This window comes from Mesoplodon bidens, assembly GCF_964165515.1.
Source record: "Mesoplodon bidens genome assembly, contig: HAP1_SCAFFOLD_72, whole genome shotgun sequence".
NCBI classification, from domain to species: domain Eukaryota; kingdom Metazoa; phylum Chordata; class Mammalia; order Artiodactyla; family Ziphiidae; genus Mesoplodon; species Mesoplodon bidens.
This window is the reverse complement of record NW_027671438.1, coordinates 1,222,078-1,352,985: the sequence shown is the minus strand read 5'-3', so window position 1 is coordinate 1,352,985 and position 130,908 is coordinate 1,222,078. Positions and strand designations below refer to the sequence as shown.

The window sequence follows — 130,908 nt, the reverse complement described above, 5'->3', positions numbered from 1 at the left end:
ACAACATGCTACTAAAACACCAATGGGTCGGGGCTCCGGCTCCGCCTCCCGCTTCAGCTCCAGCTCCTGCTCAGCCCAAAGAGCCTCCACCGGCCTCTGCTTTAGGAAAATCAGCCCCTCCTTAAGCTTCAGCCTGCAAGGGACCAGAAGACCATAAAGGTTTAGGAATAAAAATGAAACCCAACACCCACAGGAATAAAAGTCTCAATGTCCATCCAGTCATAAAACCCAGTGGAGGTGCTGGGGAAACTGCCCAAAGGAGACAGCATTACAGACAGAAAAGAGAAGGACAACTAAAAAATCCACCTACTGGGAAACGCTTGTAAAAATCGGCTCTTTTTAGAGTTGCGAAAACTAGCCTAGTGCTAGTGAGAGAGGAGGCCACCAGCTGAGATGTCGGGCAAGTGCTACCAGACTCCATCAGTCCACAGGTCTCTCCCCCAACACCCGCAGCGGGCAAGGTGCTTCTCCTCCCTCCTGCTTGGCCTGACTGAACCCCGTTTCTCTCAACGGTCATTTTGGGGGGTTGATTACAAAGCACACGTCATGGATTCTAGATTTTTAAACGTTAAAAACTTTCCCCTAAGAGAGAACAACAGACCTTAAAGATGATCTCTTTTCACTCTTTTGATTTAATCATATATACCTTTTGACATTTCTCAAGAAAGAGCCTACAGACCAGATATTGTGTCAGGCCTATCTTTCCACGTAGCGTCGAATTGGATTCAATCAGCAGCCGAGTTTGTCATCCTAACAACATCCTGTGGAGTTAGAAGCTCACAATTACAAAGTGCTTCCACATCAGTGATATCGTTTGCTTCTCACAGTAAACCTTAAGGAAGGGAAGGGAGGTAATGTTACCCCCACTTTACAGATCAGTAAATTGAGACATACTGCCACTTTGTCTGGCTTATTGGACGAGACAGCAGCTTCCTTGGAAGGCACAGAGGGACTGACTCTGAGGGGCGCTCATAGGAAAGTTTCCGGTCGTGGCAGCAACGTGTCTCTGCAAAACAGGATCCTGAAAAGGGGGTTTTCGGGTAAGGATGTGGTAATGAAATACTAGAGCGGGAAGACAAACACTACTTAGGTCACGCTGTTGCCTATGGAGAGCTCTGGGTGAATGGCTTCCTTCCCTAACTCTCTGCTTTCTCAGTCCTATCCATTCTTCAAAGCCAAACCCAAATCCCACAGATCCAGGAGCCGTTCTTGAGTATCTAGCACAGAGAAACCATAATAACGACACCTTAAGATTTCCATGTGCCTTAGCTCCTTACATCATGATAAGCTTTTGAGGTAGGCTTCGTAGTCCGTTTTACAAATGAGGAAAGTGAAGCTCAGAGGGGTTCAGTAACTTTTCAAGCTGACACAGCTAATAAGCAGCAAAGTCTGGATTTCAAACTCCATCACATCACAGCGGCCTCACCTTCCTGTACATGTATCACACCTTGTATATTGCCTGCCCACGTGTCCCTTAGTTCATCAGCCTTTTGTTGTAAGTTCTTTGAGGGCAGAGAGCAAGCCTTATACTTCTTTGTAACCACCCCCTCCCGTACTTAGCAGAGCCCCATGTACACAGTAGGTTCTCAAGAAGCATCATATGTTAAATATCTATTGGGTAGGAACAGTAGTTACGGGATTTTTTTGGTACTCTGAATGTCAGGGTCTCTGCTGTATATAATTAAAACAAGAGTGAACATGGGAAAAAAAGAACAAAACAACCAATGGGTCAAAGAAGAAATCAAGAGAGAAATTTAAAAATACCTCGAGACAAACAAAAATGGAAATATGCCAAAATTTGGGGGATGCAGTAAAAGCAGTTGTAAGAGAGAAGTTCATAACAATAAATACCTACCTCAAGAAACTTTACACTTCAAGGAAGTAGAAAAAGAAGAACAAATGAAGCTCAAAGTTAGTAGAAGTAAGGAAATCACAAAGATTACAGCAGAAACAGAGACCAAAAAGACAATACAGAAGTTCAGTGAAACGTAGAGCTGGTTCTTTGAAACGATAAACAAAATTGACAAGTCTTTAGCTAGAGTTACCAAGAAAAAAAGGGAGGACTCAAATAAATAAAACAGAAGTAGAAGAGGAAATATCACAAATGGTACAACATAAATACAAAGGGTCATAAGAGACTACTATGAAAACTTATACACCAAGAAATTGGACAACCTAGAAGAAATACAAATTCCCAGAAATATACAACTATGAAGAGAGAATCATGATTAAGTAGAAAATAGGAACAGACCAATTACTAGTAAGAAGACTGAATCAGTAATCTAAAAGGAGGTCAACATCATTAGTCATCAGGGAAACGCAAATCAAAACCACATGTGATATCACTTCACACCTGTTAGGATGGCTATTATCAACAAGCCAAGAAATAACAAGTATTGGTGAGGATGTGGAGAAAAGGGAACCCTTGTGCACTGTTGGTAAGAATATAGACTGGTGCAGCCACTGTGGAAAACATTATGGAGGTTCTGCAAGAAATTAAAACTATAACTACCATATGACCCAGTAATTCTACTTCTGGGTATTTATCCAAAGAAAACAAAAACACTAACTCAAAAATACATATGCACCCCCATATTCACTACAGCATTATTTTACAATAGCCAAGATATGGAAACAACAGAAGTGTCTATCAATGGATGAATGAATGAAGAATTTTATATACATTATATATACACACACACACATACACACACGATGGAATATTACTCAGCCATAAAAAGAATGAAATCTTGGGCTTCCCTGGTGGTGAAGTGGTTGAGAGTCTGCCTGCCGATGCAGGGGACATGGGTTCGTGCCCCGGTCCGGGAAGATCCCACATGCCGCAGAGCGGCTGGGCCCGTGGGCCACGGCTGCTGGGCCTGTGCATCCGGAGCCTGTGGTCTGCAACGGGAGAGGCCACAACGGTGAGAGGCCCCCGTACCACAAAAAAAAAAAAAAAAATCTTGCCATTTGCAACAACGTGGGTGGGCAGCATGATGCTAAGTGAAATAAGTCAGAAAGAGAATGACAAATACCATTTGACCTCTCTTATATGTGGACCCTAAAACAAACAAACAAACCACAAAACAAGCTCAGATACAGGAAACAGATTAGTGATTGCCAGAGGCAGGGGGTGGGGTGGTAGGAGAAATGAGTGAAGGGAGTACACATTTATTTTTAAATGTTTTTACATTTAAGCAAAGAATCTGTGTTACAGGTCTATGACATAACTTCATTAAAGGAAAGGGGGGAAATTTATCTGAAAATGAGTAGACATTATAAGACTGAGGACTAAAGGAACTATATGAATAAGCACTCTTCTCTTGTTAATAAAGTGGTTTCCCTCACTTCTCAATTCTGATACCCTTATACACGTGTACTGGGTTTGAGCAAGTAATCAAAGAGATGATGAATAATGGTTAAAAAAAAAAAGAAGAGACAAATTTTTTAAAAATAAAATACTGTTAATTCTGGGGAGGTTTATTAATAAAAAATAATGTTTAAAGGGGGCAATGTTGCTCATTCTGGTTCTGAATGAGTCCTCCCTCTCTATAAAAAGCAACAAACTTTGTGACTATATAGTGATTGCTCCCTGCCCCCAGGTGCCAGGGTTGGGGGCTGCAGGATTCAGGGCACTGCAGGCCTTTTCTTCTTTGTCACACAGCCTCTCTTGCATCTTCTCTTCCCTCAGTTTCCATTACCTCTCTCTTTCCTGGTTATCTTCACTTTTCTCTAACTGCTCTTTCTCAGGTCCTCTGCCGGCCCCTGGTCAGTTTCCCCAGAGCTTTGTCCTTCACTCTCCCATTGTGCAGATTCCCCAAGGGACATCTTCTAAACCCAAGACGCCCATGTCGTCCACCCTGTATGTTGAAGACCCCTACTTACATCTTCAGGCTGCCCTCTCTGCTGAGCTCCAGAACTGGACCCCAAATATATTTAATCACAGGTGTTTATAAAGTTTCTACTATGTATGACATAACTGGGTAGAGGATATCTCTACCTGTTTAGATAATTCAAATTTGACATATTAGAAACTGAACAGATCATCTTCTCTGTTTCTGAATGGCATCAACAATCACCCAAGCCAGAGAGGGAAAGAGAGAGAGAGACAGAGAGAGAGAAGGAAGGAGAAGGAGGGAGATGGAGGGAGGGAGGAAGGGAGGAAAGAGGAAGGAGAGGAGGGAGGGAGTGAAGAAGGAAGGGGAAAGGGTGAGGGAGGGAGGGAAAGAAAGGAAGCAAGCTCAGTGCTCAGCCTAGTTCGTGGTCAAGAAGTTACAAAGTTTATACTGCGGAAGTATAAGTCAGTAATTGAAATGCAATTGAGATATGGCATCCGTGATGTCTATGGAATAAAAACACTCAAAAGTACCTAATTCCAAAAATGCTAGGACATTTCTAACATAGAAGTGTATTTTATATGTTCTCATAGGACTGCTTTAAGGATTGTGGCTAACGTAAGTCTTCTATACCAGGAAGCTGACCAGATTCCCCAAGGAAATGCCTTGGACCTCCACACCCAAAGCACTGGGTTCAGAGCACTGCACACTAAAGAAATGACTCCCACCAAATGCTCATTCCTGACCAGGCAAAAAATAACTCTCCCTATTCCTGAGGTCTGATAGCAGGTGTTTCAGTGAAATGCCAAAGAATGAGCCAGGAAAGAGACACATCATATTCAAAAAAGCCTGTGCCAGCAAGGAGAGCGGGGGCAGGAGATGGCAGTAAACTGGGGACTTACAGGAACAAAGAACACAGAGACAGAGCAGGTGTGGTAGGGAGATGCTTTCCTGAGATCCGTGACCTTCCTTTGACCACACACATCAGAGAACTGTTCAGATGAGGTCAAGAAACTCAACAGTTGGTATTCAACGTACCAACTTGGCCAAATGCATCTGTCAGTGTGACCTGAATTGCCTTGGGTTTCACCTATTTGTGGGCGTAAATAGAGTTCGAGAAATGGTATCAAGCAAACACTTCCTGGTTTATAGTTCTGTCTTGTTGTAGCATTTTGGTCCCTAAGTACACACACACTGAGCATCCTCAGAGGTGTTTGCATGGGTTTCAAAAACATGTTCCATTTGTTCTTCCACTTTGGCAGCCACTGGAATGTCAGGTGTCAGCTAAGGTATCCGAGGATGGCTCTGTCACACTGACACTGCTGTGTGCCCTCCATGAAAGAGCCATATTTTCTAGTCTGCCAGGAAACCTGGAAGAGTGGTTCACACCCTGAAGATGGCAGGACAGCCCTGTGTGCCTTTCACTCTCCTTAGGGCCGTGCTCCATGTAGAAACACAGAGATGCTCCTCTTTCCTTGGGACACAAACCTAGTGCAAGGGGCTGAACAGAGGAATAATACCTTCTTGCCTCCTTCATTTCTCCATCTCTGCATCCAAGTATTTGAATCAAAATTATTCCAAAATTCAAACTATTTTGTGAAATGCTTATATGTCATGTTGGGCCTGATACTTATAAAGTGGATAAAAGGTCTCTTCTAAGAGCTTCAGGGTTGAGAGAGAGCACCAGAATGGTAAGTCAGCTATAGACGCAGCGACTACGTTTTCAAGGTTTAGTGGACAGTTCCTATTTCAAGTAGTCTGCTCCATAAATACACTTGTCTTCAGACAATGTGAAAATAAAATGACTGGAATACTGTGGAGCAAGGAGTACAGTAAGGCGCAGCAGGGTTTCATGAATTAACTATGCAGTAAGGACCTAGAGGTTTTTTTAACCATTTTTCTTTTCCTTTCCATGTATGAAAATAAATTGCTAAAGAAGATGAACTTCTGGGACTTCCCTGGTGGCACAGTGTTTAAGAATCCACCTGCCAATGCAGGGTACATGGGCTCGAGCCCTGGTCCAGGAAGATCCCACATGCCACGGAGCAACTAAGCCCGTGTGTCATAACTGCTGAGCTTGTACTCTAGAGCCCGCGAGCCACAACTACTGAGCCTGCGTGCTGCAACTAATGAAGCCCGCACGCCTAGAGCCTGTGCTCTGCAACAAGAGAAGCCACCACAATGAGAAGCCCGTGTACCACAATGAAGAGTAGCCCCCACTCGCCGCAACTAAAGAAAAGCCCGCACGCAGCAATGGAGACCCAACGCAGCCAAAGATAAACGAACATTTTTTTAAAAATCAAAAATAAATGCGAAAATGTTTTCTTTTGCTATAATAGTAAAATAATGCATTTTCTCAATCTGCTGTTGTTCTTTTTAAAAAGTTGGTTTTGCTACTCTTTTTTTTTTTTTTTTACAAATAGAAGTTTCAAATTTTATGTAGTCTGAACAGTTGGTCTTTTGTTTTATGATTTCTTAAAAGGATTTTAAGCTTAGGAAGTCATCCTTGGTTTTAAATTCACAGATCTAATACCTTGTTTGAGCAGGCATTTGGAAAAGGATGTTTTAAAAATATTTAACTTTTTAATATATCTGGGATTTATTTTGTTATACACTATGAAAGATGGGTCTAAATTAATTTTATTTCCCTTAAATTCCTACCCAGTTATTCCTGCACAAGTTAATGAATAGTTCTTCCTTTCTGGTGATGTCACTTTTGTTTCCTAGCCAATTCTTGTATGGAAAAAAATCAATTCTGGACTGTCTAGTGTGTGTTCTATATCTTTATATTTTTCCTTCTTTCTGTAGTGTCTTATTTTAATTATCATAGCCTTACTTTTTTTCACCATAGAGTGTTTATTTTCCATATAAAAGGGCAGAAGCTAACATGTGAGCAAAAGGGTAAAAAGCGTGGAGCTCGTGTGGGAGACCATGACAGGTGACTTGAGGCTGAGGGTGGTGAAGGCTGGTCCAGGGGGAGAATTGGAGGTTGGGATGAAGAGATGGGGTCAGATCCAGGCCCTGTCCTTCAGGCAGACCATGAGACATGTTGATGCCAAAATCTATGGGATATAGCAAAAGCAGTTTTAAAAGACACTTCTCACAAAAAATGCTTACTGGTCTTGGAGAGTTTCCCAGAGAGGCATGGGGTGAGGGATGGTGACGACTGCTGTTCACCCTGGGGACAGAGTCAACTGGCGGCAGCCACCGTTGGCGCTCTCCCCACCATGTGGACACTGGTGCTGGTGGGCACCACTCCCTCCAGCTCAGCTTTATGCTGTACTTAAATATCTAGTGTGGCTGCCGTTCATATTCTTCATTCAAAAATTTCTTTGAAAAACTTATCAATGTTTTCTTCCTGAGAACATCAGAATCTAGTCAGATTCTCCAAATTTTCTTAGAATATTTATTGGACTTTGTAAATCATTATGAGGGTTGTCATGAGTTTGTGTATTATTTATGTATGAATTTACACCCATTTTCAATCAACTTTTGATGTTTGTGACGACAGAACACAGATTAGAGTCAATGAATTAGTCTAAAATTGTAACAAAGACATTTTATCTCAGTTGCCTCCTTCACTTGAGCAATTCATAGCCAAATTAAATTTAATCCCCTTTCATTTTTGCACCTAAATGTCTGGTGGAGATGTAATGCAACAATCAAGGATCCAGTGACTGGCCTCAGGGTGCAGAATAAAAGACACAATGATCAACATTGTCAGTGAATGGATTTGGAAACACTTGAAGGGTAATTCACGTTTCAACTTTTAACTTTCATTTGAATTCGTCAGTATTTCAAATGGAAACCCATGATCCCCTTCTGCAAGAATTTTCACCTTGGGTGTTTACAATTCTTTTCTCTTATTTCCTTTGCCCTCTTCATGCTTGTGGTATCTGTACAGCAAGTTCTCCTGGCCCTAATTCTTAGTACTCTTGAAACTCTCCTGACAGCAGAAAGCAGTGATCAGACAGGTTGAATGATTCAATGGAAATTTAATCGGATCTCATTTTAGCTACGTGTAAGAAGCAACCTGCTGTGAACTAGAATTGTAATGCTGGAAGTTATCTGATTCCTACAGGCCTCTCTTCCTTCTCTGCCCTGGTCAATGACTGCTAAAGGAAGTTAAAGCATGTAAAACATGATAAACATTGATTTCTTGCCTTGGCCATTGAACTGGACATCTTGCCTTCTTGCAGGTAAAACTGAAGAGGAGTATGATAGATTCTAAATTTTATTTATAAGGGTGAAGCTTTCAAATGTACTCACTTAAGTTGCTTCTTGAGGCAGTAATGTCCTATTTCCTTTACATTAGACTTCCAGCTTTGAACGCAGTTTATAAAGCAAAACAAGATGAAACAAAAACCTAGACAAAGCAACCTCTGTCAGTAGAACACTTTAACAAAGACTGATGACCTGAAGAATAGGGTTGACAAGATGCGATTGGTCAGTTCACTGCTCTGAAGGAGAGGCATCCTTTATTTGTGGCTGCCTAGGGAAGGCCAGTTACAACGCAGAAAAGCTAAGAAATGGTAGGAGAAAGTGGAGAAACAAACAGGAAAAGAGTGAAAAACTGCACATAAGAAAAATGGAAGGTATAGAAGAAACAGCAACTTTTACAGTTGATTGTGCCACAGTTCAAGAAGAGTATAGCGACCACTGTTACATTGTTGGCCCCCCGTGATCTCCCAGTATTTGCCTCTGTGTAGTCCTCTTTCTTAGAACCTGAGTTGGGAGTATGACTTATTTTAATTAACTGGAAGTGGCAGAGTCATGCTCTATCAGTTCTTGTTCCAAGCCTTAAGAAGTTCTGCTTTTGTTCTCTTCAGAGCCATGATCTGCTTTATAAGAATGCTGTTAGCCTGCTACAGCTATGTGGAGAGGCTGTCAGAAAAGCCACATAAGAGGGAGAGGCCCTGAGAGACAAGCCTGGCCATCCCAGTGTCTCAGTCAAGCCCAGGCCCCTGCTGACCTGCCAGCTGGATGAATCCACGTGAGTAGCCATCAGTAAGATCAACAGAAGGGTCACCCAGCCAAGCCCAACCCAGATTGCAGAATTATGAGCAAATAAAATGTTCATTGTTTTAAGCCACTAATTTTTGGGGTGGTTTGTTATACAGCAAAATATAGCTCCTGGCATGTTAAAATGAAGTCAGTGATCAAGACGCAGTGACTCTACTCTCTGAGACAGTATTGTGTGGACTGAAGATGCACGTCTGGGACCAAAGCAAGCTTGGTTCAAATCCTTACTTTTTCACTTTTTAGCGCTTATGGCCTTGGGCAAGTTATTTAATCTTTCTGGGGCTCAGTCTTGTTATCTGTGAGTGAGAGAACTATTTCTTCTCTCACAAGATAGTTAAGAAATGAAATGAGTGAAAGTTTGGGGCACAAATTAAGTACCCACCAAATCTTATATTATTTGTTATATTCCATTTCCTTCCTGTCGTTCCCTCACCCCCTGAGGGGATAAAAGTGATCCAAAGTACATTAACTCTTTAGGGTAGCCCCGTGACCTGCTAAAGGCAGTTCTGTCATAGGTCAGTTTTGCACTGCATATGTACATTTGGCAAACAATTCTTGTGTTTTTATGAAAAAGAGGTAAACTCCTAAAATACAGGTGATGGATTTTTAAAATGATAGCAGGTTTGTGGGGCACTGCTGGAGACAATGCACATTTGTGTCCATGTCCCAGACCGCCTCCACCTGCTCCTCTGCAGTATCACAGCTGTGTATTAGACTAAGCTGGGGTCACCAAAGAATACTCAAGTTACATTCAGCTTAGTTTATTGCAGAAGGCATGAAGGCACATGCTGTATTTCCATTTGGTTTTCACAAAAATGCATTACTATCTCAATGGTTTGTGAAGTTCACTTAGGCAAAAATTGCAGATTTCGAGGTAGTACTGCATAAACTTTGGTGTTTGTTGAGTCCTTGTCTTCATACTGGAAAGAAGAAAGTCCTATATTGAGTGACTAAATTAGGTGCAGACACCAAGAGAAAACACACACATGCACACACATGAAAGAAAGGATTAAGGAAAAAAGAAAGAAACCTGCTCTGGCCTCAGTTTCCAATTTGTAAAATGAGAAAGCCAGACTAGAAGGTTCTCCAAGGTCACTTCCAGCTCTGAGTTTTAGCAGACATCTCAAATTCTGTGCATTTATTAGCCCTTTGTGAGATGAAAAACACAGGTTGTTCTCCAGCAAAACTTTAATTGCAGAGCTTTAATTAGAAAAAAATCAAAATACTCTTTCAGATTATGCTTTTGTAATTTTAGTTTTAATTGTGTTTTTATTGTTTCCATATTATTTTAAAAGAGAGATGAAAGCTGCAGTTTGACAAATTGCTACATCCGTCTGCTTGCCGTACAACTGCCCTAGCAAGTTAACTTAAAACAACTTTCTAAAATGTACTTTTAATGAGAAACTTAGACCCCTGAAATTTGTATAAAACATTTTTTTCCTTCAGACTTCTTATAGGGCTGTAGAGTTTCCATACCTCAGTGCCAAGAGCATGGCAGAGGAATTTCGCTCAGCTTAGTAATTACCTTGTGTTAGTCTAGCTCAAAGTTGTTTTTCTCTTAATGGCTTAAGAGAGCCATTCAAATGCTTTGATTCTAGTAATACAAGTTTTAATGGGCAAGGCAGGTGAATGCCCATGTAATGTTTAGCCTATTAAACTGGCCATATCCAAAGCTTATGCAGAGTAAATTCTTACTAGGGACTCTGAATAAGGGCAGATCAACGTGGACAAAAGCTTGAGAAAATAAGAGAGCTAAAGTAAGTCTGGGAATGTCCTTCCTCTCTCCAACTAAGATCCTGATTATAGTGGACATTTATTTTTGCCTTCTTTCATGGCGAGGGGAGAAGAGCTCCCCAAAGTCTCCCTGTGTGCTTCCAGAATGTTGATTCACCCGCAGGCTTCACAGTGGACCATGTATATGAGACCACGGTTTCTCAGACTATCTGTGGTGAAGGACCAGTTTGCTTCATCTCCCACACCCCCATCCACTGTGGACTTGTACTTGTATAAAATATAGTAAAAATGAATCACTGGAAAAATGACACACGAACTATGACATACAAAATATAAGCCTCAGTTTTTATTATTAAATTTAATGACTCTCTCAAATTGCAGTACAAGTTTCTAACCATCCTCAGTTTCTATACTTACCTTTTTTTTTTTAACATCTTTATTGGAGTATAATTGCTTTACAATAGCGTGTTAGTTTCTGCTGTATAACAAAGTGAATCAGCTATACATATACATATATCCCCATATCTCCTGCCTCTGGCATCTCCCTCCCACCCTCCCTATCCCAACCCTCTAGGTGGCCGCAAAGCACCGAGCCGATCTCCCTGTGCTATGCGGCTGTTTCCCACTAGCTATCTGTTTTACATTTGGTGGTGTATATATGTCCATGCCACTCTCTCACTTCATTCCAGCTTACCCTTCCCCCTCCCCGTGTCCTCAAGTCCATTCTCTGTGTCTTTATTCCTGTCCTGCCCCTAGGTTCTTCAGAACCATTTTTGTTTGTTTAGATTCCATATCTATGTGTTAGCATATGGTATTTGTTTTTCTGACTTACTTCACTCCGTATGACAGACTCTAGGTCCACCCACCTCACTACAAAGAACTCAATTTCGTTTATTTTTATGGCTGATTGTCTAAACCTATCTTGTTGTAGATGGTAACAAACATGTGGAAACAGGCATTGGTCCACGGACCACACTTTGAGTAGCACTGACCTAGACTAGGCCAGTAGTATTCTCTGGTTCCCAGTAATTATTTCATGGGTGTTCTTATGACCTGAGCTGGTCCCAGTCACTTGAATGTTGGGACTTTGGTTGAGAAACTGGGACAATAATTCTGTTTTTCCTGGCTGGATGCCACCTTGGGACTATAAGAGAAGTGGCTTGAGAATGAGTCAACACCAAGAAAGCAGAACCAAGAGGTAGCAAGTCAGAAACTGAATCTGCTCCTGTGTTATAGAGAAATAGAAGCCAATAAATTAAAAATTTTGCTCAAGCTAGAATTCATTAGGTTTTCTATCATCTGCAAGAGAAAGAGTCCTATGTGATATAATTTGCATGTTTCCCCCTAACTCTCAGTCACCTTGCCAGTCATCTTTCCAAAACAGAGATCTGGGAAGGCCATTCTTCTGGTTATGAAAACCTTAGCTTCCCACTCCCTTGGTCCAGAGTTCAGGCTTCTTAAACTGTCATTCAAAGTCATTCACAGTTGAGTCCCCTTCTTTCTCAGCCTCATTTTTTTGGCTACTCTCATCCTCAGACACATGCCCAATGCTTTAGTGTGACCACACATGCACTTTTATATATGTTATAGGTTTGCTCATGTTCACTTTGGCTGGATTGCACTTTCTCTTCGCACACCCTCCTCTGATTTTCTAAGAATAGGAACTTGAGAACATAAGGTGTTCATTACTTTTAAATGTTAAGCATTATGCATCACCATCATTCCTGCTGACTCAAGGGCTAATTTTGAGAGTGTTGGCAGGAGGGCAAATTGATGCACCCAGACATTTGACAGAAACTGCATTTAGACTCCAAAGCTTTCATTTCACAGAGAGTCTGATATGGTTATATTACCCAAATCTCAGAAAACAACAAACTTAGACAAAGTGTGACTTTAAGTTATTGCAAAAATGAATAAGCAAGAAATGAAAACATATGTCTGCAGCAAAATGTGTACACAGATGTTCATAGCAGCTTTATTCAAAATAGCTGAAAGTGGAAACAAACCAAATGTTCATCAGCTGATCAGTGTATAAACAAAATGTGGTATATCCATAAAATGAAATATTACTTGCCATGAAAAGAAGTGAAGTGCTGATACATGGAACAACATGGACTAACCTTGAAAACATTATGCTAAGTGAAAGAAGCCAGATATAAAAGGCCACATATTGTATAATTCCATTTATATGAATGTCTGGAATTGACAAATCTATAGAGAAAGTCGATTTGTGGTAAGCTAGGGCTGGGGAGAGTGATGAGATTGAAGGGTGAAGGCTAGGGGGAACAGAGTTTCTTTTCTAGAGTGATGAAAATGTTCCCAAATTGATTGTAGTGATGGATGCACAACATTGTGAATATACTAAAAGTCATTGAACTGTACACTTTTAATGGGTGAATTATATGGTATGTGAATTATGCCTCAACAACGTGTTTTTTTAAGAAAAAGAGTTTATAGGAGCTTTATTCATAGGTGCCAAAACTGGGAAGCAAGAAGATGTCTAAGGTGAATGGATAAATCAACTGTGGTACATCCAGACAACTGAATAGTATTTATTCAGCACTGAAAAAATGAGCTATTAAGCCATGAAAATACATGCAGGAACCTTAAATGCATATCACTAAGTGAAAGAAGCCAATCTGAAAAGGCTACCTACACACTGTATCATTTCAACTATATGACATTCTGGAAAAGGCAAAACACTGGAGACAGTAAAAAGATTGGTGGTTGCCAGGGGTTAGGGTGGAGGATGCAGTGAAGAGGCAGAGCACAGAGGATTTCCAGGGCAGCGAAACTACTCTGTGTGATACTACAATGGTGGAGACATGTCACTATACACTTGTCTAACTCACGTAAACTATGGGCTCTGGGTGATAATGATGTGTCCATGTAGGTATGATTGTAACAAATGTCCCACTCTGGTGCTGCATTTTTTTTTTTAATTTCCTTCCTCCCTCCCTCCCTCCTTCCCTCCCTCCCTTCTTTCCTTTCCTTTCCTTTCCTTTCCTTTCCTTTCCTTCCTTTCTGCTGTGTTGGGTCTTCTTTGCTGCGCGCAGGCTTTCTCTAGTTGCAGTGAGCGGGGGCTACCCTTCGTTGCGGTGCATGGGCTTCTCATTGCAGTGGCTTCTCTTGTTGCAGAGCACGGGCTCTAGGTGTGTGGGCTCCAGTAGTTATGGCTTGCGGGCTCAGTAGTTGTGGCTCACAGGCTCTAGAGCACTGCCTCAGTAGTTGTGGTGCACAGGCTTAGCTGCTCCGTGGCATGTAGGGTCTTCTTGGTCCAGGGATCGAACCCATGTCCCCTGCATTGGCAGGCGTAACCACTGCACCACCAGGGAAGTCCTGGTGCTGGATGTTGATAGTGGGAGAGGTTGTGTGTGTGTGTGGAGGGGTGTTGGGGGGGGTCAGATGGCATATGGAAGCTCTGTGTTTTCTGCTCAGTTTTGTTGTGAACCTTAAACTGCTCTAAAAATTAAAGTCTAAAGAAAGAAGCAAAGGAGGGTGAGGAGGAAGGGGGTGAGGAACAGGAAGAGGGCCAGGGCAAGGACGGAGAGGAGGAGGAGGTGACCTCACAAGGCCCATCTCAGTTGGCACCACGTCTGAAATTTTCCCTGCCTCTCTCTCATCTCCCTCCTGGCGGAAGAATTAATTGCTCTTTCATCTGTATTTTCATTGTGTTCTTATTCCTACTTCTTTTATAGTTCATATCACTTTATTATACTTGTTTGCAGGCCTTACTTACTGAACTATGACCTGCCTGAGGGCAGAGGCAATGCCTTATTTTCTTGATATTTCTACTAGAAATACTACATGGTAGAGTTCAATGAAAGTGTGGTGTGTGTATGAACGAAGAACATCTTAAAGCGGCAGTGTTCAGTTCAGTTTTAAAGGATTCTACTCTAGAATCTGTTGTTCTTCAGGCTCTTTGGTAACCTAAAAAAAGCTCCCTCTACGTGGCTCATCCCTGGGACCGTGGCCAGGATGTGAGCGAGAGCACTGAGGACATGTGACAATCCTAGACGAACGACTTATCCCTACTGAGTCTCCTCCAATAGGCAGCGTACTATTCTAGTAGAGCTTTTGGAAAATACTCTTTCTTGGGGATAATCTAACCATGTGCAGCCTGAAATCTGGGACCAGACTTCTGTGTAGTGATGAAGGTCAACTGGGAAGATGTCATTGGGCGGAGAGGAGAAGCTCTCACTCTACTGAAAGCCACCACTGCCACCTCAGGATGGCTGCCTGAAATGCTCTGGTGAGAGCTTTATTACAAGGCTTTGGGGTTAGATATATGTAAAATGTGTGACATGTGTTCCTGGGAGGGATGACATTTTAAGCTTTTATTATTCATTTATACCTTACTGAGAATCATATGTAATAGAGTTCTTGAAAGTAGGTTTTAAGAGGGCAACAGAGAAAACTTACCAAGATACTGGTGCTAAGAATGAAAAGGAAAAGGTACCTAAGAGGTGATAGGATGCCAAAAATAGCTTTTCTTTACTTCCCAAATTTGGCCTCACTTAATGGATAAAGTGAATATTCTCAATCACATAACCACTTTAATTTTAGTACCAGGGCATACTTTTTAAGAAGTCACTTATTTATATTGTTTAAAATAGTAGCATGGAGAATGTGGGGAATTTAGTAGGCAGGGCTCTACTACTTACTTGCTGAACCAAATCTAAGGAAGTTTCTTCCCGTCTCTGAACTTCAGTTTTATTTACTGATAAAATGGGCACAATAATCCTGTACTGTTTACAACACAGGATGTTTGTGAAAATGCACTGAGATCGCTGAAAGCAAAATGTTTTATAAATTAGACAAATAAATTTATAATTTATCATTGATATTAGTCTAGGAAGCATAAGTGCTGTGAACTTCTGCTACTAAATACCAATGGAGTTTATTTGTGGTTGGTACAAAAAGAAAAAAAAAAGCAAAGAAAAGTGCTGTACATTTAGTCCTTTGTTTCTTTCAATTTTGAAGGAGCTCTACCAGGTTCTGAAAAGGAATCTTATTAACATTTTGGGAAAAGCCTTTTTATTGAAACTTCTTGTAAGTTTTACACGCAAGGCACACACATGTATGTAAGAATATCTAGCCAACATGTGCCCTTTTAAAAGAGAAAAGCTCTTCTATAACCATCTTCTCCAAGGATCGTTAATTTGTATCAGAAAATTGGAGAGGCATGCAGGGATACCTTCCTAAGGAGCATAAAATGTCTGAGCAGTTATCACCTATAGCATCTGTCCCTTCTCTGATCTATTCCAGAGATCACTTGCCAATTCACAAATGCCATGGGGGACCTCTCCTGTGCGGTTATGTAACTCTTGACCTGTGTAGGGCTTGCCCCTAAAACTGCACCATGAGGTCCTTAAGGACAGAGCCTGCGACTTACAGGTACTGGTGTCTCCTAGTTTCCAGCAGGAAATATTTATTAAATGAAAACTTGGCTGAGGCTGCATATCAAGGTCAGGAGGAAGTGGTGCCTCTTGGCAGATTTTATCCTCAGGGTAGGTTACCTGTTCCTGCATAATTGAAAGAAGACTCTGTGGGTTTGAAGGCTGTCTAACCCTTTCACAGGAGATCAAGTAACTGTGCTAGGCCATGGGTGTCAAATAAAGGGCATCACAGTTTAAGAAAGACATGAGAAATTAGGAGACAGTTCAGAGAACAGCTATCATGAAGATAAAGAGTTTAGAAAGGAAGATGTAGGAAGAGGGGAGGGAAATACTGGGATTATTTAAACCTGACAAGAGGAGCCTGAAAAAAAGCATGGCAGGTAGTTGAGTTTCAAACATTTATGGGGATGATTATATAGAGCAGAGCTTCTCAACCTTTGTGGCAAGGCACACTTAAGAAAAGATGATATTTACAGGGCCCACAAGGATAATCAGGTAAGGCTGCTCAAGACTCGATTCTTCTCTAAGGCTTTGACATTCCTGGGTCCCACTGTGCCACCAGAGGACTTAGCACAGCCTTTGGGTAGTGTTATGGACAGAATATTTGTGTCCTACCAAACTCGTATGTTGAAACCCTAAGGCCAATATGATATCATAGTATTAGGAGATGGGGCCTTTGGGAGGTGATTAGGTCACAACAGTGGAGCCTTTATGAATGGAATTAACGCTCTTATAGAAGAGACCTCACAGAGCTCTCTCACCCACTTTTTCTGCAGGGTTGCTGGGAGAAGACAGCTGTTGACGAACCAGGAAGTAGGTCTCACCAGACACAGAATCTGCTGTTGCCTTCATTTCGGACTTCCCAGCCTCCAGGACTATGAGAAATACGTGTTTGTTGTTTAAGCACCCAGTCTATGGTGTTTTGTTACGGCAGCCCAAACTGACTCGGACAGGGATTTGTGCACATGTTAGAAAATTGATGTCCCCTAGTCAGGGACTGTCTGTATTTTAGGTAGAGTAGGAAGAAGTAGGGTCAAAACAAAAGATGGAAGATTGGAATAAAATGAGAAAACACTTTATTCTTAGATTTGAAAATACCAGATTGGTTTGTCAAAGGGTGCGTGTGTGTGTGTGTGTGTGTGTGTAGCATGTGCTAAAAGTCTTTATGCAGTTTAAGCTTCACTAACTTCAGAAAAATAAGTGCTACAGACTTATCCTCAAGATCTCGTGAAAGTTTAATTATTTACATTTATTTTATAGTAACTTTAGTTTTGTGAATGTTGAACAATGAAGTCTTCATTTTAATTATTTGAGTCAGCCCCTCTGACTGAAGATGGTAACGGCTGACTGCAACAAAAAGCAAAATTCCCTATTCAACATTCACAAAACTGGATAAAAGAACTTTTAAGTTCTTTAGAACTGGGTTTGCGTAGTGAAAAGATTCTATAGGAAAGATGGATTTAAGGACATATATGATCCTGAGTATAAATGTGTGGGTACAAGCAAAAATTCCAGACAGTATTTCAGACACTTAAGGCAGTGGAATTGGTGAGACCCAAGTCAAGTTTCTACCAAACAGTAGAGGGGACCCAGGTAGTATCTGGGTTACCGATGGGACAAGCAGAAAATTTCATTACTGTAAATATATGAAACCATGAAAGGATGGAGTTGGAAAATAGGATGGCAGGGTAGGGCAGAGGGACCTGGAAGGCCCAGCAGGGGCGGAAGGGGTTGCTGGACTGGTGGGTGGGGGAGGGGCCGTGGACACACCCTCTCCATGTTGTCCCCTCCCCCACACTCAGAAACCCTTTGTGACTCTTCAGTGCTCTGTGATGCAGGCCTGGGACTGCTCAATAACTTCAGTAACTTCAAGCAGCCTTGTGATTCAGAAAACGGAATTCAGAAAATGGAACGCTCTCTCATTTTTGAACAGCTTACTGACCCATGTCCGAGCTGTGACTCAACATCCTTGGATACTGACCCAAACCTCGTCGTCCTGTGCGGGTTGGGGTTGCTTCTTCTGTTCCTGTGGTACCTGGTGCGCTTGCCATTTTCATCTATCTTTAGTAAAACCAAAGACATCCGAAAGGTAAGCAGCCCTGGGTGAGCCCCCAACGGAGATTCTTTATTGTTGTTTCCATTTCTATTCCCACATTTTTTGTGTGTGTGTGTGCATTTTTTTTTAATTAGTTTCTGCTTTATAACAAAGTGAATCAGTCATACATATACATCTGTTCCCACATCCCTTCCCTGAAGCATCTCCCTCCCTCCCACCCTCTCCATCCCACCCCTCCAGGCGGTCACAAAGCACCGACCTGGTCTCCCTGTGCTCTGCGGCTGCTTCCAGTGGAAGCCCATGTCCCATCTGAGTGTTTGGAGGACTCCAGGATAAAATCCCAAACAGTAATTCTGTGGCCCTGGGTTGGGTTATTTAGAGAGTTTGGGATCTCTGCAGGAGAACAGAGTTCCCCATTGCTTGATCATGCCTCACATTCTCATGTCAGGCATCACTCGACAAAGCCTTCCTTTGTGCTGGGCTGATCAGAGCAGCAATGCTGAGCCTCTGACCATAGGCTGGAGCCTGAGCTCCAGGATACAGGGTCCTATCTGAGGGACATGGACGTAACTGTTGGCCTCAGATGCTAGGCCCTCCTTGGGCAGATGACTTCTGACTGAGAATATCAAGTGTGGACCTCATAGTCGAAAGTCCTTCTTTGAGTTTGTCAAAGAAGAAAAAAATGGAAAGCATTTTAAACCTTTAAAATTGATAAAAAGAAGGAACATAAAGTTCTGTTAATTAAAAGAGAGTCATATTATTCATGGATAATGAAAATCTGAGTTTCCTAGAGAAGAGTGAGAGAAATGAGCCCCAGCCCTTCATTCTTTTCTTTTGTTCTCAGCATCAGGGCAGAGCCAAGAGGAGAAGGAAAGGTGGAACACCAAAAGGTAAGGTTCTGCCTATCCCACCTGAACTCTCCAAGGGTGACCCTTCCTGCCTTTTCCAGGAGATCCAAGGTCCCTGATCTCTGAGGATGTCAACTGCTAGGTACAGTTTCTCTCAGAGACCAGAGTTCTCAGAGGAGAGGCTTGTGGGAAGGCAGTCAGAGCCTGAGACACTTCTCAGATTCCCTGCTCTGCTCATCGCTGGGCATGAAGCAGTGATGGACCTGGGCAATGGGTGTTTCCCAACAGGTGGCCAGGTGAGATGTCAAGAGTCAGAACTTCTGTGTCCTGACTTTGTAAAAGTCCTTTGACTTCCTGGATGATCAGATCCCTCTCTAAGGCAACACTGATCTCTGGGCTTCACATGGTGGTTTTGAGCATCACATGAGATAAAATGCATGTGAAAGTACTTTACAAGAAGCAACATACACATGTTAATATCACTGACCATTTGACCTCATCTACTAATTCTTGGGTCTTTCAGAGTCTAATATCCCAAGGGTTTCCCATAAGGGGACTCCTTTATTATCCCTATGCTTCTACCTTCATTACATATAACCCACTCTCCTGGTTTCTCAGGTTGGAGATGTCACCAGACAGAAACAGAGGAGAAAACGCAGCTGATTTCTATTCTGAAAAGGTGACTCTTTCCCCTTCTTTCCTGATCCCCCCTTAGCATGTTCTATGCAATTCCAGGGATTCAGTGCAACCTGCTGTAGTCATGGCAGGGGGTAGCATAGGAATGAGTATGTGATGAAGGCCTTGAGGTGAGGGCTACTGAGCATGTTGTGAACTCATGGATGTGGAGCAATGTGAAGGGGCAGCAGGCTTCCAGTGACCCCACCCCTGCCAGGCCAGCAGGTCCCCCTTTCCTTGTTCTGGTCCTGGTTGCACCTTTGTACTTCCTGTCTTCTGCAGCACCCTGGGCCGGCACGATGACACCACCCGCTTGCGTCAACTCTTATGTCCAGACCCCTTCTGTGAGGTGTGTAATAATGCAACTGCTGAGGTCAGTCGGCTGCTACTCCCAGAGGCCCTGGAAGATTCTACTTCCTCTGTGTCCCCGTTGGCTTCCACAGCTTCTGTGACTGAGTCATCGTTTACTCTGTCCCCTGCCTTCTCAACAGTCACTCCAAGGGACCTAACACCAGCCTCTCTGCTTGAGCCTACCACACTGCCCACCTCCGTTCTCTCCCCTAACCCAAAGACCCCCTTACTTGACTCTTTTTCACCCTCCCCATTGGGTCATTCTCTGGCACCAGAGCCTTTTCCTTCCTTGGATTCCAAATTCCCTGTGGACTACTCCCCACCCCAACCCCCTGCCTTTCCCCGACTCCTACCACGTGACACTCAGACAGCAGGTCCTGTTTTCCCACGAGAGGCCACTTTGTCTCCGGATACCGTTTTCTCTCTTGACCCCACCCTTTCCCAAGATATCAACCCCTTACCAGATTTGTCCCAGGCAATGAATCACCCCGATTCTTTTGCTTGTCATCATGCACCACCAGCTCTGTCTGTTTCACCACAGGCAGACTGCACTTTATCTGTCACTCAATCTAAATCAATTGCCATCTTACTGAAGCCTGTTCCTGAGAACTCACTTCCAGAAAGCCCTGGTGTAATGTTCCAGCTAGAGGAAGATGTGGGGAAAGGTCTGGGACACAGCCTAGAGAATAGCCCAAAAGATCACCTGTTGAATGACCCAAAGAGCTCTTCAGGTAAGGATCTGGGGTATGACTCTGAGAAAGACATAAACAGTCAAATGGTGAGTCTCTCAGAGAAAAATTCAAGGGTGTCAGCAAAGAGTCTAAGTCGGAGACAACTTGAAAATGTCCTAAAAGTACATTTGAGCAAGAAGTTGGAGGACATACATGAGGGTCGGCTCCCTGAGACTGTGCGTAATTCATGGCATGCTATCAAGCAAACATTGCTTCTTTCTGTGAAATCCCACACCCAAACAAAACAGAGAAGTTTGCCCTCATCAGTGGGTGAGGCCTACCCCCTGAATACCTTCCAGGACCTGACTTTTGTTGATTCCAGTCCACAACAGATGCTGGAAGCCCATATTAAAAGGTTTCCTATGAGGATGTTGTGGGCCCTTTCCCGCAAGGTCCTTGAATCCATACAGATCTTTAAATTGAAAGATGCCTCATGCCCGTCCTTGTCTCATGCCAACTTGCCCTCCTCAACCAATGTGATTTCTGAGGCAGACTCCAAATCTGGGAGCTTCAAGTCCTTGAGAGGAAGCTCTGCATCTCTCCATGGAGACAAAGTGGGAACAACAAATTCAGCCCCTGACCTGGATCGTTCTCTCCCTGCCACCTCACCTGTGGGCAAAGGAGGACAGAGGGTCCTGAGACAACCACGCTCTGATGTCAACCGTGGGCTGGCAGAGGGTGTTCAGAGAATTAAGGATGCCAGACAGACTCGTCTGCCTGTCTCCCTCTGCATCACAGGGAAAGCAGGTCATAGACAGACTCAACTAGACAACAGATATCCCCAAAAGCTGCTTGCAAAGCAAGCTGGGGCCTATGAGCCAAAGCGTAAGAGTGTGAGTTCCAGTGATAAAGGAGAAATGCAACAGGGCAAAAAGGTGGAGAAGTCAGAACCTGTTTCAATGCCCAGATGGTCTAGGGAGGTATTCACGGCTGAGGAGCTTGACACTCTTCAATTAAAAACTAGTGACATGTTGGCAACTAGCAAGCCAGGGAGCTCCCAAATGATAAATGTGAATGAGAATAAAGTAGAAACTACCGTGACCACTGGAAGCCCCCCACCCAAATTACCAGTTCCCCAAGATCCTAAATCATTAGACCTTAAAGAACAACTGTTCAGTGAGTTGAACTTTAAACTGGAGAACAGGGAGCATAGCCAGGCTCAAGGCCAACCCACTGACACATCCCTTGCTTCAGATAACTTGACTAACGAGGCCTCACTGACTCATGCCCAGGGTGTCTCAGGTGGGGACATGGGAGCTTCCCAGGTGCTGCATGTCCATTTGGAGGACAGAGGAATCAGGATGGAGCAGCAGCAGGAACCTTGGGTCCCTAAGCATGCCTTAAGGAGGTGCCAGGATAAGAATTTCCCACCAACTGCAAAGAGAGTGAGCCCTCTGGAGCCCAAGGCAGAAGAGCTTGATCGAGGGGATAAAGGGTTCGGGACATCCCAACTTAGGAGGAAGCGTTTCCCTACTCAGGAGATGGTACTAGAGAAGACACTTGCGAGCAAGTCTTCCCAGATGCTATCACAGAAGGGACAGCCTCTTCCTGAAGGCCATATCAGAAAAAGAAGGAAGCACTTCTTGCAATGGCTTTTTTCTGGGATAAAATACAAAAGGCAAGAAGATGCCCAGGAAAAGGGCAGCCCCATATCAACTGTGCAGAACAGAGGCCTAGTTAAAAGTAGAGCTGCCTTGACTGGGACAACTGAAGCTCAGAAAATCGCGACAGGCATCAGGAAGTTCCTAGATGAGAAACCGGGGTGTCAGTATGCAATGGATGTCACCTACTCTCAAGAGCCCCTTCCTTCCCCAGTGCAGTTTAGGAAAACTCAGCAAAAGGCGCAAGTGCAGGTCTGGACAGAGCCTGTCCAGGGGCATCCTTTCAACCACAGGGCTCCCTCCTGTAAACTGACAAATATCAAGTCCTGCCATCAAGAAGCTATCTTTGCTGGCCAGAGTTATCCTCCAAGTAGTACAAGACAGATCAGAGATAAGAAGAGACACTCCCAGAAAGTTGTGGCATTCAAGGACCAGCGACTGTGTCACAAACATCCCCCACCAGTGTCCCACAGGGAGCCTGTGCCCCATCCAAGCCCCACCCGCAGGCGTCAAGCTGGCCAGGCACCCACCACTGCGCTCAGCACTGCTGAAGGCCCTGTGTTCAGACATCTGTCTCTACTGTCTAGACAGAAAACACTGCCCCAGAATTTCCAGGGATGAAGACTTCCCATCCAGAAATAACTCCTTCCTTGTAGAGATTATTGATTCTCCCCAATAAATATTTATCTAATAATAGTGTATCTTTTCTGTGTACTGTGTACTGTGTTGGGGGCATGGGTTTTGGGTAACTCAGGGCTTATGTGTAAGGGAAAGGAAGGAGATAGTTCAGCTCTTACTGATTGCTTCCTTTGGCTTTGGCTAAAAGGTGACCAGTCCTCTGGAGTTCTTGCTGAGAAATAGATATTGTGCCCCTTCCACCCCCGCCACCCCACCCCCGCCCCGACCCAAAGCCCATTTCCTCCCTGATGAAATTTGAGGAGGTGGGCTTTGTCTTCTGCCGCTTAGCTTAGCCTTAATGAACATGTATAGCAGCCCACATCTCCCCCGTCACTGAATGTTTTATATCCTTTAGAGAAGTAGGGGAGATAGGTCTTTTATGGAAAATGTCAGAGTCAATTGCTGATAAGCATGACTCGGCAGTGTGCCCTCCCTTTTGGAGCAGCAAAGACAAACCAAAGGAGCTGCATGTGCATCAGCAGCCCCCATATCCTAAGACCCTGGAGGACCATTTACAGCAAAAACCTATCCAGTTCTTCTGGGGTCTCCCGTCTCTGCACAGCGAGTCCTTGCCCTCTGCTGTTCATGTCTTGGCTGACAGTTCCTCAGTCTTTATTTTCAATGGAAACTCGAATGCCTCCACAGGCCAAGAATCACCAGTGCTTCCCGATCCCCTGCCTCTGTCCTTGCCTGAGATTCAGCCTGAACCCTTGCCTCAAACCCTGCCTCAATCTCAGCCCCTACCTCTCACTCAGGTCCAGTCCCAGGCCGACCCTCAATCCCCACTCCCAGGCATACCATCTGATCTTCTACCCCAGATTAGGATCTGTGGAGTAAGTCTCCACAGACCTCAGGAGGAGTCAGAGTCTCTCTCCTCATCTGAAATTCAACAGCTGGAATGGAACATTTTGCAGAAACAACAGGAAAATTTGTGGGGTTTACCCTCTGTGGTCCAAAGATCTCGGGAAGACTTTTGTCCATCAGCTCCTAACACTCCTCGCCACTGGGCCCCCCAGGCCCACGTTTCAATCTCCGTCCTTCCTGGGGAGTTTCCTCTCAGTGATGAACTTCGGAAGAAACTAGAGCATCACCTTCGAAAGAGGTTCATCCAGCACGAGTGGGGCCTGCCCCACAGAATCTACGAGTCTGTGTCACTGAGATTGCCTCCAAATGGTTTTTCAGAGGCATCTGAGTCGGAGAGCAATAATGGAGTCTCACTGACCTCTGTGTTTAAGGGTCAGAGCAGCAAAAATGTAAATGTTGGATTGAGCCAAACTGGAAGCTTCCATGAGAGGAGCTCAGAAATGTTCCAGCTAGAGGAAGATGTGGGGAAAGATCTGGGACACAGCCTAGAGAATGGCCCAAAAGATCACCTGTTGAATGACCCAAAGAGCTCTTCAGGTAAGGATCTGGGGTATGACTCTGAGAAAGACCTAAACAGTCAGATGGTGAGTCTCTCAGAGAAAAATTCAAGGGTGTCAGCAAAGAGTCTAAGTCGGAGACAACTTGAAAATGTCCTAAAAGTACATTTGAGCAAGAAGTTGGAGGACATACATGAGGGTCGGCTCCCTGAGACTGTGCGTAATTCATGGCATGCTATCAAGGAAACATTGCTTCTTTCTGTGAAATCCCACACCCAAACAAAACAGAGAAGTTTGCCCTCATCAGTGGGTGAGGCCTACCCCCTGAATACCTTCCAGGACCTGACTTTTGTTGATTCCAGTCCACAACAGATGCTGGAAGCCCATATTAAAAGGTTTCCTATGAGGATGTTGTGGGCCCTTCCCCGCAAGGTCCTTGAATCCATACAGATCTTTAAATTGAAAGATGCCTCATGCCCGTCCTTGTCTCATGCCAACTTGCCCTCCTCAACCAATGTGATTTCTGAGGCAGACTCCAAATCTGAGAGCTTCAAGTCCTTGAGAGGAAGCTCTGCATCTCTCCATGGAGACAAAGTGGGAACAACAAATTCAGCCCCTGACCTGGATCGTTCTCTCCCTGCCACCTCACCTGTGGGCAAAGGAGGACAGAGGGTCCTGAGACAACCACGTTCTGATGTCAACCGTGGGCTGGCAGAGGGTGTTCAGAGAATTAAGGATGCCAGACAGACTCGTCTGCCTGTCTCCCTCTGCATCACAGGGAAAGCAGGTCATAGACAGACTCAACTAGACAACAGATATCCCCAAAAGCTGCTTGCAAAGCAAGCTGGGGCCTATGAGCCAAAGCGTAAGAGTGTGAGTTCCAGTGATAAAGGAGAAATGCAACAGGGCAAAAAGGTGGAGAAGTCAGAACCTGTTTCAATGCCCAGATGGTCTAGGGAGGTATTCACGGCTGAGGAGCTTGACACTCTTCAATTAAAAACTAGTGACATGTTGGCAACTAGCAAGCCAGGGAGCTCCCAAATGATAAATGTGAATGAGAATAAAGTAGAAACTACCGTGACCACTGGAAGCCCCCCACCCAAATTACCAGTTCCCCAAGATCCTAAATCATTAGACCTTAAAGAACAACTGCTCAGTGAGTTGAACTTTAAACTGGAGAACAGGGAGCATAGCCAGGCTCAAGGCCAACCCACTGACACATCCCTTGCTTCAGATAACTTGACTTACGAGGCCTCACTGACTCATGCCCAGGGTGTCTCAGGTGGGGCCATGGGAGCTTCCCAGGTGCTGCATGTCCATTTGGAGGACAGAGGAATCAGGATGGAGCAGCAGCAGGAACCTTGGGTCCCTAAGCATGCCTTAAGGAGGTGCCAGGATAAGAATTTCCCACCAACTGCAAAGAGAGTGAGCCCTCTGGAGCCCAAGGCAGAAGAGCTTGATCGAGGGGATAAAGGGTTCGGGACATCCCAACTTAGGAGGAAGCGTTTCCCTACTCAGGAGATGGTACTAGAGAAGACACTTGCGAGCAAGTCTTCCCAGATGCTATCACAGAAGGGACAGCCTCTTCCTGAAGGCCATATCAGAAAAAGAATGAAGCACTTCTTGCAATGGCTTTTTTCTGGGATAAAATACAAAAGGCAAGAAGATGCCCAGGAAAAGGGCAGCCCCATATCAACTGTGCAGAACAGAGGCCTAGTTAAAAGTAGAGCTGCCTTGACTGGGACAACTGAAGCTCAGAAAATCGCGACAGGCATCAGGAAGTTCCTAGATGAGAAACCGGGGTGTCAGTATGCAATGGATGTCACCTACTCTCAAGAGCCCCTTCCTTCCCCAGTGCAGTTTAGGAAAACTCAGCAAAAGGCGCAAGTGCAGGTCTGGACAGAGCCTGTCCAGGGGCATCCTTTCAACCACAGGGCTCCCTCCTGTAAACTGACAAATATCAAGTCCTGCCATCAAGAAGCTATCTTTGCTGGCCACAGTTATCCTCCAAGTAGTACAAGACAGATCAGAGATAAGAAGAGACACTCCCAGAAAGTTGTGGCATTCAAGGACCAGCGACTGTGTCACAAACATCCCCCACCAGTGTCCCACAGGGAGCCTGTGCCCCATCCAAGCCCCACCCGCAGGCGTCAAGCTGGCCAGGCACCCACCACTGCGCTCAGCACTGCTGAAGGCCCTGTGTTCAGACATCTGTCTCTACTGTCTAGACAGAAAACACTGCCCCAGAATTTCCAGGGATGAAGACTTCCCATCCAGAAATAACTCCTTCCTTGTAGAGATTATTGATTCTCCCCAATAAATATTTATCTAATAATAGTGTATCTTTTCTGTGTACTGTGTACTGTGTTGGGGGCATGGGTTTTGGGTAACTCAGGGCTTATGTGTAAGGGAAAGGAAGGAGATAGTTCAGCTCTTACTGATTGCTTCCTTTGGCTTTGGCTAAAAGGTGACCAGTCCTCTGGAGTTCTTGCTGAGAAATAGATATTGTGCCCCTTCCACCCCCGCCACCCCACCCCCGCCCCGCCCTGCCCCAAAGCCCATTTCCTCCCTGATGAAATTTGAGGAGGTGGGCTTTGTCTTCTGCCACTTAGCTTAGCCTTAATGAACATGTATAGCAGCCCACATCTCCCCCGTCACTGAATGTTTTATATCCTTTAGAGAAGTAGGGGAGATAGGTCTTTTGTGGAAAATGTCAGAGTCAATTGCTGATAAGCATGACTCGGCAGTGTGCCCTCCCTTTTGGAGCAGCAAAGACAAACCAAAGGAGCTGCATGTGCATCAGCAGCCCCCATATCCTAAGACCCTGGAGGACCATTTACAGCAAAAACCTATCCAGTTCTTCTGGGGTCTCCCGTCTCTGCACAGCGAGTCCTTGCCCTCTGCTGTTCATGTCTTGGCTGACAGTTCCTCAGTCTTTATTTTCAAAGGAAACTCGAATGCCTCCACAGGCCAAGAATCACCAGTGCTTCCCGATCCCCTGCCTCTGTCCTTGCCTGAGATTCAGCCTGAACCCTTGCCTCAAACCCTGCCTCAATCTCAGCCCCTACCTCTCACTCAGGTCCAGTCCCAGGCCGACCCTCAATCCCCACTCCCAGGCATACCATCTGATCTTCTACCCCAGATTAGGATCTGTGGAGTAAGTCTCCACAGACCTCAGGAGGAGTCAGAGTCTCTCTCCTCATCTGAAATTCAACAGCTGGAATGGAACATTTTGCAGAAACAACAGGAAAATTTGTGGGGTTTACCCTCTGTGGTCCAAAGATCTCGGGAAGACTTTTGTCCATCAGCTCCTAACACTCCTCGCCACTGGGCCCCCCAGGCCCACGTTTCAATCTCCGTCCTTCCTGGGGAGTTTCCTCTCAGTGATGAACTTCGGAAGAAACTAGAGCATCACCTTCGAAAGAGGTTCATCCAGCACGAGTGGGGCCTGCCCCACAGAATCTACGAGTCTGTGTCACTGAGATTGCCTCCAAATGGTTTTTCAGAGGCATCTGAGTTGGAGAGCAATAATGGAGTCTCACTGACCTCTGTGTTTAAGGGTCAGAGCAGCAAAAATGTAAATGTTGGATTGAGCCAAACTGGAAGCTTCCATGAGAGGTGCTCAGAAATGTTCCAGCTAGAGGAAGATGTGGGGAAAGATCTGGGACACAGCCTAGAGAATGGCCCAAAAGATCACCTGTTGAATGACCCAAAGAGCTCTTCAGGTAAGGATCTGGGGTATGACTCTGAGAAAGACCTAAACAGTCAGATGGTGAGTCTCTCAAAGAAAAATTCAAGGGTGTCAGCAAAGAGTCTAAGTCGGAGACAACTTGAAAATGTCCTAAAAGTACATTTGAGCAAGAAGTTGCAGGACATACATGAGGGTCGGCTCCCTGAGACTGTGCGTAATTCATGGCATGCTATCAAGCAAACATTGCTTCTTTCTGTGAAATCCCACACCCAAACAAAACAGAGAAGTTTGCCCTCATCAGTGGGTGAGGCCTACCCCCTGAATACCTTCCAGGACCTGACTTTTGTTGATTCCAGTCCACAACAGATGCTGGAAGCCCATATTAAAAGGTTTGCTATGAGGATGTTGTGGGCCCTTTCCCGCAAGGTCCTTGAATCCATACAGATCTTTAAATTGAAAGATGCCTCATTCCCGTCCTTGTCTCATGCCAACTTGCCCTCCTCAACCAATGTGATTTCTGAGGCAGACTCCAAATCTGAGAGCTTCAAGTCCTTGAGAGGAAGCTCTGCATCTCTCCATGGAGACAAAGTGGGAACAACAAATTCAGCCCCTGACCTGGATCGTTCTCTCCCTGCCACCTCACCTGTGGGCAAAGGAGGACAGAGGGTCCTGAGACAACCACGTTCTGATGTCAACCGTGGGCTGGCAGAGGGTGTTCAGAGAATTAAGGATGCCAGACAGACTCGTCTGCCTGTCTCCCTCTGCATCACAGGGAAAGCAGGTCATAGACAGACTCAACTAGACAACAGATATCCCCAAAAGCTGCTTGCAAAGCAAGCTGGGGCCTATGAGCCAAAGCGTAAGAGTGTGAGTTCCAGTGATAAAGGAGAAATGCAACAGGGCAAAAAGGTGGAGAAGTCAGAACCTGTTTCAATGCCCAGATGGTCTAGGGAGGTATTCACGGCTGAGGAGCTTGACACTCTTCAATTAAAAACTAGTGACATGTTGGCAACTAGCAAGCCAGGGAGCTCCCAAATGATAAATGTGAATGAGAATAAAGTAGAAACTACCGTGACCACTGGAAGCCCCCCACCCAAATTACCAGTTCCCCAAGATCCTAAATCATTAGACCTTAAAGAACAACTGCTCAGTGAGTTGAACTTTAAACTGGAGAACAGGGAGCATAGCCAGGCTCAAGGCCAACCCACTGACACATCCCTTGCTTCAGATAACTTGACTTACGAGGCCTCACTGACTCATGCCCAGGGTGTCTCAGGTGGGGCCATGGGAGCTTCCCAGGTGCTGCATGTCCATTTGGAGGACAGAGGAATCAGGATGGAGCAGCAGCAGGAACCTTGGGTCCCTAAGCATGCCTTAAGGAGGTGCCAGGATAAGAATTTCCCACCAACTGCAAAGAGAGTGAGCCCTCTGGAGCCCAAGGCAGAAGAGCTTGATCGAGGGGATAAAGGGTTCGGGACATCCCAACTTAGGAGGAAGCGTTTCCCTACTCAGGAGATGGAACTAGAGAAGACACTTGCGAGCAAGTCTTCCCAGATGCTATCACAGAAGGGACAGCCTCTTCCTGAAGGCCATATCAGAAAAAGAATGAAGCACTTCTTGCAATGGCTTTTTTCTGGGATAAAATACAAAAGGCAAGAAGATGCCCAGGAAAAGGGCAGCCCCATATCAACTGTGCAGAACAGAGGCCTAGTTAAAAGTAGAGCTGCCTTGACTGGGACAACTGAAGCTCAGAAAATCGCGACAGGCATCAGGAAGTTCCTAGATGAGAAACCGGGGTGTCAGTATGCAATGGATGTCACCTACTCTCAAGAGCCCCTTCCTTCCCCAGTGCAGTTTAGGAAAACTCAGCAAAAGGCGCAAGTGCAGGTCTGGACAGAGCCTGTCCAGGGGCATCCTTTCAACCACAGGGCTCCCTCCTGTAAACTGACAAATATCAAGTCCTGCCATCAAGAAGCTATCTTTGCTGGCCAGAGTTATCCTCCAAGTAGTACAAGACAGATCAGAGATAAGAAGAGACACTCCCAGAAAGTTGTGGCATTCAAGGACCAGCGACTGTGTCACAAACATCCCCCACCAGTGTCCCACAGGGAGCCTGTGCCCCATCCAAGCCCCACCCGCAGGCGTCAAGCTGGCCAGGCACCCACCACTGCGCTCAGCACTGCTGAAGGCCCTGTGTTCAGACATCTGTCTCTACTGTCTAGACAGAAAACACTGCCCCAGAATTTCCAGGGATGAAGACTTCCCATCCAGAAATAACTCCTTCCTTGTAGAGATTATTGATTCTCCCCAATAAATATTTATCTAATAATAGTGTATCTTTTCTGTGTACTGTGTACTGTGTTGGGGGCATGGGTTTTGGGTAACTCAGGGCTTATGTGTAAGGGAAAGGAAGGAGATAGTTCAGCTCTTACTGATTGCTTCCTTTGGCTTTGGCTAAAAGGTGACCAGTCCTCTGGAGTTCTTGCTGAGAAATAGATATTGTGCCCCTTCCACCCCCGCCACCCCACCCCCGCCCCGCCCCAAAGCCCATTTCCTCCCTGATGAAATTTGAGGAGGTGGGCTTTGTCTTCTGCCGCTTAGCTTAGCCTTAATGAACATGTATAGCAGCCCACATCTCCCCCGTCACTGAATGTTTTATATCCTTTAGAGAAGTAGGGGAGATAGGTCTTTTATGGAAAATGTCAGAGTCAATTGCTGATAAGCATGACTCGGCAGTGTGCCCTCCCTTTTGGAGCAGCAAAGACAAACCAAAGGAGCTGCATGTGCATCAGCAGCCCCCATATCCTAAGACCCTGGAGGACCATTTACAGCAAAAACCTATCCAGTTCTTCTGGGGTCTCCCGTCTCTGCACAGCGAGTCCTTGCCCTCTGCTGTTCATGTCTTGGCTGACAGTTCCTCAGTCTTTATTTTCAAAGGAAACTCGAATGCCTCCACAGGCCAAGAATCACCAGTGCTTCCCGATCCCCTGCCTCTGTCCTTGCCTGAGATTCAGCCTGAACCCTTGCCTCAAACCCTGCCTCAATCTCAGCCCCTACCTCTCACTCAGGTCCAGTCCCAGGCCGACCTTCAATCCCCACTCCCAGGCATACCATCTGATCTTCTACCCCAGATTAGGATCTGTGGAGTAAGTCTCCACAGACCTCAGGAGGAGTCAGAGTCTCCCTCCTCATCTGAAATTCAACAGCTGGAATGGAACATTTTGCAGAAACAACAGGAAAATTTGTGGGGTTTACCCTCTGTGGTCCAAAGATCTCGGGAAGACTTTTGTCCATCAGCTCCTAACACTCCTCGCCACTGGGCCCCCCAGGCCCACGTTTCAATCTCCGTCCTTCCTGGGGAGTTTCCTCTCAGTGATGAACTTCGGAAGAAACTAGAGCATCACCTTCGAAAGAGGTTCATCCAGCACGAGTGGGGCCTGCCCCACAGAATCTACGAGTCTGTGTCACTGAGATTGCCTCCAAATGGTTTTTCAGAGGCATCTGAGTCGGAGAGCAATAATGGAGTCTCACTGACCTCTGTGTTTAAGGGTCAGAGCAGCAAAAATGTAAATGTTGGATTGAGCCAAACTGGAAGCTTCCATGAGAGGTGCTCAGAAATGTTCCAGCTAGAGGAAGATGTGGGGAAAGATCTGGGACACAGCCTAGAGAATGGCCCAAAAGATCACCTGTTGAATGACCCAAAGAGCTCTTCAGGTAAGGATCTGGGGTATGACTCTGAGAAAGACCTAAACAGTCAGATGATGAGTCTCTCAGAGAAAAATTCAAGGGTGTCAGCAAAGAGTCTAAGTCGGAGACAACTTGAAAATGTCCTAAAAGTACATTTGAGCAAGAAGTTGGAGGACATACATGAGGGTCGGCTCCCTGAGACTGTGCGTAATTCATGGCATGCTATCAAGCAAACATTGCTTCTTTCTGTGAAATCCCACACCCAAACAAAACAGAGAAGTTTGCCCTCATCAGTGGGTGAGGCCTACCCCCTGAATACCTTCCAGGACCTGACTTTTGTTGATTCCAGTCCACAACAGATGCTGGAAGCCCATATTAAAAGGTTTCCTATGAGGATGTTGTGGGCCCTTTCCCGCAAGGTCCTTGAATTCATACAGATCTTTAAATTGAAAGATGCCTCATGCCAGTCCTTGTCTCATGCCAACTTGCCCTCCTCAACCAATGTGATTTCTGAGGCAGACTCCAAATCTGGGAGCTTCAAGTCCTTGAGAGGAAGCTCTGCATCTCTCCATGGAGACAAAGTGGGAACAACAAATTCAGCCCCTGACCTGGATCGTTCTCTCCCTGCCACCTCACCTGTGGGCAAAGGAGGACAGAGGGTCCTGAGACAACCACACTCTGATGTCAACCGTGGGCTGGCAGAGGGTGTTCAGAGAATTAAGGATGCCAGACAGACTCGTCTGCCTGTGTCCCTCTGCATCACAGGGAAAGCAGGTCATAGACAGATTCAACTAGCCAACAGATGTCCCCAAAAGCTGCTTGCAAAGCAAGCTGGGGCCTATGAGCCAAAGCGTAAGAGTGTGAGTTCCAGTGATAAAGGAGAAATGCAACAGGGCAAAAAGGTGGAGAAGTCAGAACCTGTTTCAATGCCCAGATGGTCTAGGGAGGTATTCACGGCTGAGGAGCTTGACACTCTTCAATTAAAAACTAGTGACATGTTGGCAACTAGCAAGCCAGGGAGCTCCCAAATGATAAATGTGAATGAGAATAAAGTAGAAACTACCGTGACCACTGGAAGCCCCCCACCCAAATTACCAGTTCCCCAAGATCCTAAATCATTAGACCTTAAAGAACAACTGCTCAGTGAGTTGAACTTTAAACTGGAGAACAGGGAGCATAGCCAGGCTCAAGGCCAACCCACTGACACATCCCTTGCTTCAGATAACTTGACTTACGAGGCCTCACTGACTCATGCCCAGGGTGTCTCAGGTGGGGCCATGGGAGCTTCCCAGGTGCTGCATGTCCATTTGGAGGACAGAGGAATCAGGATGGAGCAGCAGCAGGAACCTTGGGTCCCTAAGCATGCCTTAAGGAGGTGCCAGGATAAGAATTTCCCACCAACTGCAAAGAGAGTGAGCCCTCTGGAGCCCAAGGCAGAAGAGCTTGATCGAGGGGATAAAGGGTTCGGGACATCCCAACTTAGGAGGAAGCGTTTCCCTACTCAGGAGATGGTACTAGAGAAGACACTTGCGAGCAAGTCTTCCCAGATGCTATCACAGAAGGGACAGCCTCTTCCTGAAGGCCATATCAGAAAAAGAAGGAAGCACTTCTTGCAATGGCTTTTTTCTGGGATAAAATACAAAAGGCAAGAAGATGCCCAGGAAAAGGGCAGCCCCATATCAACTGTGCAGAACAGAGGCCTAGTTAAAAGTAGAGCTGCCTTGACTGGGACAACTGAAGCTCAGAAAATCGCGACAGGCATCAGGAAGTTCCTAGATGAGAAACCGGGGTGTCAGTATGCAATGGATGTCACCTACTCTCAAGAGCCCCTTCCTTCCCCAGTGCAGTTTAGGAAAACTCAGCAAAAGGCGCAAGTGCAGGTCTGGACAGAGCCTGTCCAGGGGCATCCTTTCAACCACAGGGCTCCCTCCTGTAAACTGACAAATATCAAGTCCTGCCATCAAGAAGCTATCTTTGCTGGCCAGAGTTATCCTCCAAGTAGTACAAGACAGATCAGAGATAAGAAGAGACACCCCCAGAAAGTTGTGGCATTCAAGGACCAGCGACTGTGTCACAAACATCCCCCACCAGTGTCCCACAGGGAGCCTGTGCCCCATCCAAGCCCCACCCGCAGGCGTCAAGCTGGCCAGGCACTCACCACTGCGCTCAGCACTGCTGAAGGCCCTGTGTTCAGACATCTGTCTCTACTGTCTAGACAGAAAACACTGCCCCAGAATTTCCAGGGATGAAGACTTCCCATCCAGAAATAACTCCTTCCTTGTAGAGATTATTGATTCTCCCCAATAAATATTTATCTAATAATAGTGTATCTTTTCTGTGTACTGTGTACTGTGTTGGGGGCATGGGTTTTGGGTAACTCAGGGCTTATGTGTAAGCGAAAGGAAGGAGATAGTTCAGCTCTTACTGATTGCTTCCTTTGGCTTTGGCTAAAAGGTGACCAGTCCTCTGGAGTTCTTGCTGAGAAATAGATATTGTGCCCCTTCCACCCCCGCCACCCCACCCCCGCCCCGCCCCAAAGCCCAATTCCTCCCTGATGAAATTTGAGGAGGTGGGCTTTGTCTTCTGCCGCTTAGCTTAGCCTTAATGAACATGTATAGCAGCCCACATCTCCCCCGTCACTGAATGTTTTATATCCTTTAGAGAAGTAGGGGAGATAGGTCTTTTATGGAAAATGTCAGAGTCAATTGCTGATAAGCATGACTCGGCAGTGTGCCCTCCCTTTTGGAGCAGCAAAGACAAACCAAAGGAGCTGCATGTGCATCAGCAGCCCCCATATCCTAAGACCCTGGAGGACCATTTACAGCAAAAACATATCCAGTTCTTCTGGGGTCTCCCGTCTCTGCACAGCGAGTCCTTGCCCTCTGCTGTTCATGTCTTGGCTGACAGTTCCTCAGTCTTTATTTTCAATGGAAACTCGAATGTCTCCACAGGCCAAGAATCACCAGTGCTTCCCGATCCCCTGCCTCTGTCCTTGCCTGAGATTCAGCCTGAACCCTTGCCTCAAACCCTGCCTCAATCTCAGCCCCTACCTCTCACTCAGGTCCAGTCCCAGGCCGACCCTCAATCCCCACTCCCAGGCATACCATCTGATCCTCTACCCCAGATTAGGATCTGTGGAGTAAGTCTCCACAGACCTCAGGAGGAGTCAGAGTCTCTCTCCTCATCTGAAATTCAACAGCTGGAATGGAATATTTTGCAGAAACAACAGGAAAATTTGTGGGGTTTACCCTCTGTGGTCCAAAGATCTCGAGAAGACTTTTGTCCATCAGCTCCTAACACTCCTCGCCACTGGGCCCCCCAGGCCCATGTTTCAATCTCCGTCCTTCCTGGGGAGTTTCCTCTCTGTGATGAACTTCGGAACCTCTCATTTCTCAGTCCTGATGTCCCGACACTCCCGGAGACACAAATCCAAAAGAGGAGCGATTTCCTGATGTGGAAGGAAAAGGAAAAGAGAAAAGATTCTTTTCCAGAACAACTTAGGCCAGACTACCAACTAAATTCTTCATGGAAAATGTCAGAGTCAATTGCTGATAAGCATGACTCGGCAGTGTGCCCTCCCTTTGGGAGCAGCAAAGACAAACCAAAGGAGCTGCATGTGCATCAGCAGCCCCCATATCCTAAGACCCTGGAGGACCATTTACAGCAAAAACCTATCCAGTTCTTCTGGGGTCTCCCGTCTCTGCACAGCGAGTCCTTGCCCTCTGCTGTTCATGTCTTGGCTGACAGTTCCTCAGTCTTTATTTTCAATGGAAACTCGAATGCCTCCACAGGCCAAGAATCACCAGTGCTTCCCGATCCCCTGCCTCTGTCCTTGCCTGAGATTCAGCCTGAACCCTTGCCTCAAACCCTGCCTCAATCTCAGCCCCTACCTCTCACTCAGGTCCAGTCCCAGGCCGACCTTCAATCCCCACTCCCAGGCATACCATCTGATCTTCTACCCCAGATTAGGATCTGTGGAGTAAGTCTCCACAGACCTCAGGAGGAGTCAGAGTCTCCCTCCTCATCTGAAATTCAACAGCTGGAATGGAACATTTTGCAGAAACAACAGGAAAATTTGTGGGGTTTACCCTCTGTGGTCCAAAGATCTCGGGAAGACTTTTGTCCATCAGCTCCTAACACTCCTCGCCACTGGGCCCCCCAGGCCCACGTTTCAATCTCCGTCCTTCCTGGGGAGTTTCCTCTCAGTGATGAACTTCGGAAGAAACTAGAGCATCACCTTCGAAAGAGGTTCATCCAGCACGAGTGGGGCCTGCCCCACAGAATCTACGAGTCTGTGTCACTGAGATTGCCTCCAAATGGTTTTTCAGAGGCATCTGAGTCGGAGAGCAATAATGGAGTCTCACTGACCTCTGTGTTTAAGGGTCAGAGCAGCAAAAATGTAAATGTTGGATTGAGCCAAACTGGAAGCTTCCATGAGAGGAGCTCAGAAATGTTCCAGCTAGAGGAAGATGTGGGGAATGATCTGGGACACAGCCTAGAGAATGGCCCAAAAGATCACCTGTTGAATGACCCAAAGAGCTCTTCAGGTAAGGATCTGGGGTATGACTCTGAGAAAGACCTAAACAGTCAGATGGTGAGTCTCTCAGAGAAAAATTCAAGGGTGTCAGCAAAGAGTCTAAGTCGGAGACAACTTGAAAATGTCCTAAAAGTACATTTGAGCAAGAAGTTGGAGGACATACATGAGGGTCGGCTCCCTGAGACTGTGCGTAATTCATGGCATGCTATCAAGCAAACATTGCTTCTTTCTGTGAAATCCCACACCCAAACAAAACAGAGAAGTTTGCCCTCATCAGTGGGTGAGGCCTACCCCCTGAATACCTTCCAGGACCTGACTTTTGTTGATTCCAGCCCACAACAGATGCTGGAAGCCCATATTAAAAGGTTTCCTATGAGGATGTTGTGGGCCCTTCCCCGCAAGGTCCTTGAATCCATACAGATCTTTAAATTGAAAGATGCCTCATGCCAGTCCTTGTCTCATGCCAACTTGCCCTCCTCAACCAATGTGATTTCTGAGGCAGACTCCAAATCTGGGAGCTTCAAGTCCTTGAGAGGAAGCTCTGCATCTCTCCATGGAGACAAAGTGGGAACAACAAATTCAGCCCCTGACCTGGATCGTTCTCTCCCTGCCACCTCACCTGTGGGCAAAGGAGGACAGAGGGTCCAGAGACAACCACGCTCTGATGTCAACCGTGGGCTGGCAGAGGGTGTTCAGAGAATTAAGGATGCCAGACAGACTCGTCTGCCTGTGTCCCTCTGCATCACAGGGAATGCAGGTCATAGACAGACTCAACTAGCCAACAGATGTCCCCAAAAGCTGCTTGCAAAGCAAGCTGGGGCCTATGAGCCAAAGCGTAAGAGTGTGAGTTCCAGTGATAAAGGAGAAATGCAACAGGGCAAAAAGGTGGAGAAGTCAGAACCTGTTTCAATGCCCAGATGGTCTAGGGAGGTATTCACGGCTGAGGAGCTTGACACTCTTCAATTAAAAACTAGTGACATGTTGGCAACTAGCAAGCCAGGGAGCTCCCAAATGATAAATGTGAATGAGAATAAAGTAGAAACTACCGTGACCACTGGAAGCCCCCCACCCAAATTACCAGTTCCCCAAGATCCTAAATCATTAGACCTTAAAGAACAACTGTTCAGTGAGTTGAACTTTAAACTGGAGAACAGGGAGCATAGCCAGGCTCAAGGCCAACCCACTGACACATCCCTTGCTTCAGATAACTTGACTTACGAGGCCTCACTGACTCATGCCCAGGGTGTCTCAGGTGGGGACATGGGAGCTTCCCAGGTGCTGCATGTCCATTTGGAGGACAGAGGAATCAGGATGGAGCAGCAGCAGGAACCTTGGGTCCCTAAGCATGCCTTAAGGAGGTGCCAGGATAAGAATTTCCCACCAACTGCAAAGAGAGTGAGCCCTCTGGAGCCCAAGGCAGAAGAGCTTGATCGAGGGGATAAAGGGTTCGGGACATCCCAACTTAGGAGGAAGCGTTTCCCTACTCAGGAGATGGTACTAGAGAAGACACTTGCGAGCAAGTCTTCCCAGATGCTATCACAGAAGGGACAGCCTCTTCCTGAAGGCCATATCAGAAAAAGAATGAAGCACTTCTTGCAATGGCTTTTTTCTGGGATAAAATACAAAAGGCAAGAAGATGCCCAGGAAAAGGGCAGCCCCATATCAACTGTGCAGAACAGAGGCCTAGTTAAAAGTAGAGCTGCCTTGACTGGGACAACTGAAGCTCAGAAAATCGCGACAGGCATCAGGAAGTTCCTAGATGAGAAACCGGGGTGTCAGTATGCAATGGATGTCACCTACTCTCAAGAGCCCCTTCCTTCCCCAGTGCAGTTTAGGAAAACTCAGCAAAAGGCGCAAGTGCAGGTCTGGACAGAGCCTGTCCAGGGGCATCCTTTCAACCACAGGGCTCCCTCCTGTAAACTGACAAATATCAAGTCCTGCCATCAAGAAGCTATCTTTGCTGGCCAGAGTTATCTTCCAAGTAGTACAAGACAGATCAGAGATAAGAAGAGACACCCCCAGAAAGTTGTGGCATTCAAGGACCAGCGACTGTGTCACAAACATCCCCCACCAGTGTCCCACAGGGAGCCTGTGCCCCATCCAAGCCCCACCCGCAGGCGTCAAGCTGGCCAGGCACCCACCACTGCGCTCAGCACTGCTGAAGGCCCTGTGTTCAGACATCTGTCTCTACTGTCTAGACAGAAAACACTGCCCCAGAATTTCCAGGGATGAAGACTTCCCATCCAGAAATAACTCCTTCCTTGTAGAGATTATTGATTCTCCCCAATAAATATTTATCTAATAATAGTGTATCTTTTCTGTGTACTGTGTACTGTGTTGGGGGCATGGGTTTTGGGTAACTCAGGGCTTATGTGTAAGGGAAAGGAAGGAGATAGTTCAGCTCTTACTGATTGCTTCCTTTGGCTTTGGCTAAAAGGTGACCAGTCCTCTGGAGTTCTTGCTGAGAAATAGATATTGTGCCCCTTCCACCCCCGCCACCCCACCCCCGCCCCGCCCCAAAGCCCATTTCCTCCCTGATGAAATTTGAGGAGGTGGGCTTTGTCTTCTGCCGCTTAGCTTAGCCTTAATGAACATGTATAGCAGCCCACATCTCCCCCGTCACTGAATGTTTTATATCCTTTAGAGAAGTAGGGGAGATAGGTCTTTTATGGAAAATGTCAGAGTCAATTGCTGATAAGCATGACTCGGCAGTGTGCCCTCCCTTTTGGAGCAGCAAAGACAAACCAAAGGAGCTGCATGTGCATCAGCAGCCCCCATATCCTAAGACCCTGGAGGACCATTTACAGCAAAAACCTATCCAGTTCTTCTGGGGTCTCCCGTCTCTGCACAGCGAGTCCTTGCCCTCTGCTGTTCATGTCTTGGCTGACAGTTCCTCAGTCTTTATTTTCAATGGAAACTCGAATGCCTCCACAGGCCAAGAATCACCAGTGCTTCCCGATCCCCTGCCTCTGTCCTTGCCTGAGATTCAGCCTGAACCCTTGCCTCAAACCCTGCCTCAATCTCAGCCCCTACCTCTCACTCAGGTCCAGTCCCAGGCCGACCTTCAATCCCCACTCCCAGGCATACCATCTGATCTTCTACCCCAGATTAGGATCTGTGGAGTAAGTCTCCACAGACCTCAGGAGGAGTCAGAGTCTCCCTCCTCATCTGAAATTCAACAGCTGGAATGGAACATTTTGCAGAAACAACAGGAAAATTTGTGGGGTTTACCCTCTGTGGTCCAAAGATCTCGGGAAGACTTTTGTCCATCAGCTCCTAACACTCCTCGCCACTGGGCCCCCCAGGCCCACGTTTCAATCTCCGTCCTTCCTGGGGAGTTTCCTCTCAGTCATGAACTTCGGAAGAAACTAGAGCATCATCTTCGAAAGAGGTTCATCCAGCACGAGTGGGGCCTGCCCCACAGAATCTACGAGTCTGTGTCACTGAGATTGCCTCCAAATGGTTTTTCAGAGGCATCTGAGTCGGAGAGCAATAATGGAGTCTCACTGACCTCTGTGTTTAAGGGTCAGAGCAGCAAAAATGTAAATGTTGGATTGAGCCAAACTGGAAGCTTCCATGAGAGGAGCTCAGAAATGTTCCAGCTAGAGGAAGATGTGGGGAAAGATCTGGGACACAGCCTAGAGAATGGCCCAAAAGATCACCTGTTGAATGACCCAAAGAGCTCTTCAGGTAAGGATCTGGGGTATGACTCTGAGAAAGACCTAAACAGTCAGATGGTGAGTCTCTCAGAGAAAAATTCAAGGGTGTCAGCAAAGAGTCTAAGTCGGAGACAACTTGAAAATGTCCTAAAAGTACATTTGAGCAAGAAGTTGGAGGACATACATGAGGGTCGGCTCCCTGAGACTGTGCGTAATTCATGGCATGCTATCAAGGAAACATTGCTTCTTTCTGTGAAATCCCACACACAAACAAAACAGAGAAGTTTGCCCTCATCAGTGGGTGAGGCCTACCCCCTGAATACCTTCCAGGACCTGACTTTTGTTGATTCCAGTCCACAACAGATGCTGGAAGCCCATATTAAAAGGTTTCCTATGAGGATGTTGTGGGCCCTTCCCCGCAAGGTCCTTGAATCCATACAGATCTTTAAATTGAAAGATGCCTCATGCCCGTCCTTGTCTCATGCCAACTTGCCCTCCTCAACCAATGTGATTTCTGAGGCAGACTCCAAATCTGGGAGCTTCAAGTCCTTGAGAGGAAGCTCTGCATCTCTCCATGGAGACAAAGTGGGAACAACAAATTCAGCCCCTGACCTGGATCGTTCTCTCCCTGCCACCTCACCTGTGGGCAAAGGAGGACAGAGGGTCCTGAGACAACCACGCTCTGATGTCAACCGTGGGCTGGCAGAGGGTGTTCAGAGAATTAAGGATGCCAGACAGACTCGTCTGCCTGTCTCCCTCTGCATCACAGGGAAAGCAGGTCATAGACAGACTCAACTAGCCAACAGATATCCCCAAAAGCTGCTTGCAAAGCAAGCTGGGCCCTATGAGCCAAAGCGTAAGAGTGTGAGTTCCAGTGATAAAGGAGAAATGCAACAGGGCAAAAAGGTGGAGAAGTCAGAACCTGTTTCAATGCCCAGATGGTCTAGGGAGGTATTCACGGCTGAGGAGCTTGACACTCTTCAATTAAAAACTAGTGACATGTTGGCAACTAGCAAGCCAGGGAGCTCCCAAATGATAAATGTGAATGAGAATAAAGTAGAAACTACCGTGACCACTGGAAGCCCCCCACCCAAATTACCAGTTCCCCAAGATCCTAAATCATTAGACCTTAAAGAACAACTGTTCAGTGAGTTGAACTTTAAACTGGAGAACAGGGAGCATAGCCAGGCTCAAGGCCAACCCACTGACGCATCCCTTGCTTCAGATAACTTGACTAACGAGGCCTCACTGACTCATGCCCAGGGTGTCTCAGGTGGGGACATGGGAGCTTCCCAGGTGCTGCATGTCCATTTGGAGGACAGAGGAATCAGGATGGAGCAGCAGCAGGAACCTTGGGTCCCTAAGCATGCTTTAAGGAGGTGCCAGGATAAGAATTTCCCACCAACTGCAAAGAGAGTGAGCCCGCTGGAGCCCAAGGCAGAAGAGCTTGATCGAGGGGATAAAGGGTTTGGGACATCCCAACTTAGAAGGAAGCGTTTCCCTACTCAGGAGATGGTACTAGAGAAGACACTTGCGAGCAAGTCTTCCCAGATGCTATCACAGAAGGGACAGCCTCTTCCTGAAGGCCATATCAGAAAAAGAATGAAGCACTTCTTGCAATGGCTTTTTTCTGGGATAAAATACAAAAGGCAAGAAGATGCCCAGGAAAAGGGCAGCCCCATATCAACTGTGCAGAACAGAGGCCTAGTTAAAAGTAGAGCTGCCTTGACTGGGACAACTGAAGCTCAGAAAATCGCGACAGGCATCAGGAAGTTCCTAGATGAGAAACCGGGGTGTCAGTATGCAATGGATGTCACCTACTCTCAAGAGCCCCTTCCTTCCCCAGTGCAGTTTAGGAAAACTCAGCAAAAGGCGCAAGTGCAGGTCTGGACAGAGCCTGTCCAGGGGCATCCTTTCAACCACAGGGCTCCCTCCTGTAAACTGACAAATATCAAGTCCTGCCATCAAGAAGCTATCTTTGCTGGCCAGAGTTATCCTCCAAGTAGTACAAGACAGATCAGAGATAAGAAGAGACACCCCCAGAAAGTTGTGGCATTCAAGGACCAGCGACTGTGTCACAAACATCCCCCACCAGTGTCCCACAGGGAGCCTGTGCCCCATCCAAGCCCCACCCGCAGGCGTCAAGCTGGCCAGGCACCCACCACTGCGCTCAGCACTGCTGAAGGCCCTGTGTTCAGACATCTGTCTCTACTGTCTAGACAGAAAACACTGCCCCAGAATTTCCAGGGATGAAGACTTCCCATCCAGAAATAACTCCTTCCTTGTAGAGATTATTGATTCTCCCCAATAAATATTTATCTAATAATAGTGTATCTTTTCTGTGTACTGTGTACTGTGTTGGGGGCATGGGTTTTGGGTAACTCAGGGCTTATGTGTAAGCGAAAGGAAGGAGATAGTTCAGCTCTTACTGATTGCTTCCTTTGGCTTTGGCTAAAAGGTGACCAGTCCTCTGGAGTTCTTGCTGAGAAATAGATATTGTGCCCCTTCCACCCCCGCCACCCCACCCCCGCCCCGCCCCAAAGCCCAATTCCTCCCTGATGAAATTTGAGGAGGTGGGCTTTGTCTTCTGCCGCTTAGCTTAGCCTTAATGAACATGTATAGCAGCCCACATCTCCCCCGTCACTGAATGTTTTATATCCTTTAGAGAAGTAGGGGAGATAGGTCTTTTATGGAAAATGTCAGAGTCAATTGCTGATAAGCATGACTCGGCAGTGTGCCCTCCCTTTTGGAGCAGCAAAGACAAACCAAAGGAGCTGCATGTGCATCAGCAGCCCCCATATCCTAAGACCCTGGAGGACCATTTACAGCAAAAACATATCCAGTTCTTCTGGGGTCTCCCGTCTCTGCACAGCGAGTCCTTGCCCTCTGCTGTTCATGTCTTGGCTGACAGTTCCTCAGTCTTTATTTTCAATGGAAACTCGAATGTCTCCACAGGCCAAGAATCACCAGTGCTTCCCGATCCCCTGCCTCTGTCCTTGCCTGAGATTCAGCCTGAACCCTTGCCTCAAACCCTGCCTCAATCTCAGCCCCTACCTCTCACTCAGGTCCAGTCCCAGGCCGACCCTCAATCCCCACTCCCAGGCATACCATCTGATCCTCTACCCCAGATTAGGATCTGTGGAGTAAGTCTCCACAGACCTCAGGAGGAGTCAGAGTCTCTCTCCTCATCTGAAATTCAACAGCTGGAATGGAATATTTTGCAGAAACAACAGGAAAATTTGTGGGGTTTACCCTCTGTGGTCCAAAGATCTCGAGAAGACTTTTGTCCATCAGCTCCTAACACTCCTCGCCACTGGGCCCCCCAGGCCCATGTTTCAATCTCCGTCCTTCCTGGGGAGTTTCCTCTCTGTGATGAACTTCGGAACCTCTCATTTCTCAGTCCTGATGTCCCGACACTCCCGGAGACACAAATCCAAAAGAGGAGCGATTTCCTGATGTGGAAGGAAAAGGAAAAGAGAAAAGATTCTTTTCCAGAACAACTTAGGCCAGACTACCAACTAAATTCTTCATGGAAAATGTCAGAGTCAATTGCTGATAAGCATGACTCGGCAGTGTGCCCTCCCTTTGGGAGCAGCAAAGACAAACCAAAGGAGCTGCATGTGCATCAGCAGCCCCCATATCCTAAGACCCTGGAGGACCATTTACAGCAAAAACCTATCCAGTTCTTCTGGGGTCTCCCGTCTCTGCACAGCGAGTCCTTGCCCTCTGCTGTTCATGTCTTGGCTGACAGTTCCTCAGTCTTTATTTTCAATGGAAACTCGAATGCCTCCACAGGCCAAGAATCACCAGTGCTTCCCGATCCCCTGCCTCTGTCCTTGCCTGAGATTCAGCCTGAACCCTTGCCTCAAACCCTGCCTCAATCTCAGCCCCTACCTCTCACTCAGGTCCAGTCCCAGGCCGACCCTCAATCCCCACTCCCAGGCATACCATCTGATCTTCTACCCCAGATTAGGATCTGTGGAGTAAGTCTCCACAGACCTCAGGAGGAGTCAGAGTCTCCCTCCTCATCTGAAATTCAACAGCTGGAATGGAACATTTTGCAGAAACAACAGGAAAATTTGTGGGGTTTACCCTCTGTGGTCCTAAGATCTCGGGAAGACTTTTGTCCATCAGCTCCTAACACTCCTCGCCACTGGGCCCCCCAGGCCCACGTTTCAATCTCCGTCCTTCCTGGGGAGTTTCCTCTCAGTGATGAACTTCGGAAGAAACTAGAGCATCACCTTCGAAAGAGGTTCATCCAGCACGAGTGGGGCCTGCCCCACAGAATCTACGAGTCTGTGTCACTGAGATTGCCTCCAAATGGTTTTTCAGAGGCATCTGAGTCGGAGAGCAATAATGGAGTCTCACTGACCTCTGTGTTTAAGGGTCAGAGCAGCAAAAATGTAAATGTTGGATTGAGCCAAACTGGAAGCTTCCATGAGAGGAGCTCAGAAATGTTCCAGCTAGAGGAAGATGTGGGGAAAGATCTGGGACACAGCCTAGAGAATGGCCCAAAAGATCACCTGTTGAATGACCCAAAGAGCTCTTCAGGTAAGGATCTGGGGTATGACTCTGAGAAAGACCTAAACAGTCAGATGGTGAGTCTCTCAGAGAAAAATTCAAGGGTGTCAGCAAAGAGTCTAAGTCGGAGACAACTTGAAAATGTCCTAAAAGTACATTTGAGCAAGAAGTTGGAGGACATACATGAGGGTCGGCTCCCTGAGACTGTGCGTAATTCATGGCATGCTATCAAGCAAACATTGCTTCTTTCTGTGAAATCCCACACCCAAACAAAACAGAGAAGTTTGCCCTCATCAGTGGGTGAGGCCTACCCCCTGAATACCTTCCAGGACCTGACTTTTGTTGATTCCAGCCCACAACAGATGCTGGAAGCCCATATTAAAAGGTTTCCTATGAGGATGTTGTGGGCCCTTCCCCGCAAGGTCCTTGAATCCATACAGATCTTTAAATTGAAAGATGCCTCATGCCAGTCCTTGTCTCATGCCAACTTGCCCTCCTCAACCAATGTGATTTCTGAGGCAGACTCCAAATCTGGGAGCTTCAAGTCCTTGAGAGGAAGCTCTGCATCTCTCCATGGAGACAAAGTGGGAACAACAAATTCAGCCCCTGACCTGGATCGTTCTCTCCCTGCCACCTCACCTGTGGGCAAAGGAGGACAGAGGGTCCAGAGACAACCACGCTCTGATGTCAACCGTGGGCTGGCAGAGGGTGTTCAGAGAATTAAGGATGCCAGACAGACTCGTCTGCCTGTGTCCCTCTGCATCACAGGGAATGCAGGTCATAGACAGACTCAACTAGCCAACAGATGTCCCCAAAAGCTGCTTGCAAAGCAAGCTGGGGCCTATGAGCCAAAGCGTAAGAGTGTGAGTTCCAGTGATAAAGGAGAAATGCAACAGGGCAAAAAGGTGGAGAAGTCAGAACCTGTTTCAATGCCCAGATGGTCTAGGGAGGTATTCACGGCTGAGGAGCTTGACACTCTTCAATTAAAAACTAGTGACATGTTGGCAACTAGCAAGCCAGGGAGCTCCCAAATGATAAATGTGAATGAGAATAAAGTAGAAACTACCGTGACCACTGGAAGCCCCCCACCCAAATTACCAGTTCCCCAAGATCCTAAATCATTAGACCTTAAAGAACAACTGTTCAGTGAGTTGAACTTTAAACTGGAGAACAGGGAGCATAGCCAGGCTCAAGGCCAACCCACTGACACGTCCCTTGCTTCAGATAACTTGACTTACGAGGCCTCACTGACTCATGCCCAGGGTGTCTCAGGTGGGGACATGGGAGCTTCCCAGGTGCTGCATGTCCATTTGGAGGACAGAGGAATCAGGATGGAGCAGCAGCAGGAACCTTGGGTCCCTAAGCATGCCTTAAGGAGGTGCCAGGATAAGAATTTCCCACCAACTGCAAAGAGAGTGAGCCCTCTGGAGCCCAAGGCAGAAGAGCTTGATCGAGGGGATAAAGGGTTCGGGACATCCCAACTTAGGAGGAAGCGTTTCCCTACTCAGGAGATGGTACTAGAGAAGACACTTGCGAGCAAGTCTTCCCAGATGCTATCACAGAAGGGACAGCCTCTTCCTGAAGGCCATATCAGAAAAAGAATGAAGCACTTCTTGCAATGGCTTTTTTCTGGGATAAAATACAAAAGGCAAGAAGATGCCCAGGAAAAGGGCAGCCCCATATCAACTGTGCAGAACAGAGGCCTAGTTAAAAGTAGAGCTGCCTTGACTGGGACAACTGAAGCTCAGAAAATCGCGACAGGCATCAGGAAGTTCCTAGATGAGAAACCGGGGTGTCAGTATGCAATGGATGTCACCTACTCTCAAGAGCCCCTTCCTTCCCCAGTGCAGTTTAGGAAAACTCAGCAAAAGGCGCAAGTGCAGGTCTGGACAGAGCCTGTCCAGGGGCATCCTTTCAACCACAGGGCTCCCTCCTGTAAACTGACAAATATCAAGTCCTGCCATCAAGAAGCTATCTTTGCTGGCCAGAGTTATCTTCCAAGTAGTACAAGACAGATCAGAGATAAGAAGAGACACCCCCAGAAAGTTGTGGCATTCAAGGACCAGCGACTGTGTCACAAACATCCCCCACCAGTGTCCCACAGGGAGCCTGTGCCCCATCCAAGCCCCACCCGCAGGCGTCAAGCTGGCCAGGCACCCACCACTGCGCTCAGCACTGCTGAAGGCCCTGTGTTCAGACATCTGTCTCTACTGTCTAGACAGAAAACACTGCCCCAGAATTTCCAGGGATGAAGACTTCCCATCCAGAAATAACTCCTTCCTTGTAGAGATTATTGATTCTCCCCAATAAATATTTATCTAATAATAGTGTATCTTTTCTGTGTACTGTGTACTGTGTTGGGGGCATGGGTTTTGGGTAACTCAGGGCTTATGTGTAAGGGAAAGGAAGGAGATAGTTCAGCTCTTACTGATTGCTTCCTTTGGCTTTGGCTAAAAGGTGACCAGTCCTCTGGAGTTCTTGCTGAGAAATAGATATTGTGCCCCTTCCACCCCCGCCACCCCACCCCCGCCCCGCCCCAAAGCCCATTTCCTCCCTGATGAAATTTGAGGAGGTGGGCTTTGTCTTCTGCCGCTTAGCTTAGCCTTAATGAACATGTATAGCAGCCCACATCTCCCCCGTCACTGAATGTTTTATATCCTTTAGAGAAGTAGGGGAGATAGGTCTTTTATGGAAAATGTCAGAGTCAATTGCTGATAAGCATGACTCGGCAGTGTGCCCTCCCTTTTGGAGCAGCAAAGACAAACCAAAGGAGCTGCATGTGCATCAGCAGCCCCCATATCCTAAGACCCTGGAGGACCATTTACAGCAAAAACCTATCCAGTTCTTCTGGGGTCTCCCGTCTCTGCACAGCGAGTCCTTGCCCTCTGCTGTTCATGTCTTGGCTGACAGTTCCTCAGTCTTTATTTTCAATGGAAACTCGAATGCCTCCACAGGCCAAGAATCACCAGTGCTTCCCGATCCCCTGCCTCTGTCCTTGCCTGAGATTCAGCCTGAACCCTTGCCTCAAACCCTGCCTCAATCTCAGCCCCTACCTCTCACTCAGGTCCAGTCCCAGGCCGACCTTCAATCCCCACTCCCAGGCATACCATCTGATCTTCTACCCCAGATTAGGATCTGTGGAGTAAGTCTCCACAGACCTCAGGAGGAGTCAGAGTCTCCCTCCTCATCTGAAATTCAACAGCTGGAATGGAACATTTTGCAGAAACAACAGGAAAATTTGTGGGGTTTACCCTCTGTGGTCCAAAGATCTCGGGAAGACTTTTGTCCATCAGCTCCTAACACTCCTCGCCACTGGGCCCCCCAGGCCCACGTTTCAATCTCCGTCCTTCCTGGGGAGTTTCCTCTCAGTCATGAACTTCGGAAGAAACTAGAGCATCATCTTCGAAAGAGGTTCATCCAGCACGAGTGGGGCCTGCCCCACAGAATCTACGAGTCTGTGTCACTGAGATTGCCTCCAAATGGTTTTTCAGAGGCATCTGAGTCGGAGAGCAATAATGGAGTCTCACTGACCTCTGTGTTTAAGGGTCAGAGCAGCAAAAATGTAAATGTTGGATTGAGCCAAACTGGAAGCTTCCATGAGAGGAGCTCAGAAATGTTCCAGCTAGAGGAAGATGTGGGGAAAGATCTGGGACACAGCCTAGAGAATGGCCCAAAAGATCACCTGTTGAATGACCCAAAGAGCTCTTCAGGTAAGGATCTGGGGTATGACTCTGAGAAAGACCTAAACAGTCAGATGGTGAGTCTCTCAGAGAAAAATTCAAGGGTGTCAGCAAAGAGTCTAAGTCGGAGACAACTTGAAAATGTCCTAAAAGTACATTTGAGCAAGAAGTTGGAGGACATACATGAGGGTCGGCTCCCTGAGACTGTGCGTAATTCATGGCATGCTATCAAGGAAACATTGCTTCTTTCTGTGAAATCCCACACACAAACAAAACAGAGAAGTTTGCCCTCATCAGTGGGTGAGGCCTACCCCCTGAATACCTTCCAGGACCTGACTTTTGTTGATTCCAGTCCACAACAGATGCTGGAAGCCCATATTAAAAGGTTTCCTATGAGGATGTTGTGGGCCCTTCCCCGCAAGGTCCTTGAATCCATACAGATCTTTAAATTGAAAGATGCCTCATGCCCGTCCTTGTCTCATGCCAACTTGCCCTCCTCAACCAATGTGATTTCTGAGGCAGACTCCAAATCTGGGAGCTTCAAGTCCTTGAGAGGAAGCTCTGCATCTCTCCATGGAGACAAAGTGGGAACAACAAATTCAGCCCCTGACCTGGATCGTTCTCTCCCTGCCACCTCACCTGTGGGCAAAGGAGGACAGAGGGTCCTGAGACAACCACGCTCTGATGTCAACCGTGGGCTGGCAGAGGGTGTTCAGAGAATTAAGGATGCCAGACAGACTCGTCTGCCTGTCTCCCTCTGCATCACAGGGAAAGCAGGTCATAGACAGACTCAACTAGCCAACAGATATCCCCAAAAGCTGCTTGCAAAGCAAGCTGGGCCCTATGAGCCAAAGCGTAAGAGTGTGAGTTCCAGTGATAAAGGAGAAATGCAACAGGGCAAAAAGGTGGAGAAGTCAGAACCTGTTTCAATGCCCAGATGGTCTAGGGAGGTATTCACGGCTGAGGAGCTTGACACTCTTCAATTAAAAACTAGTGACATGTTGGCAACTAGCAAGCCAGGGAGCTCCCAAATGATAAATGTGAATGAGAATAAAGTAGAAACTACCGTGACCACTGGAAGCCCCCCACCCAAATTACCAGTTCCCCAAGATCCTAAATCATTAGACCTTAAAGAACAACTGTTCAGTGAGTTGAACTTTAAACTGGAGAACAGGGAGCATAGCCAGGCTCAAGGCCAACCCACTGACGCATCCCTTGCTTCAGATAACTTGACTAACGAGGCCTCACTGACTCATGCCCAGGGTGTCTCAGGTGGGGACATGGGAGCTTCCCAGGTGCTGCATGTCCATTTGGAGGACAGAGGAATCAGGATGGAGCAGCAGCAGGAACCTTGGGTCCCTAAGCATGCTTTAAGGAGGTGCCAGGATAAGAATTTCCCACCAACTGCAAAGAGAGTGAGCCCGCTGGAGCCCAAGGCAGAAGAGCTTGATCGAGGGGATAAAGGGTTTGGGACATCCCAACTTAGAAGGAAGCGTTTCCCTACTCAGGAGATGGTACTAGAGAAGACACTTGCGAGCAAGTCTTCCCAGATGCTATCACAGAAGGGACAGCCTCTTCCTGAAGGCCATATCAGAAAAAGAATGAAGCACTTCTTGCAATGGCTTTTTTCTGGGATAAAATACAAAAGGCAAGAAGATGCCCAGGAAAAGGGCAGCCCCATATCAACTGTGCAGAACAGAGGCCTAGTTAAAAGTAGAGCTGCCTTGACTGGGACAACTGAAGCTCAGAAAATCGCGACAGGCATCAGGAAGTTCCTAGATGAGAAACCGGGGTGTCAGTATGCAATGGATGTCACCTACTCTCAAGAGCCCCTTCCTTCCCCAGTGCAGTTTAGGAAAACTCAGCAAAAGGCGCAAGTGCAGGTCTGGACAGAGCCTGTCCAGGGGCATCCTTTCAACCACAGGGCTCCCTCCTGTAAACTGACAAATATCAAGTCCTGCCATCAAGAAGCTATCTTTGCTGGCCAGAGTTATCCTCCAAGTAGTACAAGACAGATCAGAGATAAGAAGAGACACCCCCAGAAAGTTGTGGCATTCAAGGACCAGCGACTGTGTCACAAACATCCCCCACCAGTGTCCCACAGGGAGCCTGTGCCCCATCCAAGCCCCACCCGCAGGCGTCAAGCTGGCCAGGCACTCACCACTGCGCTCAGCACTGCTGAAGGCCCTGTGTTCAGACATCTGTCTCTACTGTCTAGACAGAAAACACTGCCCCAGAATTTCCAGGGATGAAGACTTCCCATCCAGAAATAACTCCTTCCTTGTAGAGATTATTGATTCTCCCCAATAAATATTTATCTAATAATAGTGTATCTTTTCTGTGTACTGTGTACTGTGTTGGGGGCATGGGTTTTGGGTAACTCAGGGCTTATGTGTAAGCGAAAGGAAGGAGATAGTTCAGCTCTTACTGATTGCTTCCTTTGGCTTTGGCTAAAAGGTGACCAGTCCTCTGGAGTTCTTGCTGAGAAATAGATATTGTGCCCCTTCCACCCCCGCCACCCCACCCCCGCCCCGCCCCAAAGCCCAATTCCTCCCTGATGAAATTTGAGGAGGTGGGCTTTGTCTTCTGCCGCTTAGCTTAGCCTTAATGAACATGTATAGCAGCCCACATCTCCCCCGTCACTGAATGTTTTATATCCTTTAGAGAAGTAGGGGAGATAGGTCTTTTATGGAAAATGTCAGAGTCAATTGCTGATAAGCATGACTCGGCAGTGTGCCCTCCCTTTTGGAGCAGCAAAGACAAACCAAAGGAGCTGCATGTGCATCAGCAGCCCCCATATCCTAAGACCCTGGAGGACCATTTACAGCAAAAACATATCCAGTTCTTCTGGGGTCTCCCGTCTCTGCACAGCGAGTCCTTGCCCTCTGCTGTTCATGTCTTGGCTGACAGTTCCTCAGTCTTTATTTTCAATGGAAACTCGAATGTCTCCACAGGCCAAGAATCACCAGTGCTTCCCGATCCCCTGCCTCTGTCCTTGCCTGAGATTCAGCCTGAACCCTTGCCTCAAACCCTGCCTCAATCTCAGCCCCTACCTCTCACTCAGGTCCAGTCCCAGGCCGACCCTCAATCCCCACTCCCAGGCATACCATCTGATCCTCTACCCCAGATTAGGATCTGTGGAGTAAGTCTCCACAGACCTCAGGAGGAGTCAGAGTCTCTCTCCTCATCTGAAATTCAACAGCTGGAATGGAATATTTTGCAGAAACAACAGGAAAATTTGTGGGGTTTACCCTCTGTGGTCCAAAGATCTCGAGAAGACTTTTGTCCATCAGCTCCTAACACTCCTCGCCACTGGGCCCCCCAGGCCCATGTTTCAATCTCCGTCCTTCCTGGGGAGTTTCCTCTCTGTGATGAACTTCGGAACCTCTCATTTCTCAGTCCTGATGTCCCGACACTCCCGGAGACACAAATCCAAAAGAGGAGCGATTTCCTGATGTGGAAGGAAAAGGAAAAGAGAAAAGATTCTTTTCCAGAACAACTTAGGCCAGACTACCAACTAAATTCTTCATGGAAAATGTCAGAGTCAATTGCTGATAAGCATGACTCGGCAGTGTGCCCTCCCTTTGGGAGCAGCAAAGACAAACCAAAGGAGCTGCATGTGCATCAGCAGCCCCCATATCCTAAGACCCTGGAGGACCATTTACAGCAAAAACCTATCCAGTTCTTCTGGGGTCTCCCGTCTCTGCACAGCGAGTCCTTGCCCTCTGCTGTTCATGTCTTGGCTGACAGTTCCTCAGTCTTTATTTTCAATGGAAACTCGAATGCCTCCACAGGCCAAGAATCACCAGTGCTTCCCGATCCCCTGCCTCTGTCCTTGCCTGAGATTCAGCCTGAACCCTTGCCTCAAACCCTGCCTCAATCTCAGCCCCTACCTCTCACTCAGGTCCAGTCCCAGGCCGACCTTCAATCCCCACTCCCAGGCATACCATCTGATCTTCTACCCCAGATTAGGATCTGTGGAGTAAGTCTCCACAGACCTCAGGAGGAGTCAGAGTCTCCCTCCTCATCTGAAATTCAACAGCTGGAATGGAACATTTTGCAGAAACAACAGGAAAATTTGTGGGGTTTACCCTCTGTGGTCCAAAGATCTCGGGAAGACTTTTGTCCATCAGCTCCTAACACTCCTCGCCACTGGGCCCCCCAGGCCCACGTTTCAATCTCCGTCCTTCCTGGGGAGTTTCCTCTCAGTGATGAACTTCGGAAGAAACTAGAGCATCACCTTCGAAAGAGGTTCATCCAGCACGAGTGGGGCCTGCCCCACAGAATCTACGAGTCTGTGTCACTGAGATTGCCTCCAAATGGTTTTTCAGAGGCATCTGAGTCGGAGAGCAATAATGGAGTCTCACTGACCTCTGTGTTTAAGGGTCAGAGCAGCAAAAATGTAAATGTTGGATTGAGCCAAACTGGAAGCTTCCATGAGAGGAGCTCAGAAATGTTCCAGCTAGAGGAAGATGTGGGGAATGATCTGGGACACAGCCTAGAGAATGGCCCAAAAGATCACCTGTTGAATGACCCAAAGAGCTCTTCAGGTAAGGATCTGGGGTATGACTCTGAGAAAGACCTAAACAGTCAGATGGTGAGTCTCTCAGAGAAAAATTCAAGGGTGTCAGCAAAGAGTCTAAGTCGGAGACAACTTGAAAATGTCCTAAAAGTACATTTGAGCAAGAAGTTGGAGGACATACATGAGGGTCGGCTCCCTGAGACTGTGCGTAATTCATGGCATGCTATCAAGCAAACATTGCTTCTTTCTGTGAAATCCCACACCCAAACAAAACAGAGAAGTTTGCCCTCATCAGTGGGTGAGGCCTACCCCCTGAATACCTTCCAGGACCTGACTTTTGTTGATTCCAGCCCACAACAGATGCTGGAAGCCCATATTAAAAGGTTTCCTATGAGGATGTTGTGGGCCCTTCCCCGCAAGGTCCTTGAATCCATACAGATCTTTAAATTGAAAGATGCCTCATGCCAGTCCTTGTCTCATGCCAACTTGCCCTCCTCAACCAATGTGATTTCTGAGGCAGACTCCAAATCTGGGAGCTTCAAGTCCTTGAGAGGAAGCTCTGCATCTCTCCATGGAGACAAAGTGGGAACAACAAATTCAGCCCCTGACCTGGATCGTTCTCTCCCTGCCACCTCACCTGTGGGCAAAGGAGGACAGAGGGTCCAGAGACAACCACGCTCTGATGTCAACCGTGGGCTGGCAGAGGGTGTTCAGAGAATTAAGGATGCCAGACAGACTCGTCTGCCTGTGTCCCTCTGCATCACAGGGAATGCAGGTCATAGACAGACTCAACTAGCCAACAGATGTCCCCAAAAGCTGCTTGCAAAGCAAGCTGGGGCCTATGAGCCAAAGCGTAAGAGTGTGAGTTCCAGTGATAAAGGAGAAATGCAACAGGGCAAAAAGGTGGAGAAGTCAGAACCTGTTTCAATGCCCAGATGGTCTAGGGAGGTATTCACGGCTGAGGAGCTTGACACTCTTCAATTAAAAACTAGTGACATGTTGGCAACTAGCAAGCCAGGGAGCTCCCAAATGATAAATGTGAATGAGAATAAAGTAGAAACTACCGTGACCACTGGAAGCCCCCCACCCAAATTACCAGTTCCCCAAGATCCTAAATCATTAGACCTTAAAGAACAACTGTTCAGTGAGTTGAACTTTAAACTGGAGAACAGGGAGCATAGCCAGGCTCAAGGCCAACCCACTGACACATCCCTTGCTTCAGATAACTTGACTTACGAGGCCTCACTGACTCATGCCCAGGGTGTCTCAGGTGGGGACATGGGAGCTTCCCAGGTGCTGCATGTCCATTTGGAGGACAGAGGAATCAGGATGGAGCAGCAGCAGGAACCTTGGGTCCCTAAGCATGCCTTAAGGAGGTGCCAGGATAAGAATTTCCCACCAACTGCAAAGAGAGTGAGCCCTCTGGAGCCCAAGGCAGAAGAGCTTGATCGAGGGGATAAAGGGTTCGGGACATCCCAACTTAGGAGGAAGCGTTTCCCTACTCAGGAGATGGTACTAGAGAAGACACTTGCGAGCAAGTCTTCCCAGATGCTATCACAGAAGGGACAGCCTCTTCCTGAAGGCCATATCAGAAAAAGAATGAAGCACTTCTTGCAATGGCTTTTTTCTGGGATAAAATACAAAAGGCAAGAAGATGCCCAGGAAAAGGGCAGCCCCATATCAACTGTGCAGAACAGAGGCCTAGTTAAAAGTAGAGCTGCCTTGACTGGGACAACTGAAGCTCAGAAAATCGCGACAGGCATCAGGAAGTTCCTAGATGAGAAACCGGGGTGTCAGTATGCAATGGATGTCACCTACTCTCAAGAGCCCCTTCCTTCCCCAGTGCAGTTTAGGAAAACTCAGCAAAAGGCGCAAGTGCAGGTCTGGACAGAGCCTGTCCAGGGGCATCCTTTCAACCACAGGGCTCCCTCCTGTAAACTGACAAATATCAAGTCCTGCCATCAAGAAGCTATCTTTGCTGGCCAGAGTTATCTTCCAAGTAGTACAAGACAGATCAGAGATAAGAAGAGACACCCCCAGAAAGTTGTGGCATTCAAGGACCAGCGACTGTGTCACAAACATCCCCCACCAGTGTCCCACAGGGAGCCTGTGCCCCATCCAAGCCCCACCCGCAGGCGTCAAGCTGGCCAGGCACCCACCACTGCGCTCAGCACTGCTGAAGGCCCTGTGTTCAGACATCTGTCTCTACTGTCTAGACAGAAAACACTGCCCCAGAATTTCCAGGGATGAAGACTTCCCATCCAGAAATAACTCCTTCCTTGTAGAGATTATTGATTCTCCCCAATAAATATTTATCTAATAATAGTGTATCTTTTCTGTGTACTGTGTACTGTGTTGGGGGCATGGGTTTTGGGTAACTCAGGGCTTATGTGTAAGGGAAAGGAAGGAGATAGTTCAGCTCTTACTGATTGCTTCCTTTGGCTTTGGCTAAAAGGTGACCAGTCCTCTGGAGTTCTTGCTGAGAAATAGATATTGTGCCCCTTCCACCCCCGCCACCCCACCCCCGCCCCGCCCCAAAGCCCATTTCCTCCCTGATGAAATTTGAGGAGGTGGGCTTTGTCTTCTGCCGCTTAGCTTAGCCTTAATGAACATGTATAGCAGCCCACATCTCCCCCGTCACTGAATGTTTTATATCCTTTAGAGAAGTAGGGGAGATAGGTCTTTTATGGAAAATGTCAGAGTCAATTGCTGATAAGCATGACTCGGCAGTGTGCCCTCCCTTTTGGAGCAGCAAAGACAAACCAAAGGAGCTGCATGTGCATCAGCAGCCCCCATATCCTAAGACCCTGGAGGACCATTTACAGCAAAAACCTATCCAGTTCTTCTGGGGTCTCCCGTCTCTGCACAGCGAGTCCTTGCCCTCTGCTGTTCATGTCTTGGCTGACAGTTCCTCAGTCTTTATTTTCAATGGAAACTCGAATGCCTCCACAGGCCAAGAATCACCAGTGCTTCCCGATCCCCTGCCTCTGTCCTTGCCTGAGATTCAGCCTGAACCCTTGCCTCAAACCCTGCCTCAATCTCAGCCCCTACCTCTCACTCAGGTCCAGTCCCAGGCCGACCTTCAATCCCCACTCCCAGGCATACCATCTGATCTTCTACCCCAGATTAGGATCTGTGGAGTAAGTCTCCACAGACCTCAGGAGGAGTCAGAGTCTCCCTCCTCATCTGAAATTCAACAGCTGGAATGGAACATTTTGCAGAAACAACAGGAAAATTTGTGGGGTTTACCCTCTGTGGTCCAAAGATCTCGGGAAGACTTTTGTCCATCAGCTCCTAACACTCCTCGCCACTGGGCCCCCCAGGCCCACGTTTCAATCTCCGTCCTTCCTGGGGAGTTTCCTCTCAGTCATGAACTTCGGAAGAAACTAGAGCATCATCTTCGAAAGAGGTTCATCCAGCACGAGTGGGGCCTGCCCCACAGAATCTACGAGTCTGTGTCACTGAGATTGCCTCCAAATGGTTTTTCAGAGGCATCTGAGTCGGAGAGCAATAATGGAGTCTCACTGACCTCTGTGTTTAAGGGTCAGAGCAGCAAAAATGTAAATGTTGGATTGAGCCAAACTGGAAGCTTCCATGAGAGGAGCTCAGAAATGTTCCAGCTAGAGGAAGATGTGGGGAAAGATCTGGGACACAGCCTAGAGAATGGCCCAAAAGATCACCTGTTGAATGACCCAAAGAGCTCTTCAGGTAAGGATCTGGGGTATGACTCTGAGAAAGACCTAAACAGTCAGATGGTGAGTCTCTCAGAGAAAAATTCAAGGGTGTCAGCAAAGAGTCTAAGTCGGAGACAACTTGAAAATGTCCTAAAAGTACATTTGAGCAAGAAGTTGGAGGACATACATGAGGGTCGGCTCCCTGAGACTGTGCGTAATTCATGGCATGCTATCAAGGAAACATTGCTTCTTTCTGTGAAATCCCACACACAAACAAAACAGAGAAGTTTGCCCTCATCAGTGGGTGAGGCCTACCCCCTGAATACCTTCCAGGACCTGACTTTTGTTGATTCCAGTCCACAACAGATGCTGGAAGCCCATATTAAAAGGTTTCCTATGAGGATGTTGTGGGCCCTTCCCCGCAAGGTCCTTGAATCCATACAGATCTTTAAATTGAAAGATGCCTCATGCCCGTCCTTGTCTCATGCCAACTTGCCCTCCTCAACCAATGTGATTTCTGAGGCAGACTCCAAATCTGGGAGCTTCAAGTCCTTGAGAGGAAGCTCTGCATCTCTCCATGGAGACAAAGTGGGAACAACAAATTCAGCCCCTGACCTGGATCGTTCTCTCCCTGCCACCTCACCTGTGGGCAAAGGAGGACAGAGGGTCCTGAGACAACCACGCTCTGATGTCAACCGTGGGCTGGCAGAGGGTGTTCAGAGAATTAAGGATGCCAGACAGACTCGTCTGCCTGTCTCCCTCTGCATCACAGGGAAAGCAGGTCATAGACAGACTCAACTAGCCAACAGATATCCCCAAAAGCTGCTTGCAAAGCAAGCTGGGCCCTATGAGCCAAAGCGTAAGAGTGTGAGTTCCAGTGATAAAGGAGAAATGCAACAGGGCAAAAAGGTGGAGAAGTCAGAACCTGTTTCAATGCCCAGATGGTCTAGGGAGGTATTCACGGCTGAGGAGCTTGACACTCTTCAATTAAAAACTAGTGACATGTTGGCAACTAGCAAGCCAGGGAGCTCCCAAATGATAAATGTGAATGAGAATAAAGTAGAAACTACCGTGACCACTGGAAGCCCCCCACCCAAATTACCAGTTCCCCAAGATCCTAAATCATTAGACCTTAAAGAACAACTGTTCAGTGAGTTGAACTTTAAACTGGAGAACAGGGAGCATAGCCAGGCTCAAGGCCAACCCACTGACGCATCCCTTGCTTCAGATAACTTGACTAACGAGGCCTCACTGACTCATGCCCAGGGTGTCTCAGGTGGGGACATGGGAGCTTCCCAGGTGCTGCATGTCCATTTGGAGGACAGAGGAATCAGGATGGAGCAGCAGCAGGAACCTTGGGTCCCTAAGCATGCTTTAAGGAGGTGCCAGGATAAGAATTTCCCACCAACTGCAAAGAGAGTGAGCCCGCTGGAGCCCAAGGCAGAAGAGCTTGATCGAGGGGATAAAGGGTTTGGGACATCCCAACTTAGAAGGAAGCGTTTCCCTACTCAGGAGATGGTACTAGAGAAGACACTTGCGAGCAAGTCTTCCCAGATGCTATCACAGAAGGGACAGCCTCTTCCTGAAGGCCATATCAGAAAAAGAATGAAGCACTTCTTGCAATGGCTTTTTTCTGGGATAAAATACAAAAGGCAAGAAGATGCCCAGGAAAAGGGCAGCCCCATATCAACTGTGCAGAACAGAGGCCTAGTTAAAAGTAGAGCTGCCTTGACTGGGACAACTGAAGCTCAGAAAATCGCGACAGGCATCAGGAAGTTCCTAGATGAGAAACCGGGGTGTCAGTATGCAATGGATGTCACCTACTCTCAAGAGCCCCTTCCTTCCCCAGTGCAGTTTAGGAAAACTCAGCAAAAGGCGCAAGTGCAGGTCTGGACAGAGCCTGTCCAGGGGCATCCTTTCAACCACAGGGCTCCCTCCTGTAAACTGACAAATATCAAGTCCTGCCATCAAGAAGCTATCTTTGCTGGCCAGAGTTATCCTCCAAGTAGTACAAGACAGATCAGAGATAAGAAGAGACACCCCCAGAAAGTTGTGGCATTCAAGGACCAGCGACTGTGTCACAAACATCCCCCACCAGTGTCCCACAGGGAGCCTGTGCCCCATCCAAGCCCCACCCGCAGGCGTCAAGCTGGCCAGGCACCCACCACTGCGCTCAGCACTGCTGAAGGCCCTGTGTTCAGACATCTGTCTCTACTGTCTAGACAGAAAACACTGCCCCAGAATTTCCAGGGATGAAGACTTCCCATCCAGAAATAACTCCTTCCTTGTAGAGATTATTGATTCTCCCCAATAAATATTTATCTAATAATAGTGTATCTTTTCTGTGTACTGTGTACTGTGTTGGGGGCATGGGTTTTGGGTAACTCAGGGCTTATGTGTAAGCGAAAGGAAGGAGATAGTTCAGCTCTTACTGATTGCTTCCTTTGGCTTTGGCTAAAAGGTGACCAGTCCTCTGGAGTTCTTGCTGAGAAATAGATATTGTGCCCCTTCCACCCCCGCCACCCCACCCCCGCCCCGCCCCAAAGCCCAATTCCTCCCTGATGAAATTTGAGGAGGTGGGCTTTGTCTTCTGCCGCTTAGCTTAGCCTTAATGAACATGTATAGCAGCCCACATCTCCCCCGTCACTGAATGTTTTATATCCTTTAGAGAAGTAGGGGAGATAGGTCTTTTATGGAAAATGTCAGAGTCAATTGCTGATAAGCATGACTCGGCAGTGTGCCCTCCCTTTTGGAGCAGCAAAGACAAACCAAAGGAGCTGCATGTGCATCAGCAGCCCCCATATCCTAAGACCCTGGAGGACCATTTACAGCAAAAACATATCCAGTTCTTCTGGGGTCTCCCGTCTCTGCACAGCGAGTCCTTGCCCTCTGCTGTTCATGTCTTGGCTGACAGTTCCTCAGTCTTTATTTTCAATGGAAACTCGAATGTCTCCACAGGCCAAGAATCACCAGTGCTTCCCGATCCCCTGCCTCTGTCCTTGCCTGAGATTCAGCCTGAACCCTTGCCTCAAACCCTGCCTCAATCTCAGCCCCTACCTCTCACTCAGGTCCAGTCCCAGGCCGACCCTCAATCCCCACTCCCAGGCATACCATCTGATCCTCTACCCCAGATTAGGATCTGTGGAGTAAGTCTCCACAGACCTCAGGAGGAGTCAGAGTCTCTCTCCTCATCTGAAATTCAACAGCTGGAATGGAATATTTTGCAGAAACAACAGGAAAATTTGTGGGGTTTACCCTCTGTGGTCCAAAGATCTCGAGAAGACTTTTGTCCATCAGCTCCTAACACTCCTCGCCACTGGGCCCCCCAGGCCCATGTTTCAATCTCCGTCCTTCCTGGGGAGTTTCCTCTCTGTGATGAACTTCGGAACCTCTCATTTCTCAGTCCTGATGTCCCGACACTCCCGGAGACACAAATCCAAAAGAGGAGCGATTTCCTGATGTGGAAGGAAAAGGAAAAGAGAAAAGATTCTTTTCCAGAACAACTTAGGCCAGACTACCAACTAAATTCTTCATGGAAAATGTCAGAGTCAATTGCTGATAAGCATGACTCGGCAGTGTGCCCTCCCTTTGGGAGCAGCAAAGACAAACCAAAGGAGCTGCATGTGCATCAGCAGCCCCCATATCCTAAGACCCTGGAGGACCATTTACAGCAAAAACCTATCCAGTTCTTCTGGGGTCTCCCGTCTCTGCACAGCGAGTCCTTGCCCTCTGCTGTTCATGTCTTGGCTGACAGTTCCTCAGTCTTTATTTTCAATGGAAACTCGAATGCCTCCACAGGCCAAGAATCACCAGTGCTTCCCGATCCCCTGCCTCTGTCCTTGCCTGAGATTCAGCCTGAACCCTTGCCTCAAACCCTGCCTCAATCTCAGCCCCTACCTCTCACTCAGGTCCAGTCCCAGGCCGACCCTCAATCCCCACTCCCAGGCATACCATCTGATCTTCTACCCCAGATTAGGATCTGTGGAGTAAGTCTCCACAGACCTCAGGAGGAGTCAGAGTCTCCCTCCTCATCTGAAATTCAACAGCTGGAATGGAACATTTTGCAGAAACAACAGGAAAATTTGTGGGGTTTACCCTCTGTGGTCCTAAGATCTCGGGAAGACTTTTGTCCATCAGCTCCTAACACTCCTCGCCACTGGGCCCCCCAGGCCCACGTTTCAATCTCCGTCCTTCCTGGGGAGTTTCCTCTCAGTGATGAACTTCGGAAGAAACTAGAGCATCACCTTCGAAAGAGGTTCATCCAGCACGAGTGGGGCCTGCCCCACAGAATCTACGAGTCTGTGTCACTGAGATTGCCTCCAAATGGTTTTTCAGAGGCATCTGAGTCGGAGAGCAATAATGGAGTCTCACTGACCTCTGTGTTTAAGGGTCAGAGCAGCAAAAATGTAAATGTTGGATTGAGCCAAACTGGAAGCTTCCATGAGAGGAGCTCAGAAATGTTCCAGCTAGAGGAAGATGTGGGGAAAGATCTGGGACACAGCCTAGAGAATGGCCCAAAAGATCACCTGTTGAATGACCCAAAGAGCTCTTCAGGTAAGGATCTGGGGTATGACTCTGAGAAAGACCTAAACAGTCAGATGGTGAGTCTCTCAGAGAAAAATTCAAGGGTGTCAGCAAAGAGTCTAAGTCGGAGACAACTTGAAAATGTCCTAAAAGTACATTTGAGCAAGAAGTTGGAGGACATACATGAGGGTCGGCTCCCTGAGACTGTGCGTAATTCATGGCATGCTATCAAGCAAACATTGCTTCTTTCTGTGAAATCCCACACCCAAACAAAACAGAGAAGTTTGCCCTCATCAGTGGGTGAGGCCTACCCCCTGAATACCTTCCAGGACCTGACTTTTGTTGATTCCAGCCCACAACAGATGCTGGAAGCCCATATTAAAAGGTTTCCTATGAGGATGTTGTGGGCCCTTCCCCGCAAGGTCCTTGAATCCATACAGATCTTTAAATTGAAAGATGCCTCATGCCAGTCCTTGTCTCATGCCAACTTGCCCTCCTCAACCAATGTGATTTCTGAGGCAGACTCCAAATCTGGGAGCTTCAAGTCCTTGAGAGGAAGCTCTGCATCTCTCCATGGAGACAAAGTGGGAACAACAAATTCAGCCCCTGACCTGGATCGTTCTCTCCCTGCCACCTCACCTGTGGGCAAAGGAGGACAGAGGGTCCAGAGACAACCACGCTCTGATGTCAACCGTGGGCTGGCAGAGGGTGTTCAGAGAATTAAGGATGCCAGACAGACTCGTCTGCCTGTGTCCCTCTGCATCACAGGGAATGCAGGTCATAGACAGACTCAACTAGCCAACAGATGTCCCCAAAAGCTGCTTGCAAAGCAAGCTGGGGCCTATGAGCCAAAGCGTAAGAGTGTGAGTTCCAGTGATAAAGGAGAAATGCAACAGGGCAAAAAGGTGGAGAAGTCAGAACCTGTTTCAATGCCCAGATGGTCTAGGGAGGTATTCACGGCTGAGGAGCTTGACACTCTTCAATTAAAAACTAGTGACATGTTGGCAACTAGCAAGCCAGGGAGCTCCCAAATGATAAATGTGAATGAGAATAAAGTAGAAACTACCGTGACCACTGGAAGCCCCCCACCCAAATTACCAGTTCCCCAAGATCCTAAATCATTAGACCTTAAAGAACAACTGTTCAGTGAGTTGAACTTTAAACTGGAGAACAGGGAGCATAGCCAGGCTCAAGGCCAACCCACTGACACATCCCTTGCTTCAGATAACTTGACTTACGAGGCCTCACTGACTCATGCCCAGGGTGTCTCAGGTGGGGACATGGGAGCTTCCCAGGTGCTGCATGTCCATTTGGAGGACAGAGGAATCAGGATGGAGCAGCAGCAGGAACCTTGGGTCCCTAAGCATGCCTTAAGGAGGTGCCAGGATAAGAATTTCCCACCAACTGCAAAGAGAGTGAGCCCTCTGGAGCCCAAGGCAGAAGAGCTTGATCGAGGGGATAAAGGGTTCGGGACATCCCAACTTAGGAGGAAGCGTTTCCCTACTCAGGAGATGGTACTAGAGAAGACACTTGCGAGCAAGTCTTCCCAGATGCTATCACAGAAGGGACAGCCTCTTCCTGAAGGCCATATCAGAAAAAGAATGAAGCACTTCTTGCAATGGCTTTTTTCTGGGATAAAATACAAAAGGCAAGAAGATGCCCAGGAAAAGGGCAGCCCCATATCAACTGTGCAGAACAGAGGCCTAGTTAAAAGTAGAGCTGCCTTGACTGGGACAACTGAAGCTCAGAAAATCGCGACAGGCATCAGGAAGTTCCTAGATGAGAAACCGGGGTGTCAGTATGCAATGGATGTCACCTACTCTCAAGAGCCCCTTCCTTCCCCAGTGCAGTTTAGGAAAACTCAGCAAAAGGCGCAAGTGCAGGTCTGGACAGAGCCTGTCCAGGGGCATCCTTTCAACCACAGGGCTCCCTCCTGTAAACTGACAAATATCAAGTCCTGCCATCAAGAAGCTATCTTTGCTGGCCAGAGTTATCTTCCAAGTAGTACAAGACAGATCAGAGATAAGAAGAGACACCCCCAGAAAGTTGTGGCATTCAAGGACCAGCGACTGTGTCACAAACATCCCCCACCAGTGTCCCACAGGGAGCCTGTGCCCCATCCAAGCCCCACCCGCAGGCGTCAAGCTGGCCAGGCACCCACCACTGCGCTCAGCACTGCTGAAGGCCCTGTGTTCAGACATCTGTCTCTACTGTCTAGACAGAAAACACTGCCCCAGAATTTCCAGGGATGAAGACTTCCCATCCAGAAATAACTCCTTCCTTGTAGAGATTATTGATTCTCCCCAATAAATATTTATCTAATAATAGTGTATCTTTTCTGTGTACTGTGTACTGTGTTGGGGGCATGGGTTTTGGGTAACTCAGGGCTTATGTGTAAGGGAAAGGAAGGAGATAGTTCAGCTCTTACTGATTGCTTCCTTTGGCTTTGGCTAAAAGGTGACCAGTCCTCTGGAGTTCTTGCTGAGAAATAGATATTGTGCCCCTTCCACCCCCGCCACCCCACCCCCGCCCCGCCCCAAAGCCCATTTCCTCCCTGATGAAATTTGAGGAGGTGGGCTTTGTCTTCTGCCGCTTAGCTTAGCCTTAATGAACATGTATAGCAGCCCACATCTCCCCCGTCACTGAATGTTTTATATCCTTTAGAGAAGTAGGGGAGATAGGTCTTTTATGGAAAATGTCAGAGTCAATTGCTGATAAGCATGACTCGGCAGTGTGCCCTCCCTTTTGGAGCAGCAAAGACAAACCAAAGGAGCTGCATGTGCATCAGCAGCCCCCATATCCTAAGACCCTGGAGGACCATTTACAGCAAAAACCTATCCAGTTCTTCTGGGGTCTCCCGTCTCTGCACAGCGAGTCCTTGCCCTCTGCTGTTCATGTCTTGGCTGACAGTTCCTCAGTCTTTATTTTCAATGGAAACTCGAATGCCTCCACAGGCCAAGAATCACCAGTGCTTCCCGATCCCCTGCCTCTGTCCTTGCCTGAGATTCAGCCTGAACCCTTGCCTCAAACCCTGCCTCAATCTCAGCCCCTACCTCTCACTCAGGTCCAGTCCCAGGCCGACCTTCAATCCCCACTCCCAGGCATACCATCTGATCTTCTACCCCAGATTAGGATCTGTGGAGTAAGTCTCCACAGACCTCAGGAGGAGTCAGAGTCTCCCTCCTCATCTGAAATTCAACAGCTGGAATGGAACATTTTGCAGAAACAACAGGAAAATTTGTGGGGTTTACCCTCTGTGGTCCAAAGATCTCGGGAAGACTTTTGTCCATCAGCTCCTAACACTCCTCGCCACTGGGCCCCCCAGGCCCACGTTTCAATCTCCGTCCTTCCTGGGGAGTTTCCTCTCAGTCATGAACTTCGGAAGAAACTAGAGCATCATCTTCGAAAGAGGTTCATCCAGCACGAGTGGGGCCTGCCCCACAGAATCTACGAGTCTGTGTCACTGAGATTGCCTCCAAATGGTTTTTCAGAGGCATCTGAGTCGGAGAGCAATAATGGAGTCTCACTGACCTCTGTGTTTAAGGGTCAGAGCAGCAAAAATGTAAATGTTGGATTGAGCCAAACTGGAAGCTTCCATGAGAGGAGCTCAGAAATGTTCCAGCTAGAGGAAGATGTGGGGAAAGATCTGGGACACAGCCTAGAGAATGGCCCAAAAGATCACCTGTTGAATGACCCAAAGAGCTCTTCAGGTAAGGATCTGGGGTATGACTCTGAGAAAGACCTAAACAGTCAGATGGTGAGTCTCTCAGAGAAAAATTCAAGGGTGTCAGCAAAGAGTCTAAGTCGGAGACAACTTGAAAATGTCCTAAAAGTACATTTGAGCAAGAAGTTGGAGGACATACATGAGGGTCGGCTCCCTGAGACTGTGCGTAATTCATGGCATGCTATCAAGGAAACATTGCTTCTTTCTGTGAAATCCCACACACAAACAAAACAGAGAAGTTTGCCCTCATCAGTGGGTGAGGCCTACCCCCTGAATACCTTCCAGGACCTGACTTTTGTTGATTCCAGTCCACAACAGATGCTGGAAGCCCATATTAAAAGGTTTCCTATGAGGATGTTGTGGGCCCTTCCCCGCAAGGTCCTTGAATCCATACAGATCTTTAAATTGAAAGATGCCTCATGCCCGTCCTTGTCTCATGCCAACTTGCCCTCCTCAACCAATGTGATTTCTGAGGCAGACTCCAAATCTGGGAGCTTCAAGTCCTTGAGAGGAAGCTCTGCATCTCTCCATGGAGACAAAGTGGGAACAACAAATTCAGCCCCTGACCTGGATCGTTCTCTCCCTGCCACCTCACCTGTGGGCAAAGGAGGACAGAGGGTCCTGAGACAACCACGCTCTGATGTCAACCGTGGGCTGGCAGAGGGTGTTCAGAGAATTAAGGATGCCAGACAGACTCGTCTGCCTGTCTCCCTCTGCATCACAGGGAAAGCAGGTCATAGACAGACTCAACTAGCCAACAGATATCCCCAAAAGCTGCTTGCAAAGCAAGCTGGGCCCTATGAGCCAAAGCGTAAGAGTGTGAGTTCCAGTGATAAAGGAGAAATGCAACAGGGCAAAAAGGTGGAGAAGTCAGAACCTGTTTCAATGCCCAGATGGTCTAGGGAGGTATTCACGGCTGAGGAGCTTGACACTCTTCAATTAAAAACTAGTGACATGTTGGCAACTAGCAAGCCAGGGAGCTCCCAAATGATAAATGTGAATGAGAATAAAGTAGAAACTACCGTGACCACTGGAAGCCCCCCACCCAAATTACCAGTTCCCCAAGATCCTAAATCATTAGACCTTAAAGAACAACTGTTCAGTGAGTTGAACTTTAAACTGGAGAACAGGGAGCATAGCCAGGCTCAAGGCCAACCCACTGACGCATCCCTTGCTTCAGATAACTTGACTAACGAGGCCTCACTGACTCATGCCCAGGGTGTCTCAGGTGGGGACATGGGAGCTTCCCAGGTGCTGCATGTCCATTTGGAGGACAGAGGAATCAGGATGGAGCAGCAGCAGGAACCTTGGGTCCCTAAGCATGCTTTAAGGAGGTGCCAGGATAAGAATTTCCCACCAACTGCAAAGAGAGTGAGCCCGCTGGAGCCCAAGGCAGAAGAGCTTGATCGAGGGGATAAAGGGTTTGGGACATCCCAACTTAGAAGGAAGCGTTTCCCTACTCAGGAGATGGTACTAGAGAAGACACTTGCGAGCAAGTCTTCCCAGATGCTATCACAGAAGGGACAGCCTCTTCCTGAAGGCCATATCAGAAAAAGAATGAAGCACTTCTTGCAATGGCTTTTTTCTGGGATAAAATACAAAAGGCAAGAAGATGCCCAGGAAAAGGGCAGCCCCATATCAACTGTGCAGAACAGAGGCCTAGTTAAAAGTAGAGCTGCCTTGACTGGGACAACTGAAGCTCAGAAAATCGCGACAGGCATCAGGAAGTTCCTAGATGAGAAACCGGGGTGTCAGTATGCAATGGATGTCACCTACTCTCAAGAGCCCCTTCCTTCCCCAGTGCAGTTTAGGAAAACTCAGCAAAAGGCGCAAGTGCAGGTCTGGACAGAGCCTGTCCAGGGGCATCCTTTCAACCACAGGGCTCCCTCCTGTAAACTGACAAATATCAAGTCCTGCCATCAAGAAGCTATCTTTGCTGGCCAGAGTTATCCTCCAAGTAGTACAAGACAGATCAGAGATAAGAAGAGACACCCCCAGAAAGTTGTGGCATTCAAGGACCAGCGACTGTGTCACAAACATCCCCCACCAGTGTCCCACAGGGAGCCTGTGCCCCATCCAAGCCCCACCCGCAGGCGTCAAGCTGGCCAGGCACCCACCACTGCGCTCAGCACTGCTGAAGGCCCTGTGTTCAGACATCTGTCTCTACTGTCTAGACAGAAAACACTGCCCCAGAATTTCCAGGGATGAAGACTTCCCATCCAGAAATAACTCCTTCCTTGTAGAGATTATTGATTCTCCCCAATAAATATTTATCTAATAATAGTGTATCTTTTCTGTGTACTGTGTACTGTGTTGGGGGCATGGGTTTTGGGTAACTCAGGGCTTATGTGTAAGCGAAAGGAAGGAGATAGTTCAGCTCTTACTGATTGCTTCCTTTGGCTTTGGCTAAAAGGTGACCAGTCCTCTGGAGTTCTTGCTGAGAAATAGATATTGTGCCCCTTCCACCCCCGCCACCCCACCCCCGCCCCGCCCCAAAGCCCAATTCCTCCCTGATGAAATTTGAGGAGGTGGGCTTTGTCTTCTGCCGCTTAGCTTAGCCTTAATGAACATGTATAGCAGCCCACATCTCCCCCGTCACTGAATGTTTTATATCCTTTAGAGAAGTAGGGGAGATAGGTCTTTTATGGAAAATGTCAGAGTCAATTGCTGATAAGCATGACTCGGCAGTGTGCCCTCCCTTTTGGAGCAGCAAAGACAAACCAAAGGAGCTGCATGTGCATCAGCAGCCCCCATATCCTAAGACCCTGGAGGACCATTTACAGCAAAAACATATCCAGTTCTTCTGGGGTCTCCCGTCTCTGCACAGCGAGTCCTTGCCCTCTGCTGTTCATGTCTTGGCTGACAGTTCCTCAGTCTTTATTTTCAATGGAAACTCGAATGTCTCCACAGGCCAAGAATCACCAGTGCTTCCCGATCCCCTGCCTCTGTCCTTGCCTGAGATTCAGCCTGAACCCTTGCCTCAAACCCTGCCTCAATCTCAGCCCCTACCTCTCACTCAGGTCCAGTCCCAGGCCGACCCTCAATCCCCACTCCCAGGCATACCATCTGATCCTCTACCCCAGATTAGGATCTGTGGAGTAAGTCTCCACAGACCTCAGGAGGAGTCAGAGTCTCTCTCCTCATCTGAAATTCAACAGCTGGAATGGAATATTTTGCAGAAACAACAGGAAAATTTGTGGGGTTTACCCTCTGTGGTCCAAAGATCTCGAGAAGACTTTTGTCCATCAGCTCCTAACACTCCTCGCCACTGGGCCCCCCAGGCCCATGTTTCAATCTCCGTCCTTCCTGGGGAGTTTCCTCTCTGTGATGAACTTCGGAACCTCTCATTTCTCAGTCCTGATGTCCCGACACTCCCGGAGACACAAATCCAAAAGAGGAGCGATTTCCTGATGTGGAAGGAAAAGGAAAAGAGAAAAGATTCTTTTCCAGAACAACTTAGGCCAGACTACCAACTAAATTCTTCATGGAAAATGTCAGAGTCAATTGCTGATAAGCATGACTCGGCAGTGTGCCCTCCCTTTGGGAGCAGCAAAGACAAACCAAAGGAGCTGCATGTGCATCAGCAGCCCCCATATCCTAAGACCCTGGAGGACCATTTACAGCAAAAACCTATCCAGTTCTTCTGGGGTCTCCCGTCTCTGCACAGCGAGTCCTTGCCCTCTGCTGTTCATGTCTTGGCTGACAGTTCCTCAGTCTTTATTTTCAATGGAAACTCGAATGCCTCCACAGGCCAAGAATCACCAGTGCTTCCCGATCCCCTGCCTCTGTCCTTGCCTGAGATTCAGCCTGAACCCTTGCCTCAAACCCTGCCTCAATCTCAGCCCCTACCTCTCACTCAGGTCCAGTCCCAGGCCGACCCTCAATCCCCACTCCCAGGCATACCATCTGATCTTCTACCCCAGATTAGGATCTGTGGAGTAAGTCTCCACAGACCTCAGGAGGAGTCAGAGTCTCCCTCCTCATCTGAAATTCAACAGCTGGAATGGAACATTTTGCAGAAACAACAGGAAAATTTGTGGGGTTTACCCTCTGTGGTCCAAAGATCTCGGGAAGACTTTTGTCCATCAGCTCCTAACACTCCTCGCCAGTGGGCCCCCCAGGCCCACGTTTCAATCTCCGTCCTTCCTGGGGAGTTTCCTCTCAGTCATGAACTTCGGAAGAAACTAGAGCATCACCTTCGAAAGAGGTTCATCCAGCACGAGTGGGGCCTGCCCCACAGAATCTACGAGTCTGTGTCACTGAGATTGCCTCCAAATGGTTTTTCAGAGGCATCTGAGTCGGAGAGCAATAATGGAGTCTCACTGACCTCTGTGTTTAAGGGTCAGAGCAGCAAAAATGTAAATGTTGGATTGAGCCAAACTGGAAGCTTCCATGAGAGGAGCTCAGAAATGTTCCAGCTAGAGGAAGATGTGGGGAAAGATCTGGGACACAGCCTAGAGAATGGCCCAAAAGATCACCTGTTGAATGACCCAAAGAGCTCTTCAGGTAAGGATCTGGGGTATGACTCTGAGAAAGACCTAAACAGTCAGATGGTGAGTCTCTCAGAGAAAAATTCAAGGGTGTCAGCAAAGAGTCTAAGTCGGAGACAACTTGAAAATGTCCTAAAAGTACATTTGAGCAAGAAGTTGCAGGACATACATGAGGGTCGGCTCCCTGAGACTGTGCGTAATTCATGGCATGCTATCAAGCAAACATTGCTTCTTTCTGTGAAATCCCACACCCAAACAAAACAGAGAAGTTTGCCCTCATCAGTGGGTGAGGCCTACCCCCTGAATACCTTCCAGGACCTGACTTTTGTTGATTCCAGTCCACAACAGATGCTGGAAGCCCATATTAAAAGGTTTCCTATGAGGATGTTGTGGGCCCTTTCCCGCAAGGTCCTTGAATCCATACAGATCTTTAAATTGAAAGATGCCTCATGCCAGTCCTTGTCTCATGCCAACTTGCCCTCCTCAACCAATGTGATTTCTGAGGCAGACTCCAAATCTGGGAGCTTCAAGTCCTTGAGAGGAAGCTCTGCATCTCTCCATGGAGACAAAGTGGGAACAACAAATTCAGCCCCTGACCTGGATCGTTCTCTCCCTGCCACCTCACCTGTGGGCAAAGGAGGACAGAGGGTCCTGAGACAACCACGTTCTGATGTCAACCGTGGGCTGGCAGAGTGTGTTCAGAGAATTAAGGATGCCAGACAGACTCGTCTGCCTGTCTCCCTCTGCATCACAGGGAAAGCAGGTCATAGACAGACTCAACTAGACAACAGATATCCCCAAAAGCTGCTTGCAAAGCAAGCTGGGGCCTATGAGCCAAAGCGTAAGAGTGTGAGTTCCAGTGATAAAGGAGAAATGCAACAGGGCAAAAAGGTGGAGAAGTCAGAACCTGTTTCAATGCCCAGATGGTCTAGGGAGGTATTCACGGCTGAGGAGCTTGACACTCTTCAATTAAAAACTATTGACATGTTGGCAACTAGCAAGCCAGGGAGCTCCCAAATGATAAATGTGAATGAGAATAAAGTAGAAACTACCGTGACCACTGGAAGCCCCCCACCCAAATTACCAGTTCCCCAAGATCCTAAATCATTAGACCTTAAAGAACAACTGTTCAGTGAGTTGAACTTTAAACTGGAGAACAGGGAGCATAGCCAGGCTCAAGGCCAACCCACTGACACATCCCTTGCTTCAGATAACTTGACTAACGAGGCCTCACTGACTCATGCCCAGGGTGTCTCAGGTGGGGACATGGGAGCTTCCCAGGTGCTGCATGTCCATTTGGAGGACAGAGGAATCAGGATGGAGCAGCAGCAGGAACCTTGGGTCCCTAAGCATGCCTTAAGGAGGTGCCAGGATAAGAATTTCCCACCAACTGCAAAGAGAGTGAGCCCTCTGGAGCCCAAGGCAGAAGAGCTTGATCGAGGGGATAAAGGGTTCGGGACATCCCAACTTAGGAGGAAGCGTTTCCCTACTCAGGAGATGGTACTAGAGAAGACACTTGCGAGCAAGTCTTCCCAGATGCTATCACAGAAGGGACAGCCTCTTCCTGAAGGCCATATCAGAAAAAGAATGAAGCACTTCTTGCAATGGCTTTTTTCTGGGATAAAATACAAAAGGCAAGAAGATGCCCAGGAAAAGGGCAGCCCCATATCAACTGTGCAGAACAGAGGCCTAGTTAAAAGTAGAGCTGCCTTGACTGGGACAACTGAAGCTCAGAAAATCGCGACAGGCATCAGGAAGTTCCTAGATGAGAAACCGGGGTGTCAGTATGCAATGGATGTCACCTACTCTCAAGAGCCCCTTCCTTCCCCAGTGCAGTTTAGGAAAACTCAGCAAAAGGCGCAAGTGCAGGTCTGGACAGAGCCTGTCCAGGGGCATCCTTTCAACCACAGGGCTCCCTCCTGTAAACTGACAAATATCAAGTCCTGCCATCAAGAAGCTATCTTTGCTGGCCAGAGTTATCCTCCAAGTAGTACAAGACAGATCAGAGATAAGAAGAGACACTCCCAGAAAGTTGTGGCATTCAAGGACCAGCGACTGTGTCACAAACATCCCCCACCAGTGTCCCACAGGGAGCCTGTGCCCCATCCAAGCCCCACCCGCAGGCGTCAAGCTGGCCAGGCACCCACCACTGCGCTCAGCACTGCTGAAGGCCCTGTGTTCAGACATCTGTCTCTACTGTCTAGACAGAAAACACTGCCCCAGAATTTCCAGGGATGAAGACTTCCCATCCAGAAATAACTCCTTCCTTGTAGAGATTATTGATTCTCCCCAATAAATATTTATCTAATAATAGTGTATCTTTTCTGTGTACTGTGTACTGTGTTGGGGGCATGGGTTTTGGGTAACTCAGGGCTTATGTGTAAGCGAAAGGAAGGAGATAGTTCAGCTCTTACTGATTGCTTCCTTTGGCTTTGGCTAAAAGGTGACCAGTTCTCTGGAGTTCTTGCTGAGAAATAGATATTGTGCCCCTTCCACCCCCGCCACCCCACCCCCGCCCCGCCCCAAAGCCCATTTCCTCCCTGATGAAATTTGAGGAGGTGGGCTTTGTCTTCTGCCGCTTAGCTTAGCCTTAATGAACATGTATAGCAGCCCACATCTCCCCCGTCACTGAATGTTTTATATCCTTTAGAGAAGTAGGGGAGATAGGTCTTTTATGGAAAATGTCAGAGTCAATTGCTGATAAGCATGACTCGGCAGTGTGCCCTCCCTTTTGGAGCAGCAAAGACAAACCAAAGGAGCTGCATGTGCATCAGCAACCCCCATATCCTAAGACCCTGGAGGACCATTTACAGCAAAAACATATCCAGTTCTTCTGGGGTCTCCCGTCTCTGCACAGCGAGTCCTTGCCCTCTGCTGTTCATGTCTTGGCTGACAGTTCCTCAGTCTTTATTTTCAATGGAAACTCGAATGCCTCCACAGGCCAAGAATCACCAGTGCTTCCTGATCCCCTGCCTCTGTCCTTGCCTGAGATTCAGCCTGAACCCTTGCCTCAAACCCTGCCTCAATCTCAGCCCCTACCTCTCACTCAGGTCCAGTCCCAGGCCGACCTTCAATCCCCACTCCCAGGCATACCATCTGATCTTCTACCCCAGATTAGGATCTGTGGAGTAAGTCTCCACAGACCTCAGGAGGAGTCAGAGTCTCCCTCCTCATCTGAAATTCAACAGCTGGAATGGAACATTTTGCAGAAACAACAGGAAAATTTGTGGGGTTTACCCTCTGTGGTCCAAAGATCTCGGGAAGACTTTTGTCCATCAGCTCCTAACACTCCTCGCCACTGGGCCCCCCAGGCCCACGTTTCAATCTCCGTCCTTCCTGGGGAGTTTCCTCTCAGTGATGAACTTCGGAAGAAACTAGAGCATCACCTTCGAAAGAGGTTCATCCAGCACGAGTGGGGCCTGCCCCACAGAATCTACGAGTCTGTGTCACTGAGATTGCCTCCAAATGGTTTTTCAGAGGCATCTGAGTCGGAGAGCAATAATGGAGTCTCACTGACCTCTGTGTTTAAGGGTCAGAGCAGCAAAAATGTAAATGTTGGATTGAGCCAAACTGGAAGCTTCCATGAGAGGAGCTCAGAAATGTTCCAGCTAGAGGAAGATGTGGGGAAAGATCTGGGACACAGCCTAGAGAATGGCCCAAAAGATCACCTGTTGAATGACCCAAAGAGCTCTTCAGGTAAGGATCTGGGGTATGACTCTGAGAAAGACCTAAACAGTCAGATGGTGAGTCTCTCAGAGAAAAATTCAAGGGTGTCAGCAAAGAGTCTAAGTCGGAGACAACTTGAAAATGTCCTAAAAGTACATTTGAGCAAGAAGTTGGAGGACATACATGAGGGTCGGCTCCCTGAGACTGTGCGTAATTCATGGCATGCTATCAAGCAAACATTGCTTCTTTCTGTGAAATCCCACACCCAAACAAAACAGAGAAGTTTGCCCTCATCAGTGGGTGAGGCCTACCGCCTGAATACCTTCCAGGACCTGACTTTTGTTGATTCCAGCCCACAACAGATGCTGGAAGCCCATATTAAAAGGTTTCCTATGAGGATGTTGTGGGCCCTTCCCCGCAAGGTCCTTGAATCCATACAGATCTTTAAATTGAAAGATGCCTCATGCCAGTCCTTGTCTCATGCCAACTTGCCCTCCTCAACCAATGTGATTTCTGAGGCAGACTCCAAATCTGGGAGCTTCAAGTCCTTGAGAGGAAGCTCTGCATCTCTCCATGGAGACAAAGTGGGAACAACAAATTCAGCCCCTGACCTGGATCGTTCTCTCCCTGCCACCTCACCTGTGGGCAAAGGAGGACAGAGGGTCCTGAGACAACCACGCTCTGATGTCAACCGTGGGCTGGCAGAGGGTGTTCAGAGAATTAAGGATGCCAGACAGACTCGTCTGCCTGTGTCCCTCTGCATCACAGGGAAAGCAGGTCATAGACAGATTCAAGTAGCCAACAGATGTCCCCAAAAGCTGCTTGCAAAGCAAGCTGGGGCCTATGAGCCAAAGCGTAAGAGTGTGAGTTCCAGTGATAAAGGAGAAATGCAACAGGGCAAAAAGGTGGAGAAGTCAGAACCTGTTTCAATGCCCAGATGGTCTAGGGAGGTATTCACGGCTGAGGAGCTTGACACTCTTCAATTAAAAACTAGTGACATGTTGGCAACTAGCAAGCCAGGGAGCTCCCAAATGATAAATGTGAATGAGAATAAAGTAGAAACTACCGTGACCACTGGAAGCCCCCCACCCAAATTACCAGTTCCCCAAGATCCTAAATCATTAGACCTTAAAGAACAACTGTTCAGTGAGTTGAACTTTAAACTGGAGAACAGGGAGTATAGCCAGGCTCAAGGCCAACCCACTGACACATCCCTTGCTTCAGATAACTTGACTTACGAGGCCTCACTGACTCATGCCCAGGGTGTCTCAGGTGGGGACATGGGAGCTTCCCAGGTGCTGCATGTCCATTTGGAGGACAGAGGAATCAGGATGGAGCAGCAGCAGGAACCTTGGGTCCCTAAGCATGCCTTAAGGAGGTGCCAGGATAAGAATTTCCCACCAACTGCAAAGAGAGTGAGCCCTCTGGAGCCCAAGGCAGAAGAGCTTGATCGAGGGGATAAAGGGTTCGGGACATCCCAACTTAGGAGGAAGCGTTTCCCTACTCAGGAGATGGTACTAGGGAAGACACTTGCGAGCAAGTCTTCCCAGATCCTATCACAGAAGGGACAGCCTCTTCCTGAAGGCCATATCAGAAAAAGAATGAAGCACTTCTTGCAATGGCTTTTTTCTGGGATAAAATACAAAAGGCAAGAAGATGCCCAGGAAAAGGGCAGCCCCATATCAACTGTGCAGAACAGAGGCCTAGTTAAAAGTAGAGCTGCCTTGACTGGGACAACTGAAGCTCAGAAAATCGCGACAGGCATCAGGAAGTTCCTAGATGAGAAACCGGGGTGTCAGTATGCAATGGATGTCACCTACTCTCAAGAGCCCCTTCCTCCCCCAGTGCAGTTTAGGAAAACTCAGCAAAAGGCGCAAGTGCAGGTCTGGACAGAGCCTGTCCAGGGGCATCCTTTCAACCACAGGGCTCCCTCCTGTAAACTGACAAATATCAAGTCCTGCCATCAAGAAGCTATCTTTGCTGGCCAGAGTTATCCTCCAAGTAGTACAAGACAGATCAGAGATAAGAAGAGACACTCCCAGAAAGTTGTGGCATTCAAGGACCAGCGACTGTGTCACAAACATCCCCCACCAGTGTCCCACAGGGAATCTGTGCCCCATCCAAGCCCCACCCGCAGGCGTCAAGCTGGCCAGGCACCCACCGCTGCGCTCAGCACTGCTGAAGGCCCTGTGTTCAGACATCTGTCTCTACTGTCTAGACAGAAAACACTGCCCCAGAATTTCCAGGGATGAAGACTTCCCATCCAGAAATAACTCCTTCCTTGTAGAGATTATTGATTCTCCCCAATAAATATTTATCTAATAATAGTGTATCTTTTCTGTGTACTGTGTACTGTGTTGGGGGCATGGGTTTTGGGTAACTCAGGGCTTATGTGTAAGCGAAAGGAAGGAGATAGTTCAGCTCTTACTGATTGCTTCCTTTGGCTTTGGCTAAAAGGTGACCAGTCCTCTGGAGTTCTTGCTGAGAAATAGATATTGTGCCCCTTCCACCCCCGCCACCCCACCCCCGCCCCGCCCCAAAGCCCATTTCCTCCCTGATGAAATTTGAGGAGGTGGGCTTTTTCTTCTGCCGCTTAGCTTAGCCTTAATGAACATGTATAGCAGCCCACATCTCCCCCGTCACTGAATGTTTTATATCCTTTAGAGAAGTAGGGGAGATAGGTCTTTTATGGAAAATGTCAGAGTCAATTGCTGATAAGCATGACTCGGCAGTGTGCCCTCCCTTTTGGAGCAGCAAAGACAAACCAAAGGAGCTGCATGTGCATCAGCAGCCCCCATATCCTAAGACCCTGGAGGACCATTTACAGCAAAAACCTATCCAGTTCTTCTGGGGTCTCCCGTCTCTGCACAGCGAGTCCTTGCCCTCTGCTGTTCATGTCTTGGCTGACAGTTCCTCAGTCTTTATTTTCAATGGAAACTCGAATGCCTCCACAGGCCAAGAATCACCAGTGCTTCCCGATCCCCTGCCTCTGTCCTTGCCTGAGATTCAGCCTGAACCCTTGCCTCAAACCCTGCCTCAATCTCAGCCCCTACCTCTCACTCAGGTCTAGTCCCAGGCCGACCCTCAATCCCCACTCCCAGGCATACCATCTGATTCTCTACCCCAGATTAGGATCTGTGGAGTAAGTCTCCACAGACCTCAGGAGGAGTCAGAGTCTCTCTCCTCATCTGAAATTCAACAGCTGGAATGGAACATTTTGCAGAAACAACAGGAAAATTTGTGGGGTTTACCCTCTGTGGTCCAAAGGTCTCGAGAAGACTTTTGTCCATCAGCTCCTAACACTCCTCGCCACTGGGCCCCCCAGGCCCACGTTTCAATCTCCGTCCTTCCTGGGGAGTTTCCTCTCAGTGATGAACTTCGGAAGAAACTAGAGCATCACCTTCGAAAGAGGTTCATCCAGCACGAGTGGGGCCTGCCCCACAGAATCTACGAGTCTGTGTCACTGAGATTGCCTCCAAATGGTTTTTCAGAGGCATCTGAGTCGGAGAGCAATAATGGAGTCTCACTGACCTCTGTGTTTAAGGGTCAGAGCAGCAGAAATGTAAATGTTGGATTGAGCCAAACTGGAAGCTTCCATGAGAGGAGCTCAGAAATGTTCCAGCTAGAGGAAGATGTGGGGAAAGATCTGGGACACAGACTAGAGAATGGCCCAAAAGATCACCTGTTGAATGACCCAAAGAGCTCTTCAGGTAAGGATCTGGGGTATGACTCTGAGAAAGACCTAAACAGTCAGATGGTGAGTCTCTCAGAGAAAAATTCAAGGGTGTCAGCAAAGAGTCTAAGTCGGAGACAACTTGAAAATGTCCTAAAAGTACATTTGAGCAAGAAGTTGGAGGACATACATGAGGGTCGGCTCCCTGAGACTGTGCGTAATTCATGGCATGCTATCAAGCAAACATTGCTTCTTTCTGTGAAATCCCACACCCAAACAAAACAGAGAAGTTTGCCCTCATCAGTGGGTGAGGCCTACCCCCTGAATACCTTCCAGGACCTGACTTTTGTTGATTCCAGCCCACAACAGATGCTGGAAGCCCATATTAAAAGGTTTCCTATGAGGATGTTGTGGGCCCTTCCCCGCAAGGTCCTTGAATCCATACAGATCTTTAAATTGAAAGATGCCTCATGCCAGTCCTTGTCTCATGCCAACTTGCCCTCCTCAACCAATGTGATTTCTGAGGCAGACTCCAAATCTGGGAGCTTCAAGTCCTTGAGAGGAAGCTCTGCATCTCTCCATGGAGACAAAGTGGGAACAACAAATTCAGCCCCTGACCTGGATCATTCTCTCCCTGCCACCTCACCTGTGGGCAAAGGAGGACAGAGGGTCCTGAGACAACCACGCTCTGATGTCAACCATGGGCTGGCAGAGGGTGTTCAGAGAATTAAGGATGCCAGACAGACTCGTCTGCCTGTGTCCCTCTGCATCACAGGGAAAGCAGGTCATAGACAGATTCAAGTAGCCAACAGATGTCCCCAAAAGCTGCTTGCAAAGCAAGCTGGGGCCTATGAGCCAAAGCGTAAGAGTGTGAGTTCCAGTGATAAAGGAGAAATGCAACAGGGCAAAAAGGTGGAGAAGTCAGAACCTGTTTCAATGCCCAGATGGTCTAGGGAGGTATTCACGGCTGAGGAGCTTGACACTCTTCAATTAAAAACTAGTGACATGTTGGCAACTAGCAAGCCAGGGAGCTCCCAAATGATAAATGTGAATGAGAATAAAGTAGAAACTACCGTGACCACTGGAAGCCCCCCACCCAAATTACCAGTTCCCCAAGATCCTAAATCATTAGACCTTAAAGAACAACTGTTCAGTGAGTTGAACTTTAAACTGGAGAACAGGGAGTATAGCCAGGCTCAAGGCCAACCCACTGACACATCCCTTGCTTCAGATAACTTGACTTACGAGGCCTCACTGACTCATGCCCAGGGTGTCTCAGGTGGGGACATGGGAGCTTCCCAGGTGCTGCATGTCCATTTGGAGGACAGAGGAATCAGGATGGAGCAGCAGCAGGAACCTTGGGTCCCTAAGCATGCCTTAAGGAGGTGCCAGGATAAGAATTTCCCACCAACTGCAAAGAGAGTGAGCCCTCTGGAGCCCAAGGCAGAAGAGCTTGATCGAGGGGATAAAGGGTTCGGGACATCCCAACTTAGGAGGAAGCGTTTCCCTACTCAGGAGATGGTACTAGGGAAGACACTTGCGAGCAAGTCTTCCCAGATCCTATCACAGAAGGGACAGCCTCTTCCTGAAGGCCATATCAGAAAAAGAATGAAGCACTTCTTGCAATGGCTTTTTTCTGGGATAAAATACAAAAGGCAAGAAGATGCCCAGGAAAAGGGCAGCCCCATATCAACTGTGCAGAACAGAGGCCTAGTTAAAAGTAGAGCTGCCTTGACTGGGACAACTGAAGCTCAGAAAATCGCGACAGGCATCAGGAAGTTCCTAGATGAGAAACCGGGGTGTCAGTATGCAATGGATGTCACCTACTCTCAAGAGCCCCTTCCTCCCCCAGTGCAGTTTAGGAAAACTCAGCAAAAGGCGCAAGTGCAGGTCTGGACAGAGCCTGTCCAGGGGCATCCTTTCAACCACAGGGCTCCCTCCTGTAAACTGACAAATATCAAGTCCTGCCATCAAGAAGCTATCTTTGCTGGCCAGAGTTATCCTCCAAGTAGTACAAGACAGATCAGAGATAAGAAGAGACACTCCCAGAAAGTTGTGGCATTCAAGGACCAGCGACTGTGTCACAAACATCCCCCACCAGTGTCCCACAGGGAATCTGTGCCCCATCCAAGCCCCACCCGCAGGCGTCAAGCTGGCCAGGCACCCACCACTGCGCTCAGCACTGCTGAAGGCCCTGTGTTCAGACATCTGTCTCTACTGTCTAGACAGAAAACACTGCCCCAGAATTTCCAGGGATGAAGACTTCCCATCCAGAAATAACTCCTTCCTTGTAGAGATTATTGATTCTCCCCAATAAATATTTATCTAATAATAGTGTATCTTTTCTGTGTACTGTGTACTGTGTTGGGGGCATGGGTTTTGGGTAACTCAGGGCTTATGTGTAAGCGAAAGGAAGGAGATAGTTCAGCTCTTACTGATTGCTTCCTTTGGCTTTGGCTAAAAGGTGACCAGTCCTCTGGAGTTCTTGCTGAGAAATAGATATTGTGCCCCTTCCACCCCCGCCACCCCACCCCCGCCCCGCCCCAAAGCCCATTTCCTCCCTGATGAAATTTGAGGAGGTGGGCTTTTTCTTCTGCCGCTTAGCTTAGCCTTAATGAACATGTATAGCAGCCCACATCTCCCCCGTCACTGAATGTTTTATATCCTTTAGAGAAGTAGGGGAGATAGGTCTTTTATGGAAAATGTCAGAGTCAATTGCTGATAAGCATGACTCGGCAGTGTGCCCTCCCTTTTGGAGCAGCAAAGACAAACCAAAGGAGCTGCATGTGCATCAGCAGCCCCCATATCCTAAGACCCTGGAGGACCATTTACAGCAAAAACCTATCCAGTTCTTCTGGGGTCTCCCGTCTCTGCACAGCGAGTCCTTGCCCTCTGCTGTTCATGTCTTGGCTGACAGTTCCTCAGTCTTTATTTTCAATGGAAACTCGAATGCCTCCACAGGCCAAGAATCACCAGTGCTTCCCGATCCCCTGCCTCTGTCCTTGCCTGAGATTCAGCCTGAACCCTTGCCTCAAACCCTGCCTCAATCTCAGCCCCTACCTCTCACTCAGGTCTAGTCCCAGGCCGACCCTCAATCCCCACTCCCAGGCATACCATCTGATCCTCTACCCCAGATTAGGATCTGTGGAGTAAGTCTCCACAGACCTCAGGAGGAGTCAGAGTCTCTCTCCTCATCTGAAATTCAACAGCTGGAATGGAACATTTTGCAGAAACAACAGGAAAATTTGTGGGGTTTACCCTCTGTGGTCCAAAGGTCTCGAGAAGACTTTTGTCCATCAGCTCCTAACACTCCTCGCCACTGGGCCCCCCATGCCCATGTTTCAATCTCCGTCCTTCCTGGGGAGTTTCCTCTCTGTGATGAACTTCGGAACCTCTCATTTCTCAGTCCTGATGTCCCGACACTCCCGGAGACACAAATCCAAAAGAGGAGCGATTTCCTGATGTGGAAGGAAAAGGAAAAGAGAAAAGATTCTTTTCCAGAACAACTTAGGCCAGAATACCAACTAAATTCTTCATGGAAAATGTCAGAGTCAATTGCTGATAAGCATGACTCGGCAGTGTGCCCTCCCTTTGGGAGCAGCAAAGACAAACCAAAGGAGCTGCATGTGCATCAGCAGCCCCCATATCCTAAGACCCTGGAGGACCATTTACAGCAAAAACCTATCCAGTTCTTCTGGGGTCTCCCGTCTCTGCACAGCGAGTCCTTGCCCTCTGCTGTTCATGTCTTGGCTGACAGTTCCTCAGTCTTTATTTTCAATGGAAACTCGAATGCCTCCACAGGCCAAGAATCACCAGTGCCTCCCGATCCCCTGCCTCTGTCCTTGCCTGAGATTCAGCCTGAACCCTTGCCTCAAACCCTGCCTCAATCTCAGCCCCTACCTCTCACTCAGGTCCAGTCCCAGGCCGACCCTCAATCCCCACTCCCAGGCATACCATCTGATCTTCTACCCCAGATTAGGATCTGTGGAGTAAGTCTCCACAGACCTCAGGAGGAGTCAGAGTCTCCCTCCTCATCTGAAATTCAACAGCTGGAATGGAACATTTTGCAGAAACAACAGGAAAATTTGTGGGGTTTACCCTCTGTGGTCCAAAGATCTCGGGAAGACTTTTGTCCATCAGCTCCTAACACTCCTCGCCACTGGGCCCCCCAGGCCCACGTTTCAATCTCCGTCCTTCCTGGGGAGTTTCCTCTCAGTGATGAACTTCGGAAGAAACTAGAGCATCACCTTCGAAAGAGGTTCATCCAGCACGAGTGGGGCCTGCCCCACAGAATCTACGAGTCTGTGTCACTGAGATTGCCTCCAAATGGTTTTTCAGAGGCATCTGAGTCGGAGAGCAATAATGGAGTCTCACTGACCTCTGTGTTTAAGGGTCAGAGCAGCAAAAATGTAAATGTTGGATTGAGCCAAACTGGAAGCTTCCATGAGAGGAGCTCAGAAATGTTCCAGCTAGAGGAAGATGTGGGGAAAGATCTGGGACACAGCCTAGAGAATGGCCCAAAAGATCACCTGTTGAATGACCCAAAGAGCTCTTCAGGTAAGGATCTGGGGTATGACTCTGAGAAAGACCTAAACAGTCAGATGGTGAGTCTCTCAGAGAAAAATTCAAGGGTGTCAGCAAAGAGTCTAAGTCGGAGACAACTTGAAAATGTCCTAAAAGTACATTTGAGCAAGAAGTTGGAGGACATACATGAGGGTCGGCTCCCTGAGACTGTGCGTAATTCATGGCATGCTATCAAGCAAACATTGCTTCTTTCTGTGAAATCCCACACCCAAACAAAACAGAGAAGTTTGCCCTCATCAGTGGGTGAGGCCTACCCCCTGAATACCTTCCAGGACCTGACTTTTGTTGATTCCAGTCCACAACAGATGCTGGAAGCCCATATTAAAAGGTTTCCTATGAGGATGTTGTGGGCCCTTTCCCGCAAGGTCCTTGAATCCATACAGATCTTTAAATTGAAAGATGCCTCATGCCAGTCCTTGTCTCATGCCAACTTGCCCTCCTCAACCAATGTGATTTCTGAGGCAGACTCCAAATCTGAGAGCTTCAAGTCCTTGAGAGGAAGCTCTGCATCTCTCCATGGAGACAAAGTGGGAACAACAAATTCAGCCCCTGACCTGGATCGTTCTCTCCCTGCCACCTCACCTGTGGGCAAAGGAGGACAGAGGGTCCTGAGACAACCACGTTCTGATGTCAACCGTGGGCTGGCAGAGGGTGTTCAGAGAATTAAGGATGCCAGACAGACTCGTCTGCCTGTCTCCCTCTGCATCACAGGGAAAGCAGGTCATAGACAGACTCAACTAGCCAACAGATATCCCCAAAAGCTGCTTGCAAAGCAAGCTGGGCCCTATGAGCCAAAGCGTAAGAGTGTGAGTTCCAGTGATAAAGGAGAAATGCAACAGGGCAAAAAGGTGGAGAAGTCAGAACCTGTTTCAATGCCCAGATGGTCTAGGGAGGTATTCACGGCTGAGGAGCTTGACACTCTTCAATTAAAAACTAGTGACATGTTGGCAACTAGCAAGCCAGGGAGCTCCCAAATGATAAATGTGAATGAGAATAAAGTAGAAACTACCGTGACCACTGGAAGCCCCCCACCCAAATTACCAGTTCCCCAAGATCCTAAATCATTAGACCTTAAAGAACAACTGTTCAGTGAGTTGAACTTTAAACTGGAGAACAGGGAGTATAGCCAGGCTCAAGGCCAACCCACTGACACATCCCTTGCTTCAGATAACTTGACTTACGAGGCCTCACTGACTCATGCCCAGGGTGTCTCAGGTGGGGACATGGGAGCTTCCCAGGTGCTGCATGTCCATTTGGAGGACAGAGGAATCAGGATGGAGCAGCAGCAGGAACCTTGGGTCCCTAAGCATGCCTTAAGGAGGTGCCAGGATAAGAATTTCCCACCAACTGCAAAGAGAGTGAGCCCTCTGGAGCCCAAGGCAGAAGAGCTTGATCGAGGGGATAAAGGGTTCGGGACATCCCAACTTAGGAGGAAGCGTTTCCCTACTCAGGAGATGGTACTAGGGAAGACACTTGCGAGCAAGTCTTCCCAGATCCTATCACAGAAGGGACAGCCTCTTCCTGAAGGCCATATCAGAAAAAGAATGAAGCACTTCTTGCAATGGCTTTTTTCTGGGATAAAATACAAAAGGCAAGAAGATGCCCAGGAAAAGGGCAGCCCCATATCAACTGTGCAGAACAGAGGCCTAGTTAAAAGTAGAGCTGCCTTGACTGGGACAACTGAAGCTCAGAAAATCGCGACAGGCATCAGGAAGTTCCTAGATGAGAAACCGGGGTGTCAGTATGCAATGGATGTCACCTACTCTCAAGAGCCCCTTCCTCCCCCAGTGCAGTTTAGGAAAACTCAGCAAAAGGCGCAAGTGCAGGTCTGGACAGAGCCTGTCCAGGGGCATCCTTTCAACCACAGGGCTCCCTCCTGTAAACTGACAAATATCAAGTCCTGCCATCAAGAAGCTATCTTTGCTGGCCAGAGTTATCCTCCAAGTAGTACAAGACAGATCAGAGATAAGAAGAGACACTCCCAGAAAGTTGTGGCATTCAAGGACCAGCGACTGTGTCACAAACATCCCCCACCAGTGTCCCACAGGGAATCTGTGCCCCATCCAAGCCCCACCCGCAGGCGTCAAGCTGGCCAGGCACCCACCACTGCGCTCAGCACTGCTGAAGGCCCTGTGTTCAGACATCTGTCTCTACTGTCTAGACAGAAAACACTGCCCCAGAATTTCCAGGGATGAAGACTTCCCATCCAGAAATAACTCCTTCCTTGTAGAGATTATTGATTCTCCCCAATAAATATTTATCTAATAATAGTGTATCTTTTCTGTGTACTGTGTACTGTGTTGGGGGCATGGGTTTTGGGTAACTCAGGGCTTATGTGTAAGCGAAAGGAAGGAGATAGTTCAGCTCTTACTGATTGCTTCCTTTGGCTTTGGCTAAAAGGTGACCAGTCCTCTGGAGTTCTTGCTGAGAAATAGATATTGTGCCCCTTCCACCCCCGCCACCCCACCCCCGCCCCGCCCCAAAGCCCATTTCCTCCCTGATGAAATTTGAGGAGGTGGGCTTTTTCTTCTGCCGCTTAGCTTAGCCTTAATGAACATGTATAGCAGCCCACATCTCCCCCGTCACTGAATGTTTTATATCCTTTAGAGAAGTAGGGGAGATAGGTCTTTTATGGAAAATGTCAGAGTCAATTGCTGATAAGCATGACTCGGCAGTGTGCCCTCCCTTTTGGAGCAGCAAAGACAAACCAAAGGAGCTGCATGTGCATCAGCAGCCCCCATATCCTAAGACCCTGGAGGACCATTTACAGCAAAAACCTATCCAGTTCTTCTGGGGTCTCCCGTCTCTGCACAGCGAGTCCTTGCCCTCTGCTGTTCATGTCTTGGCTGACAGTTCTCAGTCTTTATTTTCAATGGAAACTCGAATGCCTCCACAGGCCAAGAATCACCAGTGCCTCCCGATCCCCTGCCTCTGTCCTTGCCTGAGATTCAGCCTGAACCCTTGCCTCAAACCCTGCCTCAATCTCAGCCCCTACCTCTCACTCAGGTCCAGTCCCAGGCCGACCCTCAATCCCCACTCCCAGGCATACCATCTGATCTTCTACCCCAGATTAGGATCTGTGGAGTAAGTCTCCACAGACCTCAGGAGGAGTCAGAGTCTCCCTCCTCATCTGAAATTCAACAGCTGGAATGGAACATTTTGCAGAAACAACAGGAAAATTTGTGGGGTTTACCCTCTGTGGTCCAAAGGTCTCGGGAAGACTTTTGTCCATCAGCTCCTAACACTCCTCGCCACTGGGCCCCCCAGGCCCACGTTTCAATCTCCGTCCTTCCTGGGGAGTTTCCTCTCAGTGATGAACTTCGGAAGAAACTAGAGCATCACCTTCGAAAGAGGTTCATCCAGCACGAGTGGGGCCTGCCCCACAGAATCTACGAGTCTGTGTCACTGAGATTGCCTCCAAATGGTTTTTCAGAGGCATCTGAGTCGGAGAGCAATAATGGAGTCTCACTGACCTCTGTGTTTAAGGGTCAGAGCAGCAAAAATGTAAATGTTGGATTGAGCCAAACTGGAAGCTTCCATGAGAGGAGCTCAGAAATGTTCCAGCTAGAGGAAGATGTGGGGAAAGATCTGGGACACAGCCTAGAGAATGGCCCAAAAGATCACCTGTTGAATGACCCAAAGAGCTCTTCAGGTAAGGATCTGGGGTATGACTCTGAGAAAGACCTAAACAGTCAGATGGTGAGTCTCTCAGAGAAAAATTCAAGGGTGTCAGCAAAGAGTCTAAGTCGGAGACAACTTGAAAATGTCCTAAAAGTACATTTGAGCAAGAAGTTGGAGGACATACATGAGGGTCGGCTCCCTGAGACTGTGCGTAATTCATGGCATGCTATCAAGCAAACATTGCTTCTTTCTGTGAAATCCCACACCCAAACAAAACAGAGAAGTTTGCCCTCATCAGTGGGTGAGGCCTACCCCCTGAATACCTTCCAGGACCTGACTTTTGTTGATTCCAGTCCACAACAGATGCTGGAAGCCCATATTAAAAGGTTTCCTATGAGGATGTTGTGGGCCCTTTCCCGCAAGGTCCTTGAATCCATACAGATCTTTAAATTGAAAGATGCCTCATGCCAGTCCTTGCCTCATGCCAACTTGCCCTCCTCAACCAATGTGATTTCTGAGGCAGACTCCAAATCTGAGAGCTTCAAGTCCTTGAGAGGAAGCTCTGCATCTCTCCATGGAGACAAAGTGGGAACAACAAATTCAGCCCCTGACCTGGATCGTTCTCTCCCTGCCACCTCACCTGTGGGCAAAGGAGGACAGAGGGTCCTGAGACAACCACGTTCTGATGTCAACCGTGGGCTGGCAGAGGGTATTCAGAGAATTAAGGATGCCAGACAGACTCGTCTGCCTGTCTCCCTCTGCATCACAGGGAATGCAGGTCATAGACAGACTCAACTAGCCAACAGATATCCCCAAAAGCTGCTTGCAAAGCAAGCTGGGCCCTATGAGCCAAAGCGTAAGAGTGTGAGTTCCAGTGATAAAGGAGAAATGCAACAGGGCAAAAAGGTGGAGAAGTCAGAACCTGTTTCAATGCCCAGATGGTCTAGGGAGGTATTCACGGCTGAGGAGCTTGACACTCTTCAATTAAAAACTAGTGACATGTTGGCAACTAGCAAGCCAGGGAGCTCCCAAATGATAAATGTGAATGAGAATAAAGTAGAAACTACCGTGACCACTGGAAGCCCCCCACCCAAATTACCAGTTCCCCAAGATCCTAAATCATTAGACCTTAAAGAACAACTGTTCAGTGAGTTGAACTTTAAACTGGAGAACAGGGAGCATAGCCAGGCTCAAGGCCAACCCACTGACACATCCCTTGCTTCAGATAACTTGACTAACGAGGCCTCACTGACTCATGCCCAGGGTGTCTCAGGTGGGGACATGGGAGCTTCCCAGGTGCTGCATGTCCATTTGGAGGACAGAGGAATCAGGATGGAGCAGCAGCAGGAACCTTGGGTCCCTAAGCATGCCTTAAGGAGGTGCCAGGATAAGAATTTCCCACCAACTGCAAAGAGAGTGAGCCCTCTGGAGCCCAAGGCAGAAGAGCTTGATCGAGGGGATAAAGGGTTCGGGACATCCCAACTTAGGAGGAAGCGTTTCCCTACTCAGGAGATGGTACTAGAGAAGACACTTGCGAGCAAGTCTTCCCAGATGCTATCACAGAAGGGACAGCCTCTTCCTGAAGGCCATATCAGAAAAAGAATGAAGCACTTCTTGCAATGGCTTTTTTCTGGGATAAAATACAAAAGGCAAGAAGATGCCCAGGAAAAGGGCAGCCCCATATCAACTGTGCAGAACAGAGGCCTAGTTAAAAGTAGAGCTGCCTTGACTGGGACAACTGAAGCTCAGAAAATCGCGACAGGCATCAGGAAGTTCCTAGATGAGAAACCGGGGTGTCAGTATGCAATGGATGTCACCTACTCTCAAGAGCCCCTTCCTTCCCCAGTGCAGTTTAGGAAAACTCAGCAAAAGGCGCAAGTGCAGGTCTGGACAGAGCCTGTCCAGGGGCATCCTTTCAACCACAGGGCTCCCTCCTGTAAACTGACAAATATCAAGTCCTGCCATCAAGAAGCTATCTTTGCTGGCCAGAGTTATCCTCCAAGTAGTACAAGACAGATCAGAGATAAGAAGAGACACTCCCAGAAAGTTGTGGCATTCAAGGACCAGCGACTGTGTCACAAACATCCCCCACCAGTGTCCCACAGGGAGCCTGTGCCCCATCCAAGCCCCACCCGCAGGCGTCAAGCTGGCCAGGCACCCACCACTGCGCTCAGCACTGCTGAAGGCCCTGTGTTCAGACATCTGTCTCTACTGTCTAGACAGAAAACACTGCCCCAGAATTTCCAGGGATGAAGACTTCCCATCCAGAAATAACTCCTTCCTTGTAGAGATTATTGATTCTCCCCAATAAATATTTATCTAATAATAGTGTATCTTTTCTGTGTACTGTGTACTGTGTTGGGGGCATGGGTTTTGGGTAACTCAGGGCTTATGTGTAAGCGAAAGGAAGGAGATAGTTCAGCTCTTACTGATTGCTTCCTTTGGCTTTGGCTAAAAGGTGACCAGTCCTCTGGAGTTCTTGCTGAGAAATAGATATTGTGCCCCTTCCACCCCCGCCACCCCACCCCCGCCCCGACCCAAAGCCCATTTCCTCCCTGATGAAATTTGAGGAGGTGGGCTTTGTCTTCTGCCGCTTAGCTTAGCCTTAATGAACATGTATAGCAGCCCACATCTCCCCCGTCACTGAATGTTTTATATCCTTTAGAGAAGTAGGGGAGATAGGTCTTTTATGGAAAATGTCAGAGTCAATTGCTGATAAGCATGACTCGGCAGTGTGCCCTCCCTTTTGGAGCAGCAAAGACAAACCAAAGGAGCTGCATGTGCATCAGCAGCCCCCATATCCTAAGACCCTGGAGGACCATTTACAACAAAAACCTATCCAGTTCTTCTGGGGTCTCCCGTCTCTGCACAGCGAGTCCTTGCCCTCTGCTGTTCATGTCTTGGCTGACAGTTCCTCAGTCTTTATTTTCAAAGGAAACTCGAATGCCTCCACAGGCCAAGAATCACCAGTGCTTCCCGATCCCCTGCCTCTGTCCTTGCCTGAGATTCAGCCTGAACCCTTGCCTTAAACCCTGCCTCAATCTCAGCCCCTACCTCTCACTCAGGTCCAGTCCCAGGCCGACCCTCAATCCCCACTCCCAGGCATACCATCTGATCTTCTACCCCAGATTAGGATCTGTGGAGTAAGTCTCCACAGACCTCAGGAGGAGTCAGAGTCTCTCTCCTCATCTGAAATTCAACAGCTGGAATGGAATATTTTGCAGAAACAACAGGAAAATTTGTGGGGTTTACCCTCTGTGGTCCAAAGATCTCGAGAAGACTTTTGTCCATCAGCTCCTAACACTCCTCGCCACTGGGCCCCCCAGGCCCATGTTTCAATCTCCGTCCTTCCTGGGGAGTTTCCTCTCTGTGATGAACTTCGGAACCTCTCATTTCTCAGTCCTGATGTCCCGACACTCCCGGAGACACAAATCCAAAAGAGGAGCGATTTCCTGATGTGGAAGGAAAAGGAAAAGAGAAAAGATTCTTTTCCAGAACAACTTAGGCCAGACTACCAACTAAATTCTTCATGGAAAATGTCAGAGTCAATTGCTGATAAGCATGACTCGGCAGTGTGCCCTCCCTTTGGGAGCAGCAAAGACAAACCAAAGGAGCTGCATGTGCATCAGCAGCCCCCATATCCTAAGACCCTGGAGGACCATTTACAGCAAAAACCTATCCAGTTCTTCTGGGGTCTCCCGTCTCTGCACAGCGAGTCCTTGCCCTCTGCTGTTCATGTCTTGGCTGACAGTTCCTCAGTCTTTATTTTCAATGGAAACTCGAATGCCTCCACAGGCCAAGAATCACCAGTGCTTCCCGATCCCCTGCCTCTGTCCTTGCCTGAGATTCAGCCTGAACCCTTGCCTCAAACCCTGCCTCAATCTCAGCCCCTACCTCTCACTCAGGTCCAGTCCCAGGCCGACCCTCAATCCCCACTCCCAGGCATACCATCTGATCTTCTACCCCAGATTAGGATCTGTGGAGTAAGTCTCCACAGACCTCAGGAGGAGTCAGAGTCTCCCTCCTCATCTGAAATTCAACAGCTGGAATGGAACATTTTGCAGAAACAACAGGAAAATTTGTGGGGTTTACCCTCTGTGGTCCAAAGATCTCGGGAAGACTTTTGTCCATCAGCTCCTAACACTCCTCGCCACTGGGCCCCCCAGGCCCACGTTTCAATCTCCGTCCTTCCTGGGGAGTTTCCTCTCAGTGATGAACTTCGGAAGAAACTAGAGCATCACCTTCGAAAGAGGTTCATCCAGCACGAGTGGGGCCTGCCCCACAGAATCTACGAGTCTGTGTCACTGAGATTGCCTCCAAATGGTTTTTCAGAGGCATCTGAGTCGGAGAGCAATAATGGAGTCTCACTGACCTCTGTGTTTAAGGGTCAGAGCAGCAAAAATGTAAATGTTGGATTGAGCCAAACTGGAAGCTTCCATGAGAGGAGCTCAGAAATGTTCCAGCTAGAGGAAGATGTGGGGAAAGATCTGGGACACAGCCTAGAGAATGGCCCAAAAGATCACCTGTTGAATGACCCAAAGAGCTCTTCAGGTAAGGATCTGGGGTATGACTCTGAGAAAGACCTAAACAGTCAGATGGTGAGTCTCTCAGAGAAAAATTCAAGGGTGTCAGCAAAGAGTCTAAGTCGGAGACAACTTGAAAATGTCCTAAAAGTACATTTGAGCAAGAAGTTGGAGGACATACATGAGGGTCGGCTCCCTGAGACTGTGCGTAATTCATGGCATGCTATCAAGCAAACATTGCTTCTTTCTGTGAAATCCCACACCCAAACAAAACAGAGAAGTTTGCCCTCATCAGTGGGTGAGGCCTACCCCCTGAATACCTTCCAGGACCTGACTTTTGTTGATTCCAGTCCACAACAGATGCTGGAAGCCCATATTAAAAGGTTTCCTATGAGGATGTTGTGGGCCCTTTCCCGCAAGGTCCTTGAATCCATACAGATCTTTAAATTGAAAGATGCCTCATGCCAGTCCTTGTCTCATGCCAACTTGCCCTCCTCAACCAATGTGATTTCTGAGGCAGACTCCAAATCTGAGAGCTTCAAGTCCTTGAGAGGAAGCTCTGCATCTCTCCATGGAGACAAAGTGGGAACAACAAATTCAGCCCCTGACCTGGATCGTTCTCTCCCTGCCACCTCACCTGTGGGCAAAGGAGGACAGAGGGTCCTGAGACAACCACGTTCTGATGTCAACCGTGGGCTGGCAGAGGGTATTCAGAGAATTAAGGATGCCAGACAGACTCGTCTGCCTGTCTCCCTCTGCATCACAGGGAATGCAGGTCATAGACAGACTCAACTAGCCAACAGATATCCCCAAAAGCTGCTTGCAAAGCAAGCTGGGCCCTATGAGCCAAAGCGTAAGAGTGTGAGTTCCAGTGATAAAGGAGAAATGCAACAGGGCAAAAAGGTGGAGAAGTCAGAACCTGTTTCAATGCCCAGATGGTCTAGGGAGGTATTCACGGCTGAGGAGCTTGACACTCTTCAATTAAAAACTAGTGACATGTTGGCAACTAGCAAGCCAGGGAGCTCCCAAATGATAAATGTGAATGAGAATAAAGTAGAAACTACCGTGACCACTGGAAGCCCCCCACCCAAATTACCAGTTCCCCAAGATCCTAAATCATTAGACCTTAAAGAACAACTGTTCAGTGAGTTGAACTTTAAACTGGAGAACAGGGAGCATAGCCAGGCTCAAGGCCAACCCACTGACACATCCCTTGCTTCAGATAACTTGACTAACGAGGCCTCACTGACTCATGCCCAGGGTGTCTCAGGTGGGGACATGGGAGCTTCCCAGGTGCTGCATGTCCATTTGGAGGACAGAGGAATCAGGATGGAGCAGCAGCAGGAACCTTGGGTCCCTAAGCATGCCTTAAGGAGGTGCCAGGATAAGAATTTCCCACCAACTGCAAAGAGAGTGAGCCCTCTGGAGCCCAAGGCAGAAGAGCTTGATCGAGGGGATAAAGGGTTCGGGACATCCCAACTTAGGAGGAAGCGTTTCCCTACTCAGGAGATGGTACTAGAGAAGACACTTGCGAGCAAGTCTTCCCAGATGCTATCACAGAAGGGACAGCCTCTTCCTGAAGGCCATATCAGAAAAAGAATGAAGCACTTCTTGCAATGGCTTTTTTCTGGGATAAAATACAAAAGGCAAGAAGATGCCCAGGAAAAGGGCAGCCCCATATCAACTGTGCAGAACAGAGGCCTAGTTAAAAGTAGAGCTGCCTTGACTGGGACAACTGAAGCTCAGAAAATCGCGACAGGCATCAGGAAGTTCCTAGATGAGAAACCGGGGTGTCAGTATGCAATGGATGTCACCTACTCTCAAGAGCCCCTTCCTTCCCCAGTGCAGTTTAGGAAAACTCAGCAAAAGGCGCAAGTGCAGGTCTGGACAGAGCCTGTCCAGGGGCATCCTTTCAACCACAGGGCTCCCTCCTGTAAACTGACAAATATCAAGTCCTGCCATCAAGAAGCTATCTTTGCTGGCCAGAGTTATCCTCCAAGTAGTACAAGACAGATCAGAGATAAGAAGAGACACTCCCAGAAAGTTGTGGCATTCAAGGACCAGCGACTGTGTCACAAACATCCCCCACCAGTGTCCCACAGGGAGCCTGTGCCCCATCCAAGCCCCACCCGCAGGCGTCAAGCTGGCCAGGCACCCACCACTGCGCTCAGCACTGCTGAAGGCCCTGTGTTCAGACATCTGTCTCTACTGTCTAGACAGAAAACACTGCCCCAGAATTTCCAGGGATGAAGACTTCCCATCCAGAAATAACTCCTTCCTTGTAGAGATTATTGATTCTCCCCAATAAATATTTATCTAATAATAGTGTATCTTTTCTGTGTACTGTGTACTGTGTTGGGGGCATGGGTTTTGGGTAACTCAGGGCTTATGTGTAAGCGAAAGGAAGGAGATAGTTCAGCTCTTACTGATTGCTTCCTTTGGCTTTGGCTAAAAGGTGACCAGTCCTCTGGAGTTCTTGCTGAGAAATAGATATTGTGCCCCTTCCACCCCCGCCACCCCACCCCCGCCCCGACCCAAAGCCCATTTCCTCCCTGATGAAATTTGAGGAGGTGGGCTTTGTCTTCTGCCGCTTAGCTTAGCCTTAATGAACATGTATAGCAGCCCACATCTCCCCCGTCACTGAATGTTTTATATCCTTTAGAGAAGTAGGGGAGATAGGTCTTTTATGGAAAATGTCAGAGTCAATTGCTGATAAGCATGACTCGGCAGTGTGCCCTCCCTTTTGGAGCAGCAAAGACAAACCAAAGGAGCTGCATGTGCATCAGCAGCCCCCATATCCTAAGACCCTGGAGGACCATTTACAACAAAAACCTATCCAGTTCTTCTGGGGTCTCCCGTCTCTGCACAGCGAGTCCTTGCCCTCTGCTGTTCATGTCTTGGCTGACAGTTCCTCAGTCTTTATTTTCAAAGGAAACTCGAATGCCTCCACAGGCCAAGAATCACCAGTGCTTCCCGATCCCCTGCCTCTGTCCTTGCCTGAGATTCAGCCTGAACCCTTGCCTTAAACCCTGCCTCAATCTCAGCCCCTACCTCTCACTCAGGTCCAGTCCCAGGCCGACCCTCAATCCCCACTCCCAGGCATACCATCTGATCTTCTACCCCAGATTAGGATCTGTGGAGTAAGTCTCCACAGACCTCAGGAGGAGTCAGAGTCTCTCTCCTCATCTGAAATTCAACAGCTGGAATGGAATATTTTGCAGAAACAACAGGAAAATTTGTGGGGTTTACCCTCTGTGGTCCAAAGATCTCGAGAAGACTTTTGTCCATCAGCTCCTAACACTCCTCGCCACTGGGCCCCCCAGGCCCATGTTTCAATCTCCGTCCTTCCTGGGGAGTTTCCTCTCTGTGATGAACTTCGGAACCTCTCATTTCTCAGTCCTGATGTCCCGACACTCCCGGAGACACAAATCCAAAAGAGGAGCGATTTCCTGATGTGGAAGGAAAAGGAAAAGAGAAAAGATTCTTTTCCAGAACAACTTAGGCCAGACTACCAACTAAATTCTTCATGGAAAATGTCAGAGTCAATTGCTGATAAGCATGACTCGGCAGTGTGCCCTCCCTTTGGGAGCAGCAAAGACAAACCAAAGGAGCTGCATGTGCATCAGCAGCCCCCATATCCTAAGACCCTGGAGGACCATTTACAGCAAAAACCTATCCAGTTCTTCTGGGGTCTCCCGTCTCTGCACAGCGAGTCCTTGCCCTCTGCTGTTCATGTCTTGGCTGACAGTTCCTCAGTCTTTATTTTCAATGGAAACTCGAATGCCTCCACAGGCCAAGAATCACCAGTGCTTCCCGATCCCCTGCCTCTGTCCTTGCCTGAGATTCAGCCTGAACCCTTGCCTCAAACCCTGCCTCAATCTCAGCCCCTACCTCTCACTCAGGTCCAGTCCCAGGCCGACCCTCAATCCCCACTCCCAGGCATACCATCTGATCTTCTACCCCAGATTAGGATCTGTGGAGTAAGTCTCCACAGACCTCAGGAGGAGTCAGAGTCTCCCTCCTCATCTGAAATTCAACAGCTGGAATGGAACATTTTGCAGAAACAACAGGAAAATTTGTGGGGTTTACCCTCTGTGGTCCAAAGATCTCGGGAAGACTTTTGTCCATCAGCTCCTAACACTCCTCGCCACTGGGCCCCCCAGGCCCACGTTTCAATCTCCGTCCTTCCTGGGGAGTTTCCTCTCAGTGATGAACTTCGGAAGAAACTAGAGCATCACCTTCGAAAGAGGTTCATCCAGCACGAGTGGGGCCTGCCCCACAGAATCTACGAGTCTGTGTCACTGAGATTGCCTCCAAATGGTTTTTCAGAGGCATCTGAGTCGGAGAGCAATAATGGAGTCTCACTGACCTCTGTGTTTAAGGGTCAGAGCAGCAAAAATGTAAATGTTGGATTGAGCCAAACTGGAAGCTTCCATGAGAGGAGCTCAGAAATGTTCCAGCTAGAGGAAGATGTGGGGAAAGATCTGGGACACAGCCTAGAGAATGGCCCAAAAGATCACCTGTTGAATGACCCAAAGAGCTCTTCAGGTAAGGATCTGGGGTATGACTCTGAGAAAGACCTAAACAGTCAGATGGTGAGTCTCTCAGAGAAAAATTCAAGGGTGTCAGCAAAGAGTCTAAGTCGGAGACAACTTGAAAATGTCCTAAAAGTACATTTGAGCAAGAAGTTGGAGGACATACATGAGGGTCGGCTCCCTGAGACTGTGCGTAATTCATGGCATGCTATCAAGCAAACATTGCTTCTTTCTGTGAAATCCCACACCCAAACAAAACAGAGAAGTTTGCCCTCATCAGTGGGTGAGGCCTACCCCCTGAATACCTTCCAGGACCTGACTTTTGTTGATTCCAGCCCACAACAGATGCTGGAAGCCCATATTAAAAGGTTTCCTATGAGGATGTTGTGGGCCCTTCCCCGCAAGGTCCTTGAATCCATACAGATCTTTAAATTGAAAGATGCCTCATGCCAGTCCTTGTCTCATGCCAACTTGCCCTCCTCAACCAATGTGATTTCTGAGGCAGACTCCAAATCTGAGAGCTTCAAGTCCTTGAGAGGAAGCTCTGCATCTCTCCATGGAGACAAAGTGGGAACAACAAATTCAGCCCCTGACCTGGATCGTTCTCTCCCTGCCACCTCACCTGTGGGCAAAGGAGGACAGAGGGTCCTGAGACAACCACGTTCTGATGTCAACCGTGGGCTGGCAGAGGGTGTTCAGAGAATTAAGGATGCCAGACAGACTCGTCTGCCTGTCTCCCTCTGCATCACAGGGAAAGCAGGTCATAGACAGACTCAACTAGCCAACAGATATCCCCAAAAGCTGCTTGCAAAGCAAGCTGGGCCCTATGAGCCAAAGCGTAAGAGTGTGAGTTCCAGTGATAAAGGAGAAATGCAACAGGGCAAAAAGGTGGAGAAGTCAGAACCTGTTTCAATGCCCAGATGGTCTAGGGAGGTATTCACGGCTGAGGAGCTTGACACTCTTCAATTAAAAACTAGTGACATGTTGGCAACTAGCAAGCCAGGGAGCTCCCAAATGATAAATGTGAATGAGAATAAAGTAGAAACTACCGTGACCACTGGAAGCCCCCCACCCAAATTACCAGTTCCCCAAGATCCTAAATCATTAGACCTTAAAGAACAACTGTTCAGTGAGTTGAACTTTAAACTGGAGAACAGGGAGCATAGCCAGGCTCAAGGCCAACCCACTGACACATCCCTTGCTTCAGATAACTTGACTAACGAGGCCTCACTGACTCATGCCCAGGGTGTCTCAGGTGGGGACATGGGAGCTTCCCAGGTGCTGCATGTCCATTTGGAGGACAGAGGAATCAGGATGGAGCAGCAGCAGGAACCTTGGGTCCCTAAGCATGCCTTAAGGAGGTGCCAGGATAAGAATTTCCCACCAACTGCAAAGAGAGTGAGCCCTCTGGAGCCCAAGGCAGAAGAGCTTGATCGAGGGGATAAAGGGTTCGGGACATCCCAACTTAGGAGGAAGCGTTTCCCTACTCAGGAGATGGTACTAGAGAAGACACTTGCGAGCAAGTCTTCCCAGATGCTATCACAGAAGGGACAGCCTCTTCCTGAAGGCCATATCAGAAAAAGAATGAAGCACTTCTTGCAATGGCTTTTTTCTGGGATAAAATACAAAAGGCAAGAAGATGCCCAGGAAAAGGGCAGCCCCATATCAACTGTGCAGAACAGAGGCCTAGTTAAAAGTAGAGCTGCCTTGACTGGGACAACTGAAGCTCAGAAAATCGCGACAGGCATCAGGAAGTTCCTAGATGAGAAACCGGGGTGTCAGTATGCAATGGATGTCACCTACTCTCAAGAGCCCCTTCCTTCCCCAGTGCAGTTTAGGAAAACTCAGCAAAAGGCGCAAGTGCAGGTCTGGACAGAGCCTGTCCAGGGGCATCCTTTCAACCACAGGGCTCCCTCCTGTAAACTGACAAATATCAAGTCCTGCCATCAAGAAGCTATCTTTGCTGGCCAGAGTTATCCTCCAAGTAGTACAAGACAGATCAGAGATAAGAAGAGACACTCCCAGAAAGTTGTGGCATTCAAGGACCAGCGACTGTGTCACAAACATCCCCCACCAGTGTCCCACAGGGAGCCTGTGCCCCATCCAAGCCCCACCCGCAGGCGTCAAGCTGGCCAGGCACCCACCACTGCGCTCAGCACTGCTGAAGGCCCTGTGTTCAGACATCTGTCTCTACTGTCTAGACAGAAAACACTGCCCCAGAATTTCCAGGGATGAAGACTTCCCATCCAGAAATAACTCCTTCCTTGTAGAGATTATTGATTCTCCCCAATAAATATTTATCTAATAATAGTGTATCTTTTCTGTGTACTGTGTACTGTGTTGGGGGCATGGGTTTTGGGTAACTCAGGGCTTATGTGTAAGCGAAAGGAAGGAGATAGTTCAGCTCTTACTGATTGCTTCCTTTGGCTTTGGCTAAAAGGTGACCAGTCCTCTGGAGTTCTTGCTGAGAAATAGATATTGTGCCCCTTCCACCCCCGCCACCCCACCCCCGCCCCGACCCAAAGCCCATTTCCTCCCTGATGAAATTTGAGGAGGTGGGCTTTGTCTTCTGCCGCTTAGCTTAGCCTTAATGAACATGTATAGCAGCCCACATCTCCCCCGTCACTGAATGTTTTATATCCTTTAGAGAAGTAGGGGAGATAGGTCTTTTATGGAAAATGTCAGAGTCAATTGCTGATAAGCATGACTCGGCAGTGTGCCCTCCCTTTTGGAGCAGCAAAGACAAACCAAAGGAGCTGCATGTGCATCAGCAGCCCCCATATCCTAAGACCCTGGAGGACCATTTACAACAAAAACCTATCCAGTTCTTCTGGGGTCTCCCGTCTCTGCACAGCGAGTCCTTGCCCTCTGCTGTTCATGTCTTGGCTGACAGTTCCTCAGTCTTTATTTTCAAAGGAAACTCGAATGCCTCCACAGGCCAAGAATCACCAGTGCTTCCCGATCCCCTGCCTCTGTCCTTGCCTGAGATTCAGCCTGAACCCTTGCCTTAAACCCTGCCTCAATCTCAGCCCCTACCTCTCACTCAGGTCCAGTCCCAGGCCGACCCTCAATCCCCACTCCCAGGCATACCATCTGATCTTCTACCCCAGATTAGGATCTGTGGAGTAAGTCTCCACAGACCTCAGGAGGAGTCAGAGTCTCTCTCCTCATCTGAAATTCAACAGCTGGAATGGAATATTTTGCAGAAACAACAGGAAAATTTGTGGGGTTTACCCTCTGTGGTCCAAAGATCTCGAGAAGACTTTTGTCCATCAGCTCCTAACACTCCTCGCCACTGGGCCCCCCAGGCCCATGTTTCAATCTCCGTCCTTCCTGGGGAGTTTCCTCTCTGTGATGAACTTCGGAACCTCTCATTTCTCAGTCCTGATGTCCCGACACTCCCGGAGACACAAATCCAAAAGAGGAGCGATTTCCTGATGTGGAAGGAAAAGGAAAAGAGAAAAGATTCTTTTCCAGAACAACTTAGGCCAGACTACCAACTAAATTCTTCATGGAAAATGTCAGAGTCAATTGCTGATAAGCATGACTCGGCAGTGTGCCCTCCCTTTGGGAGCAGCAAAGACAAACCAAAGGAGCTGCATGTGCATCAGCAGCCCCCATATCCTAAGACCCTGGAGGACCATTTACAGCAAAAACCTATCCAGTTCTTCTGGGGTCTCCCGTCTCTGCACAGCGAGTCCTTGCCCTCTGCTGTTCATGTCTTGGCTGACAGTTCCTCAGTCTTTATTTTCAATGGAAACTCGAATGCCTCCACAGGCCAAGAATCACCAGTGCTTCCCGATCCCCTGCCTCTGTCCTTGCCTGAGATTCAGCCTGAACCCTTGCCTCAAACCCTGCCTCAATCTCAGCCCCTACCTCTCACTCAGGTCCAGTCCCAGGCCGACCCTCAATCCCCACTCCCAGGCATACCATCTGATCTTCTACCCCAGATTAGGATCTGTGGAGTAAGTCTCCACAGACCTCAGGAGGAGTCAGAGTCTCCCTCCTCATCTGAAATTCAACAGCTGGAATGGAACATTTTGCAGAAACAACAGGAAAATTTGTGGGGTTTACCCTCTGTGGTCCAAAGATCTCGGGAAGACTTTTGTCCATCAGCTCCTAACACTCCTCGCCACTGGGCCCCCCAGGCCCACGTTTCAATCTCCGTCCTTCCTGGGGAGTTTCCTCTCAGTGATGAACTTCGGAAGAAACTAGAGCATCACCTTCGAAAGAGGTTCATCCAGCACGAGTGGGGCCTGCCCCACAGAATCTACGAGTCTGTGTCACTGAGATTGCCTCCAAATGGTTTTTCAGAGGCATCTGAGTCGGAGAGCAATAATGGAGTCTCACTGACCTCTGTGTTTAAGGGTCAGAGCAGCAGAAATGTAAATGTTGGATTGAGCCAAACTGGAAGCTTCCATGAGAGGAGCTCAGAAATGTTCCAGCTAGAGGAAGATGTGGGGAAAGATCTGGGACACAGCCTAGAGAATGGCCCAAAAGATCACCTGTTGAATGACCCAAAGAGCTCTTCAGGTAAGGATCTGGGGTATGACTCTGAGAAAGACCTAAACAGTCAGATGGTGAGTCTCTCAGAGAAAAATTCAAGGGTGTCAGCAAAGAGTCTAAGTCGGAGACAACTTGAAAATGTCCTAAAAGTACATTTGAGCAAGAAGTTGGAGGACATACATGAGGGTCGGCTCCCTGAGACTGTGCGTAATTCATGGCATGCTATCAAGCAAACATTGCTTCTTTCTGTGAAATCCCACACCCAAACAAAACAGAGAAGTTTGCCCTCATCAGTGGGTGAGGCCTACCCCCTGAATACCTTCCAGGACCTGACTTTTGTTGATTCCAGCCCACAACAGATGCTGGAAGCCCATATTAAAAGGTTTCCTATGAGGATGTTGTGGGCCCTTCCCCGCAAGGTCCTTGAATCCATACAGATCTTTAAATTGAAAGATGCCTCATGCCAGTCCTTGTCTCATGCCAACTTGCCCTCCTCAACCAATGTGATTTCTGAGGCAGACTCCAAATCTGAGAGCTTCAAGTCCTTGAGAGGAAGCTCTGCATCTCTCCATGGAGACAAAGTGGGAACAACAAATTCAGCCCCTGACCTGGATCGTTCTCTCCCTGCCACCTCACCTGTGGGCAAAGGAGGACAGAGGGTCCTGAGACAACCACGTTCTGATGTCAACCGTGGGCTGGCAGAGGGTGTTCAGAGAATTAAGGATGCCAGACAGACTCGTCTGCCTGTCTCCCTCTGCATCACAGGGAAAGCAGGTCATAGACAGACTCAACTAGCCAACAGATATCCCCAAAAGCTGCTTGCAAAGCAAGCTGGGCCCTATGAGCCAAAGCGTAAGAGTGTGAGTTCCAGTGATAAAGGAGAAATGCAACAGGGCAAAAAGGTGGAGAAGTCAGAACCTGTTTCAATGCCCAGATGGTCTAGGGAGGTATTCACGGCTGAGGAGCTTGACACTCTTCAATTAAAAACTAGTGACATGTTGGCAACTAGCAAGCCAGGGAGCTCCCAAATGATAAATGTGAATGAGAATAAAGTAGAAACTACCGTGACCACTGGAAGCCCCCCACCCAAATTACCAGTTCCCCAAGATCCTAAATCATTAGACCTTAAAGAACAACTGTTCAGTGAGTTGAACTTTAAACTGGAGAACAGGGAGCATAGCCAGGCTCAAGGCCAACCCACTGACACATCCCTTGCTTCAGATAACTTGACTAACGAGGCCTCACTGACTCATGCCCAGGGTGTCTCAGGTGGGGACATGGGAGCTTCCCAGGTGCTGCATGTCCATTTGGAGGACAGAGGAATCAGGATGGAGCAGCAGCAGGAACCTTGGGTCCCTAAGCATGCCTTAAGGAGGTGCCAGGATAAGAATTTCCCACCAACTGCAAAGAGAGTGAGCCCTCTGGAGCCCAAGGCAGAAGAGCTTGATCGAGGGGATAAAGGGTTCGGGACATCCCAACTTAGGAGGAAGCGTTTCCCTACTCAGGAGATGGAACTAGAGAAGACACTTGCGAGCAAGTCTTCCCAGATGCTATCACAGAAGGGACAGCCTCTTCCTGAAGGCCATATCAGAAAAAGAATGAAGCACTTCTTGCAATGGCTTTTTTCTGGGATAAAATACAAAAGGCAAGAAGATGCCCAGGAAAAGGGCAGCCCCATATCAACTGTGCAGAACAGAGGCCTAGTTAAAAGTAGAGCTGCCTTGACTGGGACAACTGAAGCTCAGAAAATCGCGACAGGCATCAGGAAGTTCCTAGATGAGAAACCGGGGTGTCAGTATGCAATGGATGTCACCTACTCTCAAGAGCCCCTTCCTTCCCCAGTGCAGTTTAGGAAAACTCAGCAAAAGGCGCAAGTGCAGGTCTGGACAGAGCCTGTCCAGGGGCATCCTTTCAACCACAGGGCTCCCTCCTGTAAACTGACAAATATCAAGTCCTGCCATCAAGAAGCTATCTTTGCTGGCCAGAGTTATCCTCCAAGTAGTACAAGACAGATCAGAGATAAGAAGAGACACTCCCAGAAAGTTGTGGCATTCAAGGACCAGCGACTGTGTCACAAACATCCCCCACCAGTGTCCCACAGGGAGCCTGTGCCCCATCCAAGCCCCACCCACAGGCGTCAAGCTGGCCAGGCACCCACCACTGCGCTCAGCACTGCTGAAGGCCCTGTGTTCAGACATCTGTCTCTACTGTCTAGACAGAAAACACTGCCCCAGAATTTCCAGGGATGAAGACTTCCCATCCAGAAATAACTCCTTCCTTGTAGAGATTATTGATTCTCCCCAATAAATATTTATCTAATAATAGTGTATCTTTTCTGTGTACTGTGTACTGTGTTGGGGGCATGGGTTTTGGGTAACTCAGGGCTTATGTGTAAGCGAAAGGAAGGAGATAGTTCAGCTCTTACTGATTGCTTCCTTTGGCTTTGGCTAAAAGGTGACCAGTCCTCTGGAGTTCTTGCTGAGAAATAGATATTGTGCCCCTTCCACCCCCGCCACCCCACCCCCGCCCCGACCCAAAGCCCATTTCCTCCCTGATGAAATTTGAGGAGGTGGGCTTTGTCTTCTGCCGCTTAGCTTAGCCTTAATGAACATGTATAGCAGCCCACATCTCCCCCGTCACTGAATGTTTTATATCCTTTAGAGAAGTAGGGGAGATAGGTCTTTTATGGAAAATGTCAGAGTCAATTGCTGATAAGCATGACTCGGCAGTGTGCCCTCCCTTTTGGAGCAGCAAAGACAAACCAAAGGAGCTGCATGTGCATCAGCAGCCCCCATATCCTAAGACCCTGGAGGACCATTTACAACAAAAACCTATCCAGTTCTTCTGGGGTCTCCCGTCTCTGCACAGCGAGTCCTTGCCCTCTGCTGTTCATGTCTTGGCTGACAGTTCCTCAGTCTTTATTTTCAATGGAAACTCGAATGCCTCCACAGGCCAAGAATCACCAGTGCTTCCCGATCCCCTGCCTCTGTCCTTGCCTGAGATTCAGCCTGAACCCTTGCCTCAAACCCTGCCTCAATCTCAGCCCCTACCTCTCACTCAGGTCCAGTCCCAGGCCGACCCTCAATCCCCACTCCCAGGCATACCATCTGATCCTCTACCCCAGATTAGGATCTGTGGAGTAAGTCTCCACAGACCTCAGGAGGAGTCAGAGTCTCTCTCCTCATCTGAAATTCAACAGCTGGAATGGAATATTTTGCAGAAACAACAGGAAAATTTGTGGGGTTTACCCTCTGTGGTCCAAAGATCTCGAGAAGACTTTTGTCCATCAGCTCCTAACACTCCTCGCCACTGGGCCCCCCAGGCCCATGTTTCAATCTCCGTCCTTCCTGGGGAGTTTCCTCTCTGTGATGAACTTCGGAACCTCTCATTTCTCAGTCCTGATGTCCCGACACTCCCGGAGACACAAATCCAAAAGAGGAGCGATTTCCTGATGTGGAAGGAAAAGGAAAAGAGAAAAGATTCTTTTCCAGAACAACTTAGGCCAGACTACCAACTAAATTCTTCATGGAAAATGTCAGAGTCAATTGCTGATAAGCATGACTCGGCAGTGTGCCCTCCCTTTGGGAGCAGCAAAGACAAACCAAAGGAGCTGCATGTGCATCAGCAGCCCCCATATCCTAAGACCCTGGAGGACCATTTACAGCAAAAACCTATCCAGTTCTTCTGGGGTCTCCCGTCTCTGCACAGCGAGTCCTTGCCCTCTGCTGTTCATGTCTTGGCTGACAGTTCCTCAGTCTTTATTTTCAATGGAAACTCGAATGCCTCCACAGGCCAAGAATCACCAGTGCTTCCCGATCCCCTGCCTCTGTCCTTGCCTGAGATTCAGCCTGAACCCTTGCCTCAAACCCTGCCTCAATCTCAGCCCCTACCTCTCACTCAGGTCCAGTCCCAGGCCGACCCTCAATCCCCACTCCCAGGCATACCATCTGATCTTCTACCCCAGATTAGGATCTGTGGAGTAAGTCTCCACAGACCTCAGGAGGAGTCAGAGTCTCCCTCCTCATCTGAAATTCAACAGCTGGAATGGAACATTTTGCAGAAACAACAGGAAAATTTGTGGGGTTTACCCTCTGTGGTCCAAAGATCTCGGGAAGACTTTTGTCCATCAGCTCCTAACACTCCTCGCCACTGGGCCCCCCAGGCCCACGTTTCAATCTCCGTCCTTCCTGGGGAGTTTCCTCTCAGTGATGAACTTCGGAAGAAACTAGAGCATCACCTTCGAAAGAGGTTCATCCAGCACGAGTGGGGCCTGCCCCACAGAATCTACGAGTCTGTGTCACTGAGATTGCCTCCAAATGGTTTTTCAGAGGCATCTGAGTCGGAGAGCAATAATGGAGTCTCACTGACCTCTGTGTTTAAGGGTCAGAGCAGCAAAAATGTAAATGTTGGATTGAGCCAAACTGGAAGCTTCCATGAGAGGAGCTCAGAAATGTTCCAGCTAGAGGAAGATGTGGGGAAAGATCTGGGACACAGCCTAGAGAATGGCCCAAAAGATCTCCTGTTGAATGACCCAAAGAGCTCTTCAGGTAAGGATCTGGGGTATGACTCTGAGAAAGACCTAAACAGTCAGATGGTGAGTCTCTCAGAGAAAAATTCAAGGGTGTCAGCAAAGAGTCTAAGTCGGAGACAACTTGAAAATGTCCTAAAAGTACATTTGAGCAAGAAGTTGGAGGACATACATGAGGGTCGGCTCCCTGAGACTGTGCGTAATTCATGGCATGCTATCAAGCAAACATTGCTTCTTTCTGTGAAATCCCACACCCAAACAAAACAGAGAAGTTTGCCCTCATCAGTGGGTGAGGCCTACCCCCTGAATACCTTCCAGGACCTGACTTTTGTTGATTCCAGCCCACAACAGATGCTGGAAGCCCATATTAAAAGGTTTCCTATGAGGATGTTGTGGGCCCTTCCCCGCAAGGTCCTTGAATCCATACAGATCTTTAAATTGAAAGATGCCTCATGCCAGTCCTTGTCTCATGCCAACTTGCCCTCCTCAACCAATGTGATTTCTGAGGCAGACTCCAAATCTGAGAGCTTCAAGTCCTTGAGAGGAAGCTCTGCATCTCTCCATGGAGACAAAGTGGGAACAACAAATTCAGCCCCTGACCTGGATCGTTCTCTCCCTGCCACCTCACCTGTGGGCAAAGGAGGACAGAGGGTCCTGAGACAACCACGTTCTGATGTCAACCGTGGGCTGGCAGAGGGTGTTCAGAGAATTAAGGATGCCAGACAGACTCGTCTGCCTGTCTCCCTCTGCATCACAGGGAAAGCAGGTCATAGACAGACTCAACTAGACAACAGATATCCCCAAAAGCTGCTTGCAAAGCAAGCTGGGCCCTATGAGCCAAAGCGTAAGAGTGTGAGTTCCAGTGATAAAGGAGAAATGCAACAGGGCAAAAAGGTGGAGAAGTCAGAACCTGTTTCAATGCCCAGATGGTCTAGGGAGGTATTCACGGCTGAGGAGCTTGACACTCTTCAATTAAAAACTAGTGACATGTTGGCAACTAGCAAGCCAGGGAGCTCCCAAATGATAAATGTGAATGAGAATAAAGTAGAAACTACCGTGACCACTGGAAGCCCCCCACCCAAATTACCAGTTCCCCAAGATCCTAAATCATTAGACCTTAAAGAACAACTGTTCAGTGAGTTGAACTTTAAACTGGAGAACAGGGAGCATAGCCAGGCTCAAGGCCAACCCACTGACACATCCCTTGCTTCAGATAACTTGACTAACGAGGCCTCACTGACTCATGCCCAGGGTGTCTCAGGTGGGGACATGGGAGCTTCCCAGGTGCTGCATGTCCATTTGGAGGACAGAGGAATCAGGATGGAGCAGCAGCAGGAACCTTGGGTCCCTAAGCATGCCTTAAGGAGGTGCCAGGATAAGAATTTCCCACCAACTGCAAAGAGAGTGAGCCCTCTGGAGCCCAAGGCAGAAGAGCTTGATCGAGGGGATAAAGGGTTCGGGACATCCCAACTTAGGAGGAAGCGTTTCCCTACTCAGGAGATGGAACTAGAGAAGACACTTGCGAGCAAGTCTTCCCAGATGCTATCACAGAAGGGACAGCCTCTTCCTGAAGGCCATATCAGAAAAAGAATGAAGCACTTCTTGCAATGGCTTTTTTCTGGGATAAAATACAAAAGGCAAGAAGATGCCCAGGAAAAGGGCAGCCCCATATCAACTGTGCAGAACAGAGGCCTAGTTAAAAGTAGAGCTGCCTTGACTGGGACAACTGAAGCTCAGAAAATCGCGACAGGCATCAGGAAGTTCCTAGATGAGAAACCGGGGTGTCAGTATGCAATGGATGTCACCTACTCTCAAGAGCCCCTTCCTTCCCCAGTGCAGTTTAGGAAAACTCAGCAAAAGGCGCAAGTGCAGGTCTGGACAGAGCCTGTCCAGGGGCATCCTTTCAACCACAGGGCTCCCTCCTGTAAACTGACAAATATCAAGTCCTGCCATCAAGAAGCTATCTTTGCTGGCCAGAGTTATCCTCCAAGTAGTACAAGACAGATCAGAGATAAGAAGAGACACTCCCAGAAAGTTGTGGCATTCAAGGACCAGCGACTGTGTCACAAACATCCCCCACCAGTGTCCCACAGGGAGCCTGTGCCCCATCCAAGCCCCACCCGCAGGCGTCAAGCTGGCCAGGCACCCACCACTGCGCTCAGCACTGCTGAAGGCCCTGTGTTCAGACATCTGTCTCTACTGTCTAGACAGAAAACACTGCCCCAGAATTTCCAGGGATGAAGACTTCCCATCCAGAAATAACTCCTTCCTTGTAGAGATTATTGATTCTCCCCAATAAATATTTATCTAATAATAGTGTATCTTTTCTGTGTACTGTGTACTGTGTTGGGGGCATGGGTTTTGGGTAACTCAGGGCTTATGTGTAAGGGAAAGGAAGGAGATAGTTCAGCTCTTACTGATTGCTTCCTTTGGCTTTGGCTAAAAGGTGACCAGTCCTCTGGAGTTCTTGCTGAGAAATAGATATTGTGCCCCTTCCACCCCCGCCACCCCACCCCCGCCCCGCCCCAAAGCCCATTTCCTCCCTGATGAAATTTGAGGAGGTGGGCTTTGTCTTCTGCCGCTTAGCTTAGCCTTAATGAACATGTATAGCAGCCCACATCTCCCCCGTCACTGAATGTTTTATATCCTTTAGAGAAGTAGGGGAGATAGGTCTTTTATGGAAAATGTCAGAGTCAATTGCTGATAAGCATGACTCGGCAGTGTGCCCTCCCTTTTGGAGCAGCAAAGACAAACCAAAGGAGCTGCATGTGCATCAGCAGCCCCCATATCCTAAGACCCTGGAGGACCATTTACAACAAAAACCTATCCAGTTCTTCTGGGGTCTCCCGTCTCTGCACAGCGAGTCCTTGCCCTCTGCTGTTCATGTCTTGGCTGACAGTTCCTCAGTCTTTATTTTCAATGGAAACTCGAATGCCTCCACAGGCCAAGAATCACCAGTGCTTCCCGATCCCCTGCCTCTGTCCTTGCCTGAGATTCAGCCTGAACCCTTGCCTCAAACCCTGCCTCAATCTCAGCCCCTACCTCTCACTCAGGTCCAGTCCCAGGCCGACCCTCAATCCCCACTCCCAGGCATACCATCTGATCCTCTACCCCAGATTAGGATCTGTGGAGTAAGTCTCCACAGACCTCAGGAGGAGTCAGAGTCTCTCTCCTCATCTGAAATTCAACAGCTGGAATGGAATATTTTGCAGAAACAACAGGAAAATTTGTGGGGTTTACCCTCTGTGGTCCAAAGATCTCGAGAAGACTTTTGTCCATCAGCTCCTAACACTCCTCGCCACTGGGCCCCCCAGGCCCATGTTTCAATCTCCGTCCTTCCTGGGGAGTTTCCTCTCTGTGATGAACTTCGGAACCTCTCATTTCTCAGTCCTGATGTCCCGACACTCCCGGAGACACAAATCCAAAAGAGGAGCGATTTCCTGATGTGGAAGGAAAAGGAAAAGAGAAAAGATTCTTTTCCAGAACAACTTAGGCCAGACTACCAACTAAATTCTTCATGGAAAATGTCAGAGTCAATTGCTGATAAGCATGACTCGGCAGTGTGCCCTCCCTTTGGGAGCAGCAAAGACAAACCAAAGGAGCTGCATGTGCATCAGCAGCCCCCATATCCTAAGACCCTGGAGGACCATTTACAGCAAAAACCTATCCAGTTCTTCTGGGGTCTCCCGTCTCTGCACAGCGAGTCCTTGCCCTCTGCTGTTCATGTCTTGGCTGACAGTTCCTCAGTCTTTATTTTCAATGGAAACTCGAATGCCTCCACAGGCCAAGAATCACCAGTGCTTCCCGATCCCCTGCCTCTGTCCTTGCCTGAGATTCAGCCTGAACCCTTGCCTCAAACCCTGCCTCAATCTCAGCCCCTACCTCTCACTCAGGTCCAGTCCCAGGCCGACCCTCAATCCCCACTCCCAGGCATACCATCTGATCTTCTACCCCAGATTAGGATCTGTGGAGTAAGTCTCCACAGACCTCAGGAGGAGTCAGAGTCTCCCTCCTCATCTGAAATTCAACAGCTGGAATGGAACATTTTGCAGAAACAACAGGAAAATTTGTGGGGTTTACCCTCTGTGGTCCAAAGATCTCGGGAAGACTTTTGTCCATCAGCTCCTAACACTCCTCGCCACTGGGCCCCCCAGGCCCACGTTTCAATCTCCGTCCTTCCTGGGGAGTTTCCTCTCAGTGATGAACTTCGGAAGAAACTAGAGCATCACCTTCGAAAGAGGTTCATCCAGCACGAGTGGGGCCTGCCCCACAGAATCTACGAGTCTGTGTCACTGAGATTGCCTCCAAATGGTTTTTCAGAGGCATCTGAGTCGGAGAGCAATAATGGAGTCTCACTGACCTCTGTGTTTAAGGGTCAGAGCAGCAAAAATGTAAATGTTGGATTGAGCCAAACTGGAAGCTTCCATGAGAGGAGCTCAGAAATGTTCCAGCTAGAGGAAGATGTGGGGAAAGATCTGGGACACAGCCTAGAGAATGGCCCAAAAGATCACCTGTTGAATGACCCAAAGAGCTCTTCAGGTAAGGATCTGGGGTATGACTCTGAGAAAGACCTAAACAGTCAGATGGTGAGTCTCTCAGAGAAAAATTCAAGGGTGTCAGCAAAGAGTCTAAGTCGGAGACAACTTGAAAATGTCCTAAAAGTACATTTGAGCAAGAAGTTGGAGGACATACATGAGGGTCGGCTCCCTGAGACTGTGCGTAATTCATGGCATGCTATCAAGCAAACATTGCTTCTTTCTGTGAAATCCCACACCCAAACAAAACAGAGAAGTTTGCCCTCATCAGTGGGTGAGGCCTACCCCCTGAATACCTTCCAGGACCTGACTTTTGTTGATTCCAGTCCACAACAGATGCTGGAAGCCCATATTAAAAGGTTTCCTATGAGGATGTTGTGGGCCCTTTCCCGCAAGGTCCTTGAATCCATACAGATCTTTAAATTGAAAGATGCCTCATGCCAGTCCTTGTCTCATGCCAACTTGCCCTCCTCAACCAATGTGATTTCTGAGGCAGACTCCAAATCTGAGAGCTTCAAGTCCTTGAGAGGAAGCTCTGCATCTCTCCATGGAGACAAAGTGGGAACAACAAATTCAGCCCCTGACCTGGATCGTTCTCTCCCTGCCACCTCACCTGTGGGCAAAGGAGGACAGAGGGTCCTGAGACAACCACGTTCTGATGTCAACCGTGGGCTGGCAGAGGGTGTTCAGAGAATTAAGGATGCCAGACAGACTCGTCTGCCTGTCTCCCTCTGCATCACAGGGAAAGCAGGTCATAGACAGACTCAACTAGACAACAGATATCCCCAAAAGCTGCTTGCAAAGCAAGCTGGGGCCTATGAGCCAAAGCGTAAGAGTGTGAGTTCCAGTGATAAAGGAGAAATGCAACAGGGCAAAAAGGTGGAGAAGTCAGAACCTGTTTCAATGCCCAGATGGTCTAGGGAGGTATTCACGGCTGAGGAGCTTGACACTCTTCAATTAAAAACTAGTGACATGTTGGCAACTAGCAAGCCAGGGAGCTCCCAAATGATAAATGTGAATGAGAATAAAGTAGAAACTACCGTGACCACTGGAAGCCCCCCACCCAAATTACCAGTTCCCCAAGATCCTAAATCATTAGACCTTAAAGAACAACTGTTCAGTGAGTTGAACTTTAAACTGGAGAACAGGGAGCATAGCCAGGCTCAAGGCCAACCCACTGACACATCCCTTGCTTCAGATAACTTGACTAACGAGGCCTCACTGACTCATGCCCAGGGTGTCTCAGGTGGGGACATGGGAGCTTCCCAGGTGCTGCATGTCCATTTGGAGGACAGAGGAATCAGGATGGAGCAGCAGCAGGAACCTTGGGTCCCTAAGCATGCCTTAAGGAGGTGCCAGGATAAGAATTTCCCACCAACTGCAAAGAGAGTGAGCCCTCTGGAGCCCAAGGCAGAAGAGCTTGATCGAGGGGATAAAGGGTTCGGGACATCCCAACTTAGGAGGAAGCGTTTCCCTACTCAGGAGATGGTACTAGCGAAGACACTTGCGAGCAAGTCTTCCCAGATCCTATCACAGAAGGGACAGCCTCTTCCTGAAGGCCATATCAGAAAAAGAATGAAGCACTTCTTGCAATGGCTTTTTTCTGGGATAAAATACAAAAGGCAAGAAGATGCCCAGGAAAAGGGCAGCCCCATATCAACTGTGCAGAACAGAGGCCTAGTTAAAAGTAGAGCTGCCTTGACTGGGACAACTGAAGCTCAGAAAATCGCGACAGGCATCAGGAAGTTCCTAGATGAGAAACCGGGGTGTCAGTATGCAATGGATGTCACCTACTCTCAAGAGCCCCTTCCTTCCCCAGTGCAGTTTAGGAAAACTCAGCAAAAGGCGCAAGTGCAGGTCTGGACAGAGCCTGTCCAGGGGCATCCTTTCAACCACAGGGCTCCCTCCTGTAAACTGACAAATATCAAGTCCTGCCATCAAGAAGCTATCTTTGCTGGCCAGAGTTATCCTCCAAGTAGTACAAGACAGATCAGAGATAAGAAGAGACACTCCCAGAAAGTTGTGGCATTCAAGGACCAGCGACTGTGTCACAAACATCCCCCACCAGTGTCCCACAGGGAGCCTGTGCCCCATCCAAGCCCCACCCGCAGGCGTCAAGCTGGCCAGGCACCCACCACTGCGCTCAGCACTGCTGAAGGCCCTGTGTTCAGACATCTGTCTCTACTGTCTAGACAGAAAACACTGCCCCAGAATTTCCAGGGATGAAGACTTCCCATCCAGAAATAACTCCTTCCTTGTAGAGATTATTGATTCTCCCCAATAAATATTTATCTAATAATAGTGTATCTTTTCTGTGTACTGTGTACTGTGTTGGGGGCATGGGTTTTGGGTAACTCAGGGCTTATGTGTAAGGGAAAGGAAGGAGATAGTTCAGCTCTTACTGATTGCTTCCTTTGGCTTTGGCTAAAAGGTGACCAGTCCTCTGGAGTTCTTGCTGAGAAATAGATATTGTGCCCCTTCCACCCCCGCCACCCCACCCCCGCCCCGCCCCAAAGCCCATTTCCTCCCTGATGAAATTTGAGGAGGTGGGCTTTGTCTTCTGCCGCTTAGCTTAGCCTTAATGAACATGTATAGCAGCCCACATCTCCCCCGTCACTGAATGTTTTATATCCTTTAGAGAAGTAGGGGAGATAGGTCTTTTATGGAAAATGTCAGAGTCAATTGCTGATAAGCATGACTCGGCAGTGTGCCCTCCCTTTTGGAGCAGCAAAGACAAACCAAAGGAGCTGCATGTGCATCAGCAGCCCCCATATCCTAAGACCCTGGAGGACCATTTACAACAAAAACCTATCCAGTTCTTCTGGGGTCTCCCGTCTCTGCACAGCGAGTCCTTGCCCTCTGCTGTTCATGTCTTGGCTGACAGTTCCTCAGTCTTTATTTTCAATGGAAACTCGAATGCCTCCACAGGCCAAGAATCACCAGTGCTTCCCGATCCCCTGCCTCTGTCCTTGCCTGAGATTCAGCCTGAACCCTTGCCTCAAACCCTGCCTCAATCTCAGCCCCTACCTCTCACTCAGGTCCAGTCCCAGGCCGACCCTCAATCCCCACTCCCAGGCATACCATCTGATCCTCTACCCCAGATTAGGATCTGTGGAGTAAGTCTCCACAGACCTCAGGAGGAGTCAGAGTCTCTCTCCTCATCTGAAATTCAACAGCTGGAATGGAATATTTTGCAGAAACAACAGGAAAATTTGTGGGGTTTACCCTCTGTGGTCCAAAGATCTCGAGAAGACTTTTGTCCATCAGCTCCTAACACTCCTCGCCACTGGGCCCCCCAGGCCCATGTTTCAATCTCCGTCCTTCCTGGGGAGTTTCCTCTCTGTGATGAACTTCGGAACCTCTCATTTCTCAGTCCTGATGTCCCGACACTCCCGGAGACACAAATCCAAAAGAGGAGCGATTTCCTGATGTGGAAGGAAAAGGAAAAGAGAAAAGATTCTTTTCCAGAACAACTTAGGCCAGACTACCAACTAAATTCTTCATGGAAAATGTCAGAGTCAATTGCTGATAAGCATGACTCGGCAGTGTGCCCTCCCTTTGGGAGCAGCAAAGACAAACCAAAGGAGCTGCATGTGCATCAGCAGCCCCCATATCCTAAGACCCTGGAGGACCATTTACAGCAAAAACCTATCCAGTTCTTCTGGGGTCTCCCGTCTCTGCACAGCGAGTCCTTGCCCTCTGCTGTTCATGTCTTGGCTGACAGTTCCTCAGTCTTTATTTTCAATGGAAACTCGAATGCCTCCACAGGCCAAGAATCACCAGTGCTTCCCGATCCCCTGCCTCTGTCCTTGCCTGAGATTCAGCCTGAACCCTTGCCTCAAACCCTGCCTCAATCTCAGCCCCTACCTCTCACTCAGGTCCAGTCCCAGGCCGACCCTCAATCCCCACTCCCAGGCATACCATCTGATCTTCTACCCCAGATTAGGATCTGTGGAGTAAGTCTCCACAGACCTCAGGAGGAGTCAGAGTCTCCCTCCTCATCTGAAATTCAACAGCTGGAATGGAACATTTTGCAGAAACAACAGGAAAATTTGTGGGGTTTACCCTCTGTGGTCCAAAGATCTCGGGAAGACTTTTGTCCATCAGCTCCTAACACTCCTCGCCACTGGGCCCCCCAGGCCCACGTTTCAATCTCCGTCCTTCCTGGGGAGTTTCCTCTCAGTGATGAACTTCGGAAGAAACTAGAGCATCACCTTCGAAAGAGGTTCATCCAGCACGAGTGGGGCCTGCCCCACAGAATCTACGAGTCTGTGTCACTGAGATTGCCTCCAAATGGTTTTTCAGAGGCATCTGAGTCGGAGAGCAATAATGGAGTCTCACTGACCTCTGTGTTTAAGGGTCAGAGCAGCAAAAATGTAAATGTTGGATTGAGCCAAACTGGAAGCTTCCATGAGAGGAGCTCAGAAATGTTCCAGCTAGAGGAAGATGTGGGGAAAGATCTGGGACACAGCCTAGAGAATGGCCCAAAAGATCACCTGTTGAATGACCCAAAGAGCTCTTCAGGTAAGGATCTGGGGTATGACTCTGAGAAAGACCTAAACAGTCAGATGGTGAGTCTCTCAGAGAAAAATTCAAGGGTGTCAGCAAAGAGTCTAAGTCGGAGACAACTTGAAAATGTCCTAAAAGTACATTTGAGCAAGAAGTTGGAGGACATACATGAGGGTCGGCTCCCTGAGACTGTGCGTAATTCATGGCATGCTATCAAGCAAACATTGCTTCTTTCTGTGAAATCCCACACCCAAACAAAACAGAGAAGTTTGCCCTCATCAGTGGGTGAGGCCTACCCCCTGAATACCTTCCAGGACCTGACTTTTGTTGATTCCAGTCCACAACAGATGCTGGAAGCCCATATTAAAAGGTTTCCTATGAGGATGTTGTGGGCCCTTTCCCGCAAGGTCCTTGAATCCATACAGATCTTTAAATTGAAAGATGCCTCATGCCAGTCCTTGTCTCATGCCAACTTGCCCTCCTCAACCAATGTGATTTCTGAGGCAGACTCCAAATCTGAGAGCTTCAAGTCCTTGAGAGGAAGCTCTGCATCTCTCCATGGAGACAAAGTGGGAACAACAAATTCAGCCCCTGACCTGGATCGTTCTCTCCCTGCCACCTCACCTGTGGGCAAAGGAGGACAGAGGGTCCTGAGACAACCACGTTCTGATGTCAACCGTGGGCTGGCAGAGGGTGTTCAGAGAATTAAGGATGCCAGACAGACTCGTCTGCCTGTCTCCCTCTGCATCACAGGGAAAGCAGGTCATAGACAGACTCAACTAGACAACAGATATCCCCAAAAGCTGCTTGCAAAGCAAGCTGGGGCCTATGAGCCAAAGCGTAAGAGTGTGAGTTCCAGTGATAAAGGAGAAATGCAACAGGGCAAAAAGGTGGAGAAGTCAGAACCTGTTTCAATGCCCAGATGGTCTAGGGAGGTATTCACGGCTGAGGAGCTTGACACTCTTCAATTAAAAACTAGTGACATGTTGGCAACTAGCAAGCCAGGGAGCTCCCAAATGATAAATGTGAATGAGAATAAAGTAGAAACTACCGTGACCACTGGAAGCCCCCCACCCAAATTACCAGTTCCCCAAGATCCTAAATCATTAGACCTTAAAGAACAACTGTTCAGTGAGTTGAACTTTAAACTGGAGAACAGGGAGCATAGCCAGGCTCAAGGCCAACCCACTGACACATCCCTTGCTTCAGATAACTTGACTAACGAGGCCTCACTGACTCATGCCCAGGGTGTCTCAGGTGGGGACATGGGAGCTTCCCAGGTGCTGCATGTCCATTTGGAGGACAGAGGAATCAGGATGGAGCAGCAGCAGGAACCTTGGGTCCCTAAGCATGCCTTAAGGAGGTGCCAGGATAAGAATTTCCCACCAACTGCAAAGAGAGTGAGCCCTCTGGAGCCCAAGGCAGAAGAGCTTGATCGAGGGGATAAAGGGTTCGGGACATCCCAACTTAGGAGGAAGCGTTTCCCTACTCAGGAGATGGTACTAGCGAAGACACTTGCGAGCAAGTCTTCCCAGATCCTATCACAGAAGGGACAGCCTCTTCCTGAAGGCCATATCAGAAAAAGAATGAAGCACTTCTTGCAATGGCTTTTTTCTGGGATAAAATACAAAAGGCAAGAAGATGCCCAGGAAAAGGGCAGCCCCATATCAACTGTGCAGAACAGAGGCCTAGTTAAAAGTAGAGCTGCCTTGACTGGGACAACTGAAGCTCAGAAAATCGCGACAGGCATCAGGAAGTTCCTAGATGAGAAACCGGGGTGTCAGTATGCAATGGATGTCACCTACTCTCAAGAGCCCCTTCCTTCCCCAGTGCAGTTTAGGAAAACTCAGCAAAAGGCGCAAGTGCAGGTCTGGACAGAGCCTGTCCAGGGGCATCCTTTCAACCACAGGGCTCCCTCCTGTAAACTGACAAATATCAAGTCCTGCCATCAAGAAGCTATCTTTGCTGGCCAGAGTTATCCTCCAAGTAGTACAAGACAGATCAGAGATAAGAAGAGACACTCCCAGAAAGTTGTGGCATTCAAGGACCAGCGACTGTGTCACAAACATCCCCCACCAGTGTCCCACAGGGAGCCTGTGCCCCATCCAAGCCCCACCCGCAGGCGTCAAGCTGGCCAGGCACCCACCACTGCGCTCAGCACTGCTGAAGGCCCTGTGTTCAGACATCTGTCTCTACTGTCTAGACAGAAAACACTGCCCCAGAATTTCCAGGGATGAAGACTTCCCATCCAGAAATAACTCCTTCCTTGTAGAGATTATTGATTCTCCCCAATAAATATTTATCTAATAATAGTGTATCTTTTCTGTGTACTGTGTACTGTGTTGGGGGCATGGGTTTTGGGTAACTCAGGGCTTATGTGTAAGCGAAAGGAAGGAGATAGTTCAGCTCTTACTGATTGCTTCCTTTGGCTTTGGCTAAAAGGTGACCAGTCCTCTGGAGTTCTTGCTGAGAAATAGATATTGTGCCCCTTCCACCCCCGCCACCCCACCCCCGCCCCGCCCCAAAGCCCATTTCCTCCCTGATGAAATTTGAGGAGGTGGGCTTTGTCTTCTGCCGCTTAGCTTAGCCTTAATGAACATGTATAGCAGCCCACATCTCCCCCGTCACTGAATGTTTTATATCCTTTAGAGAAGTAGGGGAGATAGGTCTTTTATGGAAAATGTCAGAGTCAATTGCTGATAAGCATGACTCGGCAGTGTGCCCTCCCTTTTGGAGCAGCAAAGACAAACCAAAGGAGCTGCATGTGCATCAGCAGCCCCCATATCCTAAGACCCTGGAGGACCATTTACAACAAAAACCTATCCAGTTCTTCTGGGGTCTCCCGTCTCTGCACAGCGAGTCCTTGCCCTCTGCTGTTCATGTCTTGGCTGACAGTTCCTCAGTCTTTATTTTCAATGGAAACTCGAATGCCTCCACAGGCCAAGAATCACCAGTGCTTCCCGATCCCCTGCCTCTGTCCTTGCCTGAGATTCAGCCTGAACCCTTGCCTCAAACCCTGCCTCAATCTCAGCCCCTACCTCTCACTCAGGTCCAGTCCCAGGCCGACCCTCAATCCCCACTCCCAGGCATACCATCTGATCCTCTACCCCAGATTAGGATCTGTGGAGTAAGTCTCCACAGACCTCAGGAGGAGTCAGAGTCTCTCTCCTCATCTGAAATTCAACAGCTGGAATGGAATATTTTGCAGAAACAACAGGAAAATTTGTGGGGTTTACCCTCTGTGGTCCAAAGATCTCGAGAAGACTTTTGTCCATCAGCTCCTAACACTCCTCGCCACTGGGCCCCCCAGGCCCATGTTTCAATCTCCGTCCTTCCTGGGGAGTTTCCTCTCTGTGATGAACTTCGGAACCTCTCATTTCTCAGTCCTGATGTCCCGACACTCCCGGAGACACAAATCCAAAAGAGGAGCGATTTCCTGATGTGGAAGGAAAAGGAAAAGAGAAAAGATTCTTTTCCAGAACAACTTAGGCCAGACTACCAACTAAATTCTTCATGGAAAATGTCAGAGTCAATTGCTGATAAGCATGACTCGGCAGTGTGCCCTCCCTTTGGGAGCAGCAAAGACAAACCAAAGGAGCTGCATGTGCATCAGCAGCCCCCATATCCTAAGACCCTGGAGGACCATTTACAGCAAAAACCTATCCAGTTCTTCTGGGGTCTCCCGTCTCTGCACAGCGAGTCCTTGCCCTCTGCTGTTCATGTCTTGGCTGACAGTTCCTCAGTCTTTATTTTCAATGGAAACTCGAATGCCTCCACAGGCCAAGAATCACCAGTGCTTCCCGATCCCCTGCCTCTGTCCTTGCCTGAGATTCAGCCTGAACCCTTGCCTCAAACCCTGCCTCAATCTCAGCCCCTACCTCTCACTCAGGTCCAGTCCCAGGCCGACCCTCAATCCCCACTCCCAGGCATACCATCTGATCCTCTACCCCAGATTAGGATCTGTGGAGTAAGTCTCCACAGACCTCAGGAGGAGTCAGAGTCTCCCTCCTCATCTGAAATTCAACAGCTGGAATGGAACATTTTGCAGAAACAACAGGAAAATTTGTGGGGTTTACCCTCTGTGGTCCAAAGATCTCGGGAAGACTTTTGTCCATCAGCTCCTAACACTCCTCGCCACTGGGCCCCCCAGGCCCACGTTTCAATCTCCGTCCTTCCTGGGGAGTTTCCTCTCAGTGATGAACTTCGGAAGAAACTAGAGCATCACCTTCGAAAGAGGTTCATCCAGCACGAGTGGGGCCTGCCCCACAGAATCTACGAGTCTGTGTCACTGAGATTGCCTCCAAATGGTTTTTCAGAGGCATCTGAGTCGGAGAGCAATAATGGAGTCTCACTGACCTCTGTGTTTAAGGGTCAGAGCAGCAAAAATGTAAATGTTGGATTGAGCCAAACTGGAAGCTTCCATGAGAGGAGCTCAGAAATGTTCCAGCTAGAGGAAGATGTGGGGAAAGATCTGGGACACAGCCTAGAGAATGGCCCAAAAGATCACCTGTTGAATGACCCAAAGAGCTCTTCAGGTAAGGATCTGGGGTATGACTCTGAGAAAGACCTAAACAGTCAGATGGTGAGTCTCTCAGAGAAAAATTCAAGGGTGTCAGCAAAGAGTCTAAGTCGGAGACAACTTGAAAATGTCCTAAAAGTACATTTGAGCAAGAAGTTGGAGGACATACATGAGGGTCGGCTCCCTGAGACTGTGCGTAATTCATGGCATGCTATCAAGCAAACATTGCTTCTTTCTGTGAAATCCCACACCCAAACAAAACAGAGAAGTTTGCCCTCATCAGTGGGTGAGGCCTACCCCCTGAATACCTTCCAGGACCTGACTTTTGTTGATTCCAGTCCACAACAGATGCTGGAAGCCCATATTAAAAGGTTTCCTATGAGGATGTTGTGGGCCCTTTCCCGCAAGGTCCTTGAATCCATACAGATCTTTAAATTGAAAGATGCCTCATGCCAGTCCTTGTCTCATGCCAACTTGCCCTCCTCAACCAATGTGATTTCTGAGGCAGACTCCAAATCTGAGAGCTTCAAGTCCTTGAGAGGAAGCTCTGCATCTCTCCATGGAGACAAAGTGGGAACAACAAATTCAGCCCCTGACCTGGATCGTTCTCTCCCTGCCACCTCACCTGTGGGCAAAGGAGGACAGAGGGTCCTGAGACAACCACGTTCTGATGTCAACCGTGGGCTGGCAGAGGGTGTTCAGAGAATTAAGGATGCCAGACAGACTCGTCTGCCTGTCTCCCTCTGCATCACAGGGAAAGCAGGTCATAGACAGACTCAACTAGACAACAGATATCCCCAAAAGCTGCTTGCAAAGCAAGCTGGGGCCTATGAGCCAAAGCGTAAGAGTGTGAGTTCCAGTGATAAAGGAGAAATGCAACAGGGCAAAAAGGTGGAGAAGTCAGAACCTGTTTCAATGCCCAGATGGTCTAGGGAGGTATTCACGGCTGAGGAGCTTGACACTCTTCAATTAAAAACTAGTGACATGTTGGCAACTAGCAAGCCAGGGAGCTCCCAAATGATAAATGTGAATGAGAATAAAGTAGAAACTACCGTGACCACTGGAAGCCCCCCACCCAAATTACCAGTTCCCCAAGATCCTAAATCATTAGACCTTAAAGAACAACTGTTCAGTGAGTTGAACTTTAAACTGGAGAACAGGGAGCATAGCCAGGCTCAAGGCCAACCCACTGACACATCCCTTGCTTCAGATAACTTGACTAACGAGGCCTCACTGACTCATGCCCAGGGTGTCTCAGGTGGGGACATGGGAGCTTCCCAGGTGCTGCATGTCCATTTGGAGGACAGAGGAATCAGGATGGAGCAGCAGCAGGAACCTTGGGTCCCTAAGCATGCCTTAAGGAGGTGCCAGGATAAGAATTTCCCACCAACTGCAAAGAGAGTGAGCCCTCTGGAGCCCAAGGCAGAAGAGCTTGATCGAGGGGATAAAGGGTTCGGGACATCCCAACTTAGGAGGAAGCGTTTCCCTACTCAGGAGATGGTACTAGCGAAGACACTTGCGAGCAAGTCTTCCCAGATCCTATCACAGAAGGGACAGCCTCTTCCTGAAGGCCATATCAGAAAAAGAATGAAGCACTTCTTGCAATGGCTTTTTTCTGGGATAAAATACAAAAGGCAAGAAGATGCCCAGGAAAAGGGCAGCCCCATATCAACTGTGCAGAACAGAGGCCTAGTTAAAAGTAGAGCTGCCTTGACTGGGACAACTGAAGCTCAGAAAATCGCGACAGGCATCAGGAAGTTCCTAGATGAGAAACCGGGGTGTCAGTATGCAATGGATGTCACCTACTCTCAAGAGCCCCTTCCTTCCCCAGTGCAGTTTAGGAAAACTCAGCAAAAGGCGCAAGTGCAGGTCTGGACAGAGCCTGTCCAGGGGCATCCTTTCAACCACAGGGCTCCCTCCTGTAAACTGACAAATATCAAGTCCTGCCATCAAGAAGCTATCTTTGCTGGCCAGAGTTATCCTCCAAGTAGTACAAGACAGATCAGAGATAAGAAGAGACACTCCCAGAAAGTTGTGGCATTCAAGGACCAGCGACTGTGTCACAAACATCCCCCACCAGTGTCCCACAGGGAGCCTGTGCCCCATCCAAGCCCCACCCGCAGGCGTCAAGCTGGCCAGGCACCCACCACTGCGCTCAGCACTGCTGAAGGCCCTGTGTTCAGACATCTGTCTCTACTGTCTAGACAGAAAACACTGCCCCAGAATTTCCAGGGATGAAGACTTCCCATCCAGAAATAACTCCTTCCTTGTAGAGATTATTGATTCTCCCCAATAAATATTTATCTAATAATAGTGTATCTTTTCTGTGTACTGTGTACTGTGTTGGGGGCATGGGTTTTGGGTAACTCAGGGCTTATGTGTAAGCGAAAGGAAGGAGATAGTTCAGCTCTTACTGATTGCTTCCTTTGGCTTTGGCTAAAAGGTGACCAGTCCTCTGGAGTTCTTGCTGAGAAATAGATATTGTGCCCCTTCCACCCCCGCCACCCCACCCCCGCCCCGCCCCAAAGCCCATTTCCTCCCTGATGAAATTTGAGGAGGTGGGCTTTGTCTTCTGCCGCTTAGCTTAGCCTTAATGAACATGTATAGCAGCCCACATCTCCCCCGTCACTGAATGTTTTATATCCTTTAGAGAAGTAGGGGAGATAGGTCTTTTATGGAAAATGTCAGAGTCAATTGCTGATAAGCATGACTCGGCAGTGTGCCCTCCCTTTTGGAGCAGCAAAGACAAACCAAAGGAGCTGCATGTGCATCAGCAGCCCCCATATCCTAAGACCCTGGAGGACCATTTACAACAAAAACCTATCCAGTTCTTCTGGGGTCTCCCGTCTCTGCACAGCGAGTCCTTGCCCTCTGCTGTTCATGTCTTGGCTGACAGTTCCTCAGTCTTTATTTTCAATGGAAACTCGAATGCCTCCACAGGCCAAGAATCACCAGTGCTTCCCGATCCCCTGCCTCTGTCCTTGCCTGAGATTCAGCCTGAACCCTTGCCTTAAACCCTGCCTCAATCTCAGCCCCTACCTCTCACTCAGGTCCAGTCCCAGGCCGACCCTCAATCCCCACTCCCAGGCATACCATCTGATCCTCTACCCCAGATTAGGATCTGTGGAGTAAGTCTCCACAGACCTCAGGAGGAGTCAGAGTCTCTCTCCTCATCTGAAATTCAACAGCTGGAATGGAATATTTTGCAGAAACAACAGGAAAATTTGTGGGGTTTACCCTCTGTGGTCCAAAGATCTCGAGAAGACTTTTGTCCATCAGCTCCTAACACTCCTCGCCACTGGGCCCCCCAGGCCCATGTTTCAATCTCCGTCCTTCCTGGGGAGTTTCCTCTCTGTGATGAACTTCGGAACCTCTCATTTCTCAGTCCTGATGTCCCGACACTCCCGGAGACACAAATCCAAAAGAGGAGCGATTTCCTGATGTGGAAGGAAAAGGAAAAGAGAAAAGATTCTTTTCCAGAACAACTTAGGCCAGACTACCAACTAAATTCTTCATGGAAAATGTCAGAGTCAATTGCTGATAAGCATGACTCGGCAGTGTGCCCTCCCTTTGGGAGCAGCAAAGACAAACCAAAGGAGCTGCATGTGCATCAGCAGCCCCCATATCCTAAGACCCTGGAGGACCATTTACAGCAAAAACCTATCCAGTTCTTCTGGGGTCTCCCGTCTCTGCACAGCGAGTCCTTGCCCTCTGCTGTTCATGTCTTGGCTGACAGTTCCTCAGTCTTTATTTTCAATGGAAACTCGAATGCCTCCACAGGCCAAGAATCACCAGTGCTTCCCGATCCCCTGCCTCTGTCCTTGCCTGAGATTCAGCCTGAACCCTTGCCTCAAACCCTGCCTCAATCTCAGCCCCTACCTCTCACTCAGGTCCAGTCCCAGGCCGACCCTCAATCCCCACTCCCAGGCATACCATCTGATCTTCTACCCCAGATTAGGATCTGTGGAGTAAGTCTCCACAGACCTCAGGAGGAGTCAGAGTCTCCCTCCTCATCTGAAATTCAACAGCTGGAATGGAACATTTTGCAGAAACAACAGGAAAATTTGTGGGGTTTACCCTCTGTGGTCCAAAGATCTCGGGAAGACTTTTGTCCATCAGCTCCTAACACTCCTCGCCACTGGGCCCCCCAGGCCCACGTTTCAATCTCCGTCCTTCCTGGGGAGTTTCCTCTCAGTGATGAACTTCGGAAGAAACTAGAGCATCACCTTCGAAAGAGGTTCATCCAGCACGAGTGGGGCCTGCCCCACAGAATCTACGAGTCTGTGTCACTGAGATTGCCTCCAAATGGTTTTTCAGAGGCATCTGAGTCGGAGAGCAATAATGGAGTCTCACTGACCTCTGTGTTTAAGGGTCAGAGCAGCAGAAATGTAAATGTTGGATTGAGCCAAACTGGAAGCTTCCATGAGAGGAGCTCAGAAATGTTCCAGCTAGAGGAAGATGTGGGGAAAGATCTGGGACACAGCCTAGAGAATGGCCCAAAAGATCACCTGTTGAATGACCCAAAGAGCTCTTCAGGTAAGGATCTGGGGTATGACTCTGAGAAAGACCTAAACAGTCAGATGGTGAGTCTCTCAGAGAAAAATTCAAGGGTGTCAGCAAAGAGTCTAAGTCGGAGACAACTTGAAAATGTCCTAAAAGTACATTTGAGCAAGAAGTTGGAGGACATACATGAGGGTCGGCTCCCTGAGACTGTGCGTAATTCATGGCATGCTATCAAGCAAACATTGCTTCTTTCTGTGAAATCCCACACCCAAACAAAACAGAGAAGTTTGCCCTCATCAGTGGGTGAGGCCTACCCCCTGAATACCTTCCAGGACCTGACTTTTGTTGATTCCAGTCCACAACAGATGCTGGAAGCCCATATTAAAAGGTTTCCTATGAGGATGTTGTGGGCCCTTCCCCGCAAGGTCCTTGAATCCATACAGATCTTTAAATTGAAAGATGCCTCATGCCAGTCCTTGTCTCATGCCAACTTGCCCTCCTCAACCAATGTGATTTCTGAGGCAGACTCCAAATCTGGGAGCTTCAAGTCCTTGAGAGGAAGCTCTGCATCTCTCCATGGAGACAAAGTGGGAACAACAAATTCAGCCCCTGTCCTGGATCGTTCTCTCCCTGCCACCTCACCTGTGGGCAAAGGAGGACAGAGGGTCCTGAGACAACCACGCTCTGATGTCAACCGTGGGCTGGCAGAGGGTGTTCAGAGAATTAAGGATGCCAGACAGACTCGTCTGCCTGTGTCCCTCTGCATCACAGGGAAAGCAGGTCATATACAGACTCAACTAGCCAACAGATGTCCCCAAAAGCTGCTTGCAAAGCAAGCTGGGGCCTATGAGCCAAAGCGTAAGAGTGTGAGTTCCAGTGATAAAGGAGAAATGCAACAGGGCAAAAAGGTGGAGAAGTCAGAACCTGTTTCAATGCCCAGATGGTCTAGGGAGGTATTCACGGCTGAGGAGCTTGACACTCTTCAATTAAAAACTAGTGACATGTTGGCAACTAGCAAGCCAGGGAGCTCCCAAATGATAAATGTGAATGAGAATAAAGTAGAAACTACCGTGACCACTGGAAGCCCCCCACCCAAATTACCAGTTCCCCAAGATCCTAAATCATTAGACCTTAAAGAACAACTGTTCAGTGAGTTGAACTTTAAACTGGAGAACAGGGAGTATAGCCAGGCTCAAGGCCAACCCACTGACACATCCCTTGCTTCAGATAACTTGACTTACGAGGCCTCACTGACTCATGCCCAGGGTGTCTCAGGTGGGGACATGGGAGCTTCCCAGGTGCTGCATGTCCATTTGGAGGACAGAGGAATCAGGATGGAGCAGCAGCAGGAACCTTGGGTCCCTAAGCATGCCTTAAGGAGGTGCCAGGATAAGAATTTCCCACCAACTGCAAAGAGAGTGAGCCCTCTGGAGCCCAAGGCAGAAGAGCTTGATCGAGGGGATAAAGGGTTCGGGACATCCCAACTTAGGAGGAAGCGTTTCCCTACTCAGGAGATGGTACTAGAGAAGACACTTGCGAGCAAGTCTTCCCAGATCCTATCACAGAAGGGACAGCCTCTTCCTGAAGGCCATATCAGAAAAAGAATGAAGCACTTCTTGCAATGGCTTTTTTCTGGGATAAAATACAAAAGGCAAGAAGATGCCCAGGAAAAGGGCAGCCCCATATCAACTGTGCAGAACAGAGGCCTAGTTAAAAGTAGAGCTGCCTTGACTGGGACAACTGAAGCTCAGAAAATCGCGACAGGCATCAGGAAGTTCCTAGATGAGAAACCGGGGTGTCAGTATGCAATGGATGTCACCTACTCTCAAGAGCCCCTTCCTTCCCCAGTGCAGTTTAGGAAAACTCAGCAAAAGGCGCAAGTGCAGGTCTGGACAGAGCCTGTCCAGGGGCATCCTTTCAACCACAGGGCTCCCTCCTGTAAACTGACAAATATCAAGTCCTGCCATCAAGAAGCTATCTTTGCTGGCCAGAGTTATCCTCCAAGTAGTACAAGACAGATCAGAGATAAGAAGAGACACCCCCAGAAAGTTGTGGCATTCAAGGACCAGCGACTGTGTCACAAACATCCCCCACCAGTGTCCCACAGGGAGCCTGTGCCCCATCCAAGCCCCACCCGCAGGCGTCAAGCTGGCCAGGCACCCACCACTGCGCTCAGCACTGCTGAAGGCCCTGTGTTCAGACATCTGTCTCTACTGTCTAGACAGAAAACACTGCCCCAGAATTTCCAGGGATGAAGACTTCCCATCCAGAAATAACTCCTTCCTTGTAGAGATTATTGATTCTCCCCAATAAATATTTATCTAATAATAGTGTATCTTTTCTGTGTACTGTGTACTGTGTTGGGGGCATGGGTTTTGGGTAACTCAGGGCTTATGTGTAAGGGAAAGGAAGGAGATAGTTCAGCTCTTACTGATTGCTTCCTTTGGCTTTGGCTAAAAGGTGACCAGTTCTCTGGAGTTCTTGCTGAGAAATAGATATTGTGCCCCTTCCACCCCCGCCACCCCACCCCCGCCCCGCCCCAAAGCCCATTTCCTCCCTGATGAAATTTGAGGAGGTGGGCTTTGTCTTCTGCCGCTTAGCTTAGCCTTAATGAACATGTATAGCAGCCCACATCTCCCCCGTCACTGAATGTTTTATATCCTTTAGAGAAGTAGGGGAGATAGGTCTTTTATGGAAAATGTCAGAGTCAATTGCTGATAAGCATGACTCGGCAGTGTGCCCTCCCTTTTGGAGCAGCAAAGACAAACCAAAGGAGCTGCATGTGCATCAGCAGCCCCCATATCCTAAGACCCTGGAAGACCATTTACAGCAAAAACATATCCAGTTCTTCTGGGGTCTCCCGTCTCTGCACAGCGAGTCCTTGCCCTCTGCTGTTCATGTCTTGGCTGACAGTTCCTCAGTCTTTATTTTCAATGGAAACTCGAATGCCTCCACAGGCCAAGAATCACCAGTGCTTCCCGATCCCCTGCCTCTGTCCTTGCCTGAGATTCAGCCTGAACCCTTGCTCAAACCCTGCCTCAATCTCAGCCCCTACCTCTCACTCAGGTCTAGTCCCAGGCCGACCCTCAATCCCCACTCCCAGGCATACCATCTGATCCTCTACCCCAGATTAGGATCTGTGGAGTAAGTCTCCACAGACCTCAGGAGGAGTCAGAGTCTCTCTCCTCATCTGAAATTCAACAGCTGGAATGGAATATTTTGCAGAAACAACAGGAAAATTTGTGGGGTTTACCCTCTGTGGTCCAAAGATCTCGAGAAGACTTTTGTCCATCAGCTCCTAACACTCCTCGCCACTGGGCCCCCCAGGCCCATGTTTCAATCTCCGTCCTTCCTGGGGAGTTTCCTCTCTGTGATGAACTTCGGAACCTCTCATTTCTCAGTCCTGATGTCCCGACACTCCCGGAGACACAAATCCAAAAGAGGAGCGATTTCCTGATGTGGAAGGAAAAGGAAAAGAGAAAAGATTCTTTTCCAGAACAACTTAGGCCAGAATACCAACTAAATTCTTCATGGAAAATGTCAGAGTCAATTGCTGATAAGCATGACTCGGCAGTGTGCCCTCCCTTTGGGAGCAGCAAAGACAAACCAAAGGAGCTGCATGTGCATCAGCAGCCCCCATATCCTAAGACCCTGGAGGACCATTTACAGCAAAAACATATCCAGTTCTTCTGGGGTCTCCCGTCTCTGCACAGCGAGTCCTTGCCCTCTGCTGTTCATGTCTTGGCTGAAAGTTCCTCAGTCTTTATTTTCAATGGAAACTCGAATGCCTCCACAGGCCAAGAATCACCAGTGCCTCCCGATCCCCTGCCTCTGTCCTTGCCTGAGATTCAGCCTGAACCCTTGCCTCAAACCCTGCCTCAATCTCAGCCCCTACCTCTCACTCAGGTCCAGTCCCAGGCCGACCCTCAATCCCCACTCCCAGGCATACCATCTGATCTTCTACCCCAGATTAGGATCTGTGGAGTAAGTCTCCACAGACCTCAGGAGGAGTCAGAGTCTCCCTCCTCATCTGAAATTCAACAGCTGGAATGGAACATTTTGCAGAAACAACAGGAAAATTTGTGGGGTTTACCCTCTGTGGTCCAAAGATCTCGGGAAGACTTTTGTCCATCAGCTCCTAACACTCCTCGCCACTGGGCCCCCCAGGCCCACGTTTCAATCTCCGTCCTTCCTGGGGAGTTTCCTCTCAGTGATGAACTTCGGAAGAAACTAGAGCATCACCTTCGAAAGAGGTTCATCCAGCACGAGTGGGGCCTGCCCCACAGAATCTACGAGTCTGTGTCACTGAGATTGCCTCCAAATGGTTTTTCAGAGGCATCTGAGTCGGAGAGCAATAATGGAGTCTCACTGACCTCTGTGTTTAAGGGTCAGAGCAGCAAAAATGTAAATGTTGGATTGAGCCAAACTGGAAGCTTCCATGAGAGGAGCTCAGAAATGTTCCAGCTAGAGGAAGATGTGGGGAAAGATCTGGGACACAGCCTAGAGAATGGCCCAAAAGATCACCTGTTGAATGACCCAAAGAGCTCTTCAGGTAAGGATCTGGGGTATGACTCTGAGAAAGACCTAAACAGTCAGATGGTGAGTCTCTCAGAGAAAAATTCAAGGGTGTCAGCAAAGAGTCTAAGTCGGAGACAACTTGAAAATGTCCTAAAAGTACATTTGAGCAAGAAGTTGGAGGACATACATGAGGGTCGGCTCCCTGAGACTGTGCGTAATTCATGGCATGCTATCAAGCAAACATTGCTTCTTTCTGTGAAATCCCACACCCAAACAAAACAGAGAAGTTTGCCCTCATCAGTGGGTGAGGCCTACCCCCTGAATACCTTCCAGGACCTGACTTTTGTTGACTCCAGTCCACAACAGATGCTGGAAGCCCATATTAAAAGGTTTCCTATGAGGATGTTGTGGGCCCTTTCCCGCAAGGTCCTTGAATCCATACAGATCTTTAAATTGAAAGATGCCTCATGCCAGTCCTTGTCTCATGCCAACTTGCCCTCCTCAACCAATGTGATTTCTGAGGCAGACTCCAAATCTGAGAGCTTCAAGTCCTTGAGAGGAAGCTCTGCATCTCTCCATGGAGACAAAGTGGGAACAACAAATTCAGCCCCTGACCTGGATCGTTCTCTCCCTGCCACCTCACCTGTGGGCAAAGGAGGACAGAGGGTCCTGAGACAACCACGCTCTGATGTCAACCGTGGGCTGGCAGAGGGTGTTCAGAGAATTAAGGATGCCAGACAGACTCGTCTGCCTGTCTCCCTCTGCATCACAGGGAAAGCAGGTCATAGACAGACTCAACTAGACAACAGATATCCCCAAAAGCTGCTTGCAAAGCAAGCTGGGGCCTATGAGCCAAAGCGTAAGAGTGTGAGTTCCAGTGATAAAGGAGAAATGCAACAGGGCAAAAAGGTGGAGAAGTCAGAACCTGTTTCAATGCCCAGATGGTCTAGGGAGGTATTCACGGCTGAGGAGCTTGACACTCTTCAATTAAAAACTAGTGACATGTTGGCAACTAGCAAGCCAGGGAGCTCCCAAATGATAAATGTGAATGAGAATAAAGTAGAAACTACCGTGACCACTGGAAGCCCCCCACCCAAATTACCAGTTCCCCAAGATCCTAAATCATTAGACCTTAAAGAACAACTGTTCAGTGAGTTGAACTTTAAACTGGAGAACAGGGAGTATAGCCAGGCTCAAGGCCAACCCACTGACACATCCCTTGCTTCAGATAACTTGACTTACGAGGCCTCACTGACTCATGCCCAGGGTGTCTCAGGTGGGGACATGGGAGCTTCCCAGGTGCTGCATGTCCATTTGGAGGACAGAGGAATCAGGATGGAGCAGCAGCAGGAACCTTGGGTCCCTAAGCATGCCTTAAGGAGGTGCCAGGATAAGAATTTCCCACCAACTGCAAAGAGAGTGAGCCCTCTGGAGCCCAAGGCAGAAGAGCTTGATCGAGGGGATAAAGGGTTCGGGACATCCCAACTTAGGAGGAAGCGTTTCCCTACTCAGGAGATGGTACTAGAGAAGACACTTGCGAGCAAGTCTTCCCAGATGCTATCACAGAAGGGACAGCCTCTTCCTGAAGGCCATATCAGAAAAAGAATGAAGCACTTCTTGCAATGGCTTTTTTCTGGGATAAAATACAAAAGGCAAGAAGATGCCCAGGAAAAGGGCAGCCCCATATCAACTGTGCAGAACAGAGGCCTAGTTAAAAGTAGAGCTGCCTTGACTGGGACAACTGAAGCTCAGAAAATCGCGACAGGCATCAGGAAGTTCCTAGATGAGAAACCGGGGTGTCAGTATGCAATGGATGTCACCTACTCTCAAGAGCCCCTTCCTTCCCCAGTGCAGTTTAGGAAAACTCAGCAAAAGGCGCAAGTGCAGGTCTGGACAGAGCCTGTCCAGGGGCATCCTTTCAACCACAGGGCTCCCTCCTGTAAACTGACAAATATCAAGTCCTGCCATCAAGAAGCTATCTTTGCTGGCCAGAGTTATCCTCCAAGTAGTACAAGACAGATCAGAGATAAGAAGAGACACCCCCAGAAAGTTGTGGCATTCAAGGACCAGCGACTGTGTCACAAACATCCCCCACCAGTGTCCCACAGGGAGCCTGTGCCCCATCCAAGCCCCACCCGCAGGCGTCAAGCTGGCCAGGCACCCACCACTGCGCTCAGCACTGCTGAAGGCCCTGTGTTCAGACATCTGTCTCTACTGTCTAGACAGAAAACACTTCCACAGAATTTCCAGGGATGAAGACTTCCCATCCAGAAATAACTCCTTCCTTGTAGAGATTACTGATTCTCCCCAATAAATATTTATCTAATAATAGTGTATCTTTTCTGTGTACTGTGTACTGTGTTGGGGGCATGGGTTTTGGGTAACTCAGGGCTTATGTGTAAGGGAAAGGAAGGAGATAGTTCAGCTCTTACTGACTGCTTCCTTTGGCTTTGGCTAAAAGGTGACCAGTCCTCTGGAGTTCTTGCTAAGAAATAGATATTGTGCCCCTTCCACCCCCGCCACCACCCCCGCCCCGCCCCAAAGCCCATTTCCTCCCTGATGAAATTTGAGGAGGTGGGCTTTGTCTTCTGCCGCTTAGCTTAGCCTTACTGAAAATGTATAGCAGCCCACATATCCCCCCTCACTGAATGTTTTATATCCTTTAGAGAAGTAGGGGAGATAGGTCTTTTATACCTGAGGAGCGTTAAGTACAGGTATACTTTCTGAAAATAATGCTGAAGAAGAAATAACAGCTTAATCATTATTTAGAACTCAGTGACCCGAGGCTCCTACAGGGGGCTGAACCCTGAATGGCACTATTTGGGCGGAGGTGCTGCTCTACTGGACCCTGGGCTACTTGCCGTAGGGTCCAGGAACAGCACAGCAGCTGCTTAAGAATCTGTTATGTGGGTCATGTTAATGTATCTGGAGAGCATACTTTAAACTTGACATGGAGGTTTCCTTACTAGAAAGGCACCCTGGGGAAGTGGTTCCCCTCCCGGGATATTTTTTCAGGCTGCTCAGTTGATGACTGGTTTTTTTTTGCAGAGGAAATACACCACTCAGCTGTCCGTGGTAGGAATGTTGACCAGGCAGCCACCTACCTCCCAGGGTAAAATACAGCTGAGAGTAAGCAAAAGATGTCTTAAAGTGAGTGGGAAAGAAAGAAAAAGTGAAGGGAAAGAATGTCCTTACTGGTGGAACAAAGTTCATGCCTCATCATTCCCATATTCTAACCCTGTCCTGCTCCCCCATTCCTCAATCTGATCCAAGCACCATGTCCTTGAGGCTGACCAGAGAACTGCACGGCACACTGATGCCTTATATCAAAAAGGCATGGGGGTGTCTTTGAGTACTAAAACAGTATCTCCAAGGATGTCATCAAGATGGCATCCCCCTCTTTGGGGAAGGTGATCATGGTGCTTTCCTTCCATCTATGCTTGATGGGAATATACAAGATATTGCCCTTAGTGTGTACAGTTCACCAATCAAGATGAAGGTGCCACCACTGATATTAATAGCCTTGGTGGAGCCGTGGTACACCTCCCCAGAATACCTGCAGCTCACGAACCAGAGGTGAGTCCTAGACTATGCACTGGGGTTATCAGACATTTGGGGGCTTACCATGGACCTCCTTGTTTTGGACAAGGCTGCACACATACCCACCCTTACAATGAGGTCTAGAGGGAAGGCAACTCTACTTGTACAGACTGGGACTCAAAAATAGGGTGAGTATCCTAGAGGGCACCTGAGGTAGTTTTTCCAGAAAGACTTATGGATACTGGGTGTTAAAACAAAAAAAACAAAAATAGATGTCCACTACAGCCTTCTCTCACTACTTTTATTTTCTTATCCAGAGTTATGACATTGATCCTACAATATCTGAAGCTTATGGTCACACAGAGAAGGCAGATTCCGTGGAGCCCCCGGGAGAGGGACAAAAGGTGGGAGGGGGCCCAGGGTGGGGAACATGAAGAGGTGAGGAGTGGTGGAGGGCTCTAACCTCCATGTGGATAGACCTATCAGTAACCCAGCTTCCCTGTTCCTACATCATCTCATTTTTACTTCCATTCCAGTGCAGTCACTGCCACACTGTAGAGCTTATTACCAGGAACACTTCTGCCATCTGGAATAATACAGTCTGACATTCCACCCTTTGGCCTCATCCTCCATCCTCCCAGCTTATATACTACTTGTTAATTTTTCAACTTTAGGTCGTTTTTCCACTTACTCTTCCTCTATCCACCAAGCTCTTGTTTTCTTTTTCTCTCTCTCCAAGGTAGGCTTGGTGGTCTATCAGGTAAGCAACATTTAAAAAGCTCCACTACAAATAGGTCCCATCCAATCACCTTTAATCCTTCCCGTCTGGCAAAATCCCCTATCTCTGCCTTTTCCAGAAATACCTTCCCATAAGTAGCTGATGACTATTGGATTAAATCTCACAATCAAGTCTACTGATGCCATGATAAATTCAGCCCTCATGCTACCTGGAAATAATGCAGCCATTCCACAAATTCTTATTCCATGCTTACTAACATGTGAACAAAACAAATGGAACTTAGGTCACTGTTTCCTTAGTCCATTTTCTCTCCAGTGCTACTCAAATCTATTTCAAATCTCCTTCACTTTTCTCAAATTTAGGCCATCTCCACTTGCTCAGCAGATGTGCCAAACCACCATTCACAGAGGAACTAGAAGTCATGAGATGGGAAATTTTCATCAAAATCCTTAAAAAAAAAATTTCCCATTCCTCCTTTCCTTCTTCCTTCCTATTATATGGAAAGAAGTTTCTTTCCCAACGTCAAAGGAATTACACTTCCTGAAATTTCCTTATTGAGAGATAGCTAAACTCTAGTCTTGATGGACTGATCACCCTGGCCAGGTATCCTTTTGCTCCCTCCCTCTCCTTATGAGTCACTCTACATCTTTTATTATTTTTAAAGCTTTTTAGTAAAAAATGTTTAAACATGCACGAAAGCAGACAGAACAATGTAACCTCCCATACACCCCTCACCCAGCTTTCACAGGTATCATTTGGCATGTGTGCTACATCCCATCTTTTACACTATGATTAAAGTGCAAAAGCCCATTTAAACACCTTGTCATCTATCTCTTAAGACATATGCTATGTGCCCATGTCAGAGCTCTCACATTTCTTTGATACTTATCACCTGTGGTACACAGTTATTCACAACAGATGTACACAGCATTGGTGACAAAAAAGCATTGTGCTTTAGAGGCTCTGGCAATCAGTTCTGCTCTGCCTTTTAGTCAACCCTAAGGAGTCATTTGAATGAATTCCTCCCTCAACCCCATATAAGAAGTAATCTTACAGGTCAAATTCAGTGCACAATATTGCTTTCCCTTAATCACACAGTAACTATAACATGCAGAGAGCATAGAAGTAGTAAACTGGGCATGTTGATAAAGACTTGACATTACTATATGTGTTTTCAAATATTTACAAGAAAATATTTTTCCTGTCACATAGTTAAAATGAGCTATTGTGTTCCGAGTTAAACACAGTAGATAAAACACACTTGTTTATCTTCTCTCTTTCCCCAAATGCCATTAAAAGCAAGAGTAGATGAAAAAAAAAAGTAAGAGTAGGTGAAAAGAGGTTCAACATCTCTGGCCATCAGGGAAATGAAAACCAAAGCCACTATGATATAACACTTCACACACAC

The 130,908-nt window shown here is 48.3% G+C and overlaps 18 protein-coding genes across 18 annotated transcripts; all 18 read left to right on the top strand.

The window, feature by feature from the left end:
* Positions 1–17,321: 17,321 nt before the first annotated feature.
* On the top strand, positions 17,322–122,979 carry LOC308611350 (spermatogenesis-associated protein 31D4-like; the record flags this gene model as incomplete). The annotated part of the gene is given in 6 exon segments (XM_081260169.1): positions 17,322–18,080; positions 18,892–18,937; positions 19,514–19,574; positions 19,853–20,726; positions 119,545–122,955; positions 122,959–122,979. Coding segments are annotated over 6 exon segments (4,848 nt in total). The 5' UTR covers positions 17,322–17,645.
* On the top strand, positions 23,318–42,140 carry LOC308611387 (spermatogenesis-associated protein 31D1-like; the record flags this gene model as incomplete). The annotated part of the gene is given in 7 exon segments (XM_081260194.1): positions 23,318–24,082; positions 24,209–24,771; positions 27,059–27,767; positions 27,921–28,456; positions 34,935–35,226; positions 38,907–42,116; positions 42,120–42,140. Coding segments are annotated over 7 exon segments (6,096 nt in total).
* On the top strand, positions 37,186–38,902 carry LOC308611388 (spermatogenesis-associated protein 31D1-like; the record flags this gene model as incomplete). Its single annotated transcript, XM_081260195.1, has 2 exons — positions 37,186–38,378; positions 38,890–38,902. The coding sequence occupies 2 exons, from the start codon at positions 37,186–37,188 to the stop codon at positions 38,900–38,902; spliced, it is 1,206 nt and encodes a 401-aa protein (XP_081116321.1).
* Positions 43,136–50,340, top strand: LOC308611385 (spermatogenesis-associated protein 31D1-like; the record flags this gene model as incomplete). The annotated part of the gene is given in 3 exon segments (XM_081260192.1): positions 43,136–43,426; positions 47,107–50,316; positions 50,320–50,340. Coding segments are annotated over 3 exon segments (3,522 nt in total), but the record flags the coding sequence as incomplete, so codon positions are not given.
* On the top strand, positions 45,386–47,102 carry LOC308611386 (spermatogenesis-associated protein 31D1-like; the record flags this gene model as incomplete). Its single annotated transcript, XM_081260193.1, has 2 exons — positions 45,386–46,482; positions 47,090–47,102. The coding sequence occupies 2 exons, from the start codon at positions 45,386–45,388 to the stop codon at positions 47,100–47,102; spliced, it is 1,110 nt and encodes a 369-aa protein (XP_081116319.1).
* On the top strand, positions 51,336–58,540 carry LOC308611383 (spermatogenesis-associated protein 31D1-like; the record flags this gene model as incomplete). Its single annotated transcript, XM_081260190.1, is given in 3 exon segments — positions 51,336–51,626; positions 55,307–58,516; positions 58,520–58,540. Coding segments are annotated over 3 exon segments (3,522 nt in total), but the record flags the coding sequence as incomplete, so codon positions are not given.
* On the top strand, positions 53,586–55,302 carry LOC308611384 (spermatogenesis-associated protein 31D1-like; the record flags this gene model as incomplete). The annotated part of the gene is made up of 2 exons (XM_081260191.1): positions 53,586–54,778; positions 55,290–55,302. 2 exons carry the CDS (start codon positions 53,586–53,588, stop codon positions 55,300–55,302), a joined length of 1,206 nt encoding a protein of 401 aa, XP_081116317.1.
* LOC308611381 (spermatogenesis-associated protein 31D1-like) lies at positions 59,536–66,740 on the top strand (the record flags this gene model as incomplete). Its single annotated transcript, XM_081260188.1, is given in 3 exon segments — positions 59,536–59,826; positions 63,507–66,716; positions 66,720–66,740. Coding segments are annotated over 3 exon segments (3,522 nt in total), but the record flags the coding sequence as incomplete, so codon positions are not given.
* Positions 61,786–63,502, top strand: LOC308611382 (spermatogenesis-associated protein 31D1-like; the record flags this gene model as incomplete). The annotated part of the gene is made up of 2 exons (XM_081260189.1): positions 61,786–62,882; positions 63,490–63,502. 2 exons carry the CDS (start codon positions 61,786–61,788, stop codon positions 63,500–63,502), a joined length of 1,110 nt encoding a protein of 369 aa, XP_081116315.1.
* LOC308611380 (spermatogenesis-associated protein 31D1-like) lies at positions 67,736–71,260 on the top strand (the record flags this gene model as incomplete). The annotated part of the gene is given in 2 exon segments (XM_081260187.1): positions 67,736–71,236; positions 71,240–71,260. Coding segments are annotated over 2 exon segments (3,522 nt in total), but the record flags the coding sequence as incomplete, so codon positions are not given.
* On the top strand, positions 73,666–91,318 carry LOC308611379 (spermatogenesis-associated protein 31D1-like; the record flags this gene model as incomplete). The annotated part of the gene is made up of 5 exons (XM_081260186.1): positions 73,666–74,461; positions 79,641–81,688; positions 85,794–85,958; positions 86,568–86,617; positions 87,814–91,318. 5 exons carry the CDS (start codon positions 73,666–73,668, stop codon positions 91,316–91,318), a joined length of 6,564 nt encoding a protein of 2,187 aa, XP_081116312.1.
* Positions 92,335–95,838, top strand: LOC308611378 (spermatogenesis-associated protein 31D1-like; the record flags this gene model as incomplete). Its single annotated transcript, XM_081260185.1, has 1 exon — positions 92,335–95,838. A coding segment is annotated over one exon (3,504 nt), but the record flags the coding sequence as incomplete, so codon positions are not given.
* Positions 96,855–100,358, top strand: LOC308611377 (spermatogenesis-associated protein 31D1-like; the record flags this gene model as incomplete). Its single annotated transcript, XM_081260184.1, has 1 exon — positions 96,855–100,358. A coding segment is annotated over one exon (3,504 nt), but the record flags the coding sequence as incomplete, so codon positions are not given.
* Positions 101,375–104,878, top strand: LOC308611375 (spermatogenesis-associated protein 31D1-like; the record flags this gene model as incomplete). The annotated part of the gene is made up of 1 exon (XM_081260183.1): positions 101,375–104,878. A coding segment is annotated over one exon (3,504 nt), but the record flags the coding sequence as incomplete, so codon positions are not given.
* LOC308611374 (spermatogenesis-associated protein 31D1-like) lies at positions 105,895–109,398 on the top strand (the record flags this gene model as incomplete). Its single annotated transcript, XM_081260182.1, has 1 exon — positions 105,895–109,398. A coding segment is annotated over one exon (3,504 nt), but the record flags the coding sequence as incomplete, so codon positions are not given.
* LOC308611373 (spermatogenesis-associated protein 31D1-like) lies at positions 110,415–113,918 on the top strand (the record flags this gene model as incomplete). The annotated part of the gene is made up of 1 exon (XM_081260181.1): positions 110,415–113,918. A coding segment is annotated over one exon (3,504 nt), but the record flags the coding sequence as incomplete, so codon positions are not given.
* On the top strand, positions 114,935–118,174 carry LOC308611372 (spermatogenesis-associated protein 31D1-like; the record flags this gene model as incomplete). Its single annotated transcript, XM_081260180.1, has 1 exon — positions 114,935–118,174. A coding segment is annotated over one exon (3,240 nt), but the record flags the coding sequence as incomplete, so codon positions are not given.
* A 979-nt stretch (positions 122,980–123,958) lies between the features above and the next one.
* LOC308611371 (spermatogenesis-associated protein 31D1-like) lies at positions 123,959–127,407 on the top strand (the record flags this gene model as incomplete). The annotated part of the gene is given in 3 exon segments (XM_081260179.1): positions 123,959–125,995; positions 126,239–127,370; positions 127,373–127,407. Coding segments are annotated over 3 exon segments (3,204 nt in total), but the record flags the coding sequence as incomplete, so codon positions are not given.
* Positions 127,408–130,908: the final 3,501 nt, after the last annotated feature.